At 35.1% G+C, this 143,870-nt stretch overlaps 12 protein-coding genes and 1 long non-coding RNA gene across 19 annotated transcripts in view; 8 read left to right on the top strand and 5 right to left on the bottom strand.

Moving 5' to 3' along the window:
• Nucleotides 1-6,569: 6,569 nt before the first annotated feature.
• On the bottom strand, nt 6,570-8,186 carry LOC120341864 (interleukin-17F-like). Its single transcript, XM_039410423.2, has 3 exons — nt 8,009-8,186; nt 7,419-7,676; nt 6,570-6,882 (listed from the first exon to the last, which is right to left on the bottom strand). The coding sequence occupies exons 1-3, from the start codon at nt 8,179-8,181 to the stop codon at nt 6,675-6,677; spliced, it is 639 nt and encodes a 212-aa protein (XP_039266357.2). The 5' UTR covers nt 8,182-8,186; the 3' UTR covers nt 6,570-6,674.
• Nucleotides 8,187-9,137: 951 nt separating this feature from the next.
• Nucleotides 9,138-11,024, top strand: LOC144420763 (interleukin-17F-like). Its single transcript, XM_078110349.1, has 3 exons — nt 9,138-9,312; nt 9,402-9,647; nt 10,053-11,024. The coding sequence occupies exons 2-3, from the start codon at nt 9,421-9,423 to the stop codon at nt 10,267-10,269; spliced, it is 444 nt and encodes a 147-aa protein (XP_077966475.1). The 5' UTR covers nt 9,138-9,312; nt 9,402-9,420; the 3' UTR covers nt 10,270-11,024.
• A 923-nt stretch (nt 11,025-11,947) lies between these two features.
• On the top strand, nt 11,948-13,755 carry LOC120342858 (uncharacterized). Its single transcript, XM_039411845.2, has 3 exons — nt 11,948-12,230; nt 12,670-12,930; nt 13,162-13,755. The coding sequence occupies exons 1-3, from the start codon at nt 12,013-12,015 to the stop codon at nt 13,367-13,369; spliced, it is 687 nt and encodes a 228-aa protein (XP_039267779.2). The 5' UTR covers nt 11,948-12,012; the 3' UTR covers nt 13,370-13,755.
• Nucleotides 13,756-17,822: 4,067 nt separating this feature from the next.
• Nucleotides 17,823-26,731, top strand: LOC144421075 (uncharacterized). Of its 2 annotated transcripts, XM_078111273.1 has the most exons (14): nt 17,823-17,968; nt 18,564-18,674; nt 18,844-18,915; nt 19,173-19,268; nt 19,338-19,403; nt 19,850-19,927; nt 20,573-20,611; nt 21,019-21,054; nt 21,752-21,787; nt 21,886-21,951; nt 25,016-25,078; nt 25,227-25,301; nt 25,730-25,781; nt 26,109-26,731. In XM_078111273.1, the coding sequence occupies exons 1-14, from the start codon at nt 17,855-17,857 to the stop codon at nt 26,150-26,152; spliced, it is 948 nt and encodes a 315-aa protein (XP_077967399.1). In that variant the 5' UTR covers nt 17,823-17,854; the 3' UTR covers nt 26,153-26,731. The 2 variants fall into 2 exon arrangements, with proteins under 2 accessions (XP_077967399.1, XP_077967400.1); XM_078111274.1 differs by lacking the exon at nt 19,173-19,268.
• Nucleotides 26,732-28,760: 2,029 nt separating this feature from the next.
• On the top strand, nt 28,761-34,171 carry LOC120343024 (uncharacterized). Its single transcript, XM_078111342.1, has 13 exons — nt 28,761-28,899; nt 29,526-29,636; nt 30,075-30,170; nt 30,245-30,310; nt 30,756-30,833; nt 31,481-31,519; nt 31,929-31,964; nt 32,334-32,369; nt 32,468-32,533; nt 33,031-33,093; nt 33,226-33,300; nt 33,745-33,796; nt 34,019-34,171. Exons 1-13 carry the CDS (start codon nt 28,786-28,788, stop codon nt 34,060-34,062), a joined length of 876 nt encoding a protein of 291 aa, XP_077967468.1. The 5' UTR covers nt 28,761-28,785; the 3' UTR covers nt 34,063-34,171.
• Nucleotides 34,172-48,391: 14,220 nt separating this feature from the next.
• Nucleotides 48,392-51,311, top strand: LOC120343003 (uncharacterized). The gene is made up of 3 exons (XM_039412067.2): nt 48,392-49,108; nt 49,570-49,824; nt 49,983-51,311. The coding sequence occupies exons 1-3, from the start codon at nt 48,678-48,680 to the stop codon at nt 50,185-50,187; spliced, it is 891 nt and encodes a 296-aa protein (XP_039268001.2). The 5' UTR covers nt 48,392-48,677; the 3' UTR covers nt 50,188-51,311.
• A 3,351-nt stretch (nt 51,312-54,662) lies between these two features.
• Nucleotides 54,663-56,283, top strand: LOC120343067 (uncharacterized). Its single transcript, XM_039412145.2, has 3 exons — nt 54,663-54,911; nt 55,142-55,255; nt 55,471-56,283. The coding sequence occupies exons 1-3, from the start codon at nt 54,721-54,723 to the stop codon at nt 55,673-55,675; spliced, it is 510 nt and encodes a 169-aa protein (XP_039268079.2). The 5' UTR covers nt 54,663-54,720; the 3' UTR covers nt 55,676-56,283.
• A 387-nt stretch (nt 56,284-56,670) lies between these two features.
• LOC120342656 (uncharacterized) lies at nt 56,671-63,745 on the bottom strand. 2 transcript variants are annotated; one of them, XM_039411581.2, is made up of 12 exons: nt 63,512-63,745; nt 62,519-62,760; nt 61,985-62,063; nt 61,496-61,583; nt 60,935-61,138; nt 59,927-60,230; nt 59,426-59,639; nt 59,213-59,346; nt 58,897-59,052; nt 57,708-57,840; nt 57,128-57,275; nt 56,671-56,935 (listed from the first exon to the last, which is right to left on the bottom strand). In XM_039411581.2, the coding sequence occupies exons 1-12, from the start codon at nt 63,677-63,679 to the stop codon at nt 56,814-56,816; spliced, it is 1,992 nt and encodes a 663-aa protein (XP_039267515.2). In that variant the 5' UTR covers nt 63,680-63,745; the 3' UTR covers nt 56,671-56,813. The 2 variants fall into 2 exon arrangements, with proteins under 2 accessions (XP_039267515.2, XP_039267516.2); XM_039411582.2 differs by having other exon boundaries at nt 61,496-61,571.
• Nucleotides 63,746-67,475: 3,730 nt separating this feature from the next.
• On the top strand, nt 67,476-75,126 carry LOC120342754 (poly(rC)-binding protein 3-like). 3 transcript variants are annotated; one of them, XM_078110875.1, is made up of 9 exons: nt 67,476-67,633; nt 70,329-70,424; nt 70,819-70,971; nt 71,447-71,575; nt 72,578-72,706; nt 72,920-73,036; nt 73,206-73,409; nt 73,508-73,683; nt 73,797-74,326. In XM_078110875.1, the coding sequence occupies exons 1-9, from the start codon at nt 67,565-67,567 to the stop codon at nt 73,906-73,908; spliced, it is 1,185 nt and encodes a 394-aa protein (XP_077967001.1). In that variant the 5' UTR covers nt 67,476-67,564; the 3' UTR covers nt 73,909-74,326. The 3 variants fall into 3 exon arrangements, with proteins under 3 accessions (XP_077967001.1, XP_039267653.2, XP_039267654.2); XM_039411719.2 differs by having other exon boundaries at nt 67,477-67,633; nt 74,185-75,126; XM_039411720.2 differs by lacking the exon at nt 67,476-67,633 and adding an exon at nt 69,707-69,930 and having other exon boundaries at nt 74,185-75,126.
• A 6,018-nt stretch (nt 75,127-81,144) lies between these two features.
• Nucleotides 81,145-87,444, top strand: LOC120343162 (solute carrier family 49 member 4 homolog). Its single transcript, XM_039412287.2, has 11 exons — nt 81,145-81,412; nt 82,014-82,179; nt 82,393-82,567; nt 82,642-82,781; nt 83,307-83,436; nt 83,590-83,725; nt 84,879-85,016; nt 85,259-85,326; nt 85,727-85,860; nt 86,063-86,239; nt 86,386-87,444. Exons 1-11 carry the CDS (start codon nt 81,305-81,307, stop codon nt 86,607-86,609), a joined length of 1,596 nt encoding a protein of 531 aa, XP_039268221.2. The 5' UTR covers nt 81,145-81,304; the 3' UTR covers nt 86,610-87,444.
• A 16,995-nt stretch (nt 87,445-104,439) lies between these two features.
• On the bottom strand, nt 104,440-106,812 carry LOC120342366 (uncharacterized). Its single transcript, XM_039411156.2, has 4 exons — nt 106,345-106,812; nt 106,128-106,270; nt 105,689-105,913; nt 104,440-105,369 (listed from the first exon to the last, which is right to left on the bottom strand). The coding sequence occupies exons 1-4, from the start codon at nt 106,558-106,560 to the stop codon at nt 104,925-104,927; spliced, it is 1,029 nt and encodes a 342-aa protein (XP_039267090.2). The 5' UTR covers nt 106,561-106,812; the 3' UTR covers nt 104,440-104,924.
• Nucleotides 106,813-118,006: 11,194 nt separating this feature from the next.
• Nucleotides 118,007-136,319, bottom strand: LOC120342498 (uncharacterized). 3 transcript variants are annotated; one of them, XM_039411342.2, is made up of 33 exons: nt 135,264-136,319; nt 134,837-134,980; nt 134,624-134,757; nt 134,130-134,249; nt 133,552-133,616; nt 133,287-133,375; nt 132,727-132,812; nt 132,057-132,141; nt 131,000-131,906; nt 130,407-130,627; nt 129,884-130,102; nt 129,352-129,539; nt 128,781-128,916; nt 128,286-128,402; nt 128,037-128,211; nt 127,654-127,778; nt 127,112-127,224; nt 126,295-126,415; nt 126,018-126,158; nt 125,556-125,716; nt 125,030-125,186; nt 124,176-124,322; nt 123,791-123,889; nt 122,933-123,099; nt 122,126-122,286; nt 121,805-122,041; nt 121,440-121,535; nt 120,829-121,040; nt 120,300-120,494; nt 119,999-120,138; nt 119,159-119,234; nt 118,760-118,865; nt 118,470-118,684 (listed from the first exon to the last, which is right to left on the bottom strand). In XM_039411342.2, the coding sequence occupies exons 1-33, from the start codon at nt 135,330-135,332 to the stop codon at nt 118,620-118,622; spliced, it is 5,274 nt and encodes a 1,757-aa protein (XP_039267276.2). In that variant the 5' UTR covers nt 135,333-136,319; the 3' UTR covers nt 118,470-118,619. The 3 variants fall into 3 exon arrangements, with proteins under 3 accessions (XP_039267274.2, XP_039267275.2, XP_039267276.2); XM_039411340.2 differs by lacking the exon at nt 118,760-118,865 and having other exon boundaries at nt 118,007-118,684; XM_039411341.2 differs by lacking the exon at nt 118,760-118,865 and having other exon boundaries at nt 118,007-118,684; nt 121,835-122,041.
• Nucleotides 136,320-140,708: 4,389 nt separating this feature from the next.
• The window catches only part of LOC144420754 (uncharacterized), a 4,001-nt gene continuing 839 nt past the window's right edge, over nt 140,709-143,870 (bottom strand). Inside the window, exons 2-3 of the long non-coding RNA XR_013474719.1 lie at nt 142,943-143,727; nt 140,709-141,092 (exon numbers count right to left, since the gene is read on the bottom strand). This is a non-coding gene — a long non-coding RNA (uncharacterized LOC144420754). The remainder of the gene's footprint in view (nt 141,093-142,942; nt 143,728-143,870) is intronic.

The raw sequence follows: 143,870 nt of genomic DNA, 5'->3' as shown, positions 1-143,870 counted from the left end.
GCGTATTGTTTACACCAAAAATCTGATTTGTTTGGATGATCCAACCCGTGCTTCCGATTATAATGCATATTATGTGTATAGTAGGATAAAACACGTCCCTTTTTTGCATGTTAAATATCCTGCTTGTTCTGTTTTAACTTACATTAATTCAGAAGTATACAAGTTACCCAAATAATTAGTATCTTGCCCTGCGCTCCCACTTATCTCGATCATTTTTATATTTTAGCAATACAAATTCATTATGTGGTAAATTCGTTATCTAAAAGAACGCTTTCATAATAGAAAATAGGAAAGACATGTAAATATTGTATATAGCGGACAAACATGAGAGGTATTGATATATTGACACCGAACTTGTTATTTTTATGCTTATTTTCTTATTTGATTGAATTGGGTGGTCACTGACTCTGATGATCCCTAAAGGTCGTATCGTTGTCTCCCATGCAGACATGTACCGAAAACATCTGTTTATTTGAAATTTGCATAAGTATGCATATATATAGGCTATGCATACCTGTGCAAATATATATGATATATACACTGTTTTCTCAGTTCGGCAAAATGAAATAAATTCTCTCTCTCCTTCTCTGGTAAAATATAAAATTGTTTGTTTCAAGGATTTACTGCAGAAAAGTATGGGGTTTGCAAATTTATTTAAGGCAATGGTCCCAAACTGTTCAACCTCAGTGTACCGGTAACATCGAACAAAATAATGTCGCAGACCTGGAACAAAATATTGGAATGATTGTCAAATAGCATGAAATTAAAAAGGAAAACATGAACGAGGTGTCGTTTCATTGAGAGTCCCTTTTGCTTGTTGTGTTGTTTTTGACTGCGTGAAACACATTGGACTTTTTTAAATAGCATATTGTTATAAACAGTTTTGCCGGCTTGCCGATTAAAACGTTTGAATGTTTTCTTTGTGAATAGAAAATATCCTCACAAAAGATAGACGCATTTCTGACGGTAAATTAACATGTATTTGTCTCTAAAATAAAACCTGCGTTTTTCACTAATAAATCATCCATTCTAAAAAGTTTAGTGGTAAATGGTAATGGGCATTTGTGATTATGTAGTTTTAAAAGAACATATTAAACGCGAGAATACAGTTTTGAGTAGGATAGGATAGGATTTACATATTTATCCCGGGGGAGAGGAAAGCCGATAAGACGGCTTATCCATATGGCGAACAAAGGCCTCTCGTCCGGTTACCATTCCAAGTCGGGTATGGGATTAGTTTTACTGTATTGTTTGTTTTCGGAAGCATGGACTTGGTGGTGGAGGAAGCCGTAACCGACCAGCGGTTACGTGAACCACCCAACGACGGCGAAGAGTCCAGCAATCCTCTCGCACATAACCATCCCTGCATGGAATTCGAACCTGCGAACCCACGCAGAGTAATTAGAGGTGCGGTGGCGAGCGTATTCCTAACGCTTAGCCCGTTGAGCCACACCGCCGCGCCGTAACAGACTTATGCGCAAATGGATGTTTTCGCCAATGGCCACCCTCGACGATAAATGCTTTTTCGTTCTCGTGGGGAATTATGAGTTCAATGTGAAAAACATGTTACCATAATATAATCATCGGCGACGAAATACTACAAAATAATAGTTAATAAAGAGGTAAATCTGCATTTCAAATTTCTTGATTGAAAAGCGGCGTTCTAAAATATTAGAACTAAAACTTAAAATGGAAGATAACACTATAAGTTTTGTTTCAGCAGACTCACATCAGAATAAAAACGCTTTAAGAGACATTGTAAATCACAAAATTTGGTGTTATGTTAGGTTTTCTTCGGTTATTCATCGTAGTGACTGCGAAATTGAAACACAGTCAATTAATTATGCGCACGATGTACCATTTTTCCATTCTGAAACTACCGACGGAGCCGCATGCACCAAAATGAATTTTGCCAAGACCTTGTTATTTTTCAAACGGCGATATCTTGCAAAAATAAGACTCCAATTTATTTATAGTTGGCAGTTTATCACGCATTTTATGTTATTTTACAATAGTATTTTTTCATTTCAGTAATCCTAATAGTAGTCTCGAACGTGAGTAACGATGAGCACAATTAAATTATTGCGACAAGACACTTTAAATGGTCGCATCGGTCATGAATTGAATCTTTTACGCAACAGAAATCTCGTTATCCGTTTTTTTTAATCGCAAAGAATGTTGCGCGGAAATTTCCGATTCCAATTGTGAATCTCCTCCCTCTTAAAAATCCTGGCTGCGCTCCTGCTTATAAATAATGTCATTTTAATTCCGCCACTTTGCCATATTTCGAGGCTATATTGTTGTCAAATTTTATCAAAGCTGTCATTGATTCTTTGAACAGTTACAAAATTAGCCAAGTCAGTATTCTGAAAAGTAATCGAATAGTTCGCGGAGCCCCTGGGTTTATTTTTAATATTTAAATATTTTTTCATTTCAGTAATCCTAATAGTAGTCTCGAACGTGAGTAACGATGAGCACAATTAAATTATTGCGACAAGACACTTTAAATGGTCGCATCGGTCATGAATTGAATCTTTTACGCAACAGAAATCTCGTTATCCGTTTTTTTTAATCGCAAAGAATGTTGCGCGGAAATTTCCGATTCCAATTGTGAATCTCCTCCCTCTTAAAAATCCTGGCTGCGCTCCTGCTTATAAATAATGTCATTTTAATTCCGCCACTTTGCCATATTTCGAGGCTATATTGTTGTCAAATTTTATCAAAGCTGTCATTGATTCTTTGAACAGTTACAAAATTAGCCAAGTCAGTATTCTGAAAAGTAATCGAATAGTTCGCGGAGCCCCTGGGTTTCTCTCGCGGAGCCCTGGGGCTCCGTACGGAGCACTTTGAGAACCTATGGTGTAGAGGATGAAGAACAATGTATATAGTTCTTATATGGGAAACAACGTAATCATACTATTCCTAGACTACTACATCACTAATGAAATCCATTATGCAACAAATTTGTCATCTTCAATGTAGGTCCAAACTCTATCTTTACGTTAATTGGAAGTAGCTTGGTACTGGTGAAACAAAACTTAAAACAATCCATTCAAAAAACTTTAGGAAAGAGATTTAAGTACAGATTTATAAATGCACCTCCTGCAGCAATCGTACTCGATCTTCTGGCCTCGTGACTTCGCCGATCGCCATACACGAATTCGTGTTTTTATTATTTTTTTGACTTTGAGTACTTTTATTTCGGTACTTCGCCAGTAACCCTGACCTCCCCCACTCAGAAGGGCTAAAACAGTATTTATAAAAATAAATACAAATGAAATTTAATCTAAATAAGAAATAAATTGGACATGTAATGAAAATAACACGCCAATATAAAAGTAAATATTGCAGCTTATCTAACCGGGTCAGCCCTCCAAAGAAATAGGAAATAAATGTCGGATGCTCGTCGAGTGGCTCACGATCTAGCGGATATATAATTGAAATGTAACATCATGATGTAACAACATGAATCAACGCCAGCCGCGGCCAACTCGCCGAGCAAAATCACACAAAAAACAACTAACTAAAAATAACGTAAAATAATCTTGCCGTGAAGGGCTGGCCAGCTCGCAATGGGTTCTAAAGATGAAAACTACTGCTTAATAGGCACCACAAGTAAATAAAAGACAATTGATCAAAATTATAAAAAGGTGACATATGATGAATCTGTAAATTAAAACTAGGATAATGGAGGCGAGCGGTATAAAACTAATATATATATATGGTGGTCCATGCCCATTGCCGAGCGTGAATTTGTGGAGGCAAGTGGTGGGGGATGGAAATAATTTCAACCAAACAACTTTACATCCACTGGGTCAGTGGAGTTATTTTAGTGAGCCAAGGGCTCAAACTACCTCGGTAAACCGCTAGTGGGAATCAACCGGGTGATCATGACCAATCGAATTATAAAACAATCACTCAAGCTTAAAACACATCTCATACACACACTAAGAAAGAAGAAGAACATAAAGAAAGAGTAGAATGCAGTGTCGGAAAAGATGGTGAAGTCAGATTAGCCGACACTGTCAGGAAGTCCACACCAAGCCCTCCAGACGCGGTGGGAACCCCAGACGGAGTTCCTGATGCAGTTCCGGGAGACCACCGTAGCGACCGTTCACACCCAAAGCACGAAAAGCAGTCTGGTTTCCAACGGCGTGACTGCCGAAAGAACCAACCACAAATGCGTGGAACTCCACCACTTTTCCAGAGGCAAGAGCAATTGAGCGACATAACTCCTCATACTTTGAGTGCTTCCGACGGGCCGCGTCATGTATAGCGGCATCACCTATGTCGAATGGGCACACCACAGCATGTACCACAACCCGATTCGTCTCGATTTCCTCGAGTATCAAATCGGGCCGCAGCATCTCAGCTGTTCTAGCAGTGTGCTCCCGACAAACTACGTCGACATCAGCCTAGAAAACCTGGCTGTGGGTAAGTGAGTCAAGATCTCTTCCTGCACCGAATTGTGCCGCTCCTTGATGATATTCATGACTGGACGACAGCGATTCAGCAAATGAGGAAGAGTCGCGTTTGCGTAACCACACTTACTACAAGTCACCCGTGGTTCCGCATATGCCGTAAACTGTCTACGAACGGATCGCAGCGGCAGAAGATTTAATCGAGCTTTCAAAACCCACAAAATCTGAAACTGAGCGAGAGGGACAGACGTGGAGTGAAAGTGGTTTAAGCAACCGAACCGGGAATGACAGGAAAGTGTCTTCCCCCGGTCCCGAAGCTCGCCCCATCGCCTCACCAACGGATGTTGGACACGTGGTGCAACACCCGAGTTATCTTCTTGCCGCTCTCGATCAGGAGATTGTTAGTGGTGACCGTGAGGTTCCCCTCCGACTAGACAGCCCAGCTAAGACCGATACGGCGATCCATGGGGCGTATCTGGCCCTACAGATCCCCACACGAACAAATGCGTCGTCCATATGGCTCAAAGAAGTTATCACAATTGAGAAAGTCGATTACCAGGGCCTGCGTCGCCTCCTGAACTCGGTAACATCCGAGCACGAGCAACCGAACGGACCATAGAGTCGGGAGAATTCAAGATTTTGAACGCATGGGTAACCCGAAATATGTCCGTTTCGCGGGCAATATTCGGATGCCCAGACCCCCGGCCGCAGTCGTGGAATGAAAAATGGCTGACAGGTCAGGAATGGTAACCGAAAATCGGTTCTCCTCAGACAACGGATGCTCGCGTCCAGCCGCTCGAGATCGCGCCGACGAAAATACCGAATCCGTAATTAGAAGAAGAGCTTAGGTAGAACAAAACTCTTTAGCGCCAACAGTTTTTGAAACGGAGTGAGCTCAGAAGCAAAGAGCCTCTGGATGAAATTAAAATTTGGTTTAAAAACTCACTCCGTCCGACGATCCGGTATCCCATATTCTTGCCAAGGTACCTCGAGAAGTCATCCCGGCCGAAAACAGCAATCTCACCGCCATTGATATGGAAAGGCTCACTGTCCGCGACTATCGTGCCTCCCGAACGAACCAATGCAAGAACACGACATTTAGATGGTTTGATTTGCATTCCGGACCATCGCGTAAACTCTTCACATATTGAGAGTTGCGCCTCCAACTGTTGCCGAGACGACGCACACAGAGCAGAATCGTCTACGTAGCACTGGCCGTTGACGGTCACATCCGGCGCACATCGTAACTGGTAACCGACGTCTGGCAAACCCTTGACGCCACGCAGAAGAACTTCCATCACCATATTGAAAATAATTGCTAAGAGAGGGCATCCTTGACGGACTCCTATACCAGATAGGATAAGGGACGTGTCACCATCCATAGTTCGAATGGTGAACACGTTTTCTCTGTAAACGTCAGCAATTGTTTCCAACATGTACCCCGGTGCACCAAAATGTCGCAGGACTTGGCACCATGCCTTACCGGCCCAAAAACATTACGGAAGGCAAGCCACGTCACATAAAGATTACACTTATGTTTCTTGGCATCCGCAATGACCGAATCAAGCATGAACATGCTCGAAGACGCCTTCGGAAGGAACGAACGTTTTTAATATTCACTACACTCAAACAATTAAACGAAATATGGTTAATTTACAACGATATATAATTCGGCGTGTCATTGGAGTATAAAACCCTTTAGCTGACTATATTCATATTGTCATGCGCATATTCGAGAGTTCGACATAATTTTATTCCAATTTTCCTCTGTTTAGTACTATTACGAGTTCGAAAACTCATTTGTTACAGTGTTTATGAACTATATAAAGAAAAATATGACATGATGAAGGACGAGTTATACGGTATTTCCGAAAACTTGCGGCCCGTGAACATTAGTTTTTGTATTTTGCGACCCATTCGGTGTCAATGCCTTGTTTAAATGATTCGAGTCTTTGAAAAGGTAACTCGAGTACGAATCCAATCGAGTCTCCCCAATACTGATACAAAGTGCAATTACTTGACATTCCCCTATCCTATAGAGTCACAATAAAAAGAGACGTGACTAATCGAAAGTAATATTAATTTTAGTTAAAAAAATAATTAGTAAGATAACAAGTATAAAAATAGAATTAAACACTGATATAGTTAAATACGGTACGTTGTTTTCAATAAATGCAATTCCATTGCTAGAAACTCTTTTAAAACAAATAATAAAAAGCTTTTGTAATATTTAATATTGTGGTTTGAATTTTATTATGTACTCTGGAGTGGATACACACAAGTACATCCAATTGGTATTGGCTCCTCTCGCTTTGTATAACCCATCGCACCGGCTTCTTTGTAGAAAACTGTGACATTACCAGTTATTGCTAGAGATGATAGACTGAGTGTTTCGCGGCCTGTTGTTAAATCGATGCATCCGCTGCAAAGGCAGACGCCATGCAAAACAAGTTTGGGAAATCTGAACAAAAACGTTTTTTCGTATTTAAGAGACACATACAGAGATGTTCAACAAGAGGGGTGTTCACGTCAATTTGTTTTTCTAAGTGTTCCCACGGGTTATGATTTTAGTGTGTGTCTTTTATGAGTACCACCTATACGGAGTCGCATACTGCATGGTTTAATTTTTTTGCTTTAATTTACAAGTTATCACAAATTGATATATCATATTATGGTACTGACTGAGATAATAATATATTCATTCAATATTTAAAATAATTTTCAACGACTGCAATTTCACTAGATTTCAATTCGATCAAAATATGTTATATAAATAATTGAACTACGAGAAAAGAAATTAGTATTGAGAGGTCGTTTCGCCTCATTTCTTACTCATTGTTATTTAGAATAGATGATCCTCAAGTTATGCATTGTTTATATGAACGGTATTTTAGGTCTGATTGGATAATATCCGATATCCTATCACTATAAACGCATTGTAGTTTGTGAGTAACAGAATATTTTAATACAAAGAAGGGTCAGGAAAACTAAACCAACCTGTTAGGATTAAAATCTGGTTTATACACAAAAGGAGCAAGACTTCTCTTTCTCATTTCTTTTGCGTTTGATGATAAATCTTGTTTATTCAGCGTCGGACAATCCATATCTGTGAATCTTTTACGTCTGGCAAAAATTGCACGATCTTTCTCAAAATAGTTATGTATAATCTCTGTTAGTTCTTCCACAACGGCGTTTTCGATAAACTTTTTCGTTTCAGTCATCACACTCGATTTCATGGCGAACTCACAATCACGTCTGCGAATGTAGAAAAATTAAACGAAACAATGATACGTCATCTTATTTTTAATGACATTTCATTACATATTCCATTTGATTTTTGACTTTAATTTATTATTTACTAATTTTTATTTTATTATTAATATAGTGGACTGATTATCGTAACACATCTATATGATATCTTGAATGCTAGTAGCATTTCTATGACAGAATATTTTTTATATTATATAATTAGTCTACTGGAAATCGTTCCGACTTCCAAATATTCAGAATGGACTGAAAGAACAGGATTTAGATCAGCAAAGGTATATCTGAATATGTTGACTATTCTCCAAAAAACTCGTACTTACAACAGCATTTTAGTATCCTTTTCGGATTTTCCAATGAGCCCTATGCAATCATATTCTGATTTCAACTTTTCCCGAGTTATTTCAGCCTTCATTACATTTGGTAATACGCTGCTTACTTGCTGAAACGCCATTACAAAAAGAAAACTCATTTTACCGATATTAGTCATTGGCATGTTGCAAATTTTATCCTAAATGTTCCGTTGTATAATTAGTCTATGTTTCCAAGAATCAGTCGAACATTGCATCTTTTATATAATTTTATTAGATTTCCATGGAACGCAAATGTGGCAAAAATAGAAGCATCAAAAATACCATTTAGTAATATACATTCAGTTGTGGTCTGAAATTTCCCCACGGTTTTGTTGGCGTCACACATAAAAACTAATTATGAATCATTCCAATCTGTCTGGAATTTGTCTGACCCATTAATAGCATGAGTATTCAAGCCTCCAATATCAATTAGTTAAAGACCGATTGCACTCATATAACTGTACAGGATCGTGATTCAACTCGATGACGATGGTATTCTAGTACTTTCCGCTTGGAAATTTTAATATGTTTCTTTCAAGCCTTATTAGCTAATATAGACCGTAGAAGTATTCCCGCAACTCCTGTACTGTGATTTCCGCGACTGCATAAATAAAAAACATCGTCTAGAAATGTGTGAAATTATATTGATGTTTTGTGAGATGATCTTATTTTTCGGAATAAGGGAGAACGTCATTTGTCTGCAATCTCTACATTTATATCTATTTCATTGAATATATGAAAATAAAGACCCGTGTATTCATTGCATTTGTTTCCCAACTTAACACTGGCCAATAATAACATGGATACTTATTCGAACGGTTTGCTTAAAATGCACTCATGTAATCCACTTGCTGTCGTTCGACAAGAGGTTTCGAAATGCTACCATGTCACGTTTAGTAAGTTACTCAGGCGTGCTTCCTCATTCTGTATATTTCTATATATAGTTGGGGAAATGCCCGGAAACCTTGACCTCTGAATCGCCAAAAAATCCATTTCCCATTACTCCTGTACAGCAATTTTACTATAAAAGATGGAGTTATATTTAAAATGTAAGTTTTGTAATCGTGCTTACACTGCAGAAAATACGCCATGGTCGCGAACACTTTCAGCTTTGTTTCTCTTCGTGTTTTAATTGTGATTTTGTTTTCCCATTTTTCATTGTCGAATTCCACAAAAGATAGTAGATTTAGTATACATGATCGCAATACAATACTTAATGAATATGAATGTATTGGACTTCGCGGCAAAACAGCAGAAGAAACAACAATTTTACTGTAAGTTTATTTTTGTACAAAATCTAGATTTAATGCAATCGAGCCAAAATTAACTCCAGATACACCATTATGCTTTATTTTATTTATAGAAAGGAATGCGAAATATTAATGAAAACTGAAGTTATGAAAAAATCAAAAGAATACTTGATATTTGCTGACGATATGACTCTTGAGAGAGCAAAGCAAGAATATTTTTCCCCTCCGTCAAATAGACCAAAAAGAGAAATCACTAAATGTCCTACGATGACTCCTCAATATCTCAGAGAAAATAATTTAATGGATGGGCGAAGAAGCTTGTCGCCTTATGCCGAAAAACCGAATTGGGACCCCAACAGGTAATATTAGTTTCGAATAATTTAGTTTGAATCCTGCTACGACAAAATTCTCAGGGTGTTTTTTTTTCTTTTGTCACTGAAAACTGATAAAAATGAATTAATCATTTTTTTATTAGCGTGACGATATGCTTGTGTGTATACGCGTCCCCTCTCTCCAATAAAAAAAAGATGAATCCGTCATATATTGAAGGAATGCCAATTTTATCATGTAGACATTGCACAAAATCAAACTGGGATAATCCAGATAAAAATTCCATTCTGATACTTATATGTATGTAACTTTCGCAGTCGCGCAAACAAATGAGCAAGTGGAATATATTATATTCAATCATTAGTAATATTCAAGACATTGAACCTAGTGGGTCTGTATGATCACTCAACTTGAGTTATTTTCTTTTTCAACAGATATCCCCAATTCTTTATACAGCGTCATTGTTTGTGTAATGGGTGCATCGACCCCGTGACGAGAAAAGAAAACCTTTCCTTACAATCTGTGCCGTTGGAGACCCGTATGGAATTCTTTTATAAAAAGGATAAATTTTTAAATACTTTCACGACGAAAAAGAAATTGTCAATTTATATTGGTTGTACTTGTGCTTATCCCATAATTGGTAATCTTTGAACTGTGTGCTATTTTAAAGACACCATTCCAGAACAGGATTGAATAAGGAATACAAATGTAAACGTTGTCATTTTGTCATCATCGTCAAGAAATTTCGTCATTTTTCCATTGCCTATTTCAAATATTCCATGATTTTTCGATTCGTTTATATTTTATTGTTAGACTCAACCAAACCGAACGGTGAATCAAGGAATACTCGTAGTGATAGCTTCATTTTACGAGTCCACATATTAGGTCATAATAATGAAAAATGCGTCACAAACTAATAAAATTTATTTAATAAAATAGAGAAATATTTATTCAGTATTAATAACGCGCACTTTTTAGAGTTTTCAATTATTAGCTTGGTTTTGTTTGGTTGATTTCTAGATGCATCGAATTTTTTAGTAAGCATGATTCAACTCATGTTACCACAGACTTCATCTATAGAAAACGTTGTGAATTTGTGAATGAAATAATTAGCATACGTTTTGCAACAACATGTTTTTCGTCATTATCTCCTTCCGGCGTGACTTCACAACCAATTTATTTTTGGCACTGGCTAGAGGATGTTTTACTTCGTTTTGTGACTAAAATGTTCTCTAGAAATCTAGATTATAGCAACCGACATTATCTTACTTACCTATTTTCTCATCTGTATAATATGAAAAATATATATACCTGGTTCGTTATTATAAAAATTACCGAATTATATATAGATTCATAATGTTATGTAACGATTGATGGATGTTCTACGTCTTTTCATAAATTTTACAATCTCCGCTAGAGACTAATGCCATGTTTTCTTGTCTTGTCTATTGATTGGGCCTATAAGCATAGATAAAGCTCCCGCATTATTGCCAGTGACCGTGAGGCCTTCGGTAATTTCCCATTTATTTAGTTTAATATCTAGCTTCAAAGCAGGTTTGAAGTTTTGCTTTAACCGAGATAAAATATATGTTTACCAATGAATGGGAAATGGAATCCTAAGTCAGAAAGCGTGAAAAAATAATTAACGTCAGCTTTAGGTAAACATAGATAATTGAGATATCGTCAATTACCAAACCATCCAATCTGATATTTGCGACTATTGAATAGTTGAATGGACAAAGAAAAAGGCATTGTTACCGAGACTAAATTCAGCTGTTTCGAATTTGTAACCAAGTCCTAAAATCGTTTTTAGTGGTTGCAAGATAGAATTTAGTGATAGGACATGCGTTCCGACGGCCTTGGTCATGATATTGAATTATGACCAATCAAACCCGAAATATATGATCAGTCATATATTTTTACACTTAATAACAACGCACATACATAGACTATTGTAACATCTATCTATATATTGCGTCTACTTAGGGCAACCAGGAAACTGCGCTTTTATCGAGACGTAATAAGCTATGTCTTGCATATTTGAATAAGTTGTAGTTAATTACTCCGCACACGGCGAAAACATATTTAATCTTTTTGGTCTAACAACGCAGTCGAGTCATAGTTAGTTTTTATTGACGTAATAACCATCTTGACTTCATTATGTAAAAAAATCGTGAGTTAATTAAGTTGATTGCTTTACATAAAATAAGAAACTAATTTTGATCGTTATGTATCTGACTGATTTGACTATTACGTTATATTTTTATCCAGTCCATTCCGAAACTCGCTACACAACACGTTTCTGAGACGCGTATATAAGATAAAACAAATGAATGCGGAATACAGTTCGAATATAAAGACTAAGTAAACTGAAAAAGTCTCAACGGTAAGCAGATGGTGCAAATTTCAAATAAAATTCAAGACTTTTCAATCTTACCAAAGAGTATTATGGCAAAGTCTAACTCTAAACTTTCCCGTAATATCGTTCTCATCACATTATTGTGCGTTTTTGAACTAAGCACAGCAATGGAAATTGATGAAGAACGACACGAGGACGAATTTGATTGCGTTGGGTTGTACGGAGAAACCAGGAAGCATACAGATATATTACTGTAAGTAATTTCGTTGTAAGAGAAATGTATAGCCGAACCGATTCAGACCTCTTTCACACCATTATGTAAAACCTAATTGGACTGATTATCACGAGTTAGTCTTACAGATGGCTTTAACTTGCAATGCAACTTGATTTATTTGTGACTACTAAGCCTATTTATTTTGGAAGAGTGTTATAACATTGCGATATACTCCAAAGAGATTCGTGTTTCTCAATATAAGCCCAAATTAAAATACCACTGAACACACCGTGTATAAATATATATATTCAAACCTATATACTTTTCACAGTTTAAAACCTTAACTAAACAGAACATATTATTTTTATAAGATTATTTCAAAAAACAACCTTGAATAATACATCGTTGATTGAGTATTTAACTAATTTTATATGCTCTTCATTATCTATAATCTATTCATTTGTTTCTCTTGCACCAGTAAGGAATGCAATTTACTAATGTCAACAAACATTATGCGGGCAACTCGGGAATATATCAAATCAGCATCAAAAGATGAGTTGGAGAAAGCTAGACAAGAATATCATGATTCGAAAAAAGAGACAATTTTTCGACCAAAAAGATCAATCCCAAAAGTTCCATGTCCAGTTATGAACCAAGCTTATTTGAAACAAAATGACATGATGAGTGGCATGAGGAGTCTGTCACCGTATGCTGAAAAATTGGATTACAATCCAACACGGTAAGAACACTTTCGTCAGTCGACTGTTTTAAATGGTTTTATATTGTATAACATACATGTATATTAGAACTTGGTCACGCATACTTCAAATTTTGGTTTGATGGGCATAAACTGCTCAATACAAACATGAACATAGAATTTTATTGATGAGTAGCCTACATACGGTGCATGAGTATAAATTTGCTATTTTTAATAATATAATTAATTACTTTATTACTATTTTATTTACAGTTTTCCTAAATTTATTGCCCAAAAATACTGCCTCTGCGATGGTTGCATCAAGCCGACGTTAGGAACTGAAACAACGGATTTTATCTCTCATCTGGTTACTGCACAATCAAGAATATTTTTGCAGAAAACAGGAGGAAAATCTTCTTATCGACTTGCAAAACAGTCAATTAGCGTTGGATGTACCTGTGTACAACCGGATATTTCATAAAGCGTGTTTGTTGTGAAAATTCAGTCATGCCAGCAGACAGATTATTACCTATGAAATTGCTTATTTTTATCATATGTTTTGTTTTTACTTTTTTTATTTGAATATTTACCAATTCCTTATAAACAAAATAAAGTATTTTTGTTTTATTAATCATCGGTAGTGTTTTGTGTGTTATAATAAAACTTTCTGCACTCATGAATTGTTTTCTCAAGTTACTGCGGTTCATGTAGTTTTTGAGCAATTTTTTTTTATCTCTGCAACAACAAACTGTTTGCTTCCAATAGGTGAGTTGTTTAAGATGGAAGTGTCACTAGAATATTTTACTTTTATTTATTTTATAAATAAGTGAATACTATTTTTTTCGCAAAAAATATAAACCTTACAAATCGTGCGTATAACAAGGGATCTTTTTTATATCACAAATTCTCGAAAGGGGCTGGCTCACTTCCGGCTCTATGTACAGATTTTCATATTCTGCTATCTTTAAGAATAACCCTCGTAAATTGAAAGTCAGCAAGAGGCTTAAACATAAGTTATCGCCAAGGGTCAAATGCACAGATTTTTTTTTTGCGCATTCGCCTACTACTCATCTGTTAGTTTAAAATGCATTTCCAAAAAATATGGCTTTTATTTTGTCAGTTTCCTATTTGTTTTCAAAGCCCGACTAACGCGTCCCTTTCACTAGCGTATATCGTTTCTTCCTATGTTAATAAGGCCCATTCAACTGAGGTCTAGATTTTATATAAACATGCAACACTATTTTTAACAGTTGTTTAAAAAAAACTCGACAACGCTGAAAACGTGTAGCTTATCGTGTTTGGACTTCGACGACCGAATGCATGCCTTTAAGCAGAAACATATGTCTGGATACATCTATCGTAAGCTACTGTCAGTATCTAGTGCATCGTTTCCAATACTGTGTGCCGCTGTACACTAGTTTGCCAATGGAGATTTTTAGGTGTGCCGCGGATCTTTTTGGAACTTTAGAAAATAAGCTATTCGTATAACACATAGGCATGCACGCAACGGACATGCTTGTGAGACGTAAGTGCTGCGCAGTTATTAGCAGATAACTGATAATAATATTGAATTGCCTTTTCGATGTAGCAAGGGTGATTGTCACCATATAATTGAAGCTGGCGACACCAGAACCTCCTCCCCGTAAAGTAAAACCTCTTCCCCTTCCTATGGCCGTAAAGAATCCCCCCTCAGTCAAATTCGACCTCTAATAAAGGAATTTCCGCCTAAAGGCGCCTCCAGGCCGTGTGCTGTTTTGTCAATAGGGACTCCGAAATGTAGTCGTTGTTGTCGTGGCTGCGTACGGCATGGGACGAAGCTTCACCCCAACCCAAACCTGATCCACACTTATTCACTGTAGTTACCCCGTCGCCCCAAAGCCCTGAAATAGTAATTGAGATCGTGAGTAAGCCCAAAAATTCCGGTCCTGTTGATCTGATATTGTCGTATTTGCGGTTTCGGATTCGACCTCGCCTATTCTCGTGGTTGAGCCTGAGCCCGTAGTTACCCATATTCCGGATCCTCCTGTGGTTGCAAAAATTATTAATGCAGCCACTCCTACCCCCACGCTAACCATGATACATCAGAGCTTAATTTCTGCGCCGGATGATCGCCAGAGTTCATCTCCCCAGGAAGGTGCGGTTCCTTTGAGTGTTCTAAACCTGGAGGAGCTGCGTCAAAAACTTTTTCACTTGGTGAATGAATGTGTCTCGATGTCCTCGCCAGACGAGGCGTTCGCCATCTTGAGGGACAGTTTGAACTTTGGTCTACCCGTGCCTCTGTTTTCCAGAGTGCCGGACGCCGGTCCCCAAACCGTTATTCACGTTCAGCCCAGAAACGGGCCAAATAAAACTAATTGAACGACGAACGTGGTTATCGGCTGGGGTTCGGTCCACAGTTGAGGACGGCTTTTTGAAGAAATCCGAAGAAGCACGGTTAGATCGATCATCGAGGATTCACTGGTGGTCTGCGGTGCTCTACTTCATTCATCATCGATACTAGAAGAGAAATATTGCACTGATTCGGCTCCGCACGGAGATGGTGACTGGACGATGCCTTTGTGGATGTCCCAAAGCGCTCACCACCACGGTAACGTGGTGGTAGAGGAGGACGTGACTGTCAGTGCGGCGAAAGTTTTTTCGGTCATGCGGGATTTAAAAACTAGCACTTCCCCGGGGCCAGATGGCTCACCTATGGAGTTTGGAAGCGCATTGACAAACGGGGTGAAATTCTCACCAAGCTCTTTGAAATCTGCAGGAGTTTCCGGCGTAGTTTAAGTTTATGACGTTCCTCTGGGATAATCCTTATTCCCAAGGACCTGAAGGGCATAAAGGTTATATGAATGACATCGGGAACTGGAGACCCATCGCAATCTGCCGCACGCTGTATAAAAATCTATGCGGTCGTGATTGCACGTCGTCTTCCGTCTTGGGCATGTAGTTGGAAAGTGATTTCCTCGGAACAGAAGGGCTTCGTTCCTTCCAAAGGCGTCTTCGAAAATGTTTTCATGCTTGATTCGGTCATTGCGGATGTCAAGAAACATAAGCGTAATCTTCATGTGGCGTGGCTTGACATTCGTAATGCCTTCGGGTCGGTAAGGCATGGAACCATTCTCGAAGTCCTGCAACATTTTGGCGCACCTGGTACAAATTGGAAACGGTTGCTGACGTTTACATGGATAACGTGTTTACCATTCGAACTATCGATGGTGACACCTCCTCTATTCCATCAGATAGTGGAGTCTGTCAAGGATGCCCTCTCTCGGAAATCATTTTTAACATGGTGATGGACGTTTTTCTCCGGGGCGTCAAGGGTTTGCCGGACGTCGGTTACCAGTTACGATGTGCGCCTGATGTGACCGTCAACGGGTGTTGCCCCAAGTGTCCAACACCCGTTGGTTGAGGCGGTGGGCGAGCTTCGGTACCAGGGGAAGACAGTTTCCTGTCATTCCCAGTTCGATTGCTCAACTACTTTCTCTCCACGTCTGTCTCTCTTGCCTAGTTTCAGATTTCGTGGGTTTTAAAAGTTCGATTAAATCTTCTGCCGCTGCGATCCGTTCGTACACGGTTTACGGCTTATGTGGAACCACGGGTGACTTGTAGCAGGTGTGGTTACGCGAACGAGACTCTTCTTCATGTTTTGAATCACTGTCGCCCAGTCAATAATATCATCAAGTAGCGGCACGATTCGGTGCAGGAAGATATCTTGGCTCACCTACCACCAACCAGGTTTTCTAGGTGCGATGTTGACGTAGTTTGTAGAGAGCACACCGCTAGAACAGCTGTGATGCTGCCGCCAAATTTGATTCTGGAGGAAATCAAGTCGTAGTACTCCCGTAGTAAAATATGTGGTGTGCCCATTCGACAACGGCGAAGCCGCTATGGATGACGCGGCCCATCGGAAGCACTCAGAGTATGAGGAGTTATGTCGCTCCTCTTGCCTCTAGCAAAGTGGTGGATTTCAGCACATTTGTGGATAGTTTTCTCGGCAGTTATGCTTTTGGAAACCAGACTGCTCTTCGTGCTTTGGGTGTGACCAGAGGGGTCGCACTTTTCCGACACTGCATTCTACTTTTTATGTGATTTCTTCTCCTTTCTTAGTTTGTGTATGAAGTGTGTTTATGAGCTTGAGTGATTGTTTTATAATTTGAAAAGCCATCAAAATAAGCTTGCCATTGCATCTTCTTGGTTCTGTCAACACGTATTTTCTGCTCTGACTGAAATGATATGCGGAAAAGGCAGCGACCTCTTGGAATTGACTACAAAATGCGGGTGTGCTTGGCAACGACGGAACCACGTTTCAATCCTATTTGTTTCTCAAAATAAGCACATCAATCGCATTAACTATTGAATATAAATTCGTTCAAAGCTAACTTTATTTTTTATTAGTGTGCCGCAAACTTTTTTATTATTTTCTCAGTGCGTAGCAAGTAAAAATAGTTCGAGAACCACTGATCTAGTGTGACTTGAAACATTATTTTGCCACAAAACATTATAGATATAACCCTGAAATTACCAACACTCCAAGCCCTAGGTTTGACTCGGGCCTATATTTTCAGCGACAACAACATAGCGTGGAATACAAAATAAGTAGTCTTATGTAAAAACATCACTTTCCATCACAAAAGGGAAATGGAACATTGACTGTCGGGAATTAGGCTACTTTCAAAATCTGTCTATATACCTATTTTTGTTTACATTACAATATGTAGCAATATATCAACAAGTTTCTGTTTGTCATCTTGGCGACTTTCTCTCAAATTTGTCGTTCACCATTACGAACAATAACCATATTATATTACACAAATTCGCAAAGTTTCTCAATGAGACTCTCGAAACCTATTGAATGAATTTTCATTTGTAATTGATTGTGACGTCACAATTCAAACAATATTTGTAAATTGCATTAAAATCCAAGAAATTCATTTACAGCGAGCAGTTGGATTGAAAGGTTAACGATACTGTTACCATGAATATTCATCACCAGGAAGTTGTAATTGATCCGCCAGATGAAGATGGAGGCCATCGCATTTCATGTGGACGGAAACGGCGGAGTCGTAAGAATCGTAAACGTTGGAATCAAGTATGTGAGAAACTACTTTTTATCAAATGAATAGTGCAATTTGTCTGTTTCAAAAGTTGGTTATACAATGAAAAAGTGTATCAATTATCTGTGAAGGCCGTTATAATTTCATGGGCACGCGATTGTTCTTTTTGTTGACAAATTTAGCCTCCGAAACTTTGTGCAATAAGCTTTGCTGAATTATTTACTTCATCTTAGGAGCGTCTGCATCTCGCTGTTTCGATTCTTATTTGAACAAGTGGTTACTCGTGTCATTCTTCTTGTTCAGCGTATATGGTTCGTGCCAAGCGACTTTGCCTTGGGTCGATCACTATACAAATTCGGAATCAGAAGTATTCTCAGTGTTTGACTTGACTTCATCATTGATACTAAAAAAAATAATGAAATCCCGAAGATATATTGCATCACTTTTCGAACAATTTATCATGATACATTGAACATTCCGAGTTGTGATATATGTAATATATGTACAAATTCTGTTGCAATGTAAACAAAATTTGAGTGTCCGATGTACCCCCCTCCCGAAACATATCGACACAATCTTTGAAGACTATACTTATCAAATAATGTTTCAAGTAATTGACCTTTTTTCCAGAAACGAGGAGAAAATGAGGAAACATCGTCTTCTTTCATAAATGCAATTCATTGTATTGTTGCATTTGCGAGTTGGTTTGGAAGAAAAATGAAAAAAATCAATAATGTTATGGTGAGTAAAAAAGAAAAGGATTAACCAACTCTTTCATTTCTGCAAATTATTTAGGAAGTTAAATTTGAAAATGACATATTTAGAAATATTCTGGCACTTTAGATAAATTTTGTTATGTGTAAACCAAATGATATCCTCGTCTTCTTTATTTTTGTATGTTGTATTTTAGGACTGTCTTCATTGTTTCGATACCAATGATTATACCTCACAAGAAAATTGTGACACTTCGTACAGAGCGCAGGTAATAATTGGATAAATGACGTTATTTCATAAAAAGTCTTGAACCCTTGCGCAGCAGCGCTGTTTGCCACAAATGACTTGTCGATTCAAATGTTTAATGTTTAAAAACAACACCAAAGACACCAAGTCATTCATCAGTAAATTTTCCATCAATGGAAAGTGCTGAAAACTATAGTCATCATAAAATTATCATTATCGCTAATTACCTGTGATAAAAGCTCTTCTTTCGCATTTCTCTCAATTGCTACATTCTTTTAGAATTTCGAAAAACGGACACGTCTGTCCGGAAAATGTAAGATAAAAAAAGTTACAAACAACAAGACAAAATTAACGGGATTGAATTCAAAGATGAAGGTAAACCACAGAAAAAATAGGAATTCATATTTCATTTGCTTGTAATAAATGTACTTATTAATTTGTCAGATATTTACCAAATGCTTTTCAAAGACTCAGAATGGCATGAAGTCAAACAGGAATAAAATGGACGACGTGAGTAAAATCATTAAAATCACATTTATACATCAACGATTATTTTCTGTTACAATAAAATTTATTCTGAATAAATATGCAGCAGATGTCGTTGACCATTGCAAGAAAATAGCGCAAAATTATTTAGCGAACTAGAATATTCAATTATTATTCAACCGGATATACATTTAAGCTTCAACATTTTTACTTTATTCCTTTGTTAACCATGGTTTAAACAAAAAATGGAACCTCCTGAAGTATGCGCACCAAGATGGCGCACAACCTGAATTCAGGTTGTGTACCAGTACCGGGTTCAAGTTGTGCGACATCTTGGTGCGCATACTTCAGTAGCACCAAAAAATGTAATATTCATGTAAATCTTATTGACATTTAATAGTAACGTTTTATTCTCTTGGGTGAACTAACGTTAACTTTAACAACATATATTTATACAAATTAATTCCCAGAATTTTGATGATCTTGGAGAAATAAGGTCACAATCTCATCGATCAGAAAATATAGCGCTGGATTCATTTTACGAGAAGGTAATCTTGTTTTACCAGGATCTGGAAATTGAGACATTGTTTGCTTTGGGTCGGTGCCGGTTGCAATAATTAGATCTTAAATACCAATGCGATTAAAAAAATGATGGCTCTTAGTATTATCATTACAACAATTTTACTACTCTGCCATATGTCAATAACTTTATATTGTTGTTTATTATTGCTTTGTTTATGAAGCAATTAGTGGTGTTGATATTATTTGTATCCAATGACCATATTTTTTCTTTATTTATGTCTATTACAGTTGAGATTCCTTTCATTTTAATTGGTGATGAAGGAAAATAGTCCATCAAATAGTTTCCTTCATAACATTCTATATTATATTTTAAAAGAGTTATTGTTTGAAGCCAAAGATATAAAAAAAAAATTAACAGTTAAAATTTGTGATTTTTAGTTTTATCTAGTAAATGGAAGACACAAATTATATTTCTCTCTATCTCTTTGATGACTAAATCGCAGATATTATGAAAAAGTTTCTTTTTAATAATTAAGCAGAATATACCATAAATTCAAAATATAATTTACTTTATAACATACGAATATAAATACATTTACCGACAGACAATCATTTTTCATTTGCAATTATGATTTGTAGTGCTTTAATTTTTAATTCATATTTCGCAACAGGATGAAGATATGCAATGGGAAATTTCTTCGATATCAACGGTATGGAAAAGAGTCTGAATAGTTTGACGAAATATAATATTTAAGATTTGTTATAATATTTTCATATAACATTTTAATTGAAGTTAGCTGTTTGTTACGCAGAGATTAAGTTTATATGCCAACTATTGGACGTATTCATAATATGTAATTTTATCATGTGCTTTTTTTTGAACGAAGGTAGTCCATGTATCGTTTAATAGCATATCTGCTCTATGATGTACATTTTTGTTTTCCTTATTGTAAAATCTACTTTTCCCCTTGTGCCCAAATGGGCCGAGACACTGCAAAACAAAAAGGTTATAAAACTGCGTAGAAAATAGGTAGATAAAAAGAGCAGAAATTTCCAATTAAATTAATTACATCGATAATTTTAATACTAAACTTTATATTGTTTTTCATTTTAACAGGATTATTCGTTGACTTATGTATCGTCCTTGTCTATGGTAAGTGCATATTGTTGGTATTGAATTTCCAAACAAGTTGGGTGGGTATTTAACCTTATGCACAATATTCTAGATTATCCTGAGATCTCAGACCACACAATTCATATTGACGTATTATTTAATAAACCAGAACAAATTGAAAATGTATATTTAATTAGACCTATTAGACCAGGGGTGCACAACTCAAATGAGGACACGTGCCAAATTTTTCGAAAAAATCTTGTCGCGTGCCGCGCACAATCATTGGTATTGGACATTACCTCCCGTAAAACAAACAAATTTCAATAATATTACATAATAACGAATATCTATTTATTGAAACAGTTTAATGTCCTGAAAAACTGCTGATTTTGATATAAACGTGATATTTTAATGTATATCATGAATAATTTTTTTTTTTTACAAAACAGTTCGCGTGCCATGTTTGAGCGTATGGCGTGCCAAATTTGGCACGCGTGCCCCGTGTTGTGCACCCCTGTATTAGACCATTAGACCAATAAACCTATTAAATATAACATATTTATTTTAATCGTGTTCAATAGCTAATTAGAAGCAGTTATTTTATAAAAAAAACGCAGGTGCATTCGTGCAAAAATTCAACGCGTTGTGCGCATACTTTGCATTATTTAGCGTATACGGATTTTGTAAATTTCATCTGTTATAAATTCACTCCAGTTTTCAATTTTGTGTTTCTCAGGATAGCACCATGAGTGAAATATCTTCACTATCTTCGGTATGTATATTTATGCATTGACTATTTGCGAAAATAAATATTCTTTGAAGAAATCAATTTATTTCATTAATTATCTTATACACAAAACTATCTTTTAGAGTATTGGCGATATTGATTGCGTATCAAACAGAGATGCAAAGCAGCAGTTTGAGATGCAGAAGCAGGTATGATTCTGGAATATTTTCAGTTTGATTCATGATTATTGGAGAGAGCTGTAACCATGCACGCTTCTTTTAAACTTGTCTTTTATAGATTACTAATTTTGTCCTTTTCGTCAATTAAACAGGTAATTTATATGTTTGTCATCTAAGCCAGGGGTTCTCAAACTTTTGGTGTTGCGGAGCCCTTGAAAATGTTGACTATTATTCACGGAGCCCCAAAATAAATGTTAAAATTGTTACTTTCCGATTAATATTCCAGAGTAAGTTAAACGTACTTTACTCAATTTAAATACTAAACCTTTTTCAAAGATAAATTGTAAGAGACTAAAGCTGTAAATTTTAAATTAGTGGTCGAATCTTTTCCCCTATTGACATTTTTGGAAGACTTAAGGCCGCTAATAACGTGCGCGATTGTATTTTGTTACAATCTCCGATTGTTTTCGTCAGCATGGCGTGTTTTTAAACCTCAAACATCTTTACGCCAATGTTTATTCTCCCTAAATCAAAAATTCCCTTCGGCATATACATGTATTGTTCCACAATGACGACGATAATTGCTTTTTCGTTCTCGTGGGAAATTATGAAATCAATTTAAAAAAGATGTTCCCATATTATAATCATCGGCTACGAAATGCAAAAAATAATAGTTAATAAAGAGGTAAATCCGCAATTCAAACTTCTTGATTAAAAAGCGGCATTCTAAAATATTAGAACTGAAACTTAAAATGAAAGATAAGTTTTGTATATAAGTTTTGTTTCAGCAGACTCACGTCAGAATAAAAACGCTTTTATAGACATTGTAAATCACAAAATTTGGTGTTATGTTAGGTTTTCTTCGGTTATTCATCGTGGTAACTGCGAAATTGAAACACAGTCAATTAATTATGCGCGCTAGGTACCATTTTTCCATTCTGAAACTACCGACAGAGTCGCATGCACTAAAATAAATTTCAATCGTTCGTATTTTGCCAACCCTTGTGATTTTTCAAACGGCGATATCAAGTTTAACATATCCCAAGATCGCAAAAATGCAACTCCAATTTATTTATAGATGGCAGTTTATCACGCAGTTTATGTTATCTTAGAATAGTATTTTTTCCTTTTAGCAATCCTAATAGTAATCTCTGATCAAACGTGAGTAACGATGAGCACAATTGAATTATTACGACAAGACACTTTAAATGCTCGCATCGATCATGAATTAAATATTTTACGCAACAGAAATCTCGTTATCCGTTTTTTTTTTTTGAATCGCCAAGAATGTTGCGCGTAAATTTCCGATTCCAATTTTGAACTTCCTCCCTCTAAAGAATTCTGGCTGCGCTCCTGCTTATAAATATTGTCATTTTTAATTCCGCCACTTTGCCATATTTCAAGGATATCTTGTTGTCAAATTTTATCAAAGCTGTTATTGCTTCTACGAACAGTTTTAAATTAGCCAAGTCAGTACTTTGAAAAGTAATCCAATAGCTAGCGGAGCCCCTGGGTTTCTCTCGCGGAGCCCTGGGGCTCCGTACGGAGCACTTTGAGAACCTATGCTCTATACCAGGGGTTCTCAAACTTTTGGTGTTGCGGAGCCCTTGAAAGGTTGAATATTATTCGCGGAGCCCCAAAATAAATTTTAAAATTGTTACTTTCAGATTATTATTCCCGAACAAGTTAAAAGTACTTTATTTATTCTAAATGCTGAATCTTTTCTTTTTTGACATTTTTGGAAGACTCAATTAAAAGGCCGTTAGTAACGTGCGCTATTTCATTTTGTTACAATCGCCGATTTTTTCCGTCAGCATGGCGTGTTTTAAACATCTTTACGCCGCTGTTTATTCTCCCTAAATCAAAAATTTCCCTCGGCATATACATGTATTGTTACACAATGACGACGTTAATTGCTTTTTTGTTCTCGTGGGGAATTATGAGTTCAATGTGAAAAACATGTTACCATATTATAGTCATCGGCGACGAAATGCTAAAAATAATAATCAATGAAAAGGTAAATCCACAACTCAAATTTCTTGATTGAAAAGCGGCATTCTAAAATATTTAAACTGAAACTTAAAATGGAAGATCACACTTTGGTTTCAGCAGACTCACCTCAGATTGAAAACGCTTCTATAGACATTGTAAATCACAAAATTTGGTGTTATGTTAGGTTTTCATCGTAGTAGCTGCGAAATCGAAACACAGTCAATTGTGCGCGCGATTTACCTTTTTTTTCATTCTGAAACTACCGACGCAGCCGCACGCAATCAATGGTGCGCGCGATCCGCGATGTACCTTTTTTCATTCTGAAACTACCGACGGAGCTGAATGCAATAAAATAATTTTCAATTGTTCGTATTTTCCCCAGACATTGTGATTTTTTAAACAGCGATATCTTGCTTAAAAATAATCTCAAGTGCGAAAGAACAAATCAAGTTTGACAAATACCAAGATCGCAAAAATACGACACCAATTTATTTATAGATGGCAGTTTATCACATATTTTATGTTATTTTAGAATAGTATTCTTTCATTTTAGTAATCCTAATAGTAATCTCGAATCAAACGTGAGTAACGATGAGCACAACTACATTATACCGACGAGACACGTCAAACGCTCCATCGGTCTTGGATTGAATATTTTACGCAACAGAAATCTCGTTATCCGTTTTTTTAATCGCGAAAAATGTTGCGCGGAAATTTCCGATTCCAATTTTGAACCACCTCCCTCTTGAGAATCCTGGCTGCGCTACTGCTCATAAATAATGTCATTTTTTAATTCCGGCCCTTTACCATATTTCGAGGCTATATTGTTGTCAGATGTTATCAAAGCTGTTATTGCTTCTTTGAACAGTTACAAAATTTTGAGTCAGTATTTTGAAGAGTAATCGAATAGCTCGCGGAGCCCCTGGGTTTCTCTCGCGGAGCCCTGGGGCTCCGTACGGAGCACTTTGAGAACCTATGATCTAAGCGGTGAATGTAACAAAATTCAAATCATTCAAAATTCAATCTATGTAATCATTATCGTGCATTATAAATATTATCCAAATAATACAGTTTTGATGTTTGAATTTATTTGTTGTATCAGGAAGAAGAGAAGAGATTTGAAAAACAAAATCTTTGGAAAGATCTAAAGATCGATCAAGAACTGGTTTGTACAAATTTTATAATTTAAAATTTCGAATGATTTATTTTTAATGTTAATAGCGACAAATATATCAAATAATAATCAACATTAATTTATTCAGATTCTGCGAAATATTTAGTTCTCTAGAAATGTTTTTATTTTTACATTATAGAGGGATGTTGCTCAGGAAATTACATTGGCGGCAATGTGTGGGGCAGTTGCCCAAATTAAATTGGAGAATCTAAAGGTAATTAAATATTAATTAACATTGAAAAACAAAGCATTTAGTCCAGTATCAAAGAGAGAAAAGAGCCGATAAGAAGAATAGGTAGCAAATCCGATAGCAAAGAACAAACTCTCAGATATAACAAATAACGGTATTCGATACATGGGACAGTGCAACAATCAGATTTATATACTGTATATACTTTTTTTTCTATCGATACAGACAATTAATGAATTATGGGCGAACTAGGACACTTGCGTACAAACTCATATTAATTTGTTTCTTTCCTCGAGATATCTCCCTATGTATCATTAGATAGGCGTAGGGCCAGCAGAAGGTAAAATAGACTGGAATATGTCTGGCCCAGTATATCGTACCAGATTCACTTCGACTTGAGTTAAGTATAAATGAGATCAATCTCGTTTTTAAAATCATTACTATATTTGAAGGTGAGCTTCGACAAACTTGAAATTGAATTACAACCTGCAAAGATGGAACAAGGTAAAACTTATTCACTGCGTTTTTCAACGAATTTCTTTCTATTCGAGTCTGTGGAATCGAAAATACAAATGTTCATTTTTCTAAACACATTCGTCTATTGCTTTTGAGTTGTTGAATATTAAATATTTCATTACTTAAGCCTTTATGACGAAACATCAAAAATCTAGTACACCAAAATGTCCATGAAACTTTTGAACTACAGTTTTATTTATAATCAGTAATACAAGTCTCCATAAAAAAAAGATTCTAAATACTGATATCAACCTTTTTCGAAAGATTTAAGGTTTAGAACAAAAATATTATTTTATAAAGTATTTTTTGTTTCAGATCATTGCAGGGGCGATGGAGCAACGTTTCCTAATAACAGTTGATGATGACTACAACATCTCTTGCTAGTGTTTGTTCACTGGAATATTTTTTATATTTGACATATATTCTTTCATGCATTTCATGTCCACACGTTTTAAAATATATTTATTTATATATTTATTGTTTTTTCGGTATAATAAAAAATATTCGAAAAATACCTCAATATCGGTTGCACAGACTGTCTACACTACCATATTCTCCCGACATGGTTCATTTTTCGCTCGCAAAGCCTTCGCCGAACGTCGACGGGGCGACGCCGATTTTGCCCCGGTTGCTCATTGTATATCGTATTCTCTCTTTTATCTTCCACTCGCCGCGTTTGTCTCGTTTGTTTTCTGTTTCTTTTACTAAATCATCGGGGCTAGCTCCGAAATTATGACGACACAATGCCGACGTTTCTTACAACAACGTGTTGACATATTCACGCATTCCTTCTCGTTCGTTGGTTGCTTGAAGAGTTGATAGTTTCCTCGCCTTCGTTTTTGTCGCTTGTTTCGCTATTTGAATCAGTTAGAGACCTTTAGTCCATTTGCTTTCGATTTTCCACATTCCTTTTGAGCTCCTCACTTCTTTCCGGCTTCGCATTTCTTAGCCTTAGACCTCATAATGAATAAGGTTGATGCACTACTTCGCACTCCGTTTTCGCAGCTGCCGCTGGAACAAAAATTAGAGGTACAACGTCTTGGGCGATGGTAAACCTACCGAGAGATTTCACAGCTTTGTACCAATCGTCGATCGCACGGCTTGTGGGATATCGGCTGTACTGAAAGAAGCGTTACAGCCTTACAACGCGAAGTCAAAATTGATAGCTCAAACTTATGCCGGCGCGGCAGTCATGAGTGGGTCGAAACATGGTGTTCAAGTTTATATAAAAGAAGATTTTCCTCATGCGCATTTTTTACATTTTCATGCACACCAATTTAACCTCGTTATTAAAAGTATGTGTCTTGATACCCCTCTCGTCCGTATATTTTTTGCAAATGTTTCGGGGTTTTCTTCATTTTTTTCCGTTTCGCCGAAGCGCTCTGACCTCCTTCGCCAGATATGTAGCCGCCGTCTCCCAGCTTGTGCACCAACACGTTGGAACTTCCAATCACGCGTGGTGCAGGGCGTGTCCAAAATTAGGTCTGAGCTCATTGAGTGTTTCAATGGCATTCTGAGCTCTCCGGTTTGGGACGAACGCTCTGTGAGGAAGACGGCAAGTCTAAAGCGTCTGCTAGAAGATGGTTAGTTTTCATTTTTTCTCGCTTTTTTCTCCACAATATTCTATCACGTGGATGTATTATACGGCGCATTGCAGTCAAGGCTAATGGATGGAGCGTCTGTGCAGTCGTGTATTTCAGACTTCTGCGATGCTGTATCTCGTATCCGGGAAACAATAAAATATGATGACACATGGAGTGCTTCCTTACGCCGCGGGCAAACAACGCAGCGTTTGATTTTGTCTGCAAAGGAATGCTGTGACATTCTGGTGAATCAAATAGGCGATCGTCCGCGCACTGAAAACCTTGCCGCGTTCTCTTTGATGAACCCCAAAAATTTTTCAAAATTTGCACGTCAATTTCCCATCCATTTGTTGGCTACTGTCTCCAAATTTTACCCCATGATAAACGTGGGTAAATTGGAAAATGAATTGCGTTGTATATACACCAATCAAACTTTTTTAAACATCACATCAACTTGCGCGCTCTATGGGTTCCTCATAGATAACACTCTAGTAACTACCTTTGCGGCGTCTGCAAAAGTTCTGGACATCATTTTGACGACGTATCTCAGAAACATAATGAAGTAAGATAGATTAAATTCCTTGACTGTTTTATCCATTCACAGAGACGTTATTTCTGGGATGCATGACTTTAATCAGCGCGTTATTGAGCATTTTGCTTCCAAGAAACCGCGGCGTGTTGCATATATGTTCAAGCAGTAGAAGTCTAGCAGCATATATATCTATGAGTGAGCGACGCATGTCCTTATCTTTGCATTACCTTTCCGTTTTTCATAGTAACGTTTTAAACCTTATTTTAGGTTTTGTCTGCTTTCCCGAAGTTTCTGTTAATATGTCATTGTATTTATCTGGGTAAATATTGCCTTTCCTTTTGAAAGAGGTTTCAAAATAAACTATGTCTATATTTATTAATCCCTTGACTTGGACCGGTTTTAAAGACACTTTCTTATCGTTAAAAATTGTCGCTTTTGCCGATTGGTTGTTACCGCTGGAATGGTTTTTATACTCATAAAATGATGGGAGAACTTACAGCGCTCATCCTGTCCCCATAGATGGGGGTGACTTGGTCCCGCAGTAGCTTGCCTTGGTTGTCAAAATGACCACGCGCCGCCACTGCTGTCTATATACCTGTTTTTGTTACCACCAAAATGTGTAGCAAGATATCAGCAAGTTCTGTTTGTCATCTTGGCGACTTTCTCTCAAATTTGTCGTTCACCATTACGAACACTAACCATATATTAAACAAATTCACACAGTTTCTCAGTGAGATTCTTGAAACCTATTGAATGAATTTTTAATTTGTCATTGATTGTGACGTCACAATTCAAACAATATTTGCAAATTGCATTAAAATCCAAGAAATTCATTTACAACGAGCAGTTGAATTGAAATGTTAACGATACTGTTATCATGAATATTCATCACCAGGAAGTTGTAATTGATCCGCCAGATGAAGATGGAGGCCATCGCATTTCATGTGGACGGAAACGGCGGAGTCGTAAGAATCGTAAACGTTGGAATCAAGTATGTAAAGAACTACTTTTTATCAAATGAACAGTGCAATTTGTCTGTCAAAATTTGGTTATACAATGAGAAAGTGTATCAATTATCTGTGAAGGCCGCTTTAACTTCATGGGCACGAGATTGGTCTTCTTGTTGACAAATTTAGCCTCCGAAACTTTGTGCAATAAGCTTTGCTGAATTATTTACTTCATCTTAGGAGCGTCTACATCTCGCTGTTTCGATTCTTATTTGAACAAGTGGTTACTCGTGTCATTCTTCTTGTTCAGCGTATATGGTTCGTGCTAAGCGACTTTGCCTTGGGTCGATCACTATACAAATTCGGAATCAGAAGTATTTTCAGTGTTTGACTTGACCTCGCCATTGATACTAACAGAAATAATGAAACCCTGAAGATATATTACATGACTTTTTAAACAATTAATCCTGATACATTGAACATTCCGAGTTGTGATATATGTAATATATGTACAAATTCTGTTGCAATGTAAACAAAATTTGAGTGTCCGATGTACCGTCCTTTCCAGAAACATATCGACGAAATCTTAGTACAGCTATTTAAAACAAAATTATAATTTGGTAGACTATATTTTTTAAACAATGTTTAAAGTAATTGACCTTTTTTCAAGAAACGAGGAGACAGTGAGGAAAGATCGTCTTCTTTCTTGAATGCAATCCATTGCATTGTTGCATTTGCAAGTTGGTTTGGAAGAAAAATGAGAAAAGTCAATAATGTTATGGTGAGTAAATAAGAAATTGACTAACCAACTTTTTTTTAAATTCTGCATAATAGTAAGGAAGTTAAAACTGAACAACACATATTTGGAAATATTCTGGCAGTTTAGATAAATTTAAATATTTGAGATGATACCAATGATTATAACTCCCAAGAACATTGTGGCACTTTGTACAGAGCGCAGGTAATGATTGGATAACTGACGTTATTTCAAAAAAGTCTTGGCCCCAGCTCTGCGCAGCAGCTCTGTTTGTTACATATGACTTGTCGATTCAAATGTTTAATGTTTAAAAACAACACCAAAGACACCAAGTCATTCATCAGTAAATTTTCCATCAATTGAAAGTGCTGAAAACTATAGTCATCATGAAAATTATCATTATCGCTTATAAACTGTGATAGCTCTTCTTTCGCATTTCTCTCAATTGCTACATTCTTTTAGAATTTCGAAAAACGGACACGTCAGTCCGGAAAATGTAAGATTAAAAAAGTTACAAACAACAAGACAAAATTAACGGGATTGAATTTGAAGATGAAGGTAAACCACAGAAAAAATAGGAATTCATATGACTTTTCATTTGCTTGTAATAAATGTACTTATTAATTTGTCAGATATTTACCAAATGCTTTTCAAAGACTCAGAATGGCATGAAGTCAAACAGGAATAAAATGGACGACGTGAGTAAAATCATTAAAATCACATTTATACATCAACGATTATTTTCTGTTACAATAAAATTTATTCTGAATAAATATGCAGCAGATGTCGTTGACCATTGCAAGAAAATAGCGCAGAATTGTTTAGCGAACTTGAATATCCAATTATTATTCAACCGGATATACATTTAAGCTTCAACATTTTACTTTATTCCTTTGTTAACCATGGTTTAAACAAAAAATGGAACCTCCTGAAGTATGCGCACCAAGATGGCGCACAATCTGAATTCAGGTTGTGTACCAGTACTGGGTTCAGGTTGTGCGACATCTTTGTGCGCATACTTCAGTAGCACCAAAAAATGTAATATTCATGTAAATCTTATTGACATTTAATAGTAACGTTTTATTCTCTTGGATGAATTAACGTTATCTTTAACAACATATATTTATACAAATTTATTCCCAGAATTTTGATGATCTTGGAGAAATAACGTCACAATCTCATCGATCAGAAAATATAGCGCTGGAATCGTTTTACGAGAAGGTAATCTTGTTTTACCAGGATATGGAAATTGAGACATTGTTTGCTTTGGGTCGGTGCCGGTTGCAATAATCAGATCTTAAATACCAATGGGATTAAAAAAATGATGGCTCTTAATATTATTATTACAACAATTTTACTACCCTGCCATATGTAAATAACTTTATATTGTTGTTTATTATTGCTTTGTTTATGAAGCAATTAGTGGTGTTGATATTATTTGTATCCAATGACCATATTTTTTCTTTATTTATGTCTATTACAGTTGAGATTCCTTTCATTTTAATTGGTGATGAAGGAAAATAGTCCATCAAATAGTTTCCTTCATAACATTCTATATTATATTTTAAAAGAGTTATTGTTTGAAGCCAAAGATATAAAAAAAAAATTAACAGTTAAAATTTGTGATTTTTTAGTTTTATCTAGTAAATGAAAGACACAAATTATATTTCTCTCTATCTCTTTGATGACTAAATCGCAGATATCACAAAAAAGTTTCTTTTTAATAATTATTCAGAATATACCATAAATCCAAAATATAATTTACTTTATAACATACGAATATAAATACATTTACCGACAGACAATCATTTTTCATTTGCAATTATGGTTTGTAGTGCATTAATTTTTAAATCATCATTTCGCAACAGGATGAAGATATGCAATGGGAAGTTTCTTCGATATCAACGGTATGAAAAAGAGTCTGAATAGTTTGACGAAATATGATATTTAAGATTTGTTATAATATTTTAATATAACATTTTAATTGAAGTTAGCTGTTTGTTACGCAGAGATTAAGTTTATATGCCAACTATTGGACGTATTCATGATATGTAATTTTATCATTTGCTTTTTTTGAACGAAGGTAGTATATTTATCGTTTAACAGCATCTCTGCTCTAGCTATGATGTACATTATTGTTTTCCTTATTGTAAAATCTTCTTTTCCCCCTGTGCCCAAATGGCCCGAGACATTGCAAAACAAAAAGGTTATAAAACTGCAAAGAAATATTTAGATAAAAAGATCAGAAATTTCCAATTAAATAAATTACATCGATAATTTTAATACTAATCTTTATATTGTTTTTCATTTTAACAGGATTATTCTTTGACTTATGTATCGTCCTTGTCTATGGTAAGTGCATATTGTTGGTATTGAATTTCCAAACAAGTTATATAAAACATTCAGGTGGGTATTTAACCTATGGCACAATATTCTGGATTATCCTGAGATCTCAGACCACACAATTCATATTGACCTATTATTTAATAAACCAGAACAAATTAAAAATGTATAAATAATTAGAAATAAACTTATTCAATATACCATATTTATTTTAATCGTGTTCAAGCGCTAATTAAAAGCAGTTATTTTATAAAACCGCAGGTGCATTCGTGCAAAAATTCGACACGTTGTGCGCATCTTTACATTATTTAGCGAATACGGATTTTGGAAATTTCATCTGTTATAAATTCACTCCAATTTTCATTTTTGTGTTCTCAGGATAGCACCATGAGTGAAATATCTTCGCTATCTTCGGTATGTGTATTTATGCATTGACTATCTGTGAAAATAAATAATCTTTGAAGAAATCAATTTATTTCATTAATTATCTTATACACAAATCTATCTTTTAGAGTATCGACGATTTTGATTGCGTATCAAACAGACATGCAAAGCAGCAGTTTGAGATGCAGAAACAGGTAATATTCTGGAATATTTTCAATTTGATTCATGATTATCAGAGAGAGCTGTAACCATGCACGCTTCTTTGAACTTATCATTTATAGATCAGATATTGTACTTTTCTTCAATTAAACAGGTAATTTATATGTATGTCATCTAAGCGGTGAATGTAACAAAAATCATTCAAAATTTAATCTATGTAATCATTATCGTGCATTATAAATATTATTCGGTGCTCCCGAAGTATGCGAACCAAGATGGCGGACATCGGAACGTAACATGGGTAACAGGTTAGGGTTGGCCATAATTTATTTCCAATTTTTCTTATTTTAGTCCTATTATCAGTTCGAAGACTAGCCAAGAGCCTCCCGTAGTATTTATACCTAAAATTATGGCCTAACCCTAACCTAGTACACATATCACATTCCGATGTCCGTCATCTTGGTTCGCATACTTCGGGAGCCCCTATTATTCATATAATTTAGTTTGATGTTTGAATTTTTTGTTGTATCAGGAAGAAGAGGAGAGATTTGAAAAACAAAATCTTTGGAAAGATCTAAAGATCGAACAAGAATTGGTTTGTACAAATTTTATAATCTAAATTATCGAAATGATTCAATTTTAATATTAAAAGGGAAAAATATATCAAATATTAGTCAGCATTATTTTATTCAGATTCTGTGAAATGTTTTTATTTTTAATTTTATAGAGAGATGTTGCTCAGGAAATTACATTGGCGGCAATGTTTGGGGCAGTTGCCCAAATTAAACTGGAGACTCTAAAGGTAATTAAATAATAATTAACATTGAAAAACAAAGCATTCAATTCAGTGTCAAAGAGAGAAAAGAGCCGATAAGAAGAATAGGTAGGAAATCGGCTAGCGAAGAACAATCAAACTTTCAGATATAACAAATAACGGTATTTGGTACAAGGGACAGTGCAACAATCAGATTTATATACTGTATATACTTATTTTTCTAACGATACAGACAAATTATTGAATTATAGGCGATGTAGAACACTTGCGTATAAACTCATATTAATTTTTTCTTTTCTCGAGATATCTTCCTATGTATCATTAGATAGGCATAGGGCGTACAGGAACTTGGTGGTAAAAATAGACTGGAATATGTCTGGCTCAGTATATCGTACCAGATTCACTTCGACTTGAGTTAAGTATAAATGAGATCAATCCCGTTTTTAAAATCATTACTATATATATTTGAAGGTGAGCTCCGACATACTTGAAATTGAATTACAACCTGCAAAGATGGATCAAGGTAAAACTTATTCACTGCGTTTTTCATTACTTAGGCCTTTATGACAAAATATCAAAAATCTAGTACACAAAATGTCCATGATCTCTAGAACTACAGTTTTATTTATAATCAGTAATACAAGTCTCGATAAAAAAGAGATTTCAAATACTGATATCAATCTTTCTTCGAAATGTGTAAGGTTTAGAACAAAAATATTATTTTATAAAGTATTTTTTGTTTCAGATCATTGCAGGGGCGATGGAGCAACGTTTCCTAATAACAGTTGATGATGACTACAACATCTCTTGCTAGTGTTCGTTCACTGGAATATTTTTTATATTTGACATATATTCTTTCATGCATTTCATGTCCACACGTTTTAAAATATATTTATATAACTGAGGGTTGTTTTAAATATTCGGTATTCAAAAAATTCCCGATCGAATTCGATTTATAGATAAGTGATTTTATTCTTTTCATTCCATCGTGTTTTTAGCAAAATAACCCTCATGTGCATATCGTGCACATCAATACTCCAATACAGGGGTAGGCAAAAATTTATAGTATAAGAGCCGAATGCAGCGAGTCAGAAATGTGTGCGGGCCGCATAATTTTTGAAATTGTTGATATTAGAACTCATTAAATCATTCTGCATTGTAACTATTACATTGGTATTAATTTGGGATCTTTTCCTTTGTGTAGTGCAATGCGCAACCGGCGTTTGGGTTATCAGTCGGTTCGTGTTGTTGGGATTCAAGACTGCGACAACATCAGCCATATTTATTTTTCACAAAATCACAGTCAGAGTATGGGTGTTTAGCAGGAGCAATATTCCATTATATAACAAAACTATAGCTTCAGTTGTTGCATCGGATTCCTTGCCAAATGATGTCATAAATTTGTGTTATGCGGGGCTAATTATGTGCGATAGGATTGCTGGACTCCTCACCGCCGTAGAGTGGTTATGGCTTCCTCCACCACCAAGTCCATGCATCTGAGAACAAAGTCCATGCATCTGAGAACAAATAACTGGCTGACCGAGAATATCGGTCAGAGACCGAAGACTTATCGATCGAAAGTTAGGGGAACCCGAAACAGCGCTCTTACTCCATAGTGACACCTTGTGTCCCATCACTAATTAATTAATAACTCGCTAATTATACGACATAATTCGCCCAAAATCAATAGGCTTCTGGTCCGAGATATGATGAATGCACATGCAAAATCTGGAGCAGATTCAATCGCTTTCGTGAGATATCGCGTGCATCTAAAAGACAAACAAACAAACAGACAGATAGACAGACAGGCAAATACCTATCAACATACTTACCGATCGGCTGTCTTCTCCCACTAGATAAATATGTGAATCCTATCCATCATGACATACACCCAACATAGGCGCAAACATTTGACCATTGTGACGTAAGATTTATCGAATGATTCAAATTTAAAATTCTACTCTACAACAATTTTCGTACTAAAACATAATTTGTCCTAATCATTGATGAAAACTTCTTCTACCGATTAATAAATTTAAAAAAACTGATACAGTTTCTCTTAGTTAAATTTAGATAATAATTAATGCTAGCGAGAAAAGCGCATTAAATCTTTCGAGACGCATGCGGCCCACAAGCCGCGGTTTGCCCACCGTTGCTCTGATATATGAACACCGAATCGGTACCGTTATCGTAAGGATCGAGAGCACTGAGTTCGCAAACATCTCTTTGTCAGCCTCTTAGCTTATGTTTTCCAGCCTCTGTTTCTTCACAGAATGCTTCAAAATTTTGATAATAAGATATAGGCCGCGAGCCGAGGCCCTGAAAAACGCCTAGAATGTGAGTTTCGTAGAGCACATCAGGTAACTACCTAAAAATGATTTTAAAATGTCCCTTGAAAATTTAGTAACAAATATTGCCTTGTTCTCACTTCCAAAAGTTGCACGTTTTACGGAAAAGACGCTTTTACTACAAGAAATATGTGCTACGATCTGTCCTATATTCTCTACATTTCCAGCAATGAACAATGACTTCTACATGACGTAACAATTGAATCGAATCACCTGTTAGCGAGTGGATGAATCTTAGTTATTACTGCTCGATCTTGCGTTAAGTTGGGCAGCCTTTCCATAGCCCTGTTTAGTTATTATTAGTTAAGTTATGCTAAGACGTTGTTAAAAAGTATAAGTAAGGTATTAAACACTTGTAGATCCTTACCACGGATATGGGCCGTGAGACGAAGCCTTGAAAACGCCCAGAAAATGAGTTTCGTAGCGCAGATCTGGTAACTAAATAAATTCTTCAGTTTTGTGTGAAAATGAACATACTGAACGCATTACAGCGTTACAGCGAAATTGAATATAAGAGGTTCCCGGAAATTCAATAACCATAAGTTTACAACACATACATAAGAACTATGCAATTCGAGAGCCCTACAGCACACTAACACAAATGTATTCCTGTAACGTTTTGCCTGACCAAAATCAGACTTCCTCAGTCAATCATATTTTACTAGGTAGATTACGAAAAATATGGCATACATGTAACCAATAACAAAAATACTTTAATTGTGTGACAGGAGTCGCGAGTGACCTCGAAAGGTCGAATAAATTTTATGTAATACCCACAAGCAGTTTACAACAAAAACAGCCTAAAAATCTACATCCATATTATAGAAGCTATCAAACGTATTTATTTTTAAGCAATGAAGTCACAAATTAACATCGTGAGCACGAAAACACAAATAAATCAGTTATTTCTCACTTAGAAATTTACTGGAAATGTCAAGAAAATTAAATGAATGTACAGTATGTACATAACATAGTGAACAGAAATATTACATTTAGTCTTTTTTTGGTTTATGTGGTTATGTATTTGAACAAAGGCAATATTATTTCTAGAAACAGGACTACGACACTAACAAATGTCCGAAAAAACAAACAAATAAATGATACTTATTAAATCAACTGCAATATCTAATTCACTTTTTTCTGAATTGTTTTTGAAATCCACATCTCGAAAATCGACTTTTCCCCTATAAGTGTACTGTGATTTTTGCAGTCAATACAAAAACAAAAATCTGTGCAATTTAAGTTGATTTTTCCACACTTGCATAAATTATTTTGACTATTTTTCTTACACTTGCAGTTTGCCAACTCAAGAACTGATTTGAGGGCCACATGCTTCTTCAGTGAATCATTGTTGGGTGGGAGAGTATAATCCTTATGTTTGCCAGTGTTAAATAGACGTGCCCTGGTATCATTTACATTCTTCATATCCTCTTCATACAGTGAACAAACAAATTCCTCAGCTTTATTTATTAATGCCTCGTTAACCTCAAAAGATCTTCATAGTTGAGACAAAAAATGAATTGAAAACCTCAATGAAGTCTCCAACATGAGTATGATGGGCAGTTCCAATTGCAGGAAAGTGCTAAAGTATTTTAATATGGAAACCCCTCTAAGCTGTTTGCAACTATTATGATTCTCATATACCTTCACGCTTCAAGAGTTCTTGTTTAATCCATTTTATAGGACTGATAGCAGCAGGGATTAGAGCCTGCGTTAGGTCGGATTGGTGGAACATTGCCGTTTTCTTTTGTAGTACAGTATCTAAAATGAGGATGAAAATCATATTTTGAACAGCATGAGAGTAAAAATACCACTAAATACTAACTAATACATTGAATACATAATGCATTTTATCCGATGTACTCAATGAGAGTATATATGCTCATTGCATGTACTACAGTCCAGCAGTGTTTCCATACCATTACTAGACTATATCTACACTAAATTTTGATATATATATCACAGTCTGAAATGCCCTATGACAGTATGAGTATGGACTATAGACTATATTTTAAAACATCAACTGTCTGTCTACAACTTGATTTCTCACCTCTCAATCGTTTCCAATGCTATTTTTCTTTCCACTCCGGCATAACTTATCATTGCTTCCCAGGTTCTTGTCGACTCTATGAATTTAGATTTAGACCAACCGACATTAGTAAAATTGATTATTTTCTTCTCTTTCACACAACCGTGCATTACAGAAACAGAGTCATTAAATTAATCATAAACATTTCATGCTAGCCAAAAAATATCGTTGTTTGTGACATATTATTCTAGGTCTAGCCTTCCTTGGAGTTACCGCACCGTACCTATTTAACAACGTCTTATGAGCTAGTGCTCAACTAAAATTGCTATTTATGGTAAGGATATACAAGTGTTTAATATCTTACTTATACTTTTCAACACCTACTTAGAATAACTGAACTAATAATAACTGAAAAAAAAACTATGGAAAGGCTACCCAACCAGTGTTCCCTCTAAGGTGTGCGCGTGTGCGCGCGCACACAGCTTTCAGAGGCTGCGCACACACATAGATTTACTGCGCACAGACGTATTTCGATGTAATGTAACAATGTTCTCGATTGGCAGGTTGAGAAAGTTTGTTGTTGGCCCACCCATTACCCGGTTAGAACGCCAAAATTTCTTTATCGGTTTTTGTACAAATATTAGTAATTTCCAAAAAAGTGCGCACACACCAAAATTTCTGCGCACACATATTACAAAAAATTAGAGGGAACATTGTACCCAACTCAACGCAAAAGCGAGCAGTAGTACATCTGATATTTACCCGAACACGGGGGATCCACCTACAGCTGACTAATTTGATTGTTACGCCATGCAGAAGTCTGCGTTCATTGGCCCATGATAACGGAAAAGCAGAGAAAATAGGACAGATGGTAACACATATTTATTGTAGTAAAAGAGTTTTTTCTGTAAAACGTGCAACTTTTGGAAGTGGGAACAAGGCAATATTTGTTACTAAATTTCTAAGGAACATTTTAAAATCATTTTCAGGTAGTTACCTTATGTGCGCTACGAAACTGAAAGATAAATGGCCTTGGCTCGCCGCCTAATATTTGATTTTGTGTTCCTTGTACACAAATCGCTTAATATTAAAATGCTAAAATACTGGCTTGTTCTGACAAGATACATTTTCATTCAAATCGATTTTGCAACCTCAGTCGAAGTACCGAGGAAGAGTCGACACAGTGTTTCTTTTTCACAGTATTTCATCAACTTCAAAATAATAAATTTATTAGTTGAATTATAATTATATTGCATTTCGGTTTTGGGTATGCCGCAATACTCTAGCTAGAGTTTCAGTTAGCTAATTGTCCGGAAGTTGTAAAGCGAATTTTTTAAAATATCACACTACTGTGAAGCACGGGTATTAGAGCTTTGGCGTTTGCGATATAATGCTTGTAGATATACATACCTTTCATAAAGGGCCTAAACTAATAATAATAAATGTTTCAAAAAGTAGCACAGCATTTGTAAATGAGGTCTTTTTATAGCAGAACAGAACTTTATATGAAGACCGTAGCTTCTTCGGGAGTAACATAGGTGGGGAAAGTGTATCTTTTGTTGGTTCATGGAATTTTTAAAGCATGGATTTTCGAAAATAGACACAGTTTTTAGGAGTATTTTCTTCTTGAAGGGAGCATAGTCTTTATATGAAATGGCCCCTACTTTCCAAATAGACTAGGCCACGCCTGAACAGACAGACTATTCATCAAAACGTTTGCGTTTTTGCAGAACGCTGTGTTTCTTCTAGAAGTTCCATGCCTTTCACGTTAATATATTGTAAAATCGCAATCTTCGTTTCCTTATTGATCTATATTCTAAATAAGCTATCATCAGCTATATTTTACGTTAGATAAGCTGTTTTAAAAATTACTCTTTACTCTTGAGAAAATCTAAGTCATTTCAACATATTTTACGACCTTTCTGAAAGCACATACAGAGAATTTTAAAACTTTTTTGAATAGAAATTAACGTTACTTCTGAATTCTGAATATATGGCGTACTGAGTTGTAAGTCAAGTGTCTATGGTTGAGTCGAACTTTAAGTAGACCTGTACACTTTAGGATTTTTTTACGGTACCATTGAGGCATTAGAACTCTCAATGAACACGTATTGTACACGTATCAATGTTTAAATTGAATATGGGGTGTTTTTTTTGTATTATCACTACTGCGTCATTCATCTTCTGCTTCCTTTGCTAGTTTTCTTTCATAAATTCAATGAGAATTGCAAAGAAAGTGTCTTTTTTTCTTTATTTCCTATCGACCATTACCATATTGTTTTACAAAGAGTTTATACTGTTTTAACAATAATAATATTGAAAAACAGAATTTTTTCAAAATCGTGTGATGCTTACTATATCGATTCAAAAACGCAACTACAAACTAAACCCAACTACAAACTATCACAGTGGATTGGTGAAGATTTACTAAAACTGGGTTTTACTGAATCTGATGGCAAACTAGAGTGTGTGGTATGTCCCAAAGTTCTCTCGGCAGAATCATGACGAAAAACAAATGGGAGGGCCATTTGAAGACAAATTATCCTAATGGTATTAGAAAGCCCAACGAGTGTTTTGAACGCAAGTTTAAAGCAATTACAGGCAGGAAAGTGTTAAGAAGCATTTTCAGCGACGAACAAATAAACTGCCTACTTTTAGTATGTTCTTGTTAGCTAATTTACAAATCAAAAAATTAGATGTATTCGCTTTATCAACAGCGAAGCAAAAGGCTCGAACAGATTCTAAATCAGTTAAAACAGTTCCCTTTGCATTCGACGCGTTGAATGAATGTAAAGACATAGCAGATATATCGCAGATTTCTGTGTTTATTTGCTATATCAACAGAGGCTGTATCAGAAGAATTGTAAAAGCGTTGAAATTGCACACTGGTGGTGAGGATTTTTCAAGCTTCAATGGTTTATTCACAAATTTTATCTTTCCCTGTTGGAATAAATGTGCTGGATTTAGTATTGGTGCTGCGGTATGGTTTCAAGTCGGGTGTAAGAATATGAATAAAGGCAGGGCTCCAAACGCAAAGCGGACCAAAGACGAAGTGCTTTTTGCCACGTGGATGCCATTGCAGCATAAGCTGCCCGAAAAATTATTTTCTTAAGTAAAATGTGTGAATTTACAGCAAGGCTACTGAGTCAGCGATCATTTTCGCCTTCGTTCACAGAAGCGAAATGAATCTGATTATAAAAAGTATTGCTCCTGCATAGATGCGATGACTTTGTTGATCCCATTTGCATCTAGATCAGGGGTGTCAAACTCGGGGGTATTCGAGGATCGTATTGCATTTTGGGAAATGTGCCAAGGGCCGCGAACAGTTTTTGATATATTTATATATATGTATACTTAAAGCATATTTTTAGGTAAGTGTAGTTTGTTACACATATTGTGATGTAATAAAACTGCGCAATAAAGTTTTGGTATTTTCTTAAATTTGAAATGTCGTATAAAGACCGCAAGTTGTGCAGTGCCTGATATATCACAAATTTCATCAATTGCTAGGAAAAAATATTCAAAGTCAGCAGAGGCTAATTTTATTTGTTTTCAAATTTAGGCACATCTTATCAATTCTAGTAGCAACTGTAGTTCTTGTCAGCAATATATCTTTGAAAAGTTTCAAATGTTTTTACAAGGCAGTTTTTTATGGAAGCTCCATCAATATCAGGCTTTCCAGAGACTGCAACCACCTGGCTAAGTTCATAGCTGGCTGAAAAAGTGGCAACGTTACTTTTACAGTTTGTTTTAAAGCAGGTTTGCTGCTGATTTAGCTGTGCTTTTAACTGCAACAGTTTCATGGTTCGAAGTTGATCTTTAAATTTGTCATATTGACTGCTGTGCTCATTCTGATAATGTCTACTTATATTGTATTTTTTCATTGTACTAATGGAATAGTGACAAATAAAACAGTATGAATTTTGAGAAATGCACAGAAAAATTGTATCTCCCATTTTTCTCGAAAAATGCGACCTTCTTCATGCATTCTTCATGCGTATATTCCTAATCACTGAAGTGTTTTTTGCCGAGTATTCTTTTGCTAGCTTGAGGTGTATCCATAATCGGGTCAAAACGACGACAGAAAATTTGTAATTTTTCAAAACTACATTCTGTAAATTGTCGTTTTCTGTGTTGATAATCAATTTCAATTTGAAAGGTTTAAAAAATGTATTACATGCAAAAAAACTTGCAAAATATTACAATTGTTGTTAAGCGTTTCTAGGGCCGCATTGGAAGTTCCCTGGGGCCGCATGCGGTCCGCGGGTCGCGCGTTTAACACCCCTGATCTAGATGACTTTGTGAGACTGTAACTGGTTCGATATGTGTATTGGAAACGATATCGGAATATCATTGATATCGGAAATCAGTTTGAAGTTGTAGATGAGTAAGGACACGCCACGATTTCTTCATTAAATTCGATGTAGCAAGTTTAGTAGTGTTACATGGAGCATGGCAATAACTATTTTTTATTACGTAAAACATAAGCCTCACACAATATACACGCCTCGATTGGCTCAGTGTATAATTTATTTAATTATGCTATAAACCAAAACATAAGTGTGGTATTTCTAAAATATCGCAAATTTACCTATTATGTATTCATAGTATTTATTATTAAAAATCTAGACGTGATAGCGAAAAATGTTCAGAAGGGCTATATTCAATATGATATAACATGAAAGTTATATATTGTTCGAAACGGAAACTAAGTAACCAAGTCAATTTATCGATGGGGTTTTTCTTACCCCTTTTCATTGACAATCCTGATTATGCTAGAATCATTTTATGGAAGATTGGAACCATGGCCGTCACCAACGTGTTCTGTTCTCCCAGGTATAAACAACTCTATCGGTGGAAGTCGATTTTGCCAACAAATCATACAGGGTCGTACAAGTAATTTTTATGGGTGACCATCGATGTTGATAAAAAGCAAAATTGGATTGATTAAGGAGTTTAATAAGTATGGCATGGTGTAAAATCATACTTCTATTTGTATCACAGACAATCATTCATGTCGGAAGGTTAGTGCTAGAACAGAAAGAAACATTGGCGCAGTACGGAAATTAGTCAGACAGCAGAGTCCAAAGAAAATGATTCAATGGCGCAGTCAAAAACTGTGGATTTCGCGAGAATGTATGAAACGTGTTCTCAAAGCAGCTCTACTTTTGTATGATTATCAGATCGGAATAAAACATATGCTCACAGTGGCTAACATGGCAAAACTTGTTAAATTGTATGAATGGTTGTTCGAAACAATCGAAGACAATCTGGACTTTTTGGATCATGCTCGGTTATCTGATGAATCGCACTTTTTTTATAAAGCTAATTGAAAGTTAATTCGTCTTTGTAAAACATAATAGTAATGATTTATAAGAAATAAAAAAGAAAAAAACTTTCTTTGCAATTCTTCTTGAACTGATAAAAGAAAACTTGCAAGAGCAGAATATTATTATTATTTTAAATGGTGCTTATAATTGGCTTGGTTTTGTGCCTCAGAACTGTGATATTACGCGTTGAATTGTTAGCTATTCAATTCCATGTCGCACTTTACATTGATAATTGACTTCGTTTTTCGAGAGTTTGATGACTGATGTTACACTATTTTCTTGCATTGTTGTTTCTTTTGCTAGTTTATCTGCTTTTTCGTTGCCAGTAATTACAACATGTCCTGAGATTCACGTGAAATCTGCGTGGATTTTTTGCCTTCAGATAGAAGATAGAATAGTTTTAATTTAAAACCAAAAACATATGATTCACAAGGAAAATTTTACTTAATCTCTGTAAAAGGCCCAAACAATCGGTTAAAATCAAAACATGTGACGGCCGATGCAAAACTATCTAAAGCAATGCCTTGTACACAGCATAAAGTTCAGTTGTGAAAGAACTTGATATTTTGTCGAAAAATTTTGGAAACGTCATACTCAAAAATACAAAATGATGAACCACATCCCATATCTGTCTATTGTATTGACCGTGATTTTCGGTAATATATTCATCATATGCTTGTTTACTAGAGGTTTTTCGAAATAATATTAGCAAGCAATACATCACTATTTGGAAGTTCCACTTCCCAAGGCGGTGACTGAAGAGCTGGTACACAATTAACCAAAATTGGCTGAATGAACATCGGATTTGGTTAGCCTGTTGAACGTTTGAAACAAGGGTGACTTTGGATAAAGCTCTTGCCATGTTTGTTCTATTATGTTAGATTTCGGATATCGTATAATTGATAAAATATGCTCCAATCTATCTACGGGTAACATTTAGGCAGATTGTAAACTTGAATATTGTACATAATTATTCAGATGTCATTTTGTATCTTCAGATGCCATTATGTTTTCGAATGACAATGGCGACATTTGCTTGGATTATAATGCAAACCAAATTAATGTCACCTCACAAGCAGACATTTGGAAATAAAATGGAAATAATACAAAAAATATAAAATGATAGTATCTCCAACAGAAGGCAAAATAAATACATCCATTCAAAAATCGATTCACATTTTCACATCCCTACCCCAATGACGAAGTTCCCGTATAGTCTGTATGCGCTAGACTTTGATTCATAATTTCTGACAATGCCTGCTACGAGGCCCAACTCGAAATTCCCCATGTAATCAGTCTCTTAATCAAAGAGATGGATTGTCAGTGGCTGATGCAGTGTTTCCGTTTGTTCGTGGGAAAGTTTTCAAGATGTTATTCAGTCCGGCAATAATTGACAGCAATATTTTACTTGGAAAATACCTATTTAACAGCTAAATTCCTGACGGTGACAAATTTCTTATGCAACGACGTAAACCTTGAGTACAGTGTAGTGAACCTTGAGTACACCATCAAAATTGCCTGGTTATGTCTGTACGTTCGTAATCAAATTGTCGCGACTTTGCTAAGCATAATTTATTATGTACTTTTAAGAATTTTCCGATATCGCCATGTTTTCAGTTACAGCCATTTCTCAATTTTAAATGTGGTGTGCTGTAAGATAAAATAAATGCTCTGAATGGCATTTGGATCATGATAAGGCAATTTTCGATTATGTGTCGCTTGCATTATAACCAAATATGATAAAATTTAATGTTTGCCAACTTTCATTTATAAACCGTTTTTGTAATAGCAAGCAGCAAACTGTACGGTTGTTTCTCAATATTCAGTTACACATTAGCACGTGGTTGCTAAATTTTATAACGATGATTATCAACAACATCGTGATTCAACTTCAAATGATTTTTTTTGCATAGGTTCGTTTAAAAAAAAAGAAACAGTAGAAGAAAGAATTCCTTTTTAGATGTAAAAACAACATGAACCATGATTTGAACCATGATTTATATGCAATTGGCGTATACGTTGAACAAATAATCAAACAATAATAATTAAACAATAATCGCAAATTACTTAATAAACAAAAAACGACCGAATGGGTAGGAAATTTTCGAGGAGGTATCTATGCAGATTTATCATCAAGAATAAACAAGTATAGAAAAGTACTAGTTTTTGGCACCGATTTCTTTTTGAGTTTGTTTGATAATTTTAAATTTCTGTTTTATCCAGGAAAGCTAGAGATAAAATTAATGTCATTAGGAAACAAGACCTTCAATATGAATCTCGCTCGAGAGTGGTATTTGCCAAATCCAAAAGGTTCAAAAAAAGGACAGCAAATTAATTTATAGTTTTGATGCCTTTATATTTTAACTGATGTCATAACTAGATCCTTAGATGTGGTAATAATAAGTGCTGACATGACACAGAAGGGAGCATGATATTTATTACCTAGATAGGCAACGAAACGTGTAATGCCGAAATGGATCTTCAATAGAAGTAATATTTAACGTTTTACTGATTCGATTTAATTATTCAACCCGAGTAAGTGCAAATTAAATCATTTTGCAATAAATTAATGTATTTAAGAGAAACAACACGACCGATCCGGAAGCTAACATATTCAGCTGCTGCAAAAATGACAGATTGTCAAGTTCCATGCATCATTGCGCACGCGTTTTGCTTTCGGACACCGGAAACAGGAAATGTCAAAGCACAACAATGTACGAATGACATTTAGTTGAACTTTTTTGTGTTTTTACATTAATTAATTAAGAAATCTCTTGATCAAGAAGAGATAAATTTGCAATTTGATTAATCTGTTTAGAATTTAGATGCTCGAATTCTAACTTTAAATATATCATGAGGCTCCATAGATAATACAATTAGGTTCAAGTGGATTTTAATTCCAGCGATCTTTTATAGAGCAGTAATTTAAATTACCTTTCCATTTGCAATGCAACATAAATAGGTATAATCACTATATATAACTCCATGCAATTTGAAACCCGAAGAAAATAAAAATTTCATCTTTAACTGATTCTTTTTGGTCCTAATTGTAGATCGATCCTCTCTCAAATCAGCGTTTTGTAGTTGCCTAAATTTATATTTTACTCGCTATTCCAAAAAATTAAAGGTACTGATTCTTGTACTCGAAGATATTCAAGTTTACTTTTATTCACATTACTCATTCGTTAGGAAAATATTTTGAAATTTTGTAATGGCATCTTTACCTTGAAAAATATACAAATAAAAAAAAGCAACGCGAACAAATTCATCGCTTTCTTGGGATATAATTAGCACCATCAGAATTAGTATTTCTCACAATTGTTGAGAATTGAAGTATGGCGTGTGAACGAATCATTGTAACCATAATATTCCTTTTATTTCGAAGGGGATTGCTAATGCATGTACGGTTAGTTATTGAAAGTCGTGTTTCATTACTAGTTAAGTGTGCACTAACTACGTGCTTTCTTGCTCTTTAAAATCATTTTGTTGTTGAACTTCCAAGAATGAAACTCTAGAACTAATTAGGACAGTATACAAAAAATAATTTATATCAAAAATAATAAAATTAAAGCGGTCTTTCGGGTGAAGTAAAACATGGAAACCGTCATCCGCAGACATGCACTTCTTTATTTGGTGAGTGTGTGCTTGCATTTTACTTTATTTTATGACATTAACAATTTATGCGTAACAAATAGTGTATTAGCATGTTGTGCACCACAGAGTATTGAGAAAAGTAATCTGACTCCTCATATCACGTTCTATAGAGAGTTGGCGTTTCCCAGCCGCTGGAAATTCCCACATTCTACCCAATAGAATTATTAATTCGAATTCAATTAATTTTAGAAAGCGTCGATGAATTTCCATAAAATCATACTATTGGATCAATTTCAGTTTCTGATCTTTTATAAAGTTGAACTTTAAAGGAATTGATTTGTAATCACTGCCACTTCATTTTGTCTTTACTTCAACATACCTCAAAATAGATTTATGAAAATTTCAGCTAAAATTCTATTTTGAAATAGCTTTTCCAGGTCATGTCATCTTGCAAATACATAATGAAGCTTGCCAAAAAAAGTTTAGTTTAAGATAGGTAGTGAATGGTAAAATTCATAGAATTGTACAAGACGTGGAATACACAAATTTGAAATACCACCTATTTACCCAAACTAAATAAATCTGTAGTGATTTACATTAACATGACGTCATAATACCCGACCATAAGTCGACAACGAAGGCAGTAGAAATCGACACGGTATATCGTCATTAATTGAAGGATGCTCGTAATATACAAAGTTAGCGAATACTTTAGGATGCCGGATGCAAGTTACGACTACATATGTCTAATGACGTCATCATAAAATATTGTCTGATATTCGTGAAATGCTGATTATTACACCTAGCCTTGCTACAAAACAAACAAATGATTCGATTTTCTTCGTGTTTAAGCTTTTATATCCTCGTTGCCTTCAAATTATGTGTTGATTTAAATGGTAATATATATTTCTCGGATAATTACATTCAAAATTTAAGTTCCAACATGTTTATAAATGAGTCAAATGCGCATCCGTCGAATTCTATAATGGGGAACGATATAATATAATTAGAATAAATCACGTGTAGACGTGAAAATATAAGTGACATACCTCATATTATGTCATAACATTTAGGTGCGTCACTGCGATGATTTTATGAATGGAACAGGTCAACGTAAATGAGTTATTTCAATGACACCTTAAAGCATGATGTGTATTACATATAAATGCATAGGAAATAACAAAAGGAATCATCCTCACAGTGAATATTTTTAATATATTTACTATATTTCAATACATGACCAAAATAGGCTAAGTGATTTTTTTTTAATTCTCTCACCTCTTCTGCTTATAGTATATGTAACAAATGCTGCTAATTTTAAATACTTGTATTTCAAATCAATAATTTTATGTCGTAAATGTCAAGTTTTTAAATTGCCCAAAGTTCTTAACAGCAGTTTCAGTTGAAATATTTAAAGTAAAATTGGAATTGAAAAATCTGGTAAAGTAAAAACCAGATTTCCATTCTTGCTTTTAAAACGGCTCTATTTGAGGAGCATGCACTATTGTTTTTCCACACTGAATCACGTTATATACTGGATATCCAAACACAATTATTGAAATGCATGGCGAATCTTTGTCATTTAGCTGGGCTCAATTCTTAAACACGCCAAACAAAACTGCCAGACATTTCCCGTTTAGGAAGGAAGACTATGACGTTTCCAATTATATGTATTCTCGACTAATTTGACGAATGCCAATTAATAATTATTTTAGACTCATTCGCTATTCCAAGTCGAATACGAAACCAGACAACTGATTTGGGGATTCGCGATACTAGCTGCGACTACCGGATGTATTCAACCAATTTTAAGCCTAATATTTTATGCGTTTTCTTCAAGTTTCTGCTCGACATCTTAGATAAGAATTTCTATTTTTATCAAATTATTTTCGTCTTTGGTTGCTCTATTTTTTCACCCTTCCGATTCCTGTCAATGCTGTACACTCCTTTAGCGACATGATCAAAATTTAATAGTATTTCGGAGTTAATATATTACTACTATAACTAATAATATGATGAAATGCACTATATTTAATGTAATGCACTTATTAGCATTCTATACTATGAAAGTAATGCTATGAGTTAATTGGAATAAAACGACATATGCAAATTACGCACCGTGACGAAAGCGCACATAACCAAATCACGGAATTTAATTTTTTCAAAAATGATACATACACTGAAAATGGTTATTTTCATACCACAAGAGGACGCGGTTGCGACCTTTCGGGTATTTATATTTGGCTCTTCGATCCAATTGGAAATCATTCATTGAGAAAATCCAAGAAGAACGTTTCAAAATCTTATTTATATATATATACATATATACGACTAAGTAACAATAAAAAAGAAATGGAAATTCAATCAGCGGTATTTGTGCTAGGAATTGGACTGACTTTGAGTGCAATGTACCAGATTACTGTGGCGCAACAGCAAAAGTTTCACCCGCATTTAGATATCATAGCGGAAATAGAATCAGAATTTGATTGTGAGCAGCTCTTAGGCAAAACTGAAGAGGCCTCTGAACAAACGATGTAAGTAAATAAGATTATGTCGAAAAGTGGCGTCAAAGTTGATTCCTCTCTCATTTGAATTACTTTTTGGCATTCTAAACTAGTATTTCCTTTCGAAGACAAATTGTTCATTGTTCAAATAACTAGATAAAAATGTATTTTTATGTCAATGCGTTCGTCGAGAATATTCGCTACCTTCCTTATATAGATAACTAAAAGAGCTAAATAACGATGCGTCGTTATTAAACTACGTATAAACAAGTCATCGCGAACTTTATGATCGTGATATACACATAGAGTCATTTAGATAACTAAAAGAGCATTTATCGTGCGCCACCATTGACTCACTACTAAATTCTTTTGGTAATGTTTCTGACAACTGGACGATAGGAATGAATTAAAGTTAGTCTGTGATAATCTTTTTTTTTCTTTTATGACGGAAATATTTCAGCAACATAAATCAAATTGAAATATCTTTTCAGGCTCGAATGTAACAATATAATGAACAGCGAGTTGATGCAAAAAACAAAAGAATACATGCTAAAAGCAACAATGTCGGAAATGGAGGAAGCCAGAACAAATGCCTTCAGAAAGCATCCTAAAATGCACGCTAGAAAGAGGAGATCCGTAACGAGTTGTCCAGTCATGAACAGAGAATATTTTGAAAAGCATCAAAAGATGGACGGGCTGCGAAGTTTGTCTCCATATGACGACGAACTAACATACAACAAAGACAGGTACGAGTTTTTAATATTGGAGTAAATATATGTAAAACGACATGAGTAGAATATCGAAACATTATAATGCAAATACATATAAAGTTAAGTATGAACAGAACTCTTTAAAAAGTAACATCGCTGATATTTGTTTTAATAATTGGTTATTCATATTACAGGTTCCCAAAATACATTCTTCAAAATAAATGTCTTTGTAAAGGCTGTATCAATCCAAGTACAGGAGTAGAAACGATGGAATATTTGTCTCAGTTGATTAAAGCAGAAGCTCGAGCCTTTTTTATAAATGCTTCTACGGGATTGTTCACTCTAGGAAAAGAAGAAATCCGTGTGGGATGTACTTGTGTTCGTCCTGTGTATATCTAGTTCATGTTTGATTCTTAATAACAGGAATATGGTGCTAAAGCGGTGCTTTCCGTGTAAATATTTAACAGCATAACGCTTGTATGCATAGATCGACCGCACATAAGTCTTTATATGGACAATTACATCATTTCCTCAGATATGCAATTATACTTATGTTATGTTTTAATATAACTCGCGTTTATACAATACTAGATGGAGGGTTGTACGTTTTATTGGTTTTATTTAATAGTCAAATTAGATAATTTCAAAAATTCTGACATTCTGAATTGTTTAACGTTTTAACACTGTGAAACTTTTGTGCGTTTAGTTGTTACCAAAAGATGTAGCGAAATTTCAAAGATTCTATTTATTTTTAAAATTTCTTCAATAGTTTTAGGCAAAATTGTCAAAAAATCCGTTTAATTTCTTTTTTATCAAATTATATAGCGTGATTATTTAAAATTTGCACATATTTTTTACATCTGTCAAAGGACCGTGAAACTGTCAAAAATGATACTGTACAATAACTTCGATCATCAAGAATTAAATTATATTTATATATTTATTTCATTATTTATTTATAAATTATTTATTGATGTTATATATTTGTCCAAGAAATATTAAATCAATATAAAAATATAATATAAAATATTTGACATTAAAGCTGAATTTTATTTTGGATATATGATAGTTTAACAGTTTTATTGTATCAGGAACATTATATCTACTATTTATAACTTTTTTCTACAAAAATAGCATGTATACGTTTGTGCATGGACACAGTAGGCATACGTTGCATAATAAACAAAATTTAGTTTTCCGGAATTATGTTTTAGGAGAAAATGACAATTCATTTCATATTATTTTTCTTCACATATGGTAAAGGTCACTTTAGGGATTATCGCATTGGACTTCGTATGTTAATTAAACATGTAAATGTAACTGGAGACGATTTTCACTAGCAGTATTCAAACGAGCCGGAATGTTTAATATCTATATTTCAACAACTAATTTATAGCCTTATGTGAAGTATTGCACATGTTATAATATATGGAATACATACAAAATAAATTTGAATATTTTAATATGTGTTCAATGATTGAAAATAATAGGTTACAAGAGGGGACAGCAGTTTATTTGTCCTTTCGACTTATTTCCTTCAAGTCGTGCAATTACAATCATCTTGTTATAATCATCCGCGTACATGTCTTCGTGTAATGAGTGAGACCTGGGTGACGTCAAATGCGACAGGGTGGAAGACTGAGTTTTGTTTGATTCTTATGTAGTCGCCAATATGAAAACCTTTATAACTCATTCAGATTCAACTTATCTGCTTGGGTTTATTATAAAAATTATTAAATAATTTGAGAGATAAGTATTTTACAAAGAAGAGAACTCATATTCCTTCGTGACTGCACCAACTTCATGTCCGAAATGTCCTTCGTACTGAAACTATTTTTCCGGTTTGTATCAGTCAACGTCGTGGATTTTATTATTATTATTTATAAAATACTGCAACGAAAAATTGTTCGCACGCATATTTTCAGTTTTATGTAAATCATTTTTGTACTAATATATATATATATATTTGCAAAGCAGTCTGTATTGCGTACACAATATGATTAATAAACAATTTCCTATTTCATTGACAGTTTACTGGAAGTATTTGGGATATGGAAATTTGCTCTTTGAAAATTGACTATTGTTCACGAAAATCAAAATAATGACATTTGAAACGACATAGGATCAATCCATGTCATATTCCTATACCAAGCGTGCCAAAAACACGTCAAAACATGACAAAAATTAGGAAACTATAAAATATCATTGCGGTTTCACAATTTACATAGTATATAAAGTTCGAATTTGCAAACAATTTTCTTTCTTATTTCTAACATAATGCTGTAAAATGAGTAACCGATAAATTATAATATCCTAGTATTTTTGAATGGTTGCAATATAAAACACAGTATTCTAACATTCTTATCTTTTTATTGACGTAGATTCGTGACCATCAAATGTCACGCCCTACGTATTAAATTATCATCATGACGAAACTGAAAATGTGTTTTATGGAGTTGCATCCAACACACACACACAACCGCATATATATGATTGAACATGAAATATTAGAGACAGTTTTATTTCGAACAAATTTAAAATATAATTATCAATCAAAACACTGTAGTTTGTTTCTTTTCTGTTATTGCGTACAAGAATTCATCATGCAGCGGGCATAAAATAGAAACGCCCAAATGATCAAATCGAATTTGCAGTCGAATATGTAGCTTAACATTTTTAATCGATCGTTTGGATCGAAAAAATCAAAACCCATACATATAGGTAGTCTTCCAATGTCACCACCTCCCGAAAGCTGCTGTGGTAAGCCTGTAGCTTAATACAGCCATCTTTCAATCAGAATGCTGACACCATTTTCCGAATAAACAACTTTTCACAACAAATAATATTCTAAAAATTATTGATACAATAAAGTGGGGATGGCGAGCCACTGACCCGCGGGTCACAAAGTGACCCGTATCTTTTTTTGTTGAACCGCCACGCTATGAAATATTAAATAATAACCAATTTTTCAGTTATAAATATTGAAGATAAAACCAGATTTAATTCAGTCTAACGAAATGTAGTATGCAGCTACTAGTAACAACGTTCTGTACGTTTATGACATAATAATAACAATAATACGTTAACTTTCTTGAAACTTGTCTTATATAAGAGAATCCCTTTTGCACGTACATAAGCTAAAGAGGGGCGTATAACGTTTTGGTTGTAGACGAGAACTAGATGCTACTTACTGTTTATTTTTTACCGCATACAATACTGTTTGTAAAACAAAATTTCGTTGAATTAAATTACCGACCCCAGAATTTTAAAATAAAATGGAAGAGACTTTAATGTGGTTGGAAGGCGATCAAAAATATGGTTCTCTAGGGTTGGATTTTCCCCAAGACTGTAAAAGATTTTCGGTAGCATTATGAACGTTTTTCGGTTAATCGTATGCATGCAAATCCGTGTTTATTTGTCGAGTCGAATACCAGAACTAGCCTGAGTCCCGATACAAGCGCTGCGTGCTTAAAGATCAAAACTTCATTACAGCAATCAAGGCTTATGAAACTTGCGAAGTTCTCATTGATTCAAACTATGATTAAATATCTATGGCCCACAATCATAGATTTCTTTTCCGCAGTAAAAACATAAGTTTTGATTCATTTACTAAGAATGGTTCATCATCCCTGCCCCAAAGTATATTTAAGCAGAATAAACAGATATTCAGAGTTGTGAATTTAAACTCAGTATAATTTATTATTGTGTCGGTGATATGCACATGTGGTTCATAAAAAACCTTGAATGTTGTTTCACCACAAATGCCTTTGGCTGGGTATTATCGTTTGGTTGGCGCACTGGTGAACAACTCAGTATTTTTTAATATTCGCATTTTTATTTCAGTCATCGATTACGTTAAATCTATCCATTACGTTTAAATAGCAATGTAGTTTTAATCATCATCTCTCACACATGTGTGTTGTTTTAGAAGTCAGCTAACAAATCAATGTACCTAAAAATATAGGAATTTATTTAAAAACTTTGTTCTATATTAAACATTCAAAGTTATTTTTATCTGTCCCATCAGTATCACATTGTAAAGTCGAAAAAATTATTGAATATATGAGATCATTTTTTATAAGAAAATAAAATTGACACTGTAATGACGTAAAAGAAGTTTAAAAATAAAAACACCGCTGTCAAAATGCATTCAAAATATGTCCGAGTAACTGGTTAAGGTAGTGATCGATAGAAATTCCTGTATTTTAGTCTATTTTACCAATACGCATAAGCGCTACTATACTTTGACGCGGTAATACTACTTCGCAAGCTAGTTTGCATTCACGTTATCTAATTTATACGTTTGACAAATGTTTATACAAACAATATGTTATCATAACATTGGATTTATAATCCATAAAATACATGAAGCATTTGTTTAAATGGAGCACTTGCCATAGTCACACGGTAACAACCTCTTGAGATTCGTTCACTGATGACCATTTTATTATCAAGTATATTATCGTCTTATGAAAATGAGATAGATCAGAATTTGTTGAAAGCTTCAATACCCGGAGATGATTCATATGTTGAGTTTGGATTCATGCACGTACCATGACCTATATTTACGTATTGTGACATAGCATTATTTACAAAGGAAAACGTGGAATGATTACTCAGCGAAAATGAAACATGGACATAAAATTCCCAAATACATCAGTTGCATCCTATAACATTACAAATGTCATTGAGTTAAATATATAACATGATGTAAAAATAATTCTGATTGAGACTGGAAATGAGATTTCCGCTTGTGACGTATTCAGTTAGTCGAGACATGATTTCTTGGATACTTGACAAATAAGGACCAATGATAAAAATTCACTAAAATAATGCGAACAGGAAACTGAACTTGTACCATGTTCAGGGAAAAAGTATATAAAAACGCACAATTCTTAGATTTCATTTCACTTGTCGCACGAAACGCAAAAAATGAACACTATTATTTTAATCGCATTGCAAATCACGTTATTTGATTATTCGTTCGTCGCAGTTGGCGCAAATCATCCTGTTCAAGACCCTCAAACTACAATTGAACTTGTAGATTCAACAACTGAGGGAACGAAATCGCCGTGTGATTATTTGGAAAATATAGGAAAAGAAAAGTCGACCAACAGTCTGAGGTATCGTACAAGTATTCTGAATATAGCAATTATTTTGAAATTCAGTCTTAAAGAAAAAATCTTTTTATTATTATTTTGATAAATATTTTTTTTTCAAATTGATACCAAGTTCCTTCTGAAGAAAAGTTTTATTAGGCATATAACAACATTTGTAAAATAGTTTTACACTATTCATCAGTTACCTAATAGAAATTCTTTTTCGTTTTCGTTACATTGTATTGTATTTACAGTACGAGAATAATCCAGAAGGCAGCAGAAACTCCGTGCACCGAAAAGATTCTTGAAACAGATCTACTCGATAGCTGGTCTGCTGTTCAAAAAGTGAAAATACACTGTCCACAAAGGTAATTTTTTTTCATTCATTAACTATACCAAATTTTTGAGGACATCATAATCCGCTGAGGCTTCTTTTGTACCGAACTGGAAACGCGTTTCAAACTTGAGACCCATATGAGCACGCAGTTCTAAAATTTACGCAGTTTAGTATTAAACAAAATATCAGAAAATCACAATTTATTGTACTACATAATTTATTACTAGAATATATATTTACTTGCAGATACCCTCAAACAATGATTGAACACCGATGCGCGTCGAAGTACTGCATAGATCCGATATCTAAGGAGATAAACTACAACCTCCATTCACAAGAGATAAAAACAAACTTAGCAGTTTGTATGAAAAATCCTAAAGGAAAAGGCTTCTTAACGACTCAAAGTATCAGCCTGGGATGTACGTGTATTTTTATCAACACATCTGAATGACATTTATTATTTATTTTATTTATTTATTTTTCAAGTTTCCAATACTTGTTTCGATGGTTTTATATGTTCTCCCTCAATTGTGATTTATTCTATTTTTATTGTACATCAATATACATTTTTATCATACATTTGTTTTAATTACTTTATACAAGAAACGCTTGAAAATCATAGATAGCATCAACCGCTAAAAGATAGACAATATAGGCGCGAATCGTCACGTTAAGGTTTATGCTACTGATAGTCATTTTCTGCCAAATTATACAAAGTTTTATTCCAAAAACCTTCCACTATTTTTCATTATTTAGCACAATGCAACATCGACGTCTAGGCAGTTTCCTCTTTTCTTGATTAAAACTCAATATTTGCTAACGCAAGTGTCTGGACTTAATTTGAATATATATGTATAACCTTGCTCTTGTTCGTCGACCGTTCACGGTATTTTAATATGCGTGATTACTAAACTATGGAACCCTAAAGACCGAAATTGATATAATTAACTATTTTGTTATAAGTTATTCAAATCTGTGTTTAAAATAAATATTTATCAGCGTTTAGTTTCGCGAATCAGTGCTGCCAAGGTTCGAAGTTAATCCCATTATGTTAATCTTATTAAGGTAAAATGGCCAAAATTCCTCGATTTTTGATACCAGTCAAATATTGATGTGATGAAATCAGTTGATGTGGAGAGTTTTTTTTTCATTTAATATATCAAGATAGGAAAAACACTTTATCGTCTCGAAGGATATTATGATATATATATAATGCAAATAATTACAACCTCCTTTCTAGATAAAAATAAAAAAAAATAGCAGTATGTATGGAAAATCCAATACACTAGGTAGATACTTTAGTTGCAGTTAAAGCTTCTACTGGGGTGAAATAGAACTTATTATGAAGTTCTTAAACTCGGGTATTCAATTTATTAACATGGGGAGACAAAAATATGGATAAGCAGATTGGAGGTTATGGAAAGAATATCCTATATATAACTTGAATAAGAGTTAAAATGAATATTACACATGTACTGTATGTATATATATATATATATATAGAAAGTTAAATCGACATATGCAGTTAAACATCGTATTATGAAGTACATTATAGAATCACGTCTTCAAAAATCATCCGTCATTTCCATCTAATTATCAATATTATCATTGACAATTTCATTTGAATTTTCGGAATATTCTTTCACACACATTTGTTGTTTAAACATTTCTCCCATTGACCTCACAATTTTGATTGTAGATCGTTGAATTACTGTGACAAAAGCGAAAGTCGATATGATCGTTTGAAATACATCTATCATACCATGAAACTTATTATGTTTATGTCCGTTACACATAGCCAATGAAAAACTGCCATACATCAAGTTATAGAAGTCATAGTAACTAATTTTATTATATATGGTAGATGCATATCTGGCAGGAGCAAATTATATTATTTTCTTACCCATAAAAATTAGGCTTTTTATTGAAGTTATAAATAACTTTTCGTCGGGCGAAGAACGCATTTCTGCTTTCCGTATAATATCATCGGCCATATGAAACAATCTACTCTGCAGATGTTGAAAACCAGATGCCGCTACCATCATCCTCATCTTTGAAATATATGGCTAGTTAGAGTTTTGCGTTTTTAAAAAGTACAGGGCATCCTGTTCATTGTGGGTCGTTGTAGATTGGCAATATTAACGGTAACATCAAAGTTTTTTCAACCTACTGTTGCCGTCGTTCGCAAATATCACCCACCAGGCGTATGGACGTTTATTTACTTTATCTGGCGTGTGACACCAGAGAATCTTTGGGGGGCGGTCTGGGTCTGATTCAATATAAGCAATGTAGGCTGAAGCTCAGGGGTTTCGTCATTTAATTTCTAACTATTACACTTTTTCATTCAGTTTAGTACAAATACTGTACAGTAAATTACTGTACTACAGCAATGATGCATATAGCACAAACGGTTGAAGCAATACAACAACTGACTTTCTTATTCCTACCGCTACAGAAAGATAAATATAATTGTTATGGCATACCTGCATATTGCGGTGTGGTTGACGTGTACTGTTGGTGGTCTGTGTTTCAACTTCATTCGCAAGTCCAGACAATATATTTCCAGCTATGGTTTTTCCATATTGTTCAAAGGTTTTCTCCACTTTCCTAAAGTACCTGTTTTCATTTTCAATTGTCAATTTGTGTTTTTATCGCAATATTAAGCGTTAATTGATTGTACAATTTGTCGATGTGTTAGAGAGTCATAAACACTTTTGCCTTTTGCAGCAATACTACAGTTCATTCAGAAATGACCCAGCATGGATATATAATCACCCAAATTTTTAATTCACACAAAAGCGATCAAAAACATAATTCTTTCGGTCCACTGCATTGCAACCAATCATGGAGAATCACACTTATGAATGATACTGTGCTTTATTGTGGCTAAATTTCCTCTTTGTGGAATTTGCTGGGACGTCTTGAATGCCGCTCCAAATGCGACAAACGATAAGGATGCGATAAATGGACGTCTAGTGAATAGGCGATGATAATTAAAACTCGGTGTAATTATGGTAATCTTCATTAATTAATGATATTGCTTACTCTCAAGTCGAAATCGTTTTGTTTACTTGAGGAGACGTATAAATGATCATGGAAGTGACAATACGGTAGTTGTAACAAATGTTCAAAGTTTGTATGAAAAACATTGAATTGTGATAATTCAGTAATAGAACTCATAAACCAGGAGAAAATAAAAAGTTGCCTATATCCTGGTAACAATTGCGAAGATATACGTACAGAAACTAGGCAATAATGCGAGACCCGTGAGGTGCTGAACACGGCGTTAGAACTGTTATTAGCGTTATCTTAGCACTCGCTTTGCAACAATATCCGTTACTGTTAACAAATATCCAGTGGTTTACCACAACAGTGCATTATTTTATATTGCCACACTTATGCAGGATAAATTTGTACGCACCTGATCCGATAGTTTAGCTCTTAAAGTATTACAGGTGCGAGTGCAGGAAATTAAACTTTTATATATAACACACATAGAAAATAATGTAGCTTTCGGGGAATTGCTGAAAACCAGAATAAAATAGTTAAGTACGATTTTATTACCCGTCCCCTTCTTGATAATTCCAGTCAGAAATAGTGGGCAGGCCGAGAGGCAAACTGCATGAGAATAAGGCTAGAAAGGCAACAAACATTGTCAACGTTTAACCTTACCGTTGTAAAATTTTGACCACATCAGATCGATTCTTGTCAGGTTTATTTCTACGTATCAGCAATTGAAATTTATTTAGTATTCGTTCTACCGTACAACGACAGTCTTCCCGAGCCCGCAAGATGACTGAATCAATTTGATCAGATCCGCTGCTAAATCTGCTTGTAATGAAGAGAAAAATAAATGATTTATTTTTTGGCTCAAACTTTGAAATATTTTTTAAAATAATTGCAAAGAACAACATTTCCCATTATCTGATATTATGCTTCAATATATCCAATAAAAATTACAAAAAAAAGAACTGAAAATTGTACTCACATCAGTGTAAACTTTAGCCAGGTATTAAACAACTTCGCTCTTGTTTTGTTGAACAGGCAAGACCACATAAAATAATATTGTTGTCGAGCACGAAATGCTTCCAAATCTGAACCTAAAAACTCCGCAGCAACATTCTGCGACATGGTCAAAATTGTCAGCAATCTCGATTCTTTTATTGTATTACCCTTTACAAACAATCTAGAAAGTACCTACCTTGACAAAAAGTAAAACATGTTGTTTTCCATTCAGAGCAACTGATGTCATAATCAAATCTTCCATATCACGTGGTATACCAGCAATGTGTAGCGGTAGCCCGGTGTGAATATGACGTATTAACTTTGGTAGAAGAAAGTTCGGGCGTAATCTGACTATCAAATCGTGTCGCATGGCTGTGCGTCTCTCGGTCCTTGGCATAACCTCATACATTCTAGTTTCAGATGGAAATAAAAATGAGAATCCCAGGAAGCAATAAATATTTGTTTAGATACAGGAATAGCCATAAGCAACAATTTCAGTTCGAAAACCCGAATTCGTTTAGTTTTGTTCGTCTTATAAAACTCTAGCAGTAAACAAATGTGTCGGGGACTATCAGAATATTTAAGATATTGGACCTTCTTTTTTGTTGCTTACTCGGCTTCACCATTGGCATTACAACAAAACAAAATGTCAAAACACGAAATAAATGTTGATAACAATTAGAGTATCATAGCTTACTCTCGTCGACTCTTTTTCTGTATAGCTTGCAAAACGGAAGCCACTATCACTGTCAAGTTTTCCGTGTTTTTTGACTTATTACCCTCTTTCTGATCAAATCCGTGCTCAGACATTTTTCGTTGCAATCTTTCTCTTGGGGATTCGTCATCAATCGCCTTGACATCGAACTCCAACACCGCAGAAGAGATGCCTGGCAATTTCAACTCGGTAGACGCAATACATTCTCTTTGGACAATTGATATGTCAACTTTGATAGCTGTCGATTTCAAGTTCGTTGATATGGCGCTTCTCGCCAATCGGAGGTCTATGGCAATGAGAAAGAAATAAAGCAAATGAATATAAATTTAGGTTACGGGGCGTCAAAGGAATGCTGACATAATCTCGAGAACAAAACCGGTACGTAATTACATTGAGACGTGGCATTAGGATTCTCTAAAATGTCTGGGGGGAATTCATTCATAAAATTTCCGCTCTTCAGGCTGACTTCAACAGTTTATTACCATTCTATTAACCTCTCTTCAACCACGATTCATTAAACGTAAAGAATCAAACTGATTTCAAAAACTGTTCATGGGGCATTGGCGGCCATAGTCGCAAAATCCGAATGTATTTGTCAAGGTTTTCTGGTCAATGATTGCGAGTGACGCATACTAAATATTTACTTCGGTTATTCTGATATTTCTGAGGTAGACAACTGACATTTACCGACCAGATATACATAAAAGAACAAATTCAAATATACTTTTATTGCAGTCCGTCGGAGCGGTTCATTCAAATGTTAAAACTATTAAAGCACTTGGAAATATATATATATATATATAGTATGAGTAGAAATTTTTGATTGAAAACAACGGATTCGACTTCTGTATATTAGAGTGAATAGAGCAAGAATCTATAATATAACAGGCATTATAAAGAATCCACAGAGAGTCATTGGATCAAAAGTTTCACAACAAGCGCTCAAAGTATACATTACAAATAGCAAGTAAACTGCCAATTTGAACCCACCTAATACTAAAGGTGGTATGGGGAGAAAATCACATTTTGTTGTATTTTTGTTGCAAACTCTTCCATTTGAAACCCAATGAAGTTCCTGTTTCAATCTATTAGTTGCGTATATAATGGCGTGTGTCATTCGAACCATTAATTCTGGATTTGTATCCACTGTATGTCGAACGAAAGACAGGCCGAGGTTGTTAGGACTCTTGAAACCTGAAATATTCGGTTTAGCATGAGTTTCAACATTTTGAACCAAGAGAGGTTTTAGAACTTCTGACAAAAGATTGATATACGGGTATAACTGGAGTTATCACATGTCTTACTTCACCGGCGTTGAATATAATTTTGATTCCATAATTGGTTTTTGAAAGAGTAACATAATAAAATCAAATTTAGTAAACCTAGCTCATAATTGGTTATAACATTTTAGAGAAAGACGAATTCTTTCATCCACGATCTACGTGTTGTTGTTCACACAGTTTGAGATTTTCTCCAGGTTAGAGTTTTTTCTAATAACGATACTATTGATTATCATACTACTTGGTTATACTGAGTTTACATGCAGTTTACCTCTTTTGGATTTCTTTTTTGCCATGATGAGTTGAAGCTCAGTATATCTGATGTTTCTCGTCGACTCTAGAGCTTCCTGCAGGTGAAACTTATCGAAATAAGCAAAGTCGTTACAAATAAATAAAATTATGATAATTATCTCGACAACTTTCTAAATAAGACTAATGGGACACAACAGAACACATAAATAATAGTTTCACTCTGGCACCACCCTAGGGCCAGGGCCATCGGCCAAACGTCTAGTTCGGGAATCAACTATCTCTCGGATTAAAAGCGAAAATATCACTGAGTGAAAATGCGTTCATAGACCAAATATTGGCTCCACATTATATATAACATGTAAGTAAGAAACAATTGATAATTTGTAAACCATGTCCAGATTAATGAACGAATTGATGATTTTCTTTTAATGAATTTAAATCATGTTGCATTGTAGAATTATCTCCAAATTTGTAAAAGCAACTTTTTATCCTAAAATTGTAAATTTACCTTCAGTGCATTGGCAACAGATGCCATGCTACTTTTATTCGACGCAGGATATTTTTGTTTGCTTGTAACAAGTATCCATCTGTAATGTACAGAAAGCGTTGATTAAGAAAACTTCAATTTTGCATCTAAAATTTATCATAATATAATTTATCATAGACTTTTAGACCCAAATAAAATGTAAATCGTGACAACAGAATAGAATTTATGAGTCGAATTGTAAAGTCTAGAAGAGTTGGCAAGAGTATTACTAGGTAAGTTACAAAAAAAATTGGTAACTGGATACTGAATAATGACAATTCAATTTTTATAGGGCTAAAAAATGCAGTAATCAGAATGTGAGCTTCAATTTCAGGAAAGCGGCTTCAACATAGTTTTGAAATTCTTCGCCAAGAACCCGTTCGTAGTACGAAGGTCTGGGCGCATGTAGCATCTCCATAGTGAATATATACAATACAAACATGGCTCTTATTATATTCTAAAATTCATCACCAATCTGTATTTTTAAGTTTTTGATAGAAGATAAAATGCCCTCACTTTCCAACAACAATCTCTGCTTCCGCAATCGCTCGTTCAAGAAGGTCGGGATATGAGATTGCTGAAGAATATTTGGGAGCGGGAAGATTTCCTCCGCAAGTTGATTTTGCCGGTACAACCTCCGTTCCTGTAATAGTCTTTGGCGAAGCTGTTTGAGTCATCAAAACGCCGCATGGTTCTCCCTGGCCGATTTCTTCTCGTGGACGTATCGCAAGGGCGCGACAACTATCGCCATGATTGTCCTAAATTTAATACACACCAACAATAATGTAAAAGACGATACATGTTAGTATGAAATTTCAAATTTTATGAGCTCTATTAGATATTAGTGACTTCCACGTATATAATTTACATGTCCTGATGTTCAATTGATCATGGTAAAATCTGCTATGGCACCGAAAAACATGTGTGACAACAAACGGGGATTCCGCAAGTTAGAATAATCACTAAACAGTAGCATAAAATCTACCAATACTATCGATATTAAATTTCAAAACAGCTGCATATTTTGTTATTTATAATAGATTTAGATTCAAGTACCGCAATACAAAGAATGGACTTGACGCGGTCCCGCGTACTATACATTTATTGGAGTGTATATTTTCTGCATAATGTGACCGAATTCTATACTCTCTCCACTGGCACATAAAGTCGGATATTTTCAATATCACGATCTTAGAAAACTTATTGTATACTGTAATCGACTTTGATTTAATAATCAGTCCAAAAGCGTCTACAAATAATACATTCCGACTACACGTGGCCTAAGCGAAGCAGGAACTCGACCAACTCGCCTGGCCACAAGTATGGTTCACTAAACGAGACTCTTGTGATGTTGATGTCCCTTAAACTCATTTAATATCTTTATTAATTCGCGCTAGTGTTTCAGATTTCCTGGAAAGGCAATTAGTTACTATAAATAACATGAGGAGCGTAAAAAAACAAATTTCTGGGAAAGATTCATAATTTTCTAGAATATATCAACCAATTTACCATTAGAAATTCTGAATTTCTACCGATTGATTCCTCGTTTTTCGATTTCTTGTCTTCCATCAAAATTTTGTTGAGATGTTTTTGTATACTTCCACCATCTTTTGCCAATTTGCGTGCCTGAACTTTTGTAAGGCCATAATTTTTCACGGGTCGTCCTATTTTCACCATATTGCAACATGTGCTTCAATGGATCTATAAGAAGAGACTAGAGAACTCATCAAACATTCTCAAAAAGACGAGTTGTGTAATAGGGAAAACATGTTGTTGGCAAGGACTCAACAACATGTTTTTATTTTGTGACGTCACAATATTCGATTTAATCACTTCTAATTTACGAATTTATTGATAAATTTTTTAGGGGATCGCTTGGAGTAAATAAGTATCCATTATAAGTGGTTGGTATGTAATAATCAAAAAGCAAGAGATGCACTTTTCAAATCCTTCTGAAACAACTTCCTTCAGTTGACGTCAAATATGCCATAAAGATCAGTCTTTCTTAACTAACTAACCTACGCTCGATCAAACTCTCGGGGTTGGGTAGAGATGTTCTTGGAATTCGATTTCTTTCAGAAAAGGCCATATAAAGTTGTATTGCCTTTTGCAACGACTTACATACCTGTGTGAGGCGGCATTTCCAGCTATAGACAGGTCGAGATTTGGACTTGTCGTAGAGTCGGACCTACGAGTTTTCTTGTCACAATGTACTGCAAGAATTGATAAATCGTGCAGAGAAGAGTAACGTCGTCCATCCCATTAATGTCGTTTGTGTTGTATAGGAAACATTATTCTTCCGTGTTGGTTAGGCACACATGTTAATAGGACATAGTATGGCGGTCCCTTTAAACTAAGATTCACAAACAGGGGTCCACGGCTCAAAAAGTTTGGGAAACCCTGCTCTAAAACAGTTGTGTATCATGAAACCTCCTTGTTACCCAGCTCACTAATTATACAAAAATAACAATATTTCGTAGCAGATAGACAATCTTACACGTCTAAACAACTCATAAAATAGATTAGCTGTGAATAGCTTAGCGCAGATATAAGTTTTAGTGGACCTGTGAATGACCTTAGATTTTAGAACATTTCTTGAAAAACTCGTATCGTCGCAATTCCGTACTCTTGGATGTACTTCAAGCGCGGATGTACTTCAAGCGCTTTTAGATGCTTTTTGATTATGGGTACGAAATATCTCAGGTTGTTATGACAAACGTTGGATTTTGAGCTGACTATTTTTGTGACTGACACCTTATGGCGAGTCAGACGGTATCTCTATTTCTGTAAATTAATGGTCAAACGTTTTTATTCGCATTGGAATGCATTTTGAAATTTGAGAAACGAATGAGTTGAGCTACCAACGTTTTTGAGTCATCATGTCATTATATTAAGTCATTATATTAAGGGAGCTTGCAGAATAGCATAGGGGTTCGACAGGCTAGTAAAGGTTAAGAACCAATGCCATACATGGTTAAATGTATTCTGAGTTTCAAAACATAGGCAGGCAGACCTTGCCCCAAAATTTACAATATATGTTTACGTACCCTTTAAAAATACTTACTCTGCCAAGAGCGAGTAATTTATAAACTATGTTTCTAGTAAACAACCAAAATTCTTTTGAGCCATTTCACACTTTGGCTATCTATTGAAACTTAAGCCAATGCCGTTAACCCCAAACTGAAATAAAAAATTCGTTCATATCAGCATCGAGTGGCAAAGCTACGGATACATTTTATTTCTGTCATAGAGATACCAGTAGATGAATTTGTTGGTTAGCGGGAGGCATCTATCAGGTATGAACGAAAACTAGTATCAAATACAAGTGTGACATCTCATTGAATATCAAGACTAGATAGTGATTGGAGACCGCCGACTTATCGATCTTTGGTTTGCAGCGAGGAAAGTTAGGTGATCCGCCGAAACAGAAACTGCGGTTTCGATTCCTTCGCTCTGACACAATAGCGACACCGCGTGTCCAGTCGTTAATTAATCAATCAATAGGCTTCTGGTCCGAGACATGATGAATGCACATGCAAAATCTGGAGCAGATTCAGTCTTGCTTTAGTGAGATATCGCGTGCATCTAACAGACAGACATACAGACAAATACATATCAACATACTTAACGATTAAAATCGATAAGTAATAAAATCGATAAGTAACGATTAAAATCGATCAGTAATAAACAGCTATCTTGTAGCTGAATTGATAGCCAAGTAAAAATATCCACATATTGTTGCAGAAGAGTTAATTCTACCAGCTTGTAAGATCAATATTATTGAGATGCATGATCCTATCTTGGGAAAATTAAATAGAAAAGATTCCCCTTTCAGACAACATAGTTGACAGGCGGAAGACATGTCTGCGGACATCGAAGCAATAGTGTTAGATAAATTACGCACCAGCGAGATATTTGCGCTACAAATTGACGAGTCAACAGATATCAGTAGACATGCTCAACTACTGGCAAATGTTCAATTTTTCGATGGACAAAACATCAGAGAAAACTTCTTCTATTGCAAGACTTTGCCCAAAAGAATGACTGGAAAAGAAAAATTTCCGGGTTGCATCAAATTATCTTGTAAACGGCGGATTGGAATGGAAAAGCTGTTAGGGTATTTGTACAGACGGAGCAGCTGCCATGGTGGGAACCTACAAAGGCTTTGTTGATAGAGTTTAATAAAAGAAAAAAATCCTGATGTTATAGTTACTCACTGCATTTTACATCGAGAGGCGCTAGTCGAAAAGACGTTGCCTGCAGAATTAGCTTCCATAATAAATTCCGTGGTGAGCATGGTTAATTATATCCTTGCATGTCTATGCGAAGAAATGGGCGCAGAATACACCACATTGTTGCTTCATACCGAAGTCAGATGGTCGTCTCGTGGAAAAGTGTCAGCTCGCGTTTGTGAATTACAAAATGAAATGAAAGTGTTTTTGACCGATGAAAAGTTTGGGGGTGTTGAGCTGCTGGCAAATGATGAGTGATGTGCAAGATTAGCGTACGTGGCTGACATATTTCAACATTTGAACAAGCTGAACACGCGAATGCAAGGGCGAGATGAAAATCTACTTACAAGCACAGACAAAATATATGAATTTCATTCAAAAGTTTAGCTCTGGCAAAAATTTGTGAAATATGACAAGCTTGACATGTTTCCATTGTTACCAAGGAACTGATAATAGGGTTGCTCTATGCGAGACCATAACAACTCACCTAAAAACTCTCGAGGAGAAATTATGCTTTTATTTTTTCTCCACCCCCACAGAGAGCTTTGATCGGATCAGAGATCCTTACAGTTGACCGCGGGTTGAGATTAAAATTCCCGGATGTACTTCTGGAAACATTCTGGATTGATGTCTCCAAGGAATTTCCAATGCTTTCCAAAAACGAGCTTTCAATCTTGCTACCATTTTCCACGACCTATCTTTGCGAAATGAGCTTTTCGAGCAAGGCCGCCATAAAAGTTAAAAAAACGTGAGAAATTGAGTCGTTGAGAAAGAGCTGCGTGTTTGTCTATCTTCAATTTCAGCCAGAATAAAATATTTGTGTTCATCGAAACAGACCCAGATATCACATTAAAATACAATTTCTATTTTAATCTAATCATAAGCAAAAACATTTATTTGTACAGTACTGTGCTTTAGCTCTTGTAGCTCTATATTGGAATGTGCCACGTTTTTTTTTAGCTAAAGTTGACGAGCTTTTATTAATTTCGTTATTTTACTTTCATGTCAAAATGTTTGATGTCAGTTGATAGCAAAATAAAGGTCATTTCCAAGATAAATATTCGCCACAATTTAAGATGAAAAAAAAGTGTTCCGCGGTACAAAAAAGGTTGAAATCACTGTACTAGACTTCGGTGTTGGTCGGTAGCAAGTGTTTGGAGGATGTGAAATTTGACTTCATTGCTCGCCCTGACTGGAGGTCTGTTTACTAAGGCTACGTTTATGACATCATAATATTCCTTTGAATGTCGTTGTCCACTGATAACTTCGGGCAGTGGAAACTGTCGGCTGACACTTCGTACAGCTTCAAAGCCCGAAACGCCCTGCGAAGATGAATGTTCCCGTAACAGTGGGTGATAACCTGGTTGTGAATCAGTATAACTATGACCGATTTTTCAAGGTAAGTTTATCATAATCATATACGGCCACTGAAAACAAGTTAAACGGGCAAAATTTTAAATCTGTCTGTGACTAACGCTATCAAGGTGTTGAAAAATTTTCCCATTCAGGCTAATAACTAACCATAAAGGCGCCTAAAGTTTTTGGTAAATTTTGTGGGGAGTTGCACACAGAAAGTCAAGTTAGCACAATGTGCAGCATGCACCCCTTTTGACAAATATAAAACAAAAAACATTGGATTAAATATGTATAATATGGTCCCTCATATAGACAGTTGTGCAAGGTGGGGCGAGTTGATGTGGTGAAAGTGGTAAGGGAGGAGTATACAAAACTGTTTATACAGGGGAGTTTATAAGACAAGACAATATATATAAATATAGACAATTCAACACCAAACACACATATACATAACAACGTTAACGTTATGTGTTTCGTGTTTTACTGTGCACTGTAAAGCATAGACTAGCCTACACTACGCTGTTTGGGGCATTTAGAATGTCTATAATAAACCCTGAGTCAAGTACTAGCGTTCATTTTGAAATTTTTCAGTGGATATTTGATGTTCGCTGCAGTGGATACTTCCCGCTTTACTGTACGTTAACTGTATTAGTTTGAAATACCACCCGTTCGTTCTCTCCAAAACCCGTTGGACACGAACAGGCTATGATGTGTGTGTAATATGAATATATATATATATATATAGCGCTTTGAATAATTTAAGTCTTGCGCCAGATAATTTAATACCATTTTTTAATAAGGCTATATTATTATACTGGTGGCCTCACATATATATATAGTGGAAGGAAAATGCGAGAGTTGCTTAAAATAGATTTGGTTCGAAGATCAATGTCATAATCGCAACATTTGAGCTTAAGTATTTGCCTTCCATTGCTATAGGCATGGCAGTTCATTAGAAAATATTATACGGTCTCTGGAACCTTGCAAAAATTGCAAAGGCCAGTATTATGAAGTCGTATTTCACGGAGTTGCTCATTTAAACTTCTGGAATCGAAATGAACGCATAATGATTTAACCTTAGGTCACGAGTTTTTTACTGACCGAAATTTTCATATTCGATTACGATACCAATTTTCATCGGCAAAGTCAGTACGGCTGGCAAAGCTCTCACAATCAATTCAATTTTATTTTGATCTTCACTTCCTCATGGATGACTGTAACGAGATATTTCTAGGCTTCTTTCGTCTCTATTTAATAAAATAGAAGAATCAAAATTTTTCAGTAGATGACTCGATAAGTTCCTATTATATTGTTATAAAACCTCAAAAGATATCCTGGAACTTCAGACTTCGCGCTGTTGATCCTTATTATCACAAATATACACAAAATACGTGATTTTTAGTTTTGATTACTACTTTGGAATTTGCCAATCAGAAAAAAATGAGAAACAAGAATTCGGCTCGGCTCAGACAAGAAGGTCTTTCAAGCGACCCAAGGGTTTCCGCGGAAGCCACTGTTATGTTGCACCTGCATTGCAGGATTGTTGATAAACTTATCTCCACACTCTGACAATCGTACTTGTATTGGCCAAAATGTCTGTAAGCCATAGGTTAGTATGGCACTTTGCCGAAACATTTACAATTACAGAATTAGGCAAGGTAGGCTGAAGCCCAGCTAGTGGCCTCGAGTAATAAGCGGATCTATATTCAATTTTGAACTGTTATTAATTTTTTAGTCATGTTTGAATTTTAAAAGCTTGTTTAGGAATTTCACCTGTTCAAAAAGGTTAAACTGGCATTTCTTTAATCGATTTTATATTTCAGGTCGCAAATATTTTTGTTAACAAAATACCAGTCTATCTCTATAACCTAACAAGATATACTAATATAAATGTATGGAAGAATTTTTTGCCCTAATAATACCTTTATTATTTGATTAAGATTATGAAACAACGATATATAGCTATACTAATTCATCTTAAGAAATAACTGATCCTAAAACGATTAATTTTTTTTACCAAATATCGTGCCGGATCGTGCAAATATCGTGCGTCATGACTCCTGAGTGACAATTGACCCCACAATACCTTCCGCAGTCTGCGAAAGCTATTTAGTATTCAATACTTACGACTGAAAGTAGACAGATCTCAGACCTAAATGTTAATAAATGAATACATGTTAAATAAATGTTGAAACATTCACTCCGGGTACAATTACATATTCAAATTACCAAATTAAATGAGACATAAAAAAATACAATTTTTGTGGCGATTTCATTTAGAATGCGTTCACAGACAGACAGGACCGAGTTTATTGGCAGCGGAGAAATTTTTGTATGCGTGTATGTTGTTATCTGCATTGCATACTGTGGTATTGAGTACCGGTAATCTTTCGTTTTTTTTTGTATGACCATCTGTTATTGATATAAGGGTGTACCGTAAATCTTTTTGCATTTCTTTTGTTATATAATGCACAGTTTTACGGTGCAGTAAGTGGAGTATTGTCAGATTGGTCAGTAATCAAGTAATGGGTTAATTAAGAGGCAGTTTGAGCAAACTTGTTTTGTTGCTAATAAATGTTCTATCAAATTATACAGTACTGGACCCCATTATCTCTTCCATATCCCAATTGCTGAATTGAGTAGTTTGCCCAAAATTCAACCATAATTCTGGGGAATCATTTGTCTGCTTGTTGTCCACATCTACTTTCTGACTTTGTATTTCTTACACCATCAAACAGGAGACAGAGTTGAAACAATTCTGCATAATGCCAGATGTAATAATAACAATTAGGATGCTCATGGTGGGGAAGGAGATTGGTGCAATTATTGGAAAGGTGATTGTTGTTGGTTTTATATTTTTTAAACAAACTAAACCTTGAATACTCAATATTTATACATTTTTGTCTCAAAATTGATTAATCAGAATGTGACAAAAGAAATGAGGGGTGTTTTAAAATAAACATTGCTGTCTTCATAACATTTTTTTGTTTTTAGCATCAGTTTTTATCAATGTAAAGTTTATTATGAATTTATATCGTTACAATCAGGAATTTACATTTTGAATATAAGCTTTATTCATCACTAATACACATATCGAAGCATAATTTATGGTATCATTTAGTTACTTAAGTCGATTTTGAATCCAAAATTGATTAGAGCGCCAGTATTATTTTCTCACTGGTAAACTTTGTTTGGTATAAATACTTACATGTCTAAAATTGGTTATAGGGAGGAGCGACGATAGCGAGTTTCCGACAAAAAAGTGGAGCCAAGATAAATGTATCTACATCAAGTGGAACTCCAGAACGAATTGTCACCGTCACTGGAGAGCAGTCACAAATTAGAGAAGCTTTCAGACTCATCACACAGAAGATAGAAGAGGTGAAGCCATTCTGTTTTTCCATTCACCTTAAGAGACTTAGGGCGTAGCATAACCAACTGAATTTTTTTCAATTTGCATGAGAAGTTGAAATGAACCATCGGTTGTTGATCTGGATCAAAATAATTTTCAACATGTTGAGTACACAGGGGGGTACACAATAATTCAATATATACACATGGCTGATTTTTCAGACATTTCATATGAAGAGAAATTCAAGTTTTGTACCATGTGTGTTGTTGATTACCTTCTGCAAGTTGAGAAAATACACAAATATGGTCATGCATATTTCTGGGCTACAAATATTTTGCTTCAATCATGTCAGTTATAGTTTATATACTTGTCACATTGGATGAATGTTTGCATGTATATATGAGCCTAAAATCATTGGTTATGAGCCGCAGTCAAATTGGGAAAAGTTTTCATTGTTGATGATATCAGTTCTTGTTCCATGCAACTATGATTGTATTTTTGCAGGATACCAATTCGAATGTCTCCAGCTCTGTTCTCGACAGAGTACCAGTTACACTTGTTCTCATTGTTCCTGCCAGCCAGTGTGGATCCATTATTGGTAAAGCGGGATCTAAAATAAAAGAAATTCGTGAAGTAAGTCTAAAATGGTACAATCAACCCAACATTGAAGTGCTACAACAGGCCGTGTTCACAATATGATATATATATTCCTATCCTTGAGTCTAAAAATGAAATTTTGAACTTTCATCCAAAACTCATTTAATACTTGAAATGAAACTGTTATTGAATGGTCAAGAGGGAGGCGAGATTCGCGGTTGGGGGGACATCATTTCACTTGGCAGCGCTTGGGTGTTCGAGTACCGCAGCATTTTTGCCTCAGATTTTTTTGGTCCACTACGATATTGTTCGAGTATCAAGTCGTTCGACTACCAAGGTTTTACTGTACTTTAAAAACATTTGTTCTTGACGTCAATTTTATTTCCTATTTGCACAAAGTGTCAGTAATTATTATAAGATCGAGATATCCATTAGAATAATATTAATAAAAAATAATTGTATGAAACGAAAATTGTGACTGGGCGGCGACACCTTCCTTTAATAATGAAGAGTGCTTGGCAGTGCAATAGTTAATAGCATTATGTAATGATGATGCAATACTATCGAATGAAGTATTTGAAATTGTTACTAAGTTCACTAAAGCAGTTCGTCTCAAGATGACACCACACTTTGGCTTTTTTCAAAGAGTTGTGAATTAAGATTTCTCAATACACTGTCAAGTAAACTAAATCCTTGTGTACTTGTTTTATACGCAAACACTTTTATTTTGCCATGAATGTGTGTTATGACACAATAGCAGCAGCGCGTAAGAATAGCCAATTGTCACGAAACAACCGGCGGTTTTGTGAAAGTAATACAATATAAATCACGAGAAATGCTAGTATTATTGTCAATATTTTTGTTAATTTTGTTGTTTACGCTTATTGTCATGTTTCTCTTCGTAAAAAATGCTCAATGTAGCCAGTCGTCTACGGACTCACCAGGGCCTTTGCGGACTCATTAGAGTCTGTGTCTTCATGTCTGGGAAACACTGCTCTATACCATTGTTAAACTTACCTAAAGCTGTGCCATTTATAGACATCTGCTTGTGCAATTAAAGTTGGTGGTGAAATGTTACCTGGATCAACAGAAAGACCTGTAACTTTGAATGGAACACCTTCTGCTATTGTCAAATGTGTTGATCTATTATGTGAACAAATGATTCAAGTGAGAATTCTTTTACTTCGTTCGGTATCCTTTATGAGTGCTCGAGAATAAAACATTAAAATATGGATTCTGTATATTCTATCCCCTGTGAATTTTTGAGCCAATATGCAATAGCAGTTTTTTGTTGTTCATAAAGTTCAATAATGCATAAACACTCTCAAGATCTCTTTTAGAATTTATGCAAAGTTTTGTAACCAACCATACATTTTTTAGTTTCCTGCCAAGACTGCAACTGTACCATACAAACCCAACATGGGATATGAATCTGTTGTTTTTCATCAAGGCCAAGCTTACATGTTACAAGGACAATATGCTATTCCGAATCCAGATGTAATTATTTCATTTCTCAATTTGTATATTTTCCAGCAAGTAGTTTAATTCTAGAATAAAAATCAAAGGCGAAACTATGTCTTATGATCAGATTGTAATAATAGCATATTTCTCATTTGTGGTGATTCTGAAATGATGAACATAATCAACTTTCTACCTTTTAACACAGATAACCAAGTTGCATCAGATAGCTGCAATGCATTCATACACTGAAGATAAACCAGGTTCGAGTTTGATGGGGAATTTTACGTCATTTGCTACTCCTTCCAAAGGTTCAGGGCATGGTGAGGTAGATGCAGGTGTTTCTGGATCGGTTAACCTGCCCACAAAAGTATTGGATGCAGACACGCAAGAGATCACTGTTTCAAATGATGTAAGATTTATTCATCTCATTGTTGTCCGTTGTAAAAGTGGGTTATGGAATTTTCTACTATTATGAGTTACATGTAACCTGTTAAATATTATTTACAGACAATTGGATGCATCATCGGTCGAGGTGGAACAAGAATTAACGAAATCAGACTAATGTCTGGTGCACAGATTTCAATCAATCGCTCACTTGATAAGGAGAGTAAAGCAGATCGTAAAATTACCATCACTGGTACTCCGGAATCGATAAGTTTGGCTCAGTATCTGATAAATACCAGGTTTGGTTGTATTAACATAAGTAACAACACACTGTTGTTTTCATTTTCAGGTTTTTATGAATATATCCTAAATCTTTTCCTATGATATTTTGGTATGCTACTCTTTGTTCCAGACTTATTCAATATGAAGTTCGGAACCGCCTCTTCCAATCCTGTTTATCCATACTTCCCTGCCTCGCAGAAATACTATCATGCAAATATCACTTGCTACCCTATGTTTTATAACCTAGAACTGTTGTGAATATTTTCAGAAGTTATCATGATGAAATATTGTTTGTTTTTTCTTCTCTAAATATGAGTAAATAGTAATTCATATATAACTATGCCCTTCTATTTCCCTCTTTAACCAAATTTTTCTTTCCCGGTACCATCTTCTTGCATTTGCCTACTCATGACCAACCAACTTGATCCTTTCTCAACATGATGTCAACCTCTACATGTACCATACTCAAAACCTCAAAACTAAACCGTCACCACTCACAACCCTTGACAAACGTATAGTATCCAGCTTTTTGCCAACCAGAAACCATCCAAGTCATCTTCTGATACAACTAATTCCACTGCTACCACAAGTGCTTCTGAAGATGGAGAGTCCTCAACCTCTACTACCAACCCTCAACCTCTGATGTCTGTTCCCACTCGTCCAGCTTCGAAGCCCATTCCCATTTCACAACTGTTTGGTCCATCTTCATTTGGCAGTGCATATATGGCACCTCGTATACCATTTGGTGGTCCATTTGGAGCTGGTATAGTTGGTCCTTATCCTGGACACGTTGGTATAATGGGCCCTGGTGCCTCATTTAGCGCGGCGATGCAAAATGCAAGACGCGCTTTTATGTCACGCTCGAGATATACAGGATTTTCAAATCGACCAAGGCATAACTATAATCGTCGAAACAAAGAAGGAGAGTCCAGTTCTCCAAAGGCTGAAGAAGAGGAGGAGGGAGACGTATCACCACCTGGAGAGTCATCACCAAATGGGAAAGATAAGAGAAAGACCAAAAGAGAGAAGTTTCAGCCCTATTAATTATGTGGTGTGCATGGTAAATGTGACTGATGCAAAGAAGGTGGTTGTTGTATTATGCATGTAATGCAGTAATTCTAGTAGCTACATGAAATTGATATTTAGTTAAGTTTTTGTGGCTTGGTTGTGTAATATTGGACAGAACTTGAACTTTGTCAGTGTTTGGTTGCACCTTTCAGTTTACAGTGTAATTCTGATTATAGTCTACTATAGCTCTTGATATGATGAAATAACATTGTGGGTGTTATTTGGTTGATGAAATCACTCCCTTATATTAAAATATAATAGAATGTTGGTGCAAAATTGCCTGCGTTAATTTTTCACCCATAATCTACTTAAATATTATTTTTTTTAGTTTTTTAATACATTTGACGTTGCGCATTTCGTTTGTTCTTATTCTATTAAATTGTACCACTGAATTTGCGTGTTGTTTCATGGTGTGTTTGATGCCAATCCTGTCTAAGTAACCAAACTTTCAATTCAGGTCTGTAGCCAACTATACATTTCATAGTTCGACTTGATGTGCGTTTGGGTTAGCGCGACGGGCTAAGCGTTGGAAATATCCATGTAATATCACACATCTTATGGTGACAATTTTGTATGCACAATTTGTATTAAGAAACCCAATTCCGGTTGGAGGTTGTTTGTTCGACGTACTGTTATGCTTGTTCAATGTTTTTCAATTGGCGCCCCCAAATAACTTCTCCCCTGTCAAAACTTATGGATTTAACTTGTGGAGCTGATGGATTGGAATCAGTCGTTTGCTACCTGGAGGCATTCGTAGTTGCAAAGGAATTAATGGATTTCCATAGATCGTTGCTAAAACTGGACTTAGTCACTTTGAAGAAGGAATTATATTAAGTCTCATTTATTTAATGGACTTGTAATCGTTTGCCTCGCAGTCTTACTGATTGGACAGACGTCGTATGTTTATATTTCGAGTCGAAGTTCGCTACTTTACATGGCGTGATTTCTAAGTATCTTCAGTTTCAGTGTGCAAAATAATGTTTTTAAAACCCCACCTTTCTTGGTTGACGAAGTCTTCCTAATACATGCGTTTAAAATAGCGTTGTATCACCACTTAGGTGTCCAATGATTTGAAGAACTCTAATGGTCGATCAATATGCTACGCGTAGTGGGCGCGCGAATTTGAATTGTCAAATGGAAAAACCCAGCGAGATTTTCTATCACAAGCGTTCAAAGCAGTGTTGTATAACCACATAGGTATCCAATAATTGAAGAACTCCGATGTTCTGCGTAGTGGCGCATCGTGGACTGGTAACCGAAGCCGTGTTATCGACTTTCCTCGGGATAAATTTGTACATCCTATTTTATTCTAAATGAAAAAATCCGAGCCAGAGTTTTAATGCATGCGTTTAAAATAGTGTCGTATATACAGCACCTAGGTATCCAATAACTGGAGGATTCTAATGGACAATCATGCTATCGTGCGAAGTTGGCGCTCGAATATTAATTATTGAGCGAAGGGTGTCTCAAAATGTCGTTTCCCACTTGTTCCACGTGTTCTACTTACTCTACTACGTGTCCTACCGTGTTTCCTCGAAAATAAGACTGGGTCTTATTTCAATTTTCTTCCAAAAAATACCACTAGTGCTTACTTTCGGAGGATTGCTTTGTTGAATATGTAAAAAATTGCACAAAAGTTACACCCAAGACTTACTTAATAGATAAAAAAAAATATAGTAAAATATAGCGTGACACTACAGGGCGGCAAATCCACCATGCACTAACAGTACGTTGTGTTATGCTGTAAATTTTTGCGATGGTACAGTGTGAGCCCATAATATTTTCTGGTGCAGTAGCTGAACTACCCCTCTATGTGTTGCTCAAGTTACTTAATGTAACACTGTAAATCAATGCCAATAATGTGCATATTGTATGTGACACTACAGGACGTGACACCACAGAACATTTTTCCATTTCGGAATAGCGGCCTCTATCATCTCTTAAAATTCTGGTAATAAATCGTTAAATGGGTGAAGAAATGTCCTACAGCACTGCAAACATTTAAACTTTATTAATTAACTTAAATCCAGTGCGTCAATTCCATATGAAATAACGGTACCACACAATCAAACACTTTGTGTCAGGAATCATCACAAAATATGTCAATTATACCAAAATTTCTACATTTTAGGCCATTTTTTTATAAACCATCAAAAACCTGGGTGAAATTTTATATCGTTGGATGAAATGAATGCAGTCCAATAAATTTCCAATGTCTTTCGATATCAAAAAAAATAAATAAAATTACTTTCACCACACTTTTTAAAAAATTGATGGAATTCAACTTTTGCTTGGAATGGCCCATATATATATATGTATACTCATAAATAACACGTTTTTATTCAAAATAACTGCAAAACATAGATTATCAATCATTTAAAACGTGTAGAAGAGATTTCTCGCTATCGACTAGGTCAAAAAAAAAAATTGCGGTATTGATTATGTTTTATTTTATAGGGAGGGCTTATATTGAAATCAATTTAAAAAATTAAGGCTAGGTCTTATTTTCGGGGAAACACGGTACTTGTTCCAGGGTTGTGAAAATTAGCATATATGTGAACTACACCTGATTGAATTAAAGTATATATTGTAATTACTATTTATAAAAACTATTTCCTAATTCGAAAATTTGAATGGCGATACATGCATTAAGATATACCGATAGTGCTTTTATCGCTGCTACCTGTACCGATCCGGTTACGGGACGCCGATATTTCAAAATGTCGGTATTCCGATAATATCAATTATCATCTGGATTGTAGGGGACTGACAACATAAAATAGTTGTCTAAGTCAGTGGTTCTCAACCGCCGGTGCCGGTCCGCGGCAACGTTGCTGCCGGTCCGCCAAATATCTTTCTAATATTAATATATTAAAAGCAAATTGCAAAATACACAAAGTATTGACGGCATATCTATTATTTTTATGATTTTTTCCGAACTCTTAATGATTCGTAGTACCGGTATTCGTCTAACAACCAAACTTGGTTAGAAGTCCTCTGCCCATTTTAGACCCTGAACGGATGGATGTTTGTTAAGCCTATATGACCTCATAACGGCGGCTAACGTCATAACGGATGAGTTTGCTAGCACACAGTTAGAGTTTTGGTTTTTATCAATTCTAAAAAAACATCCCGTTTTAAAACAAGGGCTTGTTTTGAATCAATTTTTTTTTGTATTTGCATTATTGAAATACCCCTCGCATAGCCGTGAAACTACGCCAGAACGTTGCGTTCTGGCAGCCGCATAAGCTGCCGGAATTATATTTTCAAAAATGTAAGAAAAAATTCTTGTATTGACTTTCACTTCTATTGCGTAGATCTATTGCCAAGTTTGTATCTATACCAAAAGTCAAACGATTTTAACAGGAATATTTATCCGAGATACTAGAGAGACGTTTCGAGTGAGAAAATCATGAAACTTATTTAATCAAGGGCAGCCATTGGCAAAACAAGTGTGGTATGATAATGAAGAATATACTTACATCGGCGGCAATCTGATTTATTAAACGACGAGACAGGCTATGCTAATTGCAAGACCCTTCTGATGCAATGATGTCAAAACTAATCTGTTATGACCCCATAATAAGGATTTCGAGTTTCTGTATCGACTTTTTTCTCATAAAATAAAGGCAATATTACGGTTAAAACTGTTCGGTTAATTTATGCCTCTTTATGTTCTTAAGGTTAAAGTGATAGAGTTTTCCAAAGTTATACAAACTCATTTATTCGGTCGTATTTCAATTTTGGTTCTCGTCACAGGGTCGTTCACGTAATGTCTTATCTGTTGCATCTTCTTGCGCCAACCACGTTTGTGGACGCCTTGAACTAAAGCTTGAGAAGCCGTGTATGGACCTTCATCGATAGTTGTGGCGTTCGAAGGATTTATTGAGAACGGGAAGCGCTTGGCATGTTTTTACATCCATTTTTCCTTAACCTATTTATTACAAAAAAAAATCGAAACTCCCGAAGTATGTGAACCAAGATGGCGGACAACAGAACGTAGTATGTGTACCAGGTTGGAGTAAACCATAATTTCAGGTACAACTACTACGGAAGTCACTTGGGTGGTCGTCGAACTTGTAATAGAACTAAAATAGGGAAAATTGGAATAAAGTTATTCCCTAACCCTAACCTGCTACACATACTATGTTCTGGTGTCCGCAGCAGCAAAGTTGGTATGAATCTGGTATGATAAGAAGTATGTCGCTCCCAGTAGCGAAAAAGGAAAGCTTTCCATGTGACAAGTTTGCGCCAAAATTCTTTCAAACCACGTAATAATACCCGCAAAGCCAACGAAAAATATAATATCAAAAAGACAGCAGCACATTTTCATTAAATTGGATTGTATTTTGGCGTAATTGCATTCTTTTGATTATGTTTTTTGTTCATGACATTTTTGGTTAATTTTGAAGATCTGCCGGTCCGCGAAATTTGTTTTGAAATTTTACCGGTCCGCGAACTGAAAAAGGTTGAGAACCACTTGGTCTAAGTGGGACACGTTGGACAAGTGGGACACGACATTTTTGAAAAACTGTTAAATGAATACATTCCCGGCGTCTCGATCTTTGAGTTGAATGGCGGAAGCTTCGGTTTTAATTATAGGGGATCTCGTGTAGAGCGCTGCGGCCGCGCCCTTTGTCGACAGAGATGATCGTTAACCTAACGAGGTATTTTTAAATACCTGGTGGGAGGAGTAGTTGTTTTCCCTACTGGAGACTTCCTGGAGGTATCTGGAGAGGTGAAATTCACAAGTGGGGTTGGTAACGTGATATACATATACAGCCATAAAGACGCATATACCGCCAACTCGTATACATATAGCGCCCACTAAATACGCATATGCAGCCAATATCATATGTACGACATTTAAGTAATTTACATACAAAAGTCAATATGATATGCATATACAGCCAAATCAATATACATATATGGCCATCCAAGTAATGTAGCCTACGTGTACAGCCAATGTCATATGTTTATATGGGCAACTAAATATAGTTATAATAATATAATTAGTTATAAGCCATTGTAATAAAAATCAACGTCATATTCATATACAGGCATAGCCAATTTAATTAACTTGCAAAGTCAAATAAATATATATATATATATACATAAAATACAGTCATTTAATGGATATACATATACAGCCAGTTAAGTGATGTAAAACTGTAAATTTCGGGTTTTCATTGTTTAAAATTTCAATTTTCCTTCTAGAAATAATATAGGGCTTATTTTGGGGGGATGTCTTTTATTTATTTTCATTTATCAAAAACAAACTTACAGAGTAGAGAATTACGAGATTTTCAAATATACAAAATATTAAAAAAAAAATTGCGCAATTGATTAGGTCTTATTTTAATGAGAGGGCTCATATTAAAATCATTTTTGAAATTCAGGCTAGGTCTTATTTTCAGGGTAGGTCTTATTTTCGGGGAAACATGTTATACCCTATAACTTTAATCACTATATAGCCCTATCTGAAAATATTCTGTAAACGAACTAGACCACTTTCCGACAGCCCTTTTCACAGCATTTACTAATTACTTCATACATAATACAAAATAGTGAATATGGGAGGAGTTCACACTGGTGACCGTGGGGTTTTATCGCTCCCCCAGTCTGTACCGAATAACTTTGCCTATGTTGTATAGCTATTTTTATTGTTGCAATGCTAGTTTTCTGGTTGACGAAAAAAAATCACTCTCTCTATCTCTCTTTGATGTTTTTGATGAGGAAATATCACCTTATATTCAGATGGGTTTAACTGGCAAAAGCCAGAGTACGAGCTGTGCTCTGCGTGCATTAGCTTTGGATTAAACAAATCTGGGCTGCGTGGCGCAACAAGCTAAGCGTTAGAAATATGCTTGTCACCGAATCTGTGATTATCCTTGAATCCCATGGAGGATAATTATGTACGAGAGGATTGCCGCACTCGCCGTCGTAGGGTGGTTCGCGTAACCGGTGGCCGGTTGCGTCTTATCCAACTACCAAGTCTGTACCGTCCGTACCAAGTCGGCGCGGTGGTGTGGCTCATCGTTCTAAGCGTTAGGAATACGCTCGCCACTGAACCTCCAACTACTCTGCGTGGGTTCGCAGGTTCGAATCCCATGCGGGATGGTTATGTGCGAGAGGATTGTTGGACTCCTCGCAGCCGTAGGATGGTTCACGTAACCGTTGTTCGGTTAGGGCTTCCTTCGCCATCAAGTCCATGCTTCCGAACACAAATAACTAACTAATCCCATACCCGACATAAAATGGTCACCGGACGAGAGGCCGTATTTCGCCATATAGTTAGGCCGTCCTATCGGCTTTCCTTTCCTCCGGAATAAATATGTAAATCCCTATCCTTACATCGCCTTACATTTAAAAACAAATGACATCGACCTTCGACCTTTCTGTTTATTTTCATCAATCAGCTGGACTAGACTTTTTTACATTGTGTTAATTATGTTCAGAGATGCTACAGTACCGGTACTGTATTGAGGCGATTCCCCTTATTCAGTTATTTGTGTGTGTTCGTTCTTTTTGGCCCTAGCCTGCTGATGTGTAGAAAGGAAGGCTTGAGTTATGCAAAATACTTCGAATAGCACCGACGAAAAACAAGGATTGCTTTCTAGAAATGGTGTGGGATCGAACTCATTTGGTTATGAATCCCTGAACTGTGGTGTTGATGAGGTTGGTACGGTAGCATTACTGCTGTAAATGCAGAAATGTTGAATCGTTTGAATATTCTGATCGGTTTTGGACACTGAAATAAATGTCTGTTATTCACGTGATGCACCACAATCTCTTGTATTGTTAATACTGTAATAGGACCAGCAATCCAACTTCTAATCCAGTAATCAATAATTTCAATAGTGTGGTAGGTGAAGCCATAACTGACCAGTGGTTACTGGATTACATGTTTAATAGGATCCAATAATACTAGCAAAAAACTCTTTCTAAAAACTCTAAATTCAAACTTGTGAATTCACAGTAGATTCTTTTATCATATAATTTGAAATTTAATAACAGTTTGAAGTCGATGCTTTTGCCTTATTGCAAGTCATATGCTTAGCTTTATTTAAAAGATATAATGTGATAATTTATAGATATAATCCCATATTTGAATAGTGAATAGAAGATATCTAAAATATTGATAGATGATTTATTCAATGTTCAGATGTAGTCTGCAATACTTTAAAACTGTCAAAAAAGGCCTGTAATCACACTGAATTGTTACATTTTTCTAAATTCATATTTATTTAATAAAAACTTCTTTCAACAATTTAATCAGGATGAAGATTGTGCGTCATCAGTTGGCAGTATTGTCACAAAGAAATACTGGTACAGATGGTACATTTGTTTCATATTTTCATTATTTGGATTGCTCCAAGGGGCAGTATGGAATACATGGAGTCCAATTGACAAATCTGCAGAATGTGCTATTGGTTTTACGCAGAGTAAGATTGGATAAATTACTTTTTTATCTGATGATAAACTAGGATGTCTATGCTCTACTGCGTAGCTGTCCCCAAGTAATTATTAAGAGTTAATGTTATTTTGATTCCCACTCTCCAGGGAAAATGATTTACTTTTATATGCCTGTGTTTTGATATGAGATATATCACAGAACCGAATATCTCAAAGTCTTCAACCTGTCACTAATATTTTAGGCAACATTGATCTTCTGACAAATTGGGGTCCGATTACATTTTTAATATCGATGCCATTTTTTATGTGGTTGTTGGACAAATATGGACTTCGACTGCCTATCGTTTTAAGTGCCTTTTTTACTGCCTTGGGAACTGGATTAAGAAGTCTTCCAATACCTGTTAATATACTAAAATAGTAAGTTAGTTGAATTATATTTTGTTGGCAAATGTATCCAAAACCTGTATTATATCCTCATATTTAATGTTCAGCTTCATTCATGTCGGACAGATGTTGAATGGCATAGCTGGTTGTGCAGTTATGGCAGCTCCCCCACTGTTATCTAATGTTTGGTTTCCACCAGAAGAAAGAGTGACAGCTACGAGTATCACAACACTTCTGAATTATATGGGTAAAATTACTGTTGTTAATTTTATAGTGTTATTTTATCTTACAGTAATATGTTCGATCAATTTCTGTACTTTGTTGTTTGAAGTATTTTCTGCATAATAAAGTGCATACCTATGAGTGTACTTACTGTGTAATTAATTCCAATCTAAATCCAAAAGTCTCAAAAATGACTATGAGTGTTAATTTTCAAATATACATTTTTTCTAATTGTTTTTTCTGCGAAATGTTATTAAGAAAAGGGGGTATCATTTAAATTTATAACTAAATTTACTCAGTACGTCATAGGTCTAGCTGCACACCAACACGAATGTATTTCTGCAACATTACCGCTGCAGAAATATATTTGTGTTATTGTTCTTAAGACTCTCAAATCATGAAGTATACTTATCTTCACTCTTGCTACATATGTAGTTGGTCCCGTAAAAATCCAAATCAATAGCATACATTTTACTTTCCTGTCATTTCCATTTACATATTTCACAATTCCTGTTGTTTATATTCTTATCACATAGTACTTCTTACACAGGTACCGGTGTGGCATATATAATTGGTCCTCTCATGGTCCAACAACCCAATCATACAGGAAATGCAAGTGAACTTCATGATGTATATCTTGCAAGCGGATGTAACAGCACAAGTGAAGAGCATGCAATACGGTAGTATTTTACACCTCACACATCAATACAAAAAATTTCATGTTATTTTCAAGGGATTGAAAGCATTGGACATTTTAAATTTTTTTTAATTTTTTTGAATAGTTACAAATAATCAATTTCTAAATTAGTAATTTTGTTTCATTTTCACTCAAGGAAAGAAATCATGAACTTGATGTATCTAGAATTTGGATTGAGTTTACTGACATTTGTATGTATGTTAATCTTTTTTCCAAACAAACCTCCAATGCCACCAAGCGCATCTGCTTCTGTTGGAAGGATGGACTTCTTGGTAAGCTATCGTAATTAGAATTTTCTAGTTGTTCAAAATCTAATGCTCTTTTTGCCCTTAGAGGGATGGATTATACTTTTGAACTCTTTAACAAAAACCCACGAAAAAAGCTAGCAAAAACAAGTCCCATATTGAGTATTTTTGTGCTGAGCTCTTAGAAAATATTTGTATATATATATATTTGAAAATGTTTAGAGCTAATTTAATGCAATGGATTATTTGTTTTTAATCATCATGTGCTTCATCACAGTGTTTAAACAGTATCTTTATAACGCTATTTATTGTTTATTCAAGTTATGTGCATTATAAAGCACACATGACAATTGAAACACACATAAATAAACTGCAAGAAAAGCCTGTAAAGTTTACTTTAGTAACTTGAATATGTCAAATCTTTTTATAGTATCTCATCTATGTAGTTATATATTTGCAGTCAACTTCAGTTTGTTATCAATTTTAGTGAATTTCATTGAATTTTCAACAGTACAACAAACATTTTCTATTGCTGTATGATTGTCAGTGCTGCAATGCAAACAATCTTACTGAATTTTTCAAATTTCAAATAAAAAATACATTGAATAGAAACAATAACCAATATTCCATATATGATTATTAAAGTTTGATAATGTTTTATTTGAAATAATGTTGAAATAGTTTACTGAAATTGAGAGTTATTGGGTTATTTTGTAAGAATTTGCTCAAGATATGGTAACACGCAGTCACTCCGACTCAAAAGACTCGCCATTGAGCAAAGTTACAGACAATAACTGAATTGACGAGCACGACTAAAACCGTAGTCTTTCATAATTCCCATTCTATCTAGGCTTGTGTTGTGTAGAGGATTCATAGACGCTACTTTTTGGGTAAATTTCGAAACTGGTTGCATTATTTAAATATATATATATAAAACACATAATGACAAACATGTTTTGAGAGAAATGTTTGAGTTATGTTGTTAAAGGCAAGGAATGGGTATCTCATTTTGATTTATAGATTCTATGACGAGATTTCAGTGAAAATTCATTTCTGATGATATAATAGCTTAGTGAAGGAAGGTTATGCTATTTCTTACATCTTGATTATGATCACTTTCGTATAAGGCCATAATTTTAGTATTCCAAATGTCGGGCATTATCAGAGCATTTGTTTTCAGGAAGGAGTGAAGGCTTTACGTTACCACAGGACATTTCTTGTCGTTGCTCTCACTTTTGCACTCACACTCGGTGGTTATGGAGGGTGGACTGGTGTGCTGAGTGTAATTATGAGTGAATTACCAGTTCCTGTGTCTCAAGTAAGCTTTTAAAACAGAACAATACAATAAATTTGTTATCAATTTCATATGTAATGTTATGTCAACACAAAAAAATAACCTAAAACCTTAACATTCAATTACAAATGACTAGATTGGCATTTCTTACTATAAACTGCAGTTGCTCTACATTCTCTCTGACCAAATACCCTTTGCCAATTTTCTCTTCCTATTACTGCACAAGGAAAATTTTTTATGAAAAAATATGGTTGTTTTTATGACAGGATGAAGCAGGGAGAATTGGATTTTTCATGACACTGGCTGGTTGTTTTTTTGGTTTACTGGTTGGCTGGTAAGTTGTGTTCAATAGTAGAATGATTGAATAAAGAAATAGTATTCCCAACTCCTATGGTAAGAGAATGAATGCGGTAAAATCTTTTTCGCCACAACTAATGTTAAAACAAAATATCGCTCAAATTTGGAACCGGTGCTAAGACCTGCCATCACCAAAATAGGGCATGATTTGATCTTTTGTGTGAAAATATGCAAACAAATCTGTCTCATTGTTCAATTTTATTGTATTTTTATGATAAATCTTGGGGGGCCTAGTTGTTATGAAAAGAGTTTGAAGAATACTGATTTATAAGATAACTATGTAATGCGCCAAGGCATTTTTTATTCAGCTCTCACAGATTGGCTTTTTAGCTGTGATACATTGTGGTGCTAAAACATTGTTTTTCTTTATTGTACAGGTTTGCCGACAGATTCAAAGGTCACATTAAAGTGATGATTGTCGTATTATTTTCCATTGCATTTCTTGGCTATCTTTATTATATTAACATGAGTCAAAGATGGATTAAGATAAAAGGATTTGAATTATCTAATGGTATGTATGATCAATACATCACTAACATTGTTTTACTGATTGCTATACTTTTGTTCCAGAATACGGGCAATATTCACAGAGCATGTTATCTTATCCCTGATATGATTGTTAATGTGTGAATTGGATCCTCTGTTTAGGGTTATCCTATTGTGGGCATAGTAAAATTTGGCATAAACAAAGTATGATTTGATTTTTTTTTTAGTTGGCTTGTGGATCGATTGTATAATAATTGGTATAGCAATGAATGCAGCAGTTCCGCTTGGTATGGAGATGGGAGCTGATGCTGCTTATCCAACAAGTGAAGCCATATCAGCCAGTGTTATTGTTTGGTTCTTCAACTTATTAAGTTTTACTTTACTTCTCGTTATGCAATTTACAGGTATGTTTTCTGTTATTTATTCACGATTAGTAGAGAGAAATGGCATTATCATATATTCACTCTTTATTTTATTTTAAGTTTGATTAGATGTTTGTTGTTTTTAATATTCAAAAGTAAATAATATTTATTTTTTCTCATGTTCACAGATGCAAAGTTGACCAATTACCTGATGTTAGTATTTATTGGGGTTTCCATTCCTCTGCTCATATTCTTCTCTAAAGAACCAAGAAATCGAATGCAAATTGATATGTCGACTTCTGTAGATACTACTGATAAAGACCGGGGTCGTTTACTGGACCCTAATGTGAATGTTGATCCGAATGCAGATTTAGTATCTAATTCCTTAAATAGTTTCCAGACATCAGCCTGATCTCTGTTGTTGCAGATTATATGTATATGTATGGCAATAATCTTGACATGTACAGCGCCAGACCAACTTTTATGGCCCATAAGTGTATATAACAGTGGTATGGCAGAGATTCGAAAGTTCCACAATGATGCAGTCCAAAATTATAAGATTCTTTTTGATTCAAATGTGTTTTTTCATGTTTAGATACTCTAATTTGCCTCAAAATATTCAGCCTTTATGCATTATGGTCAATCTTATAATTGTTCTTCTTCACAAATACAAGTAAGGCATGGATTATATTTATTTAACTTATATGAATTATGTGAAATACATGTTATTTACTGATTTGATGAAAATGTTCCCATTTTGATCAAAATCCATCATTGTTTCTATTCAGACTTGCAGCTGTTCCTTTCTAATAAGCTTACTTGAAAAACTAACTATTTAAAAAAGTGGTTGAAATTAATCTTATTTGTAATATTATCTATTTAAATATGGGTTGATCCCCAAAAAACAGAACCCAGGTCATTTTTTGGGGTTGCCCTGTATATGTCAGGAAGAGATTGTTATTGTTCAATACTTATTTCATAATTGTGTGTTTTTGATTACTATTGGTTTGAAGTCTATCCATATTTATATTATTCAGTATATTAAATATTTTTTTTTAATAATACGGAAAGATTTAAATGAATGACGGAGCAAATATTTTTGCCGAAGTGCCCTTATTGTCACTGTGTACAATTTGTGTTAAATTGTTTTTGATTGCTTCATATGATTTATTTATAATTACTTTCCTATTTATTGAAAGATGTGACTTGAAATATAAAAAGGGTAAATAAAAGAGAGCAAAAATGGAGTGTGTGAAATCTGGACCATTCACAAAGATTTTTTGATAGTATTTCTTCCTGTTGTCTGGCTGGTGATACCTATATTCTAGGTTTCCAACTCTTCGGCTGCTGGACTTTACGTTATCTAAAGTCAAATTGATTTGAATATTTTTCTGAAGCTTTCGATAGCGTGTCACACCGGACTCGTGTACTAAATCCAATCCTACCAATCAAATCATGGACACATCTTCAGCATCAATGACTGTTCTTTATGAAGTCTTTAAAAATAAAACAAAGTCATGTTCCCAATTTTGTCTGAGTAGACTCGCATTCTCTGAGCCAGGAAAGGTATATAAAGTCTGTGGATCTGAAGCTCTCGTCTCGTTCTCGTCAATATTTGCCACCAAACCTTTAACAAATCGCTCACAACCGTCTCTGTATGTATTGATGTCCTACTTGGTCATGCACTTCTCTGGCTGTAATAAATTGCAAACCGAATTAGAAAACAATCATAAAGATTAATATAGTTGACTCGCTGTAGGCGTCCTATAAACAATTGTTTTGTTGAAGTGTTACCTATATGTGTTGATATTTTCAATATTGATAGTATAGGATTTATCCCGGGGGAGAGGAAAGCCGTTTAACCATATGGCGAACCACGGCCTCTCGTCCGGTTACCACTCCAGGTCAGGAATGGGATTAGTTAATAGTTAGTTATTTGTTTTCGGAAGCATGGACTTGATGGGTAAGGAAGCCGTAATCGACCAGTGGTTACTGAACCACCCTACGGCAGCGGGAAGTCCATCAATCCTCCCGCACATAACCATATGGCGAACCACGGCCTCTCGTCCGGTTACCACTCCAGGTCAGGAATGGGATTAGTTAATAGTTAGTTATTTGTTTTCGGAAGCATGGACTTGATGGGTAAGGAAGCCGTAATCGACCAGTGGTTACTGAACCACCCTACGGCAGCGGGAAGTCCGTCAATCCTCCCGCACATAACCATCCCCCCCCCCTCCCATGGGATTCGAACCTGCGAACCCATCAGAGGTGCTGTGGCGAGCGTATTCCCAACGCTTAGAACGATGAGCCACACCGCCACGCGGATTGGGATAACAGAATTGGTTCATAGAAATTTGTTGTACGTATTCACTTGAAGTACTTCAATTTGAGACTTTAAATCGCGTAACGCACCATCGTGCATCTGCCACCTATAATATATAGCAGAAGTGAACAAATTTTTTTAGTATAAGAGCCGCAGGCAGCAAGTCAGAAATATGTGAGAGCCGCATACTTTTTGAAATTAATAATATATATCAGAATACCGTGAACTGAAACGAACTTTACACCAACATATAATAACAATATTGCAAAGTATATAATGCGAGGCCATATCAGAAGTAGTTGACTTGTGTGTTTCCATCCTATCTGGAAGTTTTTAAAAGTCTTGGTGCGGAACATATCGCACTGTTACTGAGACTAACCGCAATAAAGCTACAACAAACCGCCAACGCAGCAACAAACATTTGATCATTGTGATGCAAGATTTGTCGTTTAACAGATTTTAATCAAATTCCACGCTACGATTTTCATACTAAAACATAACTTGTCTAAATCATTGATGAAAACTTCTTCAGCCGCCTAATGAATTAAAAAAGAAATGTTACACTACAGTTTCTCTTAGTTAAATTTAGATAATAGCCTATATAATTATTGCTATCGAGAAAAGCCGCATAAAAACTCCGACGAGCCGCCGTTTGCCATCGTTGCTGTATAGTTTCCCTGGTTATTAGCTTTTCAGTGATCGGCTGCAACTTTTCTCAAGACTGAGTATTCTTTATTTCTGAATGAGTGCTAGTGAATTCGCCTGGAACAATTCCTCTCAATATCATACTCTAATTTTACAACAACGATCAGTGTGTGCACAATCTAAAAATATACAGTGAATAATTGGCATATTGGAGAAAGATAATCGTGCTGGCGGTCTAGTAGTCACATGGGCAATGATGCCAGTACATTTGATTGTAATACAACATGAAAACAGCCATGGCGACCATTTTTCATGCTTCACGAAATTATGTTTTTTTATTAAGTAAGAGTCTTTGTGTAAATTAGGAAGTATTTGTGTAGTTTTTTATGTAATGTGTTTGTCATAAAACTCGGTAACATTATGAATTGACGCTGGTTTTTTGGCGCTCCTGAAGTAGACTATATATGTGTACAATATGGAGGTAACTAATTTTGTTCGTCTACTTCACATAAAGTTGTGGAAAGGGACGGAACCGTATGGGCAGGGGGTATATTCACTTGGCTAACACAGACAGTCCTGATCTCGTAATAGAACTAGAATAGGAAAAATTGGAATGAAATTATGGCCTAACTCTAACCTGGTACACATACTACGGGAGTATCGATATTATATGCGACCAGTGAAAGCCAAAATTTTTTATTATCTTATTATTTATAACGAATATTAGCTTTTGACTCTGATCCAACTTTTATGCGTAAATACAGTTATGTTCAAGGTACGATAAGCCCGCGATGAACGCAAAGAGCTTCACCTGTCATTTCTCTCCATATTTAATGTATTTATGTCATAGTTTTGTCCAAGTTTTTTCGTGTCATGTCCTCGATCATTTTTAATTATTATTAGGTTCATTTGAACGCTATTGGTAAATTACGTACAAATAGAAAACTTCTATATATAATTGAGTATATAAATTTTATCTCCATACATACATAAAAATAAATATATGTAAAAGAATTTGTAATCTATATATATAAATAAATCAACTTCGTTCAACCTATTCTGACAGTCGGAATTTTTCCTGAAATGTTCAAGTAATTTTTACATCGCTATCTGGAATTTCTGAAGCATCCCCATGCTCGTAGCCTCAACTATAAGAACTTAGATGTATCGATGTTTTGCAGCCACGTACATCAGAGAGCAACTCCATGACAGTCGTATTACATAAACTACTCACATGGAAACGCTCCCCTGACCACGAGACGCATGTTTTCTCTTGTGACTGCGTTAGTTGCAAGCGTATTGGAAAACGCTTAGTTTGTGCTCCTTACCTCGAAATAGGAACACAAATCAAGTGTTCAGTAATAAACTAAAACTATTTGTGCAATGACTCTTATAAATTCAAAAGACAATGACACCAATAACCACCCCCATTGCCAATATACATTAAAATATTTCATACCTCTAAAAAGACAGAAGTCTAACGATCATATTCACCTCCGCCCTTCCACGGCGTCTATGTATGTTTTTTTAACTAGCGCATATTAGTGGAGAAAGGTGAACGCAACAGTAACGCCATGGAGATGAATCCATCCGCGTTGCTACTGTATTTTCTTTAGGCGAGTCATGTTTGAAATATTTTGAATGGGGCGGGAATAATATAATTTCATTTCGAATCTCGCGAAAACAAAATATTTTGATAACATTTAATCATAACATGGGCGTGCCCACCTGTCGCAAACTACAAGTGTATGTACTTTCTCCATCCGAACACGTACAATTACCGGCGACTATTCATTGAATCCATAAATTTAAATACTCTTATGCATAATGACAATATCAGATGATCAGTGAATAATAAAATTAAAAAAAAAAAAATTAAAGAATTTATATATGAATTCTTAGTACCTCCTAGAAATGGGGAAATCAGCCAGTTAACCCAAAAGGTTTCTAAAAATGCGACAAATCTACATGAGCCAATAATTCAATCATATGTATCTATTCATATGCAATGAGCATGTATATTTTTACCTCCAATATGCGCCACAAAAAGGTGTTTCGCAATATGGCGTGTTTAAATTTAACAGTTATCAGGGTGTGTCTATATTCTCCACGCAACAGTAAATTCATGATTACCTGTTTTACATACTTTTTAAATGTACCGTCACAAAGATAATACACAAGATAATGTCATGGAACAACTTTAAGCTTAACCAAATATTTCAGATAATTTGTTTCGGATTCTGCACAAGATTGAGAGAAATAAATCAGTTACGCTAAGTTTCTAAATATCGCAGCACTAAAAACATTGTTCATCATTATCCTGATGACTTATGTATTGTAGCACATTTTGGTACGAAACTTCTTCGTTAATGGCAAATTTTGCAACATTTACTTTTGTAATCGAAAATTGTTGTTACCAGATTTTTTTGGGGTATTACAAACAAGCAAAAATAAAATGAATGTACTTTTGGAAGTCCGTAACGTTTTTATCGAACGCCTTTTTTGAAAAGGGTAGGAACATGCTCCCCTAAATTCATGAACGGATGTAATATCTCAATCGTAAAATAGGGGTGACAAAAAGGAGATTTCCGTAAGTCAGTAAATGAAGCGTTTAAACAGGATGTCAACGATAGACTGTAATTTTCTTCCAATGGTAGGGATATCGACTTATAAACGCGTTCATCGGTCATCCGTGAAAAAATATAGCGAATGATATCCAGTGACATTGCCTGAAACGTTGTCGTTCGTGTGTGAATCAAACATGAGTGAGATAAACGAAGCATAAGTTACACCTTTGACTCGAACAAACCTTACTTTTGGTCTTTGGCATAAATCCTATTTGATAACTACCCACCTTCTGCATACTGGAAAAAAAATCTTTATATTCGCCGGAACACAACAATATATATATATATTCACCTTATAGCATCGAGCTTCTAATAATTTGGTCGCGGAAAAGCTTTCCCACCAAAAGTCTGGATTTAGTAACACGAACTTATGCCCATATGACATAGCCATATCAACTTATTCTCTAATAATAAAACATGCATTACGTTAACATAACGGAAGATATACTAGAACGCATTCTATGCAACTACTAATTCACAATTGCCATTTTCACACATTACCATTTAATTTTAATTAGTTAGATCTATTCTCAGAAATCGTAACTTTTCCTTTGTAAATATGACATACAATATGCAATACAATTTAAAAAAAATATATTTTTGCAAATAAATTCATAACTGCTCACCAAAACAAACCCAGCCACATTTGAACCTTGGCTTCAGCGCAGATTTGGGTTTTGAATGATGCCACGAGCACAGCTTATTTCATGTTTTAAAGTTAATGGTGTGACCAGACGGTCCGTTTCACGTGACTGCGATTTCAAAAGTAGGGTGCGGAACCATTTATTTGCGACATGAGCTTAATACAAAGAATCAGAAAAAAAGGTTACGTGGCAAACTTTTGCAATTATTTTTTCATTTGGCGGGATTGGACAAGCATGTGAAGTAGAACGACTAACTCAGCATTAACCCACTATCGTACGTGCGTAGCTATGTAAAACTCGACTCATTTTATCAAATGTTGACTGGGTTCACTGTTCATTTCAATCGGTGCGAAGCATAAAGAGTATTGGCGGCAAAAGTTTGCCATTACACAAAACGTTTACGGTTGGTATCCAGAATTGATTTGGTATAGCGTCTAAGTTCCTTCCACCAATGAAACTAACTTTATTCGAATCAGTCCCGCGACTCCCGATCCCGGAGTAAACGAATAAGTAGGGAATGTTCAGTACATATATATATATATATTGGCAGGCAAGTTTTGTTACGCTTTAATAGGTCATGTTGTGTGTCAATATCTAACCTCTGCATTTATTCATTGCCATTTTCTGAAATTTGTTACTCAATATTGGAAATTCCGTGTCACTATCTTATACTGAATAGCTCAAGAAATTTCGATCCGCCCGGGTGAAAAAAAAAATTGTTACGATGGCGGTTTAAGAACACTGGGTGTGACACTTTTATGCGGTTTGCTCGTTTGGTTTATAAGAATACGGATTTATTTTTGGTAGCTTTAGCTAAAGTATTACCACTCTAGACTACACCGTGTTTTGATAATTTCTACACGCGACAAATGAGCATAACATTGAGTTGCATCATCATCATCTATACACTCCGAACAAGAAAATAAACGAGAAAGCACCAAAAAGTAAAAAAGCTACTATTTGTATTTCGTTACATGATGCCACACTTGAAACTGGCCTTAGTTGTGGTAATAAACCTGGTATTACAGATTTGATAATAATAATAAAAATTACTGCCTATTTAACATAATATATACGTGAAATATTTTTGCGCAGAATTTCTAACGAGAACGATCACCGATTCTCTTGTTTGCAGTTGATCCTTCAAGATTTGACCCTGTGAGAACGACCAAAATTTTCCGAGTGCCTCGTTTTAGCGAGTTTTTTCATTTGATATTTTTTCTGCATGCGGGCGAAGCCCAAAATATATGGGAGGGCTATATTTATATACTAGCGTACTTTATTGGTCTTCAAAATTGTGGGCATTTGTTACCGACTCAAAAAACTTACTTTGAAAAAATCAGTTTATTTCTCTAACTTTTCGATTGATTGAAGTCAGACTTCGTCATACATCAACAGTTAAACCGCGTAAAAGTAGAGGTAGCATACTTGGTTAGTCCCGCAAAAGCCCAAATGATTTAAATGGCGTTTTTGTGAGAAAATAAATACCTGACCGTTCTTGGTTAGCAATTCCCTATTCTGACCTGTATGTATACTGTTCATGAGCAAGAATAAAGATATTGCGACTGACAACTTCAATTCTTTTAACTAGCGGCCAATGATATCCTGACATTAACACTATAGGCTTTGCATTCACTATTGGATTAGCGGACTAAAATATTTAAGGTTGGTTTGCGGGACTTGAACAATAGATTTTAGACGCTTGTGAATTAGATCGATCATCGCACAATAGTTACAATCCACGATTCGTACACACAGTTTTCATTGACAAACTTCCCCGTGGCGTGCAAGTCCAAAACCAGGCTTAGTTCTAAAATTGTTCAACATGTAAAATAATACAATCACCTAAGGGAGACGGACAACAAATAATCTACAGCCTATATACCACCTTACAATTAACACAGAATATGAGATTTTAAAAAACTTGTATGAACTTGAAAACAATGAGCTATTAAATAAAACAAAACAAGTGAAAATTTAGGTCTAACTCTAAAATACATCATATGTAACATACTTTTTCAATTCGAAGACGCATGTGATATTTTATTCACAAAATTGCAATTTGTTATATATACTATTATTTTATTAGTTTAACAAAACTTAATGTCATAAAAATTATTCCGAACCGCTATAGAAGAGCTATATACTCACACACCACAAGGGCATTTCCATCACTTTGAAAACTACTCTTCATCGCAAAGCAAAAGCGAACTACTCACCAAAATAAATAAGAATAGATTTTTCTTGATACTTCTTCATTCGAACGGCAACCTTTCTGTAGGTTATCCCAGACACGTACAACGAAGACGAATATTGTAACAACTAGTAAATGTCCGCCGATTCTAAGGTACGGCAATTACAGGACTAAAGACTTAAAAGGACGTGGCATATATTCACGCTTTTGGCTGCTGATTTTCCGAAACCTTTCGCAATAAAATGGATCGCACGCACGCGTGGAACTGACTCCAAGTCGAGCGTATCCTCTCGGCTTTCCCGCTTCAACAAATTCGAATGAACCTAGCCCCGGCCTTTTTAACAACGGATCAAAGTATGACATGATTGGCGTCGTTGATTCGTATCCACGCACCCCCAAGCTTGGAACCCCGCGGTCGTTGAAGCGTGGGCTGCGTTGAATGGATATTACTTGCTTTCGTACTCCGCTTAATTTGTTCAAGTTTGAGTCGAAATTCCTGCGTGTTATTTAAGGCTCAATCGCAAAGTCAACATATAGGATAAATTATCGAAATCGATAAATAAGAAAAAACAATTGATAATTCTGTAAACAATACCATAGTTGTGATGTTTATGTATGAAGTAAGAAATATAATTTCAAATATCACCGTAAATTTTGGCGCCATTGCATTTTATTTTTGCTCCTATTTTGTATTAGTCAAGCTAACATGATATTACCGATTTATACGCATTCCATAACCACATATGTGCTGAATTTATTGTTTCAATCCGACAAGAGCAGAGAACAACACTACTTCACTCTGGATTACAAAATTAGTATATTTCGCTTTTGCCGAAAACTGAACAACTCAACCGTTCGGGTCTTTGGTATTGATTTAGATGAATTTAATTTTAAGAAATAAAATCTCTATTCATTGCTGCTGCAATGTTTGTGTTGTATGCCAAGTTATCCATAAACAAGAATTCAAAGTAGTATTTCCGCGCTGTCGCATGTGTTAACCCTATATAGCTGTAACAAGAACATACCATTTAAACAATTGAACCCTAAGAGAACACAAAATACATATAACAATATATTTTACAGAGGATTGGTATGCTAGTGTATTATGTTTTGGCAAAAAAAAATTATTCAAAAATTGCCTTCTATTTGCCCTGCCTTTTTATATCCTCATAAAATATATAATTCCATCCATAGCAGGCTGGAAGCGGCCATGTTATCCGAAGGTTATTACCCTTTCTATACTACGGTTATGTTTCTTTTATCCAGCTAACCGTATTTCTGTGTTATGCTCTTTCAAGTTTCCCGCAGATAAAAGTTGTGCATAACTCCAATGAGAGTTGAGCCACTGCAAGCAAAAAAGCACAGGAAGTCACGTTGAAGTTGTAATCCGGAGGGTAACATTCACAAATGTGAGATGTAAATTCGTCAGTATCGGAACTTTAAGGAATCAGGCTGGATTAAGGTTAGTTATCCCGATATCGCTCAAAATTATTCACGAATCGAGATAGTTTCGTGATCGCTCTGCTGCATGAGATATATAGTGGTTAGGACATATGGAAGTATTTTAGTAAAACTCGATCCCGTTAAAAAAACTCATTTATGTGACAAATTCTCAGTGTTTGATGTGCAAATTCTACTTTGAGATATATAAAGAAAATTAGCATCAACTACGGCCCAGAGGCGAGCAACCTTTTTCGGCTCGTGTGCCAAAATCGGCTAAATTTAACGACAAAATTCTACCGCATGCCGACCAAATTCAAAAACAATTTTTTGCTACTTTCATCGCTAAAATACACAATAATAAACCGTTCAAACATGTACTGACAGATTCACTATTCGGAAAGATATCAATCGACAACTAGATTTGATTACTTCTCTTATTCTATATCACTTCTGACGCTGCCTTACCGCTGATAGAGATTTTACATTGGGTTTATATTTTGTAACTTTCAAGGAAATACACGAACTACAAGTTTTATATTTCAGGCTACTCCTATTACAAGACTTAATGAAGATCATAACTGAGAATGGAGATTCACAAGCATATGTAGATGAAAACATGGCGAGTAATGCAGTTGCAAGGTTTTTGAGACACGAAAAATTTCGGGAATGGCATACCAATAGTTTGTTTTCTGCACTTCTCTCTTGTATTTCGTTCTTTAATCGCTTGTATTTCTTTTGAAATCAAATTATAACAGTAAGTAAGCAAGTAACTCTACCCAACATGAGCTCTACAACTTTGCAACGTCATAATGTATTTCTTTGTAGCTATATGTCATGGAAGGACAAAAAGAGTTTAAATAAATAACGGATTGTTAACAAACGATAATGAATAAACGAACACCAAGTTTCATTAGGGCCCGGGGTTGCCCACCCCTAAACTACGCACTTCTTGGTTGACATTAAATATACGATTTTGAAATAAAATAGTGAACAATATATTTCGGCCGAAAACTGATTCAAAATTAAATATTGTCAAATTTTCATAATCAGCAATCTTGATACTTCAATTATTTTTCACATTTATTGGGTTATCACCAATACAGTTAGCGATATTCTTCTGTATTAAACGCCACAGGAGATAAATTTGCGATGACGAAATCATTTTTTAAAGGATTGTACATTATAAAGATGATTTGTAGGCCTATCTGAGATGTCAGTTAACGGTTAAAATAAATCATAACCGTTAACCATCTAAAATCGGTTAACCGGTTAACCATTCCCGGCCCTAAACAGCACATATTGTATTTCCCATGGGACACGTGTGACACGAAAACCGTATGATTCTCGGGGAAATGATGGTAAAACAAACATTTCGTTATGGGTTTCGTGTCCATATATTTGAGCATATCTCTCTTGTTAGTTATGAAGAGCAAAATATATTCAGCATCAACAATATATTTCGTGAAGAGACTGATGGACACATGTAGAATAGTTATGAATATAAAGTTAACAAAGTCCGTAAATTTTGTTGTTTTGCATGTCTCTTCGTACATGAAGTCCTATTTAGTAGACGCTAAACCTAAATTTAACATTTTTTATTGAATTTTGTTCCAATGGGAACCCCATGGGATGGGATGGGACAGCCATAATTGCTATGGAATGGGACAGAAAAATATGTCCCATGGACAAGCCTGAGTATTTCTCTCCACACCAGCGTGAGTAACTCGTGCTACTTTTTTGGTACATGGGAGTATCAGGATTTTTCAGTAAATCTAGTGCGTTTTTAACCGCGTCTATTGCCGAGCAAACTGTTCTGTAACCGAAGAAGACAAATAGTCTCTATCCGAGGATATGTCGCTGTTGAATAATATAATTCCAGTGCTGTGGAAGTCAGTCAAGATATTACGAAGTACAAAAGCGAAGATTCGTTCACCAAATGACAGATATCGTAGATTGACACAGTCTTGCCCGGATTGGACCTCATCAAATTATATCCATCAAGCGCGCGTAAGCTATTTTGAATGCCTCATAGACAGCCTCTTCTAAATTATGGAGTGTGTAGGATTTGTGTGGAGGGATGTTTAACACTACGACCCCGCCTGCATTTGCCTTATCAACAGCTGCCAGTGAAACGTGGGCCCCTTGATTGTCCAAGATGGGTAATACCATTTGGTTGGGTAGACAGTGCCGCGCGTATTCTTAATAAAATGATCGAGCAGCTGATAAACGTTTCTTCGTTAATCCAACCGATCTGGTTGTTGCACCGTCAGAGCCCAATGGTGCGCCTCATGTAGGGTGAAGAATCTACCAGCAGCATTGATAGTATTGAATACGGTTACCAACTCCCTTATTTCACCCGATATGATAGAACCGATCTGTTTAACAATTCTTTCGACGTTAAATACGTCTTGTCCTTCGAATTCGTGTTGGCCCATAACTTTAACAAGGTTTCTGTAGAACTGCCCCACTGCATGTCGATTAAACGTCGTTTCTCTGGCTGACGTAGTAGTTTTTGGAATTCAAATCGTATGGCTGTTGCGTTCCTTCAAGTCGAGCCAAAACCCATGGCCGGCTTTTTACCTATCGATCCTAAGATCGGTAAGTATGTTGATAGGTATTTGTCTGTTTATATGTTAGATGAACGCGATATCTCACGAAAGCGAGGTTAAATCTGCTCCAAATTTTGCATGTACATTCATCATATCTCGGACCAGGAGCCTAGTGATTTTGGATGAACTTGGATGTCGTATAATTAGCGAGTTATTGGACACGTTTAGTAGCCATAACGATCGTTTCAAAATTTTGTTGTTATTGTTATTTTCTTTCGTCATTATCATCAAAAAATCGCTTTTCTCTTCGAATACTGGACCAATTGCTTTGGAATTTTCAGTGGTTCAAAATCGATTTTTTTGCCAGAAGGCTATTACTTCCATTTATTCCTGAATTTTCTATGAATCTTGTGAGATCTAATATTTCATCCAAAATTTCGCTGTATTAATTTTTAATTATGGGAACACGGTTTTCAATCCGCCAAGCTTGACGGCTGACTGTGAAAATTCTTGCGACTGAAAACCCGGAACTTTTTGAGGGTACGGTACCGGTAACGTCAAAGGTAAACCCTGCTTCGCTCTAGTCCACGTGTCCATATATTTGAGCGTTGCTCTCTTGTTAATTAATTAGTGATGGGACACGCGGTGTCACTATAGAGTCATGAATCGAAACCGCAGTTTCGATCGATAAGTCTTCGGTCTCCGACCGATATTCTCGTTTGTTTGTTTGGTACATCGACATCGTTCCGAAGAACAAGTTATGACACAACCTACCAACAGAGGGCGCGCAAGCTCTATATTGCCAATGCATGTTGCTAATTCTGGGGGTGGAACAAGTCTTCTCGTGGCTCAAGTCACCTCCTCTAAATACTACTCAGGATTTCGGTAATAACTACCAGTGAATTCGCGGGTGGTTTTACTAAATATATCTGTGTTCACTACCCTAAAATGCGGTTTATGTTTACCGAGTACATTTTAATTATGTGTAATGACATAATATTACCGTTTTGAAGGATTTTGTTTCCTGATTCACGACAAGTTTAATTTCTATATCAGAATCACAGAAATATTCACCAGCTAATTTTTTACATTTTAACTTGTGTTTCTCTTCTTCAGAAATATTCTATTTATTAACACCATTCACGCAGGGCCGGATTAATGCGGGGGTTTATGAATTCGCAGCCCCAGACCCACAAACAAAATGACACCCAGCGATACCGTCTTATTGAAATCCACTCTTTGCGAAGTATCACGTATTAAAATAATCCCAAATTTAATCGAGTTAATGATAAATTCCCCACAATGCTTTTCATTTGGTGTGGTCGCCGTTGCACAATCGAGTGCTTTATGACGTCTGAACTTTTATTTGTTGTAAGCTGAAAATTGCAGCGTTGCAAACGCATTTTGGAGATTGCGTTTGACCAACTTTCTATCGGAGCTACCTGCTGCCTCATTAAAAATAAAATTTTGGAAAGAATAAAACCCGATGCTGTTGTATAGAAAGGGTGTCTCAGACCACTCTTATTCAATAACTAAGCTTCGATGGACTGATTCCCAGCTGAACGCAAATTATGAAAATAACAAAAGGGCAGAAAAGACAGTCACAGGTCCAATTATGAGTAATCTACTGTAATCAACCATTGACTAATAACGGAGTATTTTTTACGTAGCAAGACTAGGCCAGACTGAAAAAACAGTACTCGTTTGGAGTAAAATTTGTTGTATAAGTATAAAGCCAGACACGCACAGCATGCAATTTCTTTGGTAGTGCGATCTCTCAAATATGATATGGTGACTTTTGGCCTCTCAGCATTAATTTGGGCGCATGTTCACAAGCGACGTGAGTATTCCTATTTGGTGTGGCAGGACCATCTTTGCATAAGTTATTCCTAACCCATCTGGCTCCGTCATACAAAGATCGCAATCACGTCAAAGAGCTTGCCAAAGTATAAGTCGTGCTGTGAACATGACCCTTAATTTGCCTGTTCCTTGGGATTGTTTTGTTTACTCGTTTACATTAGGTTTGTCGGTTGGGTCATGTGTGGTACTGTGTAGACCAGTGATTCTCTATAGCGACCCTTAAAGACTCATGCATTATCCTTTACGAATGAATCATTTTCAGTGAAAGCTTTTTATTGAAAATTAATCGATGACTTGAAATTCAAAGACTGAAGTTCAAGAGGTAGATTAGGGTCATCGTAGCTGTTAAGAGGTCGTTTTGAGAGGTCGAATTTTGTGTATTTCCGAACAAAATATTTATTTGTAAGTTTTTCAAGACAAATGTCAAGTAAACCTTCGACAATGCTCGCACTTTGTAAATATAAAAGGTCATTTCAATTTTATTGAAAAGTGAAGTATTTTTAAATTGAAATATATATAGTATATCGTATATATATATATCGTTATGAAAATAGGAAGCTATCTATTGTTATATAGCCTATATTTCTGAAAAATGCATCTATCACGATTGCGCCTCGCCTTTTTCAGGCTTCAAAATTTAAATACAAAGTCAAGTTTAGCTTTAAATTGGTTTTGATCCCGAGTTTTGTTGATGTTGTCATTTTAAAATACATACTTGAGTTTTGTTTTGTTATTATTTTATTTGAGTTGTTTTTTTATGCGGCTCCTTAACAACTTCCAACTTAACTAACCACTAGTGTAGAGAGACTTGTTGCAATACGCCGTGAAGTTAATTATTGAGTTCTCTGGACAGGAAAAACTCCTCTATCACTTAGTATGTATATTTTAGTGTGACAATTTTTTTGAGATTAGAATATAATGAAGCCGGTGTGTAGTTTGCAGCAGCACCACATAATTTTACATACTTTCGATTAATTTTGAACTAGCTCAAGACGGCAACCGTTAAAAAATAAAACAAATATTTGATGTTGATTCTCAACCACGCTATAAATCACAGCATAAACTTCAAAATACTTTTGGTATATGAACAAGTACCAATTATAACATTGGATGAACCGGACCAAATAGTCAGTTTTATGCAAATGCGGAACAGCCATCAACAAATTTTATTAAAAAATTGTTGCGAGCACCTTGGGCCGATTATACAGCGTAGAGCCATAGACTGACAAAGATACGGACGCTGCTATTGATAAATTCTCCTAATTTATTATGGGCAAACTGCAGCGCTTTTTTCGCATTTACCACCACTGCAAGATTGACAATTTGAGTGATTGTGGTATCACCGAGTAACCATTTTTTATTGTAGGAAGTGAACAATGCCGAGGTTAGCAATTCGAGGTGCTTCATAGGCAGACGAATTGCGTTGTGCCAGATCAAAAATGATGCTTGAGCAAACGTCAACTCCCAACGTCAAGAGCCATGCTTCTCTTACTTACGAAATACTATTGGTAAAAGAATCTCGTATAAGTTCGTCACAATACTGTGTGGCAGAAACGATGAGTGATCGACCTTTTTTTAATTTATTCAACACTCATTTCTAGATTCTGGATTCACGATAAAATTTGCCATTGGCTTTAAATACTATGCAATCCTTACGTACGGATGTTTCAATGTGCCATAATCTTAGTCTTTGGTTGGCCACTTGGTTGACTTGCTCGACCATCATTCGACGTTTTTAACGCTCATTCTTGATTATCGAGTCTTGTGTCCACCGCGGATAATTGAAAATTGATACCTTCTTTCAGCAGGTGGGGGATTTTAGCGCGAATGATCTATTTGCTTTCTAATTAAAATCCCGCGATTTTAGTTTCGGCAATCTGGTACGTGGGTGCAATACCAATCTCTTTGCGTCCTAAAGCCTATACCAGTACCTGAGTGCCATATTAGCAAAACTAGCTGGCAAAATCCTGTTGCAGAAAACACAATGTTATAAAAACGTGTTTCTCACTGATTTTGTTTGAAATCGGTGTAACAATAAATTTAAATAACAGTTTTCTCTATAAATTTATGCGTTTTAACTCAACATTTCTGCAAGGCCGTAACCGTAATGCTTTAAGATCAATAACAAAAATAAACAATTTTTGGGCTTGTAACTACAGTAGAAACTTTGCCTGCACAATCAATTTGTTTCGGAAGCCCCTTCGTGGGTAAAAAAAATTCCATAAGTAGGGACACATTTTACTGGTAAATGTCTGAATCCGTTCTAGTATTTCTATAAATTATAATAATGGGTACCCCGCAACCCTGCAACAAATACATGTCAAAATTAGATTATTGCATAAAACATAGAAAAAGTTCACGTGGAAAGAAGAAAGAACATAGGAACAACGAATAAAAACTACGAACGGTATGTTTGTTTATTATTGGCGTTGATCGACTAGGCTAGGCTAAACGAATTCAGCGGAGAATGGGAAGACGGCGGTCGGAGTAGGTGAGAGGAGGCGACAAAATTTGACATCTGATAGAGAACGTGATGACGAAAATGAGCACATACATGATTTCAAATTTTTTCATTTATTTTTCTATCACATATATCATTGTCTTCTCACTGAATTTCGCTAGCAACACTTTGTACGTACCCACGGGAGACAAACCGGCCAATAGGATGGCAGGTAATTTATTGCCGCGCCACATATGGCTGCCTTCGATTACGATAAAAATGAAATAATTGTGTAATATTTCGAATAAAATGTCGACGGTGGCGCAAGGATATGTGCGCCATATTCGTTATTCTTATAAACACGAAAAACGATATTCGAAGGTCGCGACATTCAATTATTAAATTCAACTTGGGCATCCCTTATTAAAGCACTGCAATAAAGTAACCTAAAATAAACAAATATCACTACACCCGTTTTTTAAGTTTTCGGTTTTCAACCTTTCATATATATAAAATCTTACGCTAGCCCGAGCAATATTTTTACGATAAGACTTTTCTAATTCTACTAGTATTTTTCAAATACTAATTTGTATTTTTCGTATTCAGATCCTTTCGTAGGTAGAGGTTCTAGGTGCGGCCCGTGGCTTCACTCAGTTACTTGTATCTGACCCTCCTGTATTAAAGGTTGAACACCCCTGGTTTAAACCGTTGCCTTGAAATGTTTGTTTACTATTCCAAATATAGCCCTAAATTTCTGATTAAATGATTCCTTCAACTCTTAATTCTGAGTTCCCACTTTGAAATATTACTATGATGTTTTTGAATATATCTTCTAAAATCTAAATGCTCGTCATGGAAGTATAGATGACAGCAAGACTTTTACCATTGAATGTGATGCGTCTGTAAACGCAATAGCTGCTATTTTAAACCAATGTGCGGAGCTAAATCTGCGATACTTTATAGACATCTGTGAACTTTTTTGGTGTTCGTTGAAATAGATTGCAACACAGCTATGTATTCGAGAATGTTTAATTCAACATTGGTAACCCTACTGCTTAATTGGCTACCCAGCATGGTTTGACACCCCCTTTGGTAAAGACCAAGTGTCACGGACAATAATGTCCGTGATTACGTTATGTTCATATATATATATATATAAATATTTAATGTTTTCATACACTATAATGCAGATCCATGATTCGATGTTGTATTGCCGTGTGTGCACTGTACTAATATCCGAATTTGTATTATGAGGCGACTCCGATCACCCACTACGACTCGATTCCCTTTTGCTCGTATTGATTTCATCAGTTATTTCAAGTGTTGAGTTGCTGTTTTCAATGAATAATCAATTCGGAATATTGGGTCCTCCGATCTAACAACAACAGTAAAATGACAGGACTTTGACAAAGGCGGAAGCGGCGATGAAATCAGACGCCAAAGAGCAAAATACGCGTGGAATTGTGGATCTTCTATTTTCAGACTGTTCCACGTCGTAATGTAGAGTGTATGTTAATCTTCCCTTACCTAAAGGATTACAAATTTTCAAAATAAATAAATTTATTTTCTGTTAGATCAAGCTTACCATCATTAACATTTTGAAGTTTTAATAAATAAAATACAATCTTACCATACTCAACAACTGTTTCTCTGTGTCAGTAACTACAAATAAATAGAAATCCGAGCGATTTCGACTACGGTATATATAATTTCAAATATATATTTCGTCTGTATATAATTCATTTTGCATAACTGTTAGAATATCTATTTGCTTTTACGATTGAGATGTGTATCATTACTGCAAAAATTTTGTAGCAGCCTTAACTGATAATTGCCAACGCTGTTATTGTAGACTTAGCTAGCATTTATCGAACTTTCAAATGTTAATATTGAAAATTGATGATTTTGAATTGAAAGAATTTACACCAAAAGGGATAACAAAACATGATTCACGTAGCCAGTATTGAACAACCAAAAAGCCACTATTGGGTTTATTGGACAATCACTGACTAGTGTAGCCAAACAATTTTATGTAAGTTTTGTTGACTTCACTGATTAACACTTGTCCTCTTTTGGAGATGACAATATCATGTGGACGCCAAATAGAGTTATCCGCTTTGGTCAAAACTCGTCTGCAGTATTCGCCATCTTGGCCAAACTTTGCAATAGAATGATTTCCGACATCGCATATAAATATGTTGTCATGTGAGTCAACTGCTACCCCTGCCGGATACATAAACCCGGCTGCAGGTCCACCAGGTGGCTTCAACTTTCCTTTGATGTTCCCATGTTCGTCGCAGTACCAAACTGCATTGTTGAGGTGATCAGGTATCAGAAGATCTCCTCTGCTATTTGCACATATGCGCAAACAATCCTGTTTTACTGGGTTCGAAAATGCGCCTAATTTCTTTCCGTTTTTGGACAATGTTAAAATTGTCATTTTTCGCCTGTAATATGAACAGAAAGCAGAATATATTTACGATTGATGTTCATTTTTAGTTGGGCAAATATGAAAATATTGAAGAACGTGACCGCATACTACATTAGAAATACGACCTCAATCTTCTAATCTGAGCATATTTATGTATCTTGTTTATTACGGTTTGAGGGCATTGGAGCCCTGTTTTATTGAGATATGACCATTTGACAAATAAAAAAGTTGCCATCAATGCCATTACAATAATAACAAGGACAAAATTTATTTTTCTACTATATATCGAAGTTGAATGAATACTTCAAATCACGTTTTTCACGAATAGCTCTTACCTGTCCACCACCGAAATTCTATCCATAGAATCTACTGTTATGGCGGACGACGATCCAATTTCTCCTTGCCCAAAATGTCTTATAAGTTGTCCCTCTTTTGTGAATATTCCAATCCTCGATGTTCCATCAAACCCGACACAATTTACACAAATGTTACCTCCACGCAAAACTGAGATACCTCGCGCTTGAAAATCATACTGAGGCATGGTGGTCGTAAAGGAATGTCTAAGCAATAAAATGCATTTTTGATATATATCTGTATCATATACTGTATATATATATACTATGAGTGTAATGAATGAATTTTCACTGAAATAGTTGATGGAGTAAATAATTAAGAACGCATGCGGCTTCCAGCGAATCACGATCGCTTTCGACACTGATATCAGTATTTTATGTACTTGTAGGCAAGATTCTCGATTCTCAATCTAACACTTACATGCATTTCCTGTCCGGTAAAGATATGATTTGTATTCTTTTATTAAAAACATCACATGCATAGAGGGTATAGCCATCTTCACTTATAGCGTAATGTTGTATCCATCCGCCAAATTGACACGGGTTTCTTCCTTTCGATCCAATCTGTAAATTCAATATTTGGTTACTTTATCACTTGTTGATGTCGAAAACTATATTATATAAAATATAAAAATTACCTCATATGTATATTCCACATATCCTTCAATCGGCACGTCTGCAATGAATTTCCTTCCAACTTCTTCGTACGGATCCTCTTCTTCCTCTTCATAGCTTTCATGAAAGTTGTTATCATTTCTAGGAGGCGGTGAAGGGTAGTCGTCCGGAGGTTCATCGTATAGTGGTGGCTCAGGAAAATCATCCGGCGGATTGTCGTAAAACGGTTGCCTATACATCGCTATACTTGCCTATGGTTATGGTTTGATTGACCTTGATCACTTGTCGTTACGTTTAAATAAGTGTCTGTGAAATAATAAATGTTCTCTATTTCACACAAGCATTGCATGTCAGCTACTGTATTACATCAACGTTGCGCGATGATTCAATCTTTATATATTTGCATTTTATTTCTCCTTATATGACTGTAATGTCCATTTAGTCTGGACATAGGCCATATTCTAACATAGTTTATTCATTGACAATCTATAACATTTAATTTGCCAATTACTAATGCGGCTAATCTGAATGAATTTTCATTAACTGATCACATTTACACTTTAGTGAAGCTGATTTGTACTTTACCAGCTAAAACATAAATTGTATCATACTGTTTCCTTAAAGGTTTCGAAATTTGAAACAGTTGTTAAGATTCGGCGTTTCATTTAACCTATCGAGTGATGAGGAAGTCACAGTTTATCGTGGAGCATAAAACAATCATTTTGATATGGTTTTTCCCAAATTTTTCCTAAAATATAAATAAAAATCCCTTACTAATTATCATTGCAATAAGTAATTACACTACCAACTACATAGTTATAACACTAACTTTTACGTATACTAAATTTCCCAAATCTTTCGACTATGACGGAGATGTCTATAGTTCATTCAACAAGAATATAACAATAGCTGCAGTACATAATGTGCTTTAATAATGCACAAACATCCGATATAAAGCGCACGTAAATGATTTCATATTTTGATATAACCTGAGAGCGGAAGCATTGCGTAGGTTGACTCATCGACATGCTGAATAATACTCGCCTGCTTGAACTGAACAATAGAATTATCATGGCGAAGAAAATTCATTAACTAACTGTCATGTGTCATATTATTATCATGTGTTGGATGTTGGAGCTGATAATAAAGGCTGTATTTTTGAAAAAGAAACTTGTAAATATATTACAATGGAAACCCTTGGCCATAAATGCGCCAACTTAAGTGCAATTAGGATTGATCTTCTATGAAGGATACTTCTTTTAGCATAGAATCTGAAAGCTAGTGTAAAACTTTGTCTGAAACACTGAAAATTCCAGGCACAAATATTTTTCTTCAACGGCTGAATTATTTGATTCTTTTGTATTAAATAGATAAAAACTGAATCAATAAAAATGGATGTATAAATTTGCCAATCGTTACTTATTCGCAATAAACTCTGCGAAACACTCCAGATATCGATGACTTGCTCATACACGCATTCTCAAGCTGTAGCGTAATGCGCCCGCAAGTGTGGTTAGAGGGGGGAGATGCAACCAATAAGCCATTATGTAAAACACCCAACGACAGCGAGGGTTCAGCAATCCTCTTTCACGTTTCCCATCACATCTCTCATGGGATTCGAACCAAAGCGGGATATACCATTAGGCAAGGAAGGATGAAGCCTAGGGTCCTTAAACTTCGAGGGCCTTGACAATCAAATATATATATACTTTTATTCATTTTAAATTGTTTTCAAATTGTGAAGGCTTGTTACAGAATAATGCCAGTTTTAATATTATAGATATCATATTTTTTTTATTCAGGTCAATAATTCTCGTTTCAAATATTTATAAAGACGTTGGACCTTGCCGTGGCCAGATACAAGTAACTGGGTGAAGCCGCGGGCCGCACCATTATTCAAGATAGCTTTTCTAGTAGTAGCAGACACACAAAAATGCTTCTTTTTGTCATTAATCTTACGGCATTATTAGTGATCCTCGCAGAAATTGTGAGTTAACGACAAATTTCTGAAGAAAACTTCTCAGTGATAAACACGTTTTTATAACATCGTGAATTTTTGCTAGCTAGTTTTGATAATATGACAGTGGCACTCAGGTACTGTATAGGCTTTGCACAAGGATAGGTATTTCCCACACGTACCAGATTAACTAAACTAAAAACTCGTTCCGCGGACACACCATTCAAAACTGGCACTTGTCCGCGGGCCACATAAGTTTTTTTGTGGGCCGCAGTTTGCACATTCCTGCTTTAAACTTTTAGGATCACGATAAGTCCTAATGTCGAGCAATGGTTTGAAATGCTGAGGATCAGGTTTCATAGAGCCGATAGAGGTATGTGATACTAGATGACCCAGTACGAAATGATCAGTAGCAGAATAAATGGATTTATCCTGGTTTAAAGTTAACTCACAAGCTTTGGCACAAGAGAAAAATGTTTGCAGTCTTTCATCATGTTTTTCGCGGCTCTTGCTATGAATAGTCACATTGTTCAGGTAAGCCAAAGTTCGTTTTAAGCCGTATTTGGCGATGACCTAAAAATATAACACTTTCCATTTTAACTCTCAAATTTCTACATGTGTAAATAAAATGATGAAATGTTTTTTTCCACATTCTGAAATTTAATATTAGGCACATTACAAGATTCTATTCGGGCTCCCGTGTGTTCTTCAGCGATTATAAACGACTTTCCGAATTCTCTTCTTCATACTCATTCTTCATACCATTCTTCTTTAAAAATATAAGCCTCCATTAAATTTTACTTTTATTATCTTGCAAAAATGCAATCATGATAGGTTCCATTACATTTGAACCCAAGTACATTTGAACCCACGACAATTGCACCCGCATGCCATTGCACCCAAGGAAATTTTTTTCGTTTTACGGATATTTGAACCCATACTAATCCTAACTCATGGGTTTTAGCACCCGCATATAGATTGAACCCGCGGATATACACATGGGTTTAAATGTACGGTCACCTCATGATAGGTTTTGTTGAAATGCGTTTCATCAAGTTATCTTTAATTCTTATCACCTTTTGCATTATCAGATTAGAACAAGAATACTCAACACTGGGACATGTAAACACTAAACTTAACTATTTCCTCCCATTTATATTATATGGTATCAGAACTACAATAGGCATATCTATTTCCAAGGTTTTATTTCATCATTATGTATATTTGGTGTTGTGATGACTCTCAGTAAAACTTAGTATGAAGATATTGGCAATAGAAAACGTTTTTGCCGCGAAGGGGTCAAAGACGTGGCATTTACTGCCTGTGCTATTGAAACTCTACACTAGACAATATAGCGAGTGATTAAGTCAGTGATAAAATATATGTGTAAAGTATACGAGTGTCGCTGCTCGATAACCAGCTTTGGTTCCTCGCGACTTCCCTTCCCAGTTGAAGTGTGTGATTATCTTTTCTTTTCGTATTTTATGTGAAACTTACCTTTTTTACTGGTTTGAAAATATAAACTTGACTTGTATTTCAAGGTAGTAGCAGGCATCGCGATTCATGGTGCATGTGCATAGCGAAACGGCTTCTATAATTTGCTTGACCCTACTGTTCCGTATGTTAATAATGTCTTGGTTATATGTTAAGTTCTACACCCAAGCTATTATAAAATAAGGGTTCAACTGAATACGCTTACACTTCTTTATTACACCAGCATAACACACAACATGAGATGTTTACAGCAACAGAACATACTAGCGAGTGACGCAACTGCGACACGTTAGCACAAGTATGGTGGCCCATCGTTGTCACGCGTAAAATTGAAAATTAAAATAAAATAAAAAACCGAAAATAAAAAAATTGTTGTAAAAAAACATAAAAATAATTAAAAAAAAAAATTAAAACTAAAAAAAAAATAAATAAATAAAAATGAAATGAAAAACAAAAAAAAAAATTAAAAAAAAAAAAAATTAAAAAAAAAAAAAAATTGAATAAAAAGAAAATAAAAAGGTTGACAACGATGGTCCGCCTCGTGGCCCATCGTTGTCACGCGTTTTTATTTTTAGAAAATTTGCTTCTGCTTGGGACCAACGTTGTCAGGCATAATCCTACGCGCACAAATGTGTTCCCTGGGTTTCAAACTCACTACTGATTTTCTTGAGCAATATTCAATATGAAAATGTTCTATAAATTCTCCATGCTACAAGTTCAACAAGAAGTAATATATTTATAATAATGATAAGAGAATATAGAATTGAATACGAAAATTCGGAAAATGCTCAACCATTTATTTCAATCCATACCTCGATCCTAGTAGAATATAGTGAGTCGAGGTATGGATTGGAATAAATGGTTGAGCACGGGCGATTTATCATTTGTCTGGATCGGTACGTTACGGCTGTACGGTATGGGGCAGGCGCAGAGAGTGTTTCAGTAGACTATATTCTACGAGACTATCCGTATCTCCCATTCTTTCACGAGTGATTGCATGGGTACCGGTACGGTCAGACGGTACCGTACCGGCATCGCACGAGTGTCTGAGCAGTTAAGCAGCATTTTCCAATTAAATTATCTTCTACACGTAAAAACAAATTTTCGTATCCAATTCTATATTCTCTTATCATTATTATAAATATATTGCTTGTGGTTGAACTTGTAGTATGGAGAATTTATAGAACATTTTCATGTTGAATTTATTGGATATTGCTCATGAAAATCAGTAGCGAGTTAGAAACCCAGGAAACACATTTGTGCGTGTAGGATTAAGCCTGACAACGTTGGTCCCAAGCAGCATCAAATTTTCCAAAAATAAAAACGCGTGACAACGATGGGCCACGAGGCGGACCATCGTTGTCAACCTTTTTATTTTATTTTTTTTTAATTTTTTTTTTTTTTTTTTTTTAATTTTTTTTTTTAATTTTAATTTTTTTATTAAATTTTTTTTTTTGTTTTATTTTTTAATTTTTTTTTTAATTTTAATTTTTTTTTATTTCTTTTTTTTTCAATTATTTTTATGTTTTTTCACAACAATTTTTTTATTTTCGCTTTTTCATTTTTTTTTTAAATTTTACACGTGACAACGATGGGCCACCATACACAAGACAGATAGCACTATCAATTATTAGGGACGTTACTCGACAAGGCATTATTAGCCATCATCAACATCCCTCTTTGTTCAAGATAAATTTCATAAATTATTTTCAAATTCAGAATAGGAAATATTCACCTTTACCTATTACGCAATTCATGACCACTACAATTAAGACACATAAATGAGCAATAACATTTAACACTCAAAATCAAGTTATAGTCACTACTGAGTCACATAGTCTTTTATCCAAATAGGGGGTTTAGGATTTCGACGAGGTCTGGTTGGAACATCATTCGAAATCAGAGGTCGAGAATTGTCATTGGCAACCGGAAGGTTGTTCGGCTTATAGTCAGACAAGAATGGAACACTTGGTTCATATTTACAACTTTCATCAGGACGGATATGAACACGATTTCGTCTGTATGTAACACCATTCTTCGATTTGACAATGTAAGATCGTGTAGCAATTCGTTTCACAATAGTTCCTCTATTCCATCCCTTCCGTTCTGGATGTTGAAAATATACAGCTTTGCCCAAATTAAGTTCTCGCATTGGTCTTGTAGATTTGTCATAACTCTTCTTAACGCTGTGCTTTCGGCGCAGGCGTTTCGAATCGTAGTTTTCGTTTGGTTCCATAATTGTCGGTATAATCGATCTGGTTGATCGACAAAATAGCATCTTTGACGGACTGCTGTTCAAATCTTGACGCGGCGTATTTCTTATTTCTAGAAGAGCTAGAAATTGATCTTCATTCGTGTTTGCAGTCCTTTTCAGCATATCCTTGAAAATTTTCACGGACGATTCAGCTTTTCCATTCGCTTGTTGATGTCCAGGTGAAGAGGTAACATGCTGAATTCTCCAATCTCTAATGAATTTCTCGAATTCCGACGAGTTGAGACTTCTCCCACAATCTGAGATTAACATCTTTGGAATACCATGTCTAGCAAAATGACGTTTCAGACATATGCTGATTTGATTCGTAGTTGTCGTCGTCATCACATCAACTTCGAAGAAACTTGAAAAATAATCAACCGTGATTAGATAATTTTTCCCTTTATACTCACATAAATCAATTCCAACTTTTTCCCAAGGGACACTTCCTTCGTTGTGTTGCAATAATGGTTCTTTCCGATTATTTGGTTTCGTCTGCTGACAAGAAAAACAATTGTTAGCAATTTGCTCAATCTCTTTGGACATACCAATCCAAAAGACAGTTTCACAAGCACGGCGCATCATACATAACCTAAATGAGAAAAATGAAGTTGTTGCTTTATTTCGTTACGCATAGATTTTGGGATCCATATACGTTCACCCTTCAAAATAATATCATCTTGATAACTCAATGTATCTCTTATTGAAAAATATGGTTTTACACAGTCAGGTAAGTCATACTTATGCTCGGGCCATCCATGTTTTATATATCTCATCAACTTTATCGATTCATCATCTTTCATCATAGCTTGCTTTACATCTTCAATTCTTTCATCTGGAATTTGCTCTAAAGCGTCTACTTTCAAAATATGTTGAAAATGTTTGGAATTTTCGATAAAATTTCTGCTGAGGGTATCAGCAATTAATAAGGATTTTCCAGGCATATATTTGAATTGGATATTATATCTGTTCAATCGCATCATAAGAGTTTGTAAACGTCTGGGCGCTTGACTTAATGGTTTGCTCAAAATTGTTTCAAGAGGTTTATGATCGTTGTGAATTATAACTTTGCGACCATAGGTATATTGATTATTTAATCGTTCAAGTCCGAATAAAACAGATAAAGTTTCTTTTTCAATCTGAGCCCAATTTCTTTCAGATTTTGACAAACCACGGGATGCATATTCGATAGGCTTCTCATTCTGCATTAAAACAGCACCAAGACCATCTTTGCTGCTATCGACTTGTAGAACTAGGTCAAGGTTAGGGTCGTAATAAGCTAATACGGGCGATTTCGTAATTTTACGTTTGACCAATTGAAAAGCTTTCTCACACTTTTCGTCCCATAGCCATTTAACATCTTTCTAGTGAGATTTCGAATTGGCTCTAGATCACTGGCAAGATTAGGCAAAAATCTGGATAAATATTGAATCATGCCACAAAATCGTTTCACATCACTGACATCTTTTAACGATGACATTTTCACTATGGTCTCTGTCTTAGCAGGATCTGGCTCTATCCCACTTGTTGTAATCTTATGGCCCATAAAAGTTATTTTTTCTTTCCTAATTCTTGCTTTGGTATCATTTAATTTAATGTTTTTAGTTCGGCACCTGATTTGGAGATTTCTTGTGTTCTCTCTCAAATCCGCTTCCGCTTCAGATTTTGTGTCTCCACATCCAATTACTATGATGTCATCTGCAATCGTTATAACACCTTTCAATCTGAACAATGCTTCATTTAAACGTTTCTGAAATATTTCGCTGCTCACATTCAAACCAAATGGGAGTCTAGCCCATCTGTAACGAGAAAAAGGTGTGATCATTGTCGTTAACTTACTCGATTCTTCTTCTAATATTACGTGCCAATATGCTTCTTTTACATCAAACTTGGTAAACACTTTTGCATTGCGTAGCTTATGCAATACATCATCAAGAACAGGTAATCGGTACTGTTCTCGTTTCAACGCGGCATTTAAAGGTTGAGGGTCAATACATATTCGAAGCTTTTTGTTAGGTTTCTCAGTCACAGCCATTTGACTAACCCAATCGGTAGGTTCATCCACCGGTATTAAGATTCCCCTTTTCACCAGGTTATCTAATTCTGATTTAACTCTATCTTGGAGAGCTATTGGGATTTTTCTACAAGGTAAAACTCTAGGTTGAAAATCAGAATCAATTTTTAATTTCGCTATTCCCAAGTTTCCCAAAGTTTGCGGTAGGTCAACATTTGCAATAAATTTATCGCTGTTTATTGTAATCAAACCCATTTCTTGTATTGTCATTAACCCCAAAAGACAGTTGAAATTATTCTTGACAACAGTAAATCTTACCTCTGCGACTTCATCATTTCGAGGATTTTTTACCTTTAAAATTGCCTCACCAAGTGGTTTCATTTTCGTTTTATTCCACATCACAAGATTGTCAGTAGTTGGTCTAATTTGGTTTTTCCGCACATATTTCTCGCGTATTGTGTTGACATCTGCAGCGCTATCAATTTGAAATCTGACTTCATAATTGTTGACTTCCATCAGAGCAGTAATTCTTGAACTGTTGACGTTATTTATATTCTGGACACGCTGATGAACTTCAAGCGTTTCTTCATTTTGGTCATGTTTCTTCATTTGTCAAACATAGCTTGCGTTTCTACACTTCACTCGGAAATGATTTCTACCATTGCACGAATGACAAGTTTTTCCGTAGGCAGGACAAAAGGATATCCCGAACTTGTGTCTGCGTCCACAAAATTTGCATTCTTGGTATGCATTTGGAATGCGCTTGTTTTTCGAAGCTCTGTTCGTATTTCGGTATTGTCTATTTTTAGTCGACAAAATTCGTTGCTCGCTTTCCGAAGTTGCACGGATCTCCGTCGCTTGCTTTTCTGACATTTCATATGTTTGGCAAATCTTTATGGCTTTTGACATATTGAGATCAGTCTCCCGCAGCAAAATTTCTTGTAATTTACCGCTTACTGAAAATACGATTTTATCTCTGATCATTCGGTCTTTGTTTTCGAAATTACAGGAATCGGCTTTACTACGGAGTTCAACGAGAAATGTATCAAAATTGTCTTTGTACTGTATATTGAAAAAGCGAAAAGTCTCCATCACCTCATTCTTCCGAGGATTACAGTGTTCAGCCATTTTCTGTAGTAGAACTTTAGGGTCATTTTCGTCCTCTGTATCACTGTATACAAAGTGTTCGGCAGCTTCAATCATTTGAGCACCTGCGCAATATAAGATTATTGCCTTCTGTTCTTCCTTTGACTTGCTAGTAGAACCGCTGGCTAGCATGAAAATATCAATCTGTCTCTTCCATCTCTTAAATGTTTCTGATAAATTTTCATCATGCAGATCAAGAGTCGACGGTAAGCGAATCTCAGATACCGCTGCCACCATGTTAATAATGTCTTGGTTATATGTTAAGTTCTACACCCAAGCTATTATAGAATAAGGGTTCAACTGAATACGCTTACACTTCTTTATTACACCAGCATAACACACAACATAAGATGTTTACAGCAACAGAACATACTAGCGAGTGACGCAACCGCGACACGTTAGCACAAGACAGATAGCACAATCAATTATTAGGGACGTTACTCGACAAGGCATTATTAGCCATCATCAACACCGTACACCAAAGAACATTGTAATTGAATTGCATCAATCTTAACGACTGACATGACGATGTAAATGCCACACGGATGTACATTCCGAATGACCAAGTGCACACAATCCGGTTCCAAACAAAGAAATTTATTCGGAAAAACCAACAAGGCAAAGAAACAATACTAACTGCACGACACACACAAGGGTATATAATAGCGATTTCTGGAAAGCAGACAAAATCCCGAATAACTTAGGGTTAGTTAGGGCATAGGTTCTCAAAGTGCTCCGTACGGAGCCCCAGGGCTCCGCGAGAGAAATTAAAAAATGACATTATTTATAAGCTGGAGCGCAGCCAGGATTCTCAAGAGGTGGGGATTTGAAACGGAAATTTCCGCGCAACATTCTTTGCGATTATAAAAAACGGATAACGAGATTTCTGTTGCGTAAAATATTCAATGAATGGCCGATGCGAGCATTTAAAGTGTCTTGTCGTAATAATTCAATTGTACTCATAGTTACTCAAGTTTCATTCGTGATTACTATTAGGATTACTAAAATGAAAGAATACTATTCTAAAATAACATAAAATACGTGATAAACTGCCAACTATAAATAAATTGGAGTCGTATTTTTGCGATCTTGGAATTTGTCAAACTTGATTTGTTCTTTTGCACTCGAGATTATTATTAAGCAAGATATCGCCGTTTAAAAAATCACAAGATCTGGGCAAAATACGATTGAATTTATTTATTTTAATGCATGCGGTTCCGTCGGTATATTCAGAATAAAAAAAAAGGTAAATCGCGCACACGATTGACTATGTTTCGATTTCGCAGTTACTATACGATGAATAACCAAAGAAAACCTAACATTACACCAAATTTTGTGATTAACAATGCCTATAAAAGCGTTTTTGATCTGATGTGAGTCTGCTAAAACCAAACTTATAGTGTGATCTTTTATTTTAAGTTTTAATATTTTAGAATGCCGTTTTTCAATCAAGAAATTTGAGTTGCGGATTTCCCTCTTTATTATTAATTATTATTTTTAGCATTTCGTCGCCGATGACCATATGGTAACATGTTTTCACATTGAACTCATAATTCCCCACGAGAACAAAAAAGCAATTATCGTCGTCATTGTGGAACAATACATGTATAGGCAAAGAAAATTTTTGATTTAGGGAGAATAAACACCGGCGTAAAGATGTTTAAAAACATGCCATGCTGACGAAAACTATCGGTGATTGTAACAAAATGCAATCGCGCACGTTATTAGCGGCCTTTTAAGTCTTCCGAAAATGTCAAATAGGAAAAGATTCGACCCGTAGTTTGTTAATATGTTTATCAAGTGTCAAATTTACAGCTTTATTAAGAGTATATATAATTTATCTTTAAAATTTTGATTTATTTATGACTTGCATTAACTCCATTAAAAAAAGGTGTAGCATTTAAATTAAGTACTTTTAACTTACTCAGGAATATTTATCGGAAAGCTACAATTTTAACATTTCTTTTGGGGCTCCGCGAATAATAGTCAACCTTTTCAGGGGCTCCGCAACACCAAAAGTTTGAGAACCCCTGAGTTAGGACATACGCTTGGTTCCATTTAAAGACGTAGGGGTTGGGCATTTAATATGTGACGTCATAATATTTCATTTTTGTATTTTACGCAAGGAGCGGGCGAGATGTTATTGTGACATTTTAAACTGTTAAATGCATTATTGTGCCATAATTACATCGCTCAAATAGGTTTTTGCCAAGCTGTAGAATTCTAGTTGCAATCAAGTACATTTGGTAATAAATCTATTTTAAAGGTTATTAAATCTGTTAAATCATTATTGTGCCATAATCCCGAAATATTTTTGAAGTTAGGTATAAAGAGCATAATAGTCAAAAACTCGTACTGGGCAGCAGAAAAGTTTGGCACGACCCTGAATATATCACAATGATATAAGTAGGCACGAGAAGAACAAATGCCCTTTAAACTGGGGATAATGAGCCTTAATGAAAAGACCCTACAAGCGGCCATAAGTACTGGTTGAAATGAATATAATGATAAACAATAATCATACCCAAGAATGGATTGAAACTTGTACAATGCGGTAATAAAAAATTTGAATTTTCAGACAATTTTATACCATAGCTACATTTGGATTAACAAAAGGAGGCGTATCACAACAGACTTCGTTAGCCTGAAATTCTCACTTTTGCCTAAAAAATGTTTGAAATTGTTCCACTAGGATAGCTACTAACTATGCTCAAATATTTGCATGCTAAATTCCAGATAAATGATGAAAAAAAGAATTACCAGTAATGTCACATGGAGTTGTGTTATAGCCAAAATATAGTCAATAACAAAAAACTAGAATAGCCTTGTTGAGACATTTTCTTTCTGAAATACTGAAAATTTGAAAGCGATTGGTCCATTAGCAGTGGAGAAAAATTATATTTATGATCCCCAACAAGAAAAATATTGATTCAGCAAAACAATTCAAAGTAAAGAAATCTTTATGTTCAAAAACAGAAAGAAGATATCGGAGAAATACGAGTAATGTGGCTCATTGCGACATAATTATATTTACAAATCAAAATAACATATTGTGAGTAAAGAAACGTAAACAAAATTCGAAGAATATTGTGGAATGAAACTGTAAATTAAATCAATTGTTACGCCATTATTGACTTTTGCTGATTGGCCATTGTTACGGAAATAAAAAAGGAAACATCTATTGTATGCAAGAAAAGAATAAAATACATAGTAGCATCTAGTTACACTATCTCAAGCGTCCCGCTGCACACTAACACAAATGTATTTCTGTAACGTTTCGTCTGACCAAAATCAGACTTCCTCTGACAAAAAGTTTGCAACAATGACAAGAAGAGTCCCATCTAGCATATAGCAGTTGTATTTCCTGCAGAACATTCTTTTGTAGTATTCTTCTAGCAATTTCAATTTGTCCATTGGCACTTCTGATAATTGACATTTACATACAATAGAAGTTATTGGATTCTGTATCTGTTTCGGTAGTTGATGCTTCAGTAGCTGTATCTGTGAATATTTGAACAAATCAAAAACATTCTGCACATTTAACCGTGCATATGAAAACAGTTAATAGAAACCAACCAAATCTGCATATAACAGGAGTATATGGACGAATTACGGAATCATCAGTGTCAGTATCAATGCAATTAAACCTTTCATAATTCAATTTGCCCTTCACCGGGACTGTCTGAAAAAGGTTAATCAAGTGTTATTTCTCCAGCACATAGTTTGACTTTTTGCATTACAAAATTGCAGTTTACTGAATGAAGAACTCTAAAAATATCCCGCCACTGCAGTAAACAAACAGATTATAGTAAATCAGTTTGAATATCACCTGGACACAATAAGGTCAGTTTAAAAGATAATATAGATCAAGATTCAAAATTACTCATAATCATATGATAAAATCCTGTTTAAAACACAAAAAAGCTTTAGGCAAACCTACAAACATGATGTGGATTGGCCATATATTCACCATACCTTATTCAAGATCTCCATTTTCTCAACAACATTATTATTTGTTTCCTTTGTTTCTGTTTTGGACATCAACTCTTTTCTAAAGTGGAAATATACTTTCGATTGCAAGTGCGGGATAAATTATTTCAGGAAAAATGAGAATTTCCAATAATTTTTATTAATGAACACTACACAACACATTCACAACTTGTGAATCATTTTCCAATTTCTCTCACACAAAGATTTTTGTGGTAAATATTTCACTACAATAAAAACGAATTCAACTTTAAAATGGTGGTTTATACTAAGACCTATTTAGAAAAAAATTGACAATACACAAATCTTGTGAGTGAAAGCTTGTATCTGCATAGACTCAACACATTTCTGATAATGTGAAAGATGTTTTGAAACATACATGAGTTTTCATGCGTGGTTTTTGGTGTCACAATATTATGGAGATGGATATTTCTATCAAACACATTAATTCTGCAAAAAACACGAAACCCTTGGCCACAAATCAAAATATTTGTGTGGCTCAATTTCTTGCTATCAAAAATTGCTTGAATCTTAAATGAAATTGATACTATTTCAAGTTTCATGGCTCAGCAGTTGGGCTATTGTACTAAGCGTGAGGCTTGCTTGCCTTCACACCACTGATTAGCATGTACAGCTTCCTCCACTATCAAGTCCATGCACCAGAAACAATGAAATGGTCAACTAGTTCCATACGCAACATGGACTGTTATCCGGGCAAGACGCAGCGTGCACCATATAATCCAGTCGCCCTATCCGCTTTTTTCTCCCCTGGGATAAATATGAAAAATCCATCCTATCTTAAGTGTCAAGTTGAATCACTGTACCCACTTGTATAATACTAGCATGTGTAGTATGGTGCCTGCTTCATCTAGTAATTTTACATCTCGTTGCATGTTACTTCGCAAATACTTTTCAATACAGTATATCATTCCATTCACATCCGATAATGACAGACAATTCTTCACCACCTTCAAAAAAGCACTGGTAGATTATCTTGTGATCGTAATAGAAATAGTCAGTAAATATCTAAATTTTGGTTCCTATATAGTACTTGGAACATTATAAAATTCAATTCGCAATAATTTTAAACATCATTGAAGAGTTGCAGAACCTAATAAAGCACCCTCACCCTAGTATTATGTTGTATACTCTCAATAATAGCCTGACAAAGACGAAAAATATCTTCAGCCAAGTGCAGCCTTTTCTCATCCAATTGCAACACTTTGTAAGATAGTGAACATCCAAGTTTAACAAGATGAGACAACTTAACAAAACTTGCAACTGGAACTTGGTCAATACTGAGAGACAACAATGCTCCAATGACCTATATTATTGAAAAAAAAAAGATTTTCAAAGCTAATGAGTAATAAACAAGTGTTTACAGAGAGAATCCTTAAATCTATATTCATTGCTTTTGTGGGAACATTAAATTAAGTAAATAAGGTTATTTCCAAATGTGGTGAATGAAGTTTGTAAAATAAAAGCAAAGCATATGAAAAAAATCCTTGCTACTTGAACGCAGCATATTTTAGGTGATCTATAGGAAATAATTACAGCATATTTCCACGAAAAATAAATGAATTTTGCTAATAATGTGACTTAGCATAGGGACTATCGACTGTTGAGATTTACGACTCCCTAAATAAACATCCACTCACGATTCGACTTTCTTGGATATTCTTAGTATTATGCAGAACTTTGGCAAGTCCTGTCATATCTTTCTCAGTAAGATCATAAAAAGCTCCAACAGCTCTCATGTGAATTTCATGTAATATATTTGTCCTGTTGATACCAATACTTTCTGCATTACAAAATTGATCACACAGAGAACCAAGAAGATGCAATGAACCGGTGTCATCAGTGATATGACCTAGAACACAAAGTTGACCTAATCGGAGAAGTCAATTTTAAAAATATTGCAACAGAAGTGACGCCAAGCAAGAACAATAAAAATCACAAATTAGGAATTAGGATTTACAAATTTATCCTGGGGGAGTGGAAAACCGACGACCTAATCATATGGCGAACCACAGCCTCTCATCCGGCTACCAGTTCATGTCAGGTATGGAATTAGTTTAGCCAGTTATTTGTTTTCGGAAGCATGGACTTGATGGTGGAGGAAACCATAACCTACCAGCGGTAACGTGAACCACCCTGCGGAGGCGAGCGTGTTCCTAATGCTTAGCACAAAGCGCCGCGCCGCCGAGCCAATCAATGACCGATTCCGGAAATCAGAAATTATACAAAAGCATATTTAATTATACGACACCTTTCTCTGTCAATATTCTGTGATCCTGTTTTTCATCCTTTTTTTGTGCAACATCACTTGAATATGTCTGTGGTCTCAGTTCAGAAATAGGAGTTTCTTAAATGTATACCATCAATAGTTACAACCAGTCAATAGACCTATTTTATATTTTCAAAGTAAACGACTCATTTAGCCATCACAGCAGATGGAATTGACATTGTTTTCACTATCAGAATGAGTACAAATACATTTTGATATATAATAATGAAATTAGATAAATCTGAGTAACAAGCTGAATCACAAAATAAATTCATTTGACACTTAATTAACCAGATCTCTACATTGGCAGACAACAAGATTAAGACAGCTAAAACTGGCTTGAAAACCTGAAAAATATGGCTTTGTTGGAACATCACCTCTAACAGGAATTGAGTTTTTAGATTGACTAAAATTGTTTCCTGTGACCGTAGAAGAATCTGCATTCTCTTTATCATTTGAAGATGGGCTACTCAAAGTTGAACTAGAACTTGACAATGATTCGGATCTTTCCTTGATTGACTGAAGTGAAACTTTGGTTTCTGTATCACTCATGACAGCGGTCACATCATCATGAGCTGATTTGGCTAAATAAAATATAATATTTGATATTATTCGGATAACACTCGGTGCATGATGTATAAAACAAAGAGCAACCCGAAAATAATCACCTTTTACAGATTTTTCCAATGCCACCGAAGACATAAAAATCCTATTTCTACATTTTTCACTAGGCTGTTGGTCCAACAATTTTTTCCGTGATGTGGTGTTTCTTTCTATTTGTGGGATAACATTCGCTCCATCTGATATTTCAGAGTAAGCTTTTTTAATACTGTAATAAAACAAGGCTGAGCTGTTAGTAAGAAGCTTAATATGAAAAATTATGCACAAAAATATGCAAATTTACTATTGTACTTCTCAATAGCATAGGAATGAGCAATGTAAAGTGCAGTATTGAATGCTTTGCAACCTTTAGATTACAGGTGTGTATGTGTATATATATATATATATTGAACTGCGTTATTTTCCCTCTGTTTACTTCCTACTTCAGATCTGGAAGTGGCATTCAAGACAAGGATACTTTATTGGCTCCAGGTGAGGAATTGATTTTTTCTGGTTTTGATAAGGTACATGAGGGATAATTTTTCGCAATGATTTCTTAACAACAATTTTTTGCAATAATATCTCGGTGTCGCTCCATTTCTGCTCGATAACCAGCTTTGGTTCCTCAAGACTTCCCTTCCCCAGTAAAACTGTAATTTTCATTTTTTCTCTCTCATATTTTCTGTGTTCAATTGTTCTCATTTATCTACTACCTGGAAGCTGTAGCTGGAAAGAATGAACTTGACTTGACATACACTGGTAAAAGGATTAATAAAATTCCTCATCGATACATACACAGACTAACAAAATAATAGTATTCATTATTGAAAACCATATTTCAGGATTCTAGCCTAGATCTATATTGCGACACCTACATCTCAAGTTGTTTGAAATTCTTGTCAGCAGACTTCATTTTGATGAGTTCCTGAGTGACATTGAAATCAGTGACTGTACATTTTGTGAGAGGAAGTTTTGAACGAATAACAGCAGGATGAAGCCATATTGTATGACCCAATGCAGCCACAATATTGCCTTCCAATTCCTAAACATTCAGAATAATTGTAATTTGAAAGTGAACAATGTGACAAACATCAGTCGATATTGAATGAAAAATACAGAAACAAGCAGGCCAGGTTGCCGGCAATATCTTGTAAAAAAAAAAATAAATAGTCAGTGAAGTGGACATACACAGCCCTGTTTGACTTTTCTAATTGTCAAGATGTTTATGAACCAACATACCACTATGAATGATGTCACAATCAGAATAGAACAAAAAAGTATGAATATTGTGCGACTATAAGATTATAAAAATGCATTTAAAGTTCAGTAATGGAAAATAACAATGGATCTGAACTGTAATGGCTTAAATGTGATTGAAAACCATATAGCAAAAAATATAATTCTATTGGGGTAAAATTCCCTTCCAAACTAAGAATAGATTTGCCTCATTTTATGAACATTTTTCGATATGCAAGTCTGTGTTTTCGCACATGTATTTCAACAAGTGCTGCATGTCATGTGTAAACCTTAAAACTACATAATATCATACAAGAATTATAAGACATGTTGAAAAGTTGCAATTGTAAGTTTCTCTTGATGCAAACTGTGATTAAATGGGTATGACCCACGGTCTAATTTTATACGATAAAAATATAATTTTTGACCCATTCATTAAAGAAGGTTCGACATTCCTGATATAGACCATAACAACTATTGACAATGTAAAAGATTACCTTGTTGTAAATATGATTATGAATGAATTCATTGGCTTGAGCTAACCATTTTGTATCCTTGTCGACAGGTCGAGCACCACAAACAATAACTTCAATTGCCTGTTAGTATAAAATGTAGGTAGGATAGACATACCGATATTTTAAATGCAATGTACTATCAGAAAGCATCCAAAATTAATTGGGTGAGCAGAAGCAGCATACAAATTCAAAAGAGTCAAACAGGTAATATCGTATACAAGAATTTTTTTATGTCAAATGCCAATACTACTAATTTTTACTTAAAGAAGCCAGAACATGCAAGCTTTCCAAGAGATTCCTTAATTCATAAAAATTAGGTTTTGTTAACTTGTTTACATTAAAAATATAACCAAACATGAGTTAATACCTGAAAAGGAATTGAAGCAAAATTCTCTGGAAGTTTGAGTAGTTCATCACATCTTACGATTCTGACTGAACCAGTATCAACCAATCTAACACAAGTTTTTCTTGCTCCTCCTGGTGTTGTCCAACATACCAATGATTTCTTGTCAGCCTGATTTATTGATAATATAAACAAGAATATCGGTCAGAGACTGAAGACTTATCGATTGAAAGTTAGGGGATCGCCCAAAACAGCGCTCTTACTCCATAGTGACACCTTGTGTCCCATCACTAATTAATTAATAACTCGCTAATTATACGACATAATTCATCCAAAATTAATAGGCTTTGGTACGACATATGATGAATGCACATGCAAAATCTGGAGCAGATTCAATCTCGCTTCCGTGAGATATCGCGTGCATCTAACAGACAAACAGTACAAATACCTATCAACATACTTATCGATTTTTATCGATTTTAATCGATAAGTAATGAGGAACAACTAAAACCTGACGCTCAAAGTGTCGGCACATGACGGAACTCAAAAATCTCTTATCATAATGGTGAGGTATAGAAAGAATTTTACTGTTGCCAAATATAAGAGAAACATCCATTACACCTTACAGCTGCACTAATTATTTGTCTGTCGCTATGTTTAATGATTATGACCTAACGAAAAGCACAGTCAATAACTAAGTTTACTCGAGAAACTAAACTTTCCATGACATAATTTTATTTCAACAGGAAAACAAATGCAATAAAATATATAACAACCTGAACGACGTTCTGGCTACAGCTAAGCCACAGTCATATTGTGTTGACCAGAAAAATTCAATAATTCATAATATTTACAATAGCAACTACTCTAACACGAACCTTATTTTTAACAGTAGACCATTCCTTCACATCTTTTTTGTTCATCTCATCAGGTTTTGCTAGTCTCAGAACACAAACTCTGTCATATGATTTTGCAAGTGCATAAACAGTGTCAGGGACAGGATCCTCCAATAAACGTTTGAGATGATTTTCTTGGCTTTCAAATAAAATATAATTTCTGCTTTTGCATAACAGTACACATAAAATCATTTCACATTAATGAACGAACTAATAGTTCTCCTATACATATATATCACCTCAAATTATCAATCTAGAATATGACAATTCAGTGAATAATCGTATTCGTATCGTACCATACAAGAATATAAATATATATCTATATATATATATATATATATAAGCCAAAATAAGAACAGAAACAGCATGTAAATCACATTTTCAACTTTTCAAATGACAAAAACAATATTATTTAGGTTCAAAATCCAGAACCTAATTTCATTTTTGACTATTAGAATAAATTAACAGCAACTTTACTACCATACTTTCGATACAAAATAAATATTACCTGAAATACATTGCCATGTCCATAGTCAATTTCGCATAACCAGCTTTGTATGTCAAAATCTGATTGTTCGATTCCTTTTTAATAGCTAGGGGTCTCGCATAATAATGAGTAGCATCAACAATATGAGTTATCTGCACACGAACATGTCCAGATGTTGGAATCTAAATTAAGGTTCTGATGTAAGGATGGATTATGAATCATAGCTTAAAAAATACAACAAATAAACTATAGATTACAGAAACAACGGCAGAAAATAAAAAAGAGGTTCAGAGATTTGTAAAGAATTAACATTCACTAATATCCACTGTTTACATCAAAATTTATACAAACAATTTGAGAACATTGAGCAAAAGGAAAAGCAAGATATCAATGTAGCTTTAATAGGTATTTGATATTACCATGTCCATGACCCAAAATATATCTTTCACTACCCACAAAAAATCATATGTCGGTAAACAGTACCTTTAAAAATTTCGGATTTAAGTTTGGCCCATCTATTGCAGTTATCTTATGTCTGAAAGAACAAATACTCTCATCTCTGCAAAGTCCAAACGATTTCATGACGGGACAAAGTGAAATTGTAGTTTTCACACTATTTTGAGCCTGAAATAAAAAGACAAGACTAAATATGTAAATACTAATATTTCCAAACAAATGTAAAGCACACCACACAGATGGTTTGATATATGCTATTAGAGAACTAACCAAAGAAAGATAAAAAAAAAAGTCTCCTCCCTACCTTGCTTGCAAAATCAACCAATGATGACAATTCCTTTGGAAAGCTTTGACCAACTCTTTCAAAAAATCTCATTAAATCCAATGCATGATGACAATCATTCATTGACATTAGAAAATAGGATCTGAAAAACAGCAAATAAAAAAGTGAATTGGTCATGAGGTCAGGTGACCTTAGAAATAATTTCAAAATGGTTTTTGAACATTAACACGCAGGTGAAAACCAATGTCATGAATGAAACAGCTTTGGAAAATAAATCATATTTGAGTGTATTTCCTAAAAGACTATTAGAGCAGTGTTTCTTAACCTTCCTACCAAACCCCTGCGTTACTCTAGGAGCTTTTATCGAACCCCCGTGTTTTGAACAGTTAAAACCAGGGGAGCAACCAAAAGATTGTAGCGACACCAAAAACAAAACTAAGATCCTAGATTACAGAAACATTTTGGTACATCATACATAAATAGAAGTGAAAGTGTTAAATAAACGCTCTCCATTTTCATTGAAATAAAGAAATTTATGGGTTCTGTTTAATGGGTGTTCCAGAAATTAAATGAGTACAATGAATTGAAATGTGTTTTAATACTGAGGGCAAAGTAGTACATGTTTGGTATCGTATAAAATGAAACATTGACGGCAGCGGTTTTCAACAAATTAAATTGTTATTGATAATACCAAGCCAATTTGATCTGGTTGGTCTCACAATCTCAGTTGAAATCATAGATCTACTATACAAAATTGATTAAGAATTAGTATGAACATCACTAAGCTGACACAAAATATTCTGAATGTATTAAGACCTAAATCTACCAATAAACTTACGATGGTAAAACACAATCATCCAAGTTTTCTTTAGATCGAAAATATGTCTGCATTGTTGATAACCGCAACCCCAGCTTGTGCTGACTCATCGGAAATGAGAAATGGATTACCATCTAATAACAAAAAATATTGCATTTCACATTATGAATGAAGAGTGCTTGGTGGCCGATATGGTAGATAGCAAACCATAAAACAATGACAGTTTGCTGAAAACAGTAAATTGGAAGTGGAAAGGGTGCTGATATAGTCAAAAGCACCTCATTAATTGCATATCATGCATTAGTGTACCGCAATATCAAGGAATAACTATCAATACTTTATGCTTAAATCAGTCTTATTTTCTAATAATTTTATATGGCAAATAATACATGCAGACTAGTAATTTCAGAAACAAAATACTCAAAGCTTTATCTATATAAAGATCTGCTAAATACAGAAATATCAATAGACATTGTTTTTTGTGAGCTACACCTGAAATGTGATTAAATTATCATAATTTGACAGATAATAATTACAAAGAAACATTGTTCAAGCAATCACACCTGCATTGAATAGATATCAAGCTCAGTAATGATGTCATCAGTAGCAACAAGAACAGGAGAACAAGATTCATCCTCGAATTGTCTTCGTACTTCATCAATCTCCCACTGACACATATTGCTGTGTGCTAAGAAAATTATTAACTTTGTTTATGTATTAAGTTGTTGAGTCATTTTGTGGTCGTGATGTCGCAGGTGAAATGTCTTGAGTTCAATTCCTATGTTATAACATCATATTGATGATTACGTTTTCCCGACTTGATAAACTCATTACTTCCTATGTCTAGATGGGGAGGAAGTGAGTAATTTGCCAGTCTTTGCAAACTATCATTGCAAAACAACAACAAGATATTTGTCTCAATAAAGGAGTCAAAACAGAAAAATACCTTGCAAACAATAATATCCTAATGATTGAACAATTGATTGTATTTTTTCTACATCTTCTGGTTTTTCAACAAATATTGAGATTCCTCCATGTTTGTTTTCTTCCCAATGTTGCAGAATATTTGATACATGATCAGTACGCTGTCCTTCATGACATGTTATCACTCGATGCTGAACCTATCACATTTGATCACAGTGTTTTTAATTTACGATATAGTCTTGATTCTCCAACACAATGAAAAAAAACTTACATTTCCATAAACTGCAGCTTCCAAAGGATGACTTATCAGAAGGAGAGGTTGATGTTTCATAAATCTTTTACTGAATGAATGTACACCTTCTGTCCACTGTGATCCCATGCAAATCAACTGAGAAAATTACATCAGAATAGGAATATTTGCACACTGTCAGGTTTCGTCAATGGAGATTTTAATTGTACATTATCATTTTTGTGTGCTTTTCTTTCATCTAATATTTTTTCAACCTTAATCTCGATCAATCGAAGATTTCTGTTGTATGCATTCCTGCTTGTAAACTGCATACTCAGGCTCAATTTACTTTTAAAAGTGCTTACAAAGTGAAACAACACTGTAATATATGACGAGATACCACTTTTCTAATATAATCAAATTTCCATTTAAAAAAAAAAATTTATATTACAACACTGTAATATATGACGAGATACCACTTTTCTAATATAATCAAATTTCCATTTAAAAAACCTCAAAGATGAATTGATTACTTGCCTGAGATGGTTTGTGAGGTTTCAAATGAGCAGCCGCCATCGTAAGGGTGTTAACTCGATGCTTCATCACTTTTTTCAATTCTTCTGTGAATTCCTCAGCAAGTACATTGATATCATCCAGTACAAGAAATTGAAGTCTGAACATTTGTAAGTGATATATGGTACTATGAATAAGGATTTTAATCATTCTGTGGGAGGGTAACTTAGCCCGAATAAAAGTTAGAACAGCTCAATCGTATGGCAAAATGAAGGCTTTCCTCAGATTACTGGTAGTGGAGGGGATGTGCGTAGCCAACCAGTTTATCATTCAAATGAATGTACTTGCTGTGGAAGAATCAGTACCCAATCATTGATATATCTAAGGGGCGCGAAGTGCTTTTGCACACAATTATCCCACAAGGGGAAACTGTTATCAGCATAGCAATGACGACATAGAGTTTAGATTTTCATTCACACCTATGACATGAAAAACTAAATTAATATTAACATTTCTATAGCAGTGTCAATTACAGTCCTACACACTGCATGTTTACTCCACATCCACAGTAACAAATTTAATTAAAGATATATACCTTGAAAAGTTCATGTATTTTGCCTCGAACATGCGGAGCAATGCAGGAGGTGTACAAATCAATACACTACATCCTGAAGCTATTTCCGATGCTTTTAACTTTTCAGCATGGGTTCCGCCATATACGGCAACAACACCAATTTCTTTCGCTTCATCAAAAAAGAAGGTTTCAAACATTTCATGCAGATTCTGAAAACGATTCATGTTTACAAAAGATATTTGAAAATGATCGGAAAAATAGCATAAAAATAACATTCTTCAAAAAATAGGGGCTTGACTCTTAAGGATTATAATGGTTGTACAGGAGGTACAATACCAAAAATCCAGTAAAACAAATATATACGAAACAAACGAACCTGAATAAGATGTTTTGACAAGGTAACTACTGAAAGTGACATCATTGAAATAGATTGAGCATGACATGTAGTCTATGAATTACATATAATTCAATTCTAGACAGATTTAGTTGAAACAAAGCTCATTTCTAATTGATTAATAACAAAAATATTGAAAAGCAAGGAATCCTTTCAAACCTGAACATCACTCCAGTCAGCAGTGACAATCACTGCCATAGGTTGTTTTGATCCAATATCATGTTCCTTATTCCTCAATATCATGTGAACAATAGGAACAAGATATGCTATTGTTTTCCCACCAGAAGTAGGAGCAATCGCTAGTACATCACGGTGAGAGATAATTGCAGGCCATGCATGTGCTTGAATAAGTCTTGGCCCCTTATATCTGAAGGTTGACTTGATAAAATATTGAAAGTTTAGTACACACGCGAAGAAATATTGAAATGAACTATGTTAGTGTGAATCTAGAGAATTTCTATCTAATTCATGCCTATATTACATCCAAATAACACATGTCACATCAGATAACAACCAAATATAGGAATATTTTACCTCGCGTCAATTAACAAATCAAAAACCTTTATCAACAAAAAATTAGAAAGATCCAAATTTCACTCAATAATTCCCTGTTGTTTGTGTTTACTACATTAACTTTTATTTCTATAAAATAAATAGAAAAAATGCAGCTACCAATCATTACCTCCATCAAGTGTAGAATATAAGATGGAAATGGTGATTTACAAAAAAGTGAAATCGGGTTAGGTGGATTAACACCACGAATGAGAATAACGCTTCCCGAATGCAAGTTGTCAGGAATAAATACAGTTTGAAGAAGAGAACTGGCAGATTCTTTGACTTCTTTGGTATATTCATCATTTTCAGGATGTTCATGTTCTATATTATCCTCCTGAAGTTTGCCATCTAAAGACAATGTTGGATTTTACTTACAATATCAAATTTTCACCATTTCAAAATGGGATTGCTGACTCTTAAACTCATTAAAAAAACTCCTTATGAAGGAATAAGATATTCATATTTTCCAAGGGATGAGAAAAGTTTGATGCCTATGTGATAGTATTGTCATCAACAATCAAGTCTAAGATAAACAATTTTCTATATCACCATTTTCAATGATAATTCTATAAAAACTCGGCATTAGTAGCTATAAATAGCGCACTAAGTTTATGCAATCCCAGATCAAAACCAGTCTTATAAAACGTCCTGGATAACAAAGTTCCTAAAATGAGGGTAACACAGATATTACCGTATTTGGAACAACAAATTAGAACAGACCTGAACAGTTATCGCCGGTTTCGATGTTTACCAATGGAGCATTGACATAAAAATCATTTACTCTAGGCAGTACTTTAGATGTGTACGACTTTAAAGAGCTGTTTCCACTTTGAGATTGAATTTGGATGTTGATTATATCTTTTTGATCCTTGAAATTCTGGTCTATCATCTCTTTGCGACAACTTTTCATAGTATAATCCTCAAGCATTGAATCAGAATTGGAAACAGAAGTTTGTACATTTGATATTTGTGATCCGGATTGTTCTTTAAAATTAAACACTTCCATAGTTTTGAGCTGAGGTTTATCAGAAGTTATCCCATCATCATCAAAGTTTACTTGTGTTCCAAAACTTTTTAGGCCAAATTTCTCTTCTTCAGAATCAGATGAACTATCCAATCCAGTTTGCATTGCAATAGAACGCAACGGAACACCTTTTGAACTTTGTGAATTTTCAACTATGGCAATTCGATTTCTATCTGTCCTAGAATTTATCATCTTAGTACTATCAGAAGAAGCATGAGAAAGCAATCGGCCAGAAGAACCTTTTGAATCAAGCTTTTCTGTCGAATTTATTCCTAATGAGCTTCTAGGAAGAAGGTTTGTAGGATGATTCCCCAACATGGAATGGCTGGATGTTATAACATTGTCACCAATAAAATCATTCAAATTAACATTGAGTAAATTTTCTCCACCAAACTTTCGCACATCACCATCAATATATTTTGATTGATTTTGAGTTGGATCTACGTTTTGGTCCCCAGTAAAATGACCACTCTGCAGATTTTGAGATATTTTGTGTGATGATAAGACTCCACTTGCATGCACATCATCACTACTATGAGGAATTTGAGATCCATCGCTGCTTGGGGAATCAGTATCTGATAACCACTTCGGGTGTTTTGTGTTCTGTTTATAAATAAACAAACAAAAATAGATTTGAATGTTTGTAACAAAATAGCACAATTATATTCACTTACACTCAAACATGCAATTCTAACAGTCCATAAAAAAGTTTGGTAAAAGTTAATAATTGATGAGAATGGCAAATTGACTTACCTCTTTTAAAAGTGCACTGAGATTATCACGTAGAGCAGTAAGTTGCTTCAGAGATAGATATTTTCCTTCTTTATCAGATTCATCGCTGAACATAAAAATCATTATTCCATCCAAATATGAACAATTTAAAAACTTTGAAGGAAGAAACAATATCAAACTCAGTGATCATTTAGGGGAATTATGAATGCAAAGGTTTCTCGTAAGTCAGAAAAAAGTGCGAGAGTGCCCTGGTAGATTTGGACAAGATGCTTTAGCTCTCGTTTTAACTTTTTCTTATACCATAGGTACTCAAGAAAACGCTATACTCATTAAAAGAACTAAGTTTATAACTTGAGCAAATATAAAGCAGCAGCCCCGATACACACGTAAATGATTCTCCCTTAACTGGTTTAATGATGTTTCCTTGCGTTCATTCAAACCGAGATATCGCAATCTCACAATGCCTGTTGGTATGTTATCAGTCATTTAATGCATGCTCATAGCTGAAAAATTGTTGTCAGGAACCAAGAATAAAAATGACGTTTTCAATGGGGTAAATAAGTAAAAAATGCAATTTATTGTCACAAGAAAATGAAAAAACTCGCTGCCTGTCTTTTCAGAGAGTAAAGCGTAAGTGCATTCAGGGAACTGCAAACTGAACTATTGTGAGCACTGAATATGCATGGCTCACCTATCTCCCGCTGAGTTCAATTTTTTAACAGATTTCACAGCAGCATACTTATATTTAATCAGCTCCTCATTCACACAAAACGACTCCTAAATATAAATGAAATCAATTTGAAAAATATATCATCTTCAAAACTTAGTAGTGAGCTACATACTCACAGGTTCAGGCTGTATGATAAAAATAGAAGTAGAGGGGAGTTGAAGAAACCTCCAACATTCTAGATTCTTTATGAATTAATTAATAAAATACGAAAGGATTGTTGTCCACCCTGTATACAAACCAAAAGTCCTTTCACGATTCATAACTTCAAGTATATTATTTTATACAATATACTTATATATGATATATCATATACAGTACATAAAGTTACAGTTTCAAAACTGTAACATTAAATCTAAACAGATATTGAACAAGCAATGCAACAGTATATGAACAAACTACCGGTATTTTCCAACAAATCTGGGCTTGAAGATAGGATGGATCAAGTTGGGATACCAGGTTGAAAAATCTAGTCAATGGAAACAATATCTATTTATGATGAATTATATTTATTGAAGTATTACCCCTTTTTCACCAGTTTGACTGAAGAGTTTAATCCATATAACATTTTTCTCATCGACTTCAATAATTTGTGCTCCTAAGGATTGAAAACCTGGAAAGAAAAATTGAGAGATAAATAATAAGTGAAATATATTCTATGGCTATGAACCTATCATAATTCATAACATTTTGATCTGATACTAATATTTCTCAACAAGTTATTAGTAAATGATATATTTTCCTTAAAAATGTTATATCTTGTGTGAATTTAGATATCCGGATACTTACCCTTGCACATATTTTGGAAGTGTTTATTGCTTGCTTCATCCCATCTCTCAAGATTTCTTGATTCCCTATAGCAATCGTATGAATTAAACGTTTTACAACCTTATACATAAAAATTTTAAATTTAGGTTTCATTGTTCACTTTAGCAGAAATAGGATCATAAAACATTTATTTTCCAAATTTAATAGTCAACAGTCATCATCATGGTGTTCAGACATAACGAAGCGCATAATTCTTTATCATTGGGTGAGATTTAGAAATTCAATTCAGATAGAAAATTGTTGATAACCTCTGTAGTATTTCAAAAACATTTGGGTAAAAAATGGAAGGCATCCCTATAAACATATACATGAACTTACTAAGATCTTGACTTATTTTTTTGAATATTTCAGAGCATGCACCATTACAAATATTGAACCAACATATGAAGGCTTCCGATATACGGTATCTGTTTACATGACTCCAGCAAAAAAATTAAAATCAGGAAACAGGAATCACAACTTATTTATTATTTTCAATAACATGCACATACTCCCATTTCTTGCTTATTTTACCTAGAACAAATAATGACTAAGCTTACACAATATCTACTCTTTCATCAGCATAATCAGTTCGAAGCCTCAGAGGAGCGATTCCATACAATCCAAAACAAGCAGATCGTATTGGGTGATTCCAGACCCATGCAGGTGCTTCATAAACGCTAAAACCAAATATTGCAATTAAATGAAACAAATGGATTCAGTTTTATAAAAAGGGAAAAAACCTGTTATGAATTGAGTGATTTGTCAAAAATACCAATATCTTGTGTTTCAAATACCAAATCCCAGTTCTGGTATTGCTTGGTCAGTAGAAAAATATTTTGCATTGTATTATTTTTCCTTCGAAATAATGATATTTTGTCATATTCAAAAGTAACCATGATCATTTCATTAATGCTTCTGTAGTTCTGTTGCATATTAATTCTTCACAACTTGAATCGATTGAATCAACATTCAAATTACAATGCCTTAGTAACCATTACAACAGAGAGCTTAGTCTAATTGATGACCAAAATTGAAAAAAAAGAACAAATACCATTGAGAAGGAATGCTGCTGTAATCAACTTCATCCACTAAATTGCAATACATAATCAATCCGCGTGCTGATACAAACACCTTATCAATGAAAGCACGGTGCCATGTACGATCATCCTTTTTCACAACACACCTCTGAACAAATGAAATTTGCATCATGTCTGTCATGTTGCATTTCCATTTATTGAAGATTCCCAAATAAAGAAAACGTTACCTTTCCTTCCACTGGATTTGAAAGTCTCGACTTACTGAAAGTTGCATCACTAAAGTATTGTTGAATATCCTCACTTAAGCTTTGAAATGCATCAATGTCATGATCTTTCATAATTTGGGCCCAAAACTTTGTAGGGGAAATGATCTGAAAAAACATAAATATACAAATATAGCTATTACATATGGTGACCGTACATTTGAACCCATGTACATTTGAACCCATGCGTATATCCACGGGTTCAATCTATATGCGGGTGCTAAAACCCATGGGTTAGGGTTAGTATGGGTTTAACTATCCATGAAACAAAAAAAATTCCATAGGTGCAATAGCATACAGGTGAAATTGTCATGGGTTCAAATGTAATGGAACCATTACATATTAGTACCCCAAAAAGCTATATTCTGAAATTAAAATAAATGCACCAAACCTTTTTAATAGATATTTCTATGTCTTGAATATCTTCCCTGACATTGTTTTCTGCACAAACAATACTCATGATTCTGTAGTTGTGTATTCCCGAATCCCAAAAAATCTAGATTTAGTTTGAATTGTTTCCTGTAGAACCTAATTTTGTACACTATGAATTATGTCTGTATATACCTGTATACAGATATATGTCTAACAGTCTATGTTAAATACAATCAAACCTAGATCTATGTAATAAATCAGACCATAGATTAACCATGTGTTACAGATATAGCCATATATCAGATACAGCCTAAGTTACTGTCTGACCATATTCAGATTTTAATAAAGGCATCTGTATAAAATTCAAAGCAGAAAGAGGTGACTATCGTACAAATTTTGAAATTCTTTTGATGGTGAGGTAAAGTTTTGCATAACAAATATGACAGTTACGGTACTGGTATTCAGATTTTAATTGCCAATTGGTTTATCTGTTTGTGCATATTTGACTGTCTGCTTTGTCTGTTTGTGAACAGTACAGTACCAATACCTAATAAAATGGCTGACATAAACTACAGTCAGACAGTAGACTGTTTAGATCAGCACCATCCAGTCATCTGGGATCCAGGTGAAATAAATGCGAATTTATATCAGTATTTTGAACCGGAACTCGAATATCATGCAATAATAGGCCTAGTGTTAAACAAAAACTGACAAGAGACAAAACAACGCAGTGCATCAGAGAATGGGAATTCAGGAAAGTTGGCCAAAGTTCGGATGAGGTTTATGCTGAACATAACATAAGAGTAGGATGGATGGCATTTACTTATTTATCCCGGGGAGAGGAAAGTGACAAGGCGGCTTAATCATACTGTCATATGGCGAACGACGGCCTCTCGTCTGGTTATCAGTCCACGTCGGGCATGTGATTAGTTAGCCAGTCAATTTTTTCCAGAAGCAAGGACCTTTCTCTTATGGCAATGCGATATCATCAATCCATTTTATTTAGACTCCAGACTGGACATTGCAGGCTCTCTCACCATCTTTTTAAAATAGGCTGTCACCCAGATGGTGAATGCGATACCGTAAAAGCGCCTAACTTCGGACAGTTCCTAACTTCGGACAAAATTTTTGAACGGCCATATCTTGGCTAAAACGCGCCGTATATTGCTAATTTTAATTATTATAGGTTGCGCTGTTATATCTACATCTATTCTCATCTTTTTTAATGTTGCATAATTATTTTTTTGGTAAAAAAACAGAAATTTTGCCGAAAATTGACTGCCCGGCATTCAACGGCGCAGAGCGTCGCTCCTACTGAAGCTATCATCGTCAAAATACCATTATTCGGTAGAGGGCGACAACAATGTATATAATTTATTTGAGTGATCGCAAGATGTCGTACGAGATTTAAATAAAACCTAAAATTCTGAATTATAAATTTCGTAAGAATATTAAGATTTCACGCAGCGTCAAAAATACGTCAACCTCACGTAGATTATTTTTCGCTCACTTCCGACACGACGTCACACTGCGTCGCGGAAATGAATTTTGACGCCAGACACAACGGAGCCAATATGACAATTTCCGTTAAGATAAAGACGGCGTTCCAATGTAATATTTTTGTATTTTGTTCGGTCATGTATGAATATATGCCAAAATTACATTAATGAAAATACATGTCACACCTAATCGATGACGTTAAAAATCGAATATATAAAACTATGATAATTCCAACGTCCATATGGCACAGTGCACTGACTTAACCATTATTTTATGATTAGTAGTCGAAATGACAGTTATTGAATACGGCCTGGGTGGATTTTATTCACTCGAAATTAAAAATAAATTTAATCTCCAACAAATAAACGGGACCTACATGTTTACAAGATTAAGTTGGATTTTAAATTAAACTTTACAATCGGATTTACCGTGTGTTTGATATAAATTATCATTTATAAAGATAACTGCGCAGAATAAAAAAAAGCTATCCGCCGAGAATATTAATACTTCAAAGACTTCGATAGAAGCCCGTTAAAATACTTCATTGTGGATTGAAACGGTTTGCATCAGATATATTTACGTATGCATTTCCTGATTAAAATGACTAACGTGTTATTATACTCATCTGAAGTATCGAAAATAACGAACGAAAGATGTAAACATAGGACGACGGAAGTTTCAAATAATGCATTTTCGTCGTGACGTCAATGTTACGTTACGACGACGATCGAGCGTCTTATCTTCACGCAACGACGTGATTACGTCATCCGCATCGGAAGCCTCTTTCTCTCTGTGCGTCGCGGTTACGCAGTGAAGAAAATGACTGTCCGAAGTTAGGGCAGTGAAGGATAACGGTCAGATGGCAAGAAATATCGATTATTTCAATAGTAAAAATAGTCCAATTGAACCGAAATTTGCAGGGAATGTAAATTACTGCACGAATGTTTTACCGAGCAATTTTGGCACCGTTTGGACAATAAATGGCCGAGTTATTGACGAAAATATAGTAATTTTGTCCGAAGTTAGGCGCTTTTACGGTACTTGCTCCGTACAAGAAACTGTACCGGTATGCGGTAGTCCATTTTTTACTATTTTGTTCAAAGTATATTGACGAAAGAAATATTATGATAAATCATGCACATAGTTTAAATATTCCATTTCGAATTAAATACCTACTATCTGATTCAAAGGTTATTCCCTTTGTAGTTAGGTTTGTTCATTCAACCTGCAGGTTACGTAATATATATAGACATAGAGCAGGGGTCGGCAACCTTTTGAACTCAGAGTGCCATTTTATGAATAATGAGCACCTTCGCGTGCCAAACATTTTTATGTGTTTGGTTTGCATAGTCAACTACCTGATTTGAATAGTAAGAGGATGTAAAACAGATTTATTTTATAGGATAACGTGCATGGAAATTAGCTAACGCGAGATTTCGGCATACGCCATCTCTACCTTCGATCTGTCTTTGCACGACTTAATTAATAGGTTTGAAGGCTATTCACGATTAGTTTTGTAGCCCGAAAAGACGTGAACGCGTCAATACTGAAGAAAGGAAGATTTATTCCATCATTTTTGTTAGGGATACATGTAGCGAACGCTGAAATGATCAAAAAATTGGCTTCAGTGAGGTACCCAGTCAGCCAGGCGCGCGACCAGGATTTTCAAAAAGCAGGGTGGTTAAAATGGGAAATTTCCATTTCCTCCTGAAACAATCTCCGCGATTAAGCGCTCGTAAGAAGACTTTTTCAGTGTATACCGACTTTTCTGTCGCGTAAAATATTCAATTCACGACAGCTACGAGAATCTATAAAACTTTCTTCTATTTATATGATGGTGTCCAACGTAACTCGCGGTTGTGTCTTTTTTCGTCAAAATATAAAAATTACTAGTCTAAAATACCGCTCAATCTTTTGACCTAAAAATATGAGATAAACATGCCTACTTGTATTTAGTTACATAACTTTTTTTTGTAATCTTACGAATTCGTTGTCGCCGTTAGAAAAATCTCAAGATCTGTAATAAAAATCCCACATAGTACAATTAAACACATATAAAGTATATATCAGTAAATCAAAAAATACATATTTATCGCCTCGAAATCCAGAATTGTGCAAAGTAATCAATCCATGACAGATACGGCCATATTTCAAATGTCTTGCTTTATTCTAATTTACTTGTCTTGAATTTAACCTGCGGTTGCGTCGACAAAATAAATGCTTCACTACTCTAAAATACCACGGCAATCCGCGGAAATAAAAATGTGTGGTAAACTTCCCGGTTGGCGTGGTCCCCCAAAACGGAACCATCAATTTCTCAATTACTTCTACGAAAATGGAGTGAAATATTTAATTTTGTCTACGCTTGAACTTCTGTTTGCGTATGTTTGTACCTAAAAGTATCGGAAAATCTAGGACGTTTGGCACTAAAATTATGATGTTACTAGAATATGTTCCAAATGCTCTCCTTGGCATTGAGGAAAGAATTGCATTTTTTTGCAACATTGTCAATTACTCCACTTTGGGTATTTCTCTATATTATTTCTGCAATTGCAGCCTTGAGTTCATCAATCGTCCTGAAGATTGTCTTGATACAAATTGTCCTTTGAACACCCTACATATCAGAATCTAAATAGTTTCAGTCCGATAATTAAGGTGCCCACTGGATGTCATTGCTGACTTTTTTCTCAGGAAAGCAAGCGTCTGATTTGATTTATGGGGGTCGCATCGTCATGCTGGATCCCTGCTGGTCATCTTTATCAATCCCTCAAGTAATGTCCAGATTTCTTCTCGGCACAACCACGCAATGACAGCAGAAGGTGCGCTTCGGCAGAAAATTAAGTGAGTGGTTAAAAACTTTGCGAAACTCCTGATTATAATTATACGCAAACAGAAGTTCAAGCGCAAATAAAATTAAACGAGAATATCGGTCAGAGACCGAAGACTTATCGATCGAAAGTTAGGGGATCCGCCAAAACAGCGCTTTCACTCCATAGTGACACCTTGTGTCCCATCACTAATTAATTAATGACTCGCTAATTATACGACATAATTCATCCAAATCAATAGGTTTCTGGTACGACATATGATGGATGCACATGCAAATTCAATCTCGCTTTCGTGAGATATCGCGTGCATCTAACAGACAGACAGACAAACACCTATCAACATACTTACGGATTAAAATCGATAAGTAATAATTTCTTTGGAGATAGTTAAGAAATTTTTGGTTCCCGTTTTCTAGATAACCCTGAATTTCCAGAAGCGAAAATGCACCACTACCATGGGGTTTATACTTTCAAACCCATGTTCAGTGTTCCGTCTTTTTGGCAACAGAACCAGATTGAAATATCCTCACGAGTGAGATAGGGTCAAAAGGTTTTTTGTATTGCTCTTGCCAGCTCATTCTTGGTAGAGCGTGTATTTAGTGCAGTGACCGCACTTTTACATATCAAGAGAGGTACCCTCGACAATGTCAGACGAGACTCAAGACTGTTTTTGGCTGAAATGAAACCAGATATTATCAAGCTGGTGGTGTTTCACTAGGCTCAACCTTCACATTATACTAATGAAAATGGAGAATAAAGTTGCCTTGACTTTTTTTTTGTCAGGGGGGCGTTTGATAGGTAAAAAGTCGTCCAAGAGGGCGCTGGCAGAAAAAAGTTTGGAAAACACTGCTCTATATGAATAATTTTCTAAAATAATAGAATCACAATTTTGGTCGAAAAATTTTGTTGAGTGTTAATTAGCAGTGAAGCAGATAAATGATATCAAAATGGTTCTGAATGAAAACTTCATTATAAACAATACTGTGGCTGAATTGCAAAATAAATCAGTCAATATAAGTAAATTTACATTTATACCCTCTTACAATTTTTGCCTTTATTACAAAGGTACCTGCTTCTGAATAATATTATAATGTCTGATCCATGAATGTACAAACCAAGATTTTAATCTTTCTAGCTGTATCTTTCATTGATATATATTATCAAGAGATCATATATGAAAAAATGTGAAGCAGATAAATATTAGGACGTGTCAAATAAAGTCACCTCATGATCTTTAGATCGGTAAGTATGTTGATAGGTATTTGTCTGTCTGTCTGTTAGATGCACGCAATATCTCACGAAGGCGTGGTTGAATCTGCTCCAAATTTTGCATGTACATTCATCATATCTCGGACCAGAAGCCTATTTTGGATGGATTATTTCGTATAATTAGCGGGTTATTGATTAATTAGTGATGAGACACGCGGTGTCACTATAGAGTCATGAATAGAAACCGCAGTTTCGATCGATAAGTCTTCGGTCTCCGATCGATATTCTCGTTGTTATCTTGTTCCGATGTACTGTCAAGAAATTATATATATTAGTTTTGTGCTATCTTTTACAAGCTGTAATGAAACGAGTAATACAATGTCGATATTGTGTTTTATTGTTAAGGTTCCATTCGGGGACAAGAGTGTATGTGAACGATGTATTAGCGTCTAAAAACGTATAGCAGCAACAACAAATGCATACACAGTGTATTCTTTTATGAAGGCAAACATGTGCAACGCTTGGCTGAGGCGCCTCAACAAATATTTAATAACTTTAATATTTTTGAATTGTTCTAGAATCAAAGACGTAAGACAAAATAATAAAATTTTTAGTGTTAATTACCCCTAAGCGATTGCTCTAAATCAGGGTGGTCCAAACCCAGGCACGTGGGCCACATGTGACCGGCCACTTCATTATCCGTGGCCCGCGTCGCATTCGGAGAGGAATCAAAAAATCGCATTTCTTAAATAAAATTAACCAAAAAATCTTTTGACATATTGTTGCATCACTAATGTTACTGAATTGACTAGTGTAATGGATTACTCTGTTTCTCGCTATTTCCCGCAAGATGGATGAAAAATAAATAACACAATGTACATAATATTTGTTCTTATCACTACAAACCGGCAATATTGTTAAAAAATTGCCTTACTGTAAGAAATGGTCGCTTTTAAGAAAGTAGTAGCATATGCAGTGTAGTGGATAATATATAAAATAAAATAAGTTAAAAGAGAGAAAGGATGCAAATAGTCTCCGAGTTAAACCTTGGAAATATTGAACTCTGTCAAAAATGTTGATTTTATTTGAAAACGTAAACATTTGAACCATTCATTGTGATTCAAAACATACAACATTAATGAATGAAAACTTGGCGTATTAAAAAATTTTGTATTAAAAAGGATCAAAAATTCTATCCGCCACTAATTACATCAGTATTTTTTGTTTTATATTTTGCAAAGTCGTCAACAATGACAGAATCAGACGGTGTTGAACGTTATTCAGATATTACCTGAAAGTTACGTATTACCATAAACGTGACAATTAGTTAGATTAGTTTTTGCGCAATTCGCTCGAAACAAAAATCTCTTCTAGAAAAATTTCGATTGTAAATAGCTCTCTTTGTCGAAAAGCTCCACCATACATTCAGCAAAAACTTTTCCTGTGTGCGACTTTTGAATTTGTTTGAAAGTGAATATTATAAACCAGAAATACTATTTATTAAAATAATTTTATAAACTGATAAATTAGAGATTGGATTGGATTGGGTATTTTTATGTCAGAATGACATATGGTTGGATCATTTTTTGAAATATTTTTTTATACTTAACACTGAGTATTTATTTCATTTACATATGATGGTGATTGTTTATCTGGTCGATTTTTGGTTGTACCTCGTCCATCGATTGAAAATAATATTATAATTATCATACAGGTTAAAAGAGATATGAAATTTAATTAATACACTCTATGTTTTATATACCATTTAATATTTTTTTTTTTTGATATTTATCAACAATGCAATATCTCACCTTGGTTTCGATATATTCCGAGTATATTTAGTGAAGTTATTAGTTTGTATTGATTTAGGGTCATTTTTCTTCAAATCAAAACAGTTTTACATTCTAAAATGCCAACACGAAGCAATTCGTAGCTAGACTATAGTTGCGTTTAAGAGTATAGTATACTAAAATAGTTGGGCGCCATGACAGCACTTGCAGGGCCTGGGCAATGAGATCTTAGTGGGCAGCAGAAAGACATGGGTGGCACTTTTAAGGGCATAAAGGTATATTTTACCTAGAATGCGATTATCAAAGAAAATCTCCTTTCTTTTTAATTTTTACAAAGTCAAGACATTTCTATAGATTAAACAGCCTCTTACCGGTTTTTCCCAAATTCTTGAAGATGTCAAAAACTTTATTGAGGTGTCAATCAGCGATCTCATCCTCTTTTGCATTTCGTTTATGCTGTCAACTGTGAAGTCTTCGAGATTTATAAATTTATTTCAAATGAAGAGCAATGACTTGTTACATCATTTAAGCTGGTTATAATTTGAAATTAAAACATGAAACATATACTCTGGGCGTACATAAGACATAAGCCATTCACGCAAATTAATCACAAAGTGAAATTTTTAAGAACCAACCGTTATTTCAAATCTTTTTTGATGGCGTTGATATTATCCTTGAATCACCATCTTCTATTGTTCTTACGTTCATTTGGTTTTGTTTTTCGTTAACAATAATCAAGCTTTTTCAAACCATAATTTTGCTGAAGTTACCTATTCCAAACCACGAATTAATAAGAACTTCTGCTCCTTTAATTGTTTTACAAAATTCACTTAAATAAAACAATGAAACGCAATAGTTTGTTGGAAGTTGAGTTCCAATAAGCTGACAAACTTTAACTGCAAATGAATAAAAATTGAACTGTTTTGTTGGCGTGTAAATCTAATTTGATAAATGATCAACTTTTGTTCAGCTACATCATTATGATCTAACAACTTTTCCAGTATCTTCTGAACGAACCATGTTATCCCCCATTTCTGTGTCCGCAGATGCATTACGCATGCACATGGGCAGCTAGATGATGGCAATATTTCTGTCGTTGACGTTGGAACCGGCTGCATTGAAAACATTTGTTCTTCATCATTCGAACCTTTAGAATCTATTTGTATTAAATATTGAAGCTGTCATAAAAAAAAACAAGCATGGATTGTCTCGACGGGGTTCACACTGCAATATCGCTTAGATTACAACAGTAATTACCATGTATGCAAATCGCAACTGTGTACTTCAGAAATCGGCAGG

The sequence above is a fragment of the Styela clava genome, chromosome 3, assembly GCF_964204865.1.
Source record: "Styela clava chromosome 3, kaStyClav1.hap1.2, whole genome shotgun sequence".
Taxonomy (NCBI): Eukaryota; Metazoa; Chordata; class Ascidiacea; order Stolidobranchia; family Styelidae; genus Styela; species Styela clava.
This window is presented reverse-complemented; position numbering and strand designations above follow the sequence as displayed.

What these genes read in the sequence shown, in the direction of transcription:
- LOC120342366 (XM_039411156.2), bottom strand. Translation starts at nt 106,560, where the DNA reads ATGTATAGGCAACCGTTTTACGACAATCCGCCGGATGATTTTCCTGAG. An exon ending in ATGTGGAATATACATATGAG is followed by an intron (nt 106,271 to 106,344) that starts GTAATTTTTATA and finishes TTGAATTTACAG; the next exon opens with ATTGGATCGAAAGGAAGAAA. An exon ending in AGAATTTCGGTGGTGGACAG is followed by an intron (nt 105,370 to 105,688) that starts GTAAGAGCTATT and finishes TTCATATTACAG; the next exon opens with GCGAAAAATGACAATTTTAA.
- LOC144420763 (XM_078110349.1), top strand. Translation starts at nt 9,421, where the DNA reads ATGAAAACTGAAGTTATGAAAAAATCAAAAGAATACTTGATATTTGCT. An exon ending in CCGAATTGGGACCCCAACAG is followed by an intron (nt 9,648 to 10,052) that starts GTAATATTAGTT and finishes CTTTTTCAACAG; the next exon opens with ATATCCCCAATTCTTTATAC.
- LOC120342498 (XM_039411340.2), bottom strand. Translation starts at nt 135,332, where the DNA reads ATGAGTATTGTTTGTGCAGAAAACAATGTCAGGGAAGATATTCAAGAC. An exon ending in AACCGGCGATAACTGTTCAG is followed by an intron (nt 130,628 to 130,999) that starts GTCTGTTCTAAT and finishes CATTGTCTTTAG; the next exon opens with ATGGCAAACTTCAGGAGGAT. An exon ending in GGTCTACTGTTAAAAATAAG is followed by an intron (nt 124,323 to 125,029) that starts GTTCGTGTTAGA and finishes TCAATAAATCAG; the next exon opens with GCTGACAAGAAATCATTGGT.
- LOC120343024 (XM_078111342.1), top strand. Translation starts at nt 28,786, where the DNA reads ATGAATATTCATCACCAGGAAGTTGTAATTGATCCGCCAGATGAAGAT. An exon ending in TGGAATCGTTTTACGAGAAG is followed by an intron (nt 30,834 to 31,480) that starts GTAATCTTGTTT and finishes ATTTCGCAACAG; the next exon opens with GATGAAGATATGCAATGGGA. An exon ending in AGTTTGAGATGCAGAAACAG is followed by an intron (nt 32,534 to 33,030) that starts GTAATATTCTGG and finishes TTGTTGTATCAG; the next exon opens with GAAGAAGAGGAGAGATTTGA.
- LOC120342656 (XM_039411581.2), bottom strand. Translation starts at nt 63,679, where the DNA reads ATGGTGAAAATAGGACGACCCGTGAAAAATTATGGCCTTACAAAAGTT. An exon ending in CTGTTGCCAATGCACTGAAG is followed by an intron (nt 61,584 to 61,984) that starts GTAAATTTACAA and finishes TATTTCGATAAG; the next exon opens with TTTCACCTGCAGGAAGCTCT. An exon ending in AAAAAGCCTAATTTTTATGG is followed by an intron (nt 56,936 to 57,127) that starts GTAAGAAAATAA and finishes CTTTTGTCACAG; the next exon opens with TAATTCAACGATCTACAATC.
- LOC120343067 (XM_039412145.2), top strand. Translation starts at nt 54,721, where the DNA reads ATGAACACTATTATTTTAATCGCATTGCAAATCACGTTATTTGATTAT. An exon ending in AAGTCGACCAACAGTCTGAG is followed by an intron (nt 54,912 to 55,141) that starts GTATCGTACAAG and finishes TTGTATTTACAG; the next exon opens with TACGAGAATAATCCAGAAGG. An exon ending in AAAATACACTGTCCACAAAG is followed by an intron (nt 55,256 to 55,470) that starts GTAATTTTTTTT and finishes ATTTACTTGCAG; the next exon opens with ATACCCTCAAACAATGATTG.
- LOC144421075 (XM_078111273.1), top strand. Translation starts at nt 17,855, where the DNA reads ATGAATATTCATCACCAGGAAGTTGTAATTGATCCGCCAGATGAAGAT. An exon ending in TGGATTCATTTTACGAGAAG is followed by an intron (nt 19,928 to 20,572) that starts GTAATCTTGTTT and finishes ATTTCGCAACAG; the next exon opens with GATGAAGATATGCAATGGGA. An exon ending in TTAAATTGGAGAATCTAAAG is followed by an intron (nt 25,302 to 25,729) that starts GTAATTAAATAT and finishes CTATATTTGAAG; the next exon opens with GTGAGCTTCGACAAACTTGA.
- LOC120342754 (XM_039411719.2), top strand. Translation starts at nt 67,565, where the DNA reads ATGAATGTTCCCGTAACAGTGGGTGATAACCTGGTTGTGAATCAGTAT. An exon ending in AGATCACTGTTTCAAATGAT is followed by an intron (nt 73,410 to 73,507) that starts GTAAGATTTATT and finishes TATTATTTACAG; the next exon opens with ACAATTGGATGCATCATCGG. An exon ending in CAGTATCTGATAAATACCAG is followed by an intron (nt 73,684 to 74,184) that starts GTTTGGTTGTAT and finishes ACAAACGTATAG; the next exon opens with TATCCAGCTTTTTGCCAACC.
- LOC120343162 (XM_039412287.2), top strand. Translation starts at nt 81,305, where the DNA reads ATGCAAAATACTTCGAATAGCACCGACGAAAAACAAGGATTGCTTTCT. An exon ending in AACACTTCTGAATTATATGG is followed by an intron (nt 82,782 to 83,306) that starts GTAAAATTACTG and finishes CTTCTTACACAG; the next exon opens with GTACCGGTGTGGCATATATA. An exon ending in TTGGAAGGATGGACTTCTTG is followed by an intron (nt 83,726 to 84,878) that starts GTAAGCTATCGT and finishes ATTTGTTTTCAG; the next exon opens with GAAGGAGTGAAGGCTTTACG.
- LOC120341864 (XM_039410423.2), bottom strand. Translation starts at nt 8,181, where the DNA reads ATGCCAATGACTAATATCGGTAAAATGAGTTTTCTTTTTGTAATGGCG. An exon ending in AAGGATACTAAAATGCTGTT is followed by an intron (nt 7,677 to 8,008) that starts GTAAGTACGAGT and finishes CTACATTCGCAG; the next exon opens with ACGTGATTGTGAGTTCGCCA. An exon ending in CCAGATTTTAATCCTAACAG is followed by an intron (nt 6,883 to 7,418) that starts GTTGGTTTAGTT and finishes GTTTTTGTTCAG; the next exon opens with ATTTCCCAAACTTGTTTTGC.
- LOC120342858 (XM_039411845.2), top strand. Translation starts at nt 12,013, where the DNA reads ATGGTGCAAATTTCAAATAAAATTCAAGACTTTTCAATCTTACCAAAG. An exon ending in AAGCATACAGATATATTACT is followed by an intron (nt 12,231 to 12,669) that starts GTAAGTAATTTC and finishes CTCTTGCACCAG; the next exon opens with TAAGGAATGCAATTTACTAA. An exon ending in TTGGATTACAATCCAACACG is followed by an intron (nt 12,931 to 13,161) that starts GTAAGAACACTT and finishes TTTTATTTACAG; the next exon opens with TTTTCCTAAATTTATTGCCC.
- LOC120343003 (XM_039412067.2), top strand. Translation starts at nt 48,678, where the DNA reads ATGCAAATTACGCACCGTGACGAAAGCGCACATAACCAAATCACGGAA. An exon ending in GAGGCCTCTGAACAAACGAT is followed by an intron (nt 49,109 to 49,569) that starts GTAAGTAAATAA and finishes ATATCTTTTCAG; the next exon opens with GCTCGAATGTAACAATATAA. An exon ending in CTAACATACAACAAAGACAG is followed by an intron (nt 49,825 to 49,982) that starts GTACGAGTTTTT and finishes TTCATATTACAG; the next exon opens with GTTCCCAAAATACATTCTTC.